At 39.9% G+C, this 144179-nt stretch overlaps 1 protein-coding gene and 1 long non-coding RNA gene across 2 annotated transcripts; one reads left to right on the top strand and one right to left on the bottom strand.

The window, feature by feature from the left end:
* Positions 1–1404: 1404 nt before the first annotated feature.
* LOC110205186 (uncharacterized) lies at positions 1405–7880 on the bottom strand. Its single transcript, XR_002323519.2, has 3 exons — positions 7576–7880; positions 7121–7173; positions 1405–5040 (listed from the first exon to the last, which is right to left on the bottom strand). It is a non-coding gene; the product is annotated as an uncharacterized LOC110205186 (long non-coding RNA).
* On the top strand, positions 6472–88600 carry SLCO4A1 (solute carrier organic anion transporter family member 4A1). The gene is made up of 12 exons (XM_020981543.2): positions 6472–6567; positions 45572–46524; positions 53092–53182; positions 60464–60585; positions 61579–61690; positions 73883–74037; positions 76771–76966; positions 78839–79004; positions 79111–79283; positions 79832–79896; positions 81210–81358; positions 85028–88600. Exons 2-12 carry the CDS (start codon positions 45705–45707, stop codon positions 85190–85192), a joined length of 2214 nt encoding a protein of 737 aa, XP_020837202.1. The 5' UTR covers positions 6472–6567; positions 45572–45704; the 3' UTR covers positions 85193–88600.
* The last annotated feature ends 55579 nt before the right edge of the window (positions 88601–144179 follow it).

The raw sequence follows: 144179 nt of genomic DNA on the forward strand, positions 1-144179 counted from the left end.
TTCTACCTTTGCACTGTCTCCAGTCCAAATTCCACTTTATTTCATGCTATCGTGTCATTTACTCTCTATGCAAAGAGAAATATGGCATTGTGGATAGAAAGCTGGCTTCAAAACCAGAAATAAATTATGGAAAAAGTATTTATTTTAAGCACTTACTATATGCAAAGCATTGTAATAGGCAGTGAAGGTACAGATAAAAGTCCCTCCTCTCAAGGAAACCATGTTTTAATAGGGTAAATAACTACCCATTTCAGTTGAAAGTCAGAAGGAAAGGTATGATGGTCCTTATGGGGAAATAAATAGCAAAGTAGGTGGTAATGCTTCTTGTTTAGCTTCACTTATATTAATAAAAATTTTTCAATTTTTCTGACATTGAACCATTTGACAGCATCAAGGACTTTGATAGTGAGAACTTTCTTTTCTGGGTTCAAGAAAGACCTAACTTCAAGTCCCACCTCTAACATATTGGCTGTGTGACCCTGGGCAGGTAAGTTAACTTCTTGGTGCTCTGAGTAACTTTCTAAGACTTCACGGTTCATAGAATGTATAGATTTGCATTAAGTAGAGGAAATTTCCTCATGTGGAAATTTCCTAAATCAAGGATCTCAATGTCTAGTCCCTATCCCCTTCAATTACATAACAGCTAGAATGAGATCATTTAATAATTGTCCCCCTTAGAGATGGGACTGACTACACACTGAAAACAAGAACAGGTATTGTGGTTTTTTTTTCCAGGTATGTTTACCAGCAAAATCATTTCCCAGTCTATGGATGCAAGTCAGTAATATCCATGAAGCATCACCTTAATACCTAATCTACATTATTTTAAAGAAAGCTTGTAAAGGGAATCAATAAGCTCTGAAACAAATTTTATTTGAAAGGTGATTCTGTGCTTTATTTTCATAAAAAGATAGAATTTTGGAGTTGAAAAGGACCTCATCAAACATGTAGTCTATATTTAGTATTTGAGTAGGATATTCCTCTTAAAATAGCCCTGAAAATTGTCATCCAACAGTCACCCAAAGACCTCTGAGTCTTTTTCTCCCCTCACCTATCTCCCTAACCTCCTTCCCTGACTCTCTTCCCTATCCTCTCTTCCTTTTGTCCCTCACCTACCTACTTCCTCCTCTGTGTTTTTCCTCCCCATTCTCTGTCCTTCCTCTTTCCTCTCCTTGTCCCTTTCCTGCCTCATCCTGTTTTTCTCCTGCCTCCTCACTTTCCTCTCTGTCTCTCTCACCTTCTACTCAACTGGTCACCTTCCTCATGTCTTTGCTTGTATTTGTCCTCTCTGACCCAGCTGATTGCCTTTCTCCACCCAATCACTGAAACCAGCAATTTGAGTCACTGCCAGTTCTAGGGTATACAATGGGCACCTCAACCATCAATGTCATACAGGGACAGGAGTCTGTGGTGGCTAAAGAGCCCTCTAGGTTTTATAACAACAATGGTGACCATGTCTGAAGTTTCTCAGACCCTGACCATAAGTAGGTGACAATTTACAACCAAAGATATTTTGAGAACATTCCCAAGAGTGAATTTGAACTGAGAAGGTTGTACCTATGGAGGGATCCAGCCGCAGAAACCTAGGGGCTCTGGGGCAATCATCCCCTCATTCAACACGTAGAGGCTATCACAACCCCATAGAAAATATTCAGCACTTACACCCCAACGTAGGTAGAGTCCTGGATCCTAGATTACTTCTTCAGAGACACTCTTCGTGGGTATAGCTTTTTCACCTGGTGTTTCCTGAGGTGGTTGTTCTCAGTCCAGGAAGGGATGGGAACTGGGCAAAATGGTCCCCAACTCCTCAACTGCCTAAGGTGGAGGGCAGGGAGAAGGAAGGTATCTCACCTGCTCCTTTTTTTTTTTTAAGAAGACAAAGATAATGTTAAAAAAAAAATAATTTCCAGTGACAAGGAGATCACTGTCTCCTAAAGTAACCCATTCACAGAGAACTTGTCCCTCTAAGTTTGGGAAGTTAGGTAAGGAGGATGATATTCAGAGGGAAATTCAGAGGGGTTCAGAGGGAAATGAGTGAGGCCCAGATAAGGAGGTAGAACACCTGGTCCTTGGGGCAAGTGAACATGCTAAAGATGAGAACCTAGAGGCAGGCAGGCCGGATGGATCTCAAGGGCACACATGCCCTCCTGCAAAACTTGCTTTTTAGTCTTATGTCCCCAGAACTACTGTCATTTCTTTTTGTAGCTAGGCTGCCAGATTGGAATTTCAAAGAATTGTATCCCCTTCTTGGCTTTGACCTTAACTTGTTCTATGACTGTGAGAAAGTTTCTTAGCCCGTGTTTCTTTTCCTAGCTGTAAACGAAGATAAAAATTCCGCAAATAGATAAAATCCACACAGTCTACTGAGAGAAGAGAACTACTAAACACAATCTTGCTTCTTTCCTTGAGGCTTCTCCAAATGTGACATCAGAGGAAAAAACAAAAGTTGTCAAACTACTGGTAGGTAGCAAGTCTCATGTCAATACCTGAACATGGAAGGATTTCCCTTTGTGGCTGTACCAGGGGGCAAATTGAACTTGGACTTCTTTCTCCTCCTTTATCATAAGTACCGTTTTAGAATACAGTACAAACAAACTGTCATTGTTCCATAATGCTACTGGGCTCTGGTCCATCACATTTGTAGTACTATGTTCCCTCTGACCTGCATTTCTTGTATTGCCTCAGACGATTTGCTTGACATGGTGGAAGAGTTAGTTTTTATTGCCATGGCATTACACAATGTACTGAAATGAAAGAGCTCACCCCCCACCTGGTGCTTCAGGGGAGATCTGAAGGCCCCCAAAAAGCATGCCATAAAGAATACTTTTTGAACAGAATTACAAAGAGTAAAGCTGAGGGCTAAGTTTGGGCAATTTTTAATTTAAATTAAATTAAATTAAAGGGCTAGAATGACTGAAACATTTATTTAGAAGCTCCTCCATTTAGTTCTTACATAATGTTTTTAAAGCAATCTGGTAACTCTCAGGACATATTTAAAGCAATATGGTAACTCAATCACTAAAGGTAACGAGTTAATTGAAGTGATTGTTCAGGATTTAGGGGTGGGGAACCTGCAGCCTCAAGACCACATGTGATCCTCTAGGTCCTTAAGTGTGGTCCTTTGACTGAATCCAAAATTGTTCTGTGAAGTTTGGATTCGGTCAAAGGGCTGCACTTGAGGGCTGAGAGGCCACATGTGGCCTCAAGGGTACAGGTTCCCCACCCCTGGCTCAGGTAATACACGTGAAGCTTGGGTTCTTAGTAAAACAGCTATAAAAAGGCATATTCCACAGACATTTTGGGATTACTATGGAATGGGCCTTAGATAGAGTTTTGCTTTCACCAAAGCCACTGTCACTATGAATTAACTTTGCTGCCAAGGGCATTGCAATATGTTTAATTCTTTGACTCTTGAAATATACATATCTGGCAAAGAAGTAGCATCAGTGAACAGTGGAAAAAAGTATGACCAGGCCTAGGTTCAACTGCTTTTGGTCTCAGTTTTCTCATCTGTAAAATGATGACTAGATTATCTTTGAGGTACCTTCCATATCTATAATCCTATGTTTTTCCTCTGTCTGAACCACTTCCTTGCTTGAGGAAACCAATTGCTTTTGGGAAACCTACTTAGGTGGATCCCAGTTGAGAGAAATGATTGCTTGTCTCTTATATTAACAACCAATTATTAAATTAGGATTAAGGCTTTTCCCTTCTATTTCCTCACTCAAAGCCCACCTTCTCAAGGACATTTCTGACCTTGCCCCCTAATTTGCCCCATCTTAATCTAGGTGTAATACTTACTCCACCATCTTTCATTGTTGGTTGACTGGTTGGAGGATAGATCCTTTTGTAGCTTGCCTGAGGTGGAATGGTCTAACTTGAGAGTTAAGAGTGACATAAATAAAGGTCACATTCCCTAGCCCCTCATTATAATAAGACCACCTCTCATTATAATATTCATTCTCTTATTAATTGTTAACCAATCAGAGTTGATTTCCACCTGTCAGGATATAAGGACATAAGGTGTGAACAGCCTCCATGATTTGTCTTTGGTTTATGAAAGTCAAATGACCATCTTTTTATTATTTGCTAGCCATAATTAATAAAATGATTGTCAATTACCCATAAATTATGTTTCTCAGACTTTTCATTCATCACACAGTGCTTAGAGTCTCCATTATCCATGATTTGTTTTCCTAGATCTCACTATCTTTTCCCTGGAGCCCTAACACCGGAATACACACTCTCTCCTCTTCCCTATCAACAAATATATTCTTTTCTTATCATTTTCTCATTTCTTTTCCTGAACTGTTTTATTGGATTTCAGTAATTAATGACTGCTTTTGATAGAAACATGTTACCCACTAGAAATTTAGCCTAAAAAGGGATTGGATTCTTCAAAATCATGTCACTATGCAGTAAAATGGTCAAAACCACATTTGAAGATGCCAAATGAAATCATATGAAGCAGCTCATACACAATTATACATGCATGCTATGACTGAAGCAGGCATTAGGATAAGTGTTAGATTGAAGAAGAAAACTGGGCTTCTACCAAAGGAAAGCTATTTTGACCTTCTAATACCTCTGCCCACTCCTACTGGCTTTGGCCAGCCTGCTGGCAAATCCCCAGAAATGACCTTCCACACTTCTTCTGTATCTTAGGTGAAATAGTTCCCCACATCTTGAATGCACTGCCTCTTCTCTTACATCTCTTAGATTTCCTTGCTTCCTTCACATCAGAGGTCATGAGCCTTTTTCTGCTTCTCTTCCAGGTATTAATATTCTTTCCATCTTGAAATTACTTTGTGTCTACTTCATATTTACTTGTGGACATAGTCCATCTCTTCTGCCAGGGTATGAATGTAAGCTACTGGAGGGCAGGAATAGTTCCATTTTTGTCTTTATATCTTCATTACCCAGTATGGTGTCTTGTGCATAGTGGGCGCTTTATAAATGTCTGTTGTAAATTGCATTGAAATTAGTTGCTCTGCCTCCTTGGTTAGGCCATTCGTACTTCATAATAGGCTTTGTCCTTTTCTGAGTAAAACATAGATAATGTTAAACAATTATGTACAGGGCATTGTGCTAAGTGCTAGATACACAGAGATGAAAACAACACAGTCCCTGGCCCTTAAGGAATCAACAATCTAATGGAAAAAATAGGATATAATTAAGTACAATATAATGTGACATGGTGAAGGTGAAACCTAGGCAAGCTGCTCCAGGAAAACTCTGAAGATGGGAAGATCACTTTCAAGAATGGGTGGAAGTTGCAAAGCAAAAGTGTTTTCTGAGCAGGAGCTTGAAGGAATACATGGATTTTGAAACGCTAGCAGGCTTCCAAGAATAGAGAACAGCCTATAGAAGGCGGCAGGGTGGGGGTGGGGTGGGAGGGAATAGGGAATGACCACATCAGGGAGCAGGTAACACTGAAATTTGCTTAGAATCTAGAATGTGGGAGAGAGAGTAGCATTAAAGTAAGGCTGGAAAGGTAGGCCGGAGGCACATCACAGAGGGCCATAAAATGCCAGACTGAGTTGAAATGTTCTTCTAAAATTTTTATGGAGTTTGTTGGTTTAAAAAAAAAATTATGAAAACAGTGAGTGATCTTGACATAGATGTGGTGGGGTTTTAATTTGCAAGGGTCCCTTCAATTAAAATAAAACAGTTCCATCCCACTGGGAGAACCTGTTAGCAGAGCTCTAGAGACCTTGGCACCAGGGCGTAGTCCTCAAATCCACCTTCCTTCCCTTCGATTGCCATTCCTTACAGTTTTCCCCAATTTCTCTATTATTCTGATAACACCTTTTGTACTCTCTCTTTTTTTGTGTCCCTCTCTGAAAGAGTTCACCCCTCAATATGGTTGATATCCCGTGTCAGTTATTTTCAGGTTAGGGCAGGAAATAGTTGTTTAATTTCACTTCCTCCACACCCAGTTTTTCCCCCCCCCACCACCATTTCCACCCCCAAAAAACAAATATTCATCTGGTAACTATCCTACTTCTGCCACTCCGCTTACTGGATGATGACTGGGCAAGCCCTCATTTCCTCATCAGCAAAATGAGAAGGTTGACCTAGAATGATCTTTTAGGTCCCTTCCAGCTCAATTTTACGAAGCTATTTCAACATCCAGAACGAATCTCCCCTTTCTCCTCGTAACCTTCCCCTCCCCCCCTTAATTAATGTTTTCCTTTTCTCCTCCCCACCTTTATTCCACGCCTTCTCGATGACCCACTCTCTCCCACAGACTTTCCTTCACCCATATCCGCCAACCTCCCTTCTACAAAGCCCTCCCAAACTGTCAATTTCAGGTGCTCAAACTGCGGCCAGCTGGGGGGGGGGAAGGGAAACAGAGGATCCTGAAGCAGCGCTGCAATTGGTCACTGTCAGTAAGGCCATAGACCTGTGCCCTCGTCCGATTGGAAGCCGCTCCAGCCACTCGAAAATAGGGGCGGAGTCTTGGTGAAAGGGGATGAATGAAGTCAAAGTGGGCAAAGGGGGAGGCGGTCAGAAAGTGTAGTAGCAGCCTGCAGCCGGTGGCTGAAAAGATACGCGACAGATGCGGTAAGTGGGGAGGACTCTGGGATCCTGATGGTGGAGGACCACGCCCCGGGGGCAGCGTCCTTCAGATTAATTGGGGCTAATCTAGTCCCCCCCCTCTTATAAAGAAATTGGGCGGGTAACCACCTGAAATAGGTTGGGGACTGAGAAAGAGGACACTTTGCCACCACCCGAGATTATCTCGAGGACAAAACAGCTCTAATTGTGAGAGGAGAGATATAGGGACTGCGTTTCTGCCAGGGATTGTATTGCCACGTGAAATGGAGAGAGCATTTGAGAGTGGGAGATGTGCAAATCATTCTGGTTCAGGGAAGGGTGTGTCAGCTCTATGGACTTTTAGGGGAAATACCCAACTCTCCATAACATTTTCTCACCTCAGTCCACGAATAAGTGTGAAATGCAGTGTATCTTATTTCCCTCATATGCCTCTACGCTGGAGGCTGTATATGTCTCTTTTGATTCTCTCCATTCTTCTGTCTTTTGGGAGGCGGGGGTGGGGGGAAGGTGGAGGTGGCGTGGAGTGCGGAGGGAGCTAGAAGGATTGCTGGAAACTGACCTGAGTTTACTGCCCATTCCCAAAGGTACGTTTGCTGCGGGTCGGGGGTGGACCTAGAAATGAGCAAAGTGGAAGAAGCAGCCTTAGAAGATGAGGCTAAGCTCAGGAAACATCAGCGTTGGCTAAGGTGATGAGAAGGGAGGAAGCTTCCAATGATGGGAGAAGCTGGAGAATATTGGTTTGCTGCTAAGGCTAGAGGCTTCCTGACAGTCTCTGGCGTGGGAGTTGGAGACAGGGGAAAAGGGCAGAGAAGAAGCTCGCCTTTCCTTAGAGCAGCTGAGGTTTCTGGTACAAGGGATTTCTGGTGTATCTGAACAGCGAATAGGAAGGGATGGGGGGGGGCATGGGCTAACGCACGGGGGCAGGGGTGTGCTGTGACCGAGCTGCAGTCATTAGATTATTAGCTCTCTTATTCCCCGTCCTTTCTGAAATGGGTTGTTATAAGACCCACGAACCTCACTGTAGCTCTGGTTCCGTGGATCTGCTCTCTCCCCGGATCTTGGCGAGGATGGAGGGGGCTGGGGTCACAAACCAGGGCCATTGCTTGCTCCCCAAAACTGGTTGCAGAGCTTCAGGCTGAGCTGAGCTGCTTGCTTTGCGTTGCGGCTGTCTTTTGTGCTAAGGAGGCGGGAGGGTGGTTGCCGCTGACTGGGGCTACGCAGAGGTTACTCTCGGTCATCCACCTGCCAGCAGAGGTTGAGTGGCTGGTGCTGCTGATTCAGTCAGGAAATCAACATTTACCAAAGGAAAGAAAGAGAAAAAAAGTTGCGTGATTGGTTTCCATCTCATTGTCCAATCATTTTACACTGGAAATCTCCTCTCCTTAAAGAAAGACCATATGAGTCACTCCCTCGCTTGTCGGAGAACAGAGGGAAGAGGGAGAGAAGCTACACTTCCCCACGCAAGCTAGGCACAAAGACTTTTCCTGCCCAGCTGGCTGCCCTGCCCAGTCCCTCCTCTCTGTTTCTCGGGCCCTCAGGGCTCTCAGTTTAATGGGATGGAGGTGGCTTTTGCATTTTCCAACCTACAGGAAAAATTCGGAGCAATACATAGCCAGCACGCTTAACTAGAATACACAATGCTATTTGGCTCCCTGTGGAGGGCTCTAATCAAGCCACTATGAGGGTGATTTTCTAAACTATCTCCCCTTGGCCCTGACTTATTCTGGTGAATGGCCTACCAGGTCATTACCAGGTAACCTGGAATCGAAAGTGCGAGAGTAGAATTCTTGCTCTGCTATACTAGCTGTGTAACCTTGGGCAAGTCTTCATTTCTCAGACCCCTGGTGCCCTCTTTTGTCAAACGAGGCTGTTAGACTAGATGATTAATGGAGGCAACTTGGTGGAAAGAGCGCTAGTTCCAGTCAGAGGCCCTGAATTCAAATTTTAACCCAGGTGCTAACTACTTTGTGACCTTGGATAAGTCACTTAACCTTTGGAGACTCAATTTCCTCATTTGGTAAAATGAGGGGGCTAGATGGACTCTGGGATCTTTTCTAGCACTATGATCTGATGTGAGTCTACTACACACCTTATACTTACCTACAAAAAGTATATGTCTGAGGTCACTTCCAACTTTCAATCCTATAAGCTACATAAGTACTCTGAGGATCTATGGGATGGATTCGCTAATGCCTAATTTGGTGTCCTTATTTCACCCTTAACCAGTAGTTAAATGGCCATTAGTTAAAATCCAGGTGACTTTGAGCTCTTTCCTGGCTTGATTGGAATTGGAACCTATTTTATCTATCTCTAGAAACGGCTATGGGATTGTGTTGTTTAAAGAAGACCCAACTCTCCCTCTGACATTTTTATGTATGTGTAGTGGGGAGAGGATAAAAATACTTGGAACTGCTATTTTAGAATTGTTCCCATATCAAAATGTGTCACTTAACTAATCACCAAGTTTAAAGCCAAGTTACAACCTGGTTATTTATTTACAGGTGGTATTGTGAAAAACAAAACCAAACCAAACCATTGCCTTTCTTCAAAAAAAGACAACTATAGATTGTGGAATCCCCATAGTCCCCAAAGCCCAGAGCCATGTTTTCCCTTAGCACTCACTGTGTCTGGCATATACTAAACACTTAATAAAGGCTTATTGATTGATTGATTACTATGAGATAAGAAGGGTTTCTTTCAAATTGCTTAGGGAGAAATCAGGCTCTCCTTGGATCCTGGGGTACTAGGTAAAATTGTTTGCTTTTCCATGACAAGCAATTAAGAGGTACAAGAACTTAAGCTGGGGTTACAGTAGATATTAATGAAGAGTTCAAAGAACAAATGCATTATGTATGTGTGGGGAAAGGTGGAGGAACTATAGCTACATACAGAAGAATATGATAATGATGGCAGAGAAGTATAACATTTTTTAATCCACTCATTCCCCTACACTGTGTGTATTAATAAATATTTAATGTATTTGAGGGCTTCAGAAAGGCTGGACTATTTATTCAAACATTTTGAGCAGGTGCCTCAGAATTCTAAATGATGATTATCTGGAGTAGCACTTCAATTTCCTCTTTCAAAATCTCAATCTAAGCATGCATTTGTTGATCCTCTCCTTAGAAGTGATATTTTTCACATGCTTTCATATAGCTAGGTAGATGATTAATAATTTTTTTTTGGATTTGAAACATCTGAGTTAATGAGCAGATGTGATTCTGTCTGAAGAAAGGCTAGGAATAGCAGTATTTTTCCACAGTTACTGTACCTGATTTTTTCAATGTCCACATTGCTCCAGGAAGTGTCTTTGGAAACAGCATTGCCTCTTTCAGGCCACTAGGGTACAGCTCAATAAATTACCCTTTGGACTATTAAATGTCTCTCTGCCCCACCACACTGAAGCTTGAATGGAATAATACCCTTTCCAGAGAGCTTAATGTCCTGGTATTCATAGGGAGTAGCTCGCCCACATGCAGGATCTGGCTTTTTTTAAAAAGAGGTTATTGCTCAGCTGTTACAAATGTCCACTGGTTAGAATATACAAATAAACTTGTTATAACTAAAATTGGAAGAGATAGTTTAAGATGAAAAGAAATAAAGATCCATTGTCTGAATATATTTTAACCGGTACAATTCATTAGTCTATTTTTATTAAATAAACCATTTCTTATATATCTGTATTCCAAAAATAAAAATGCCCAGTTAAATAAGAACAAGAAAGATTTCAGTGATTTTTTTTTTTTGCACAGTAGTAGGATATAGAAAGATTTTGTTTAGAATTTTTTTTACAGGGGGTGAGGAGAGAGAAAAGACTTGTGATTTCAGATTGCTATCGCTATACCAATGAGGTGAGATGAAGGAGTTCCCCTCTACCAGTGCAAGAGGGTGCAGGCACTATAATTTACAGAGATTTGCCCAGGATCAGTCTGTATGTGTTAGAGGCAGGACTTGAAACCAGGTCTTCCTGACTCACAAGGCATCTCCACTAGGCCACAGTGCATACCTAAATATAGGATATTTAGGCAAAATAATAATAGAAAGGTGGTTCAATGGATGGTGTACTCAGCTTAGTTAATAAGATCTGGGTTCACATCTCGCCCCTGATACTAGTTGTATGACCCGGGCTAATCACTAGAACTTTTTGTCCCATAAGGATCTCCTTAAGATGCGTATTAAGTCATAATGGGTTCTAATTGTCCCTTACACTGGGAGTTCTATACTACCAAAACCACAGATAAATCTTGTATTTTACTTTATGTTTGTTTTTGAAACGCAAGTGGAGAATTCTTATAAACAAAGATACCGTTGCATAATCACGTTGTTAAAAAAAAAAGCTCCAATGATTCATTTCTCTGTATCTAATTAATTAATTAACCTTGCAATATCCATTTCATTTTCTGTTCAGTGATGGATCAAATAGTCCCAACTTTCCAAACCTGTTGGAAGGCTAGGGTTAAAACAGAAGGAGAATCTAGAGAGGGTCCTTGTCAAGCCACCTACCTCTAGGAGATAGTGACCATCATCCAGAGGGCTTGTATGCTAATTGGTATCAATGATGTCTAAGAAAAAGGACCTTACCACCTTCTTGACAGTCAAAACTGATAGATGCTGTCCTGAAAGTATTTGCTCTTGCTGGTATTTTTCATATTATTTGTCTAGTATGATTTATGTTGAGTTTGGCAATTTTATGAGAGTAAAGCAGCCAGCTTGGAAAGAAGTCCAGTTTCCCAGTCCAGAATCCATTTGTTTGCCCACACCCTAACCTCACAGACAAAAGTCCAGATGAAGTAGGCAGACTGGAAAGTCCTAGTGATAAAAAGGATAGGGTATATGCAGACCAGGGGAGGGAAGTGCTGTTTCTGTGCTATTGTTTTCAGTGCAAAAATGGCTAGGTATGCCTCTGGGAAGGGCTTTTGGAGCGTATACCCTGGCTACATGGCCGTTGTAAAATGGCCAATTTCCAATTCCCAAATGATCCCAGATCTATTGACATTCATCAGCTTAGCTTGTTGACAAAATGCTTTAAAGCTAGGACTTTTTCAGAAAAAAATAACATTAAATTTTGGGTTTCCTTCTTAGTTACTGTGAAATCAGATTTGAAAGGTAGGTTTTGTTCTTTCTTTTACACTTTACTAAAAAGAAAATATCTGCACTTCTCATTAGGTGGTAATTATTTTTTGGTAAAGCTTTTTTTTAAAAATGTGTCAATCAGTTAGTTGCACTTATTAACCACCTACTATGTACCAGACACTATGCTAAACAATATAGATACAAAGAAAGGCAAAACGAAACAATGATCTAATGGGAAAGACAACATGTCAACAACTGCAAAATATAAGTAAAGGGTAATATCAGAGGGAAAGCACTAAAATTAAGAAATCCTTAGAAAGGCTTCTTACAGAAAATAAGACTTCAGCTGAGACTTAATGGAGGCCAGGGAAGCCAGAAAGCAGAGACAAGGAGGGGGACAGCTTGGTGGCACAGTGAATAAGAGGTCTGTGCCTAATATAAGGAAGACTCATCATTCTGAGTTCAAATCTGGCCTCAGACACGTACTAGCTCTGTGACCCTGGGCAAGTCACTTAACCCTGCTTGTCTCAGTTTCCTCATCTGTAAAATGAGCTGGAGAAGGAAATGACAAACCACTCCAGTATCTTTGTCACAAAAACCCCAAATTGCATCACTGAAAAGTTGGACACAGCTGAAAACAACTGATGAGGAGGGAGAAGATGCCAAGGGGGGGGGGGGACAGACAGATAAATTCTTGGAGTCAAGAGATGAAGTGTCATGAGTGAGGAATAGCAAGAAGGTGAGGGACACTGAATTGCAGGGTATATGAAGGAGAATAAGGTGTACAAAGGAGTCAGGTTATGGGGGTTAAAGAGGGCTTTGAAAGTAAAACAGATTTTATATTTGATCTTAGAGGCAATAGGGAGTTACTGGATTTTATTTAAAAGGGGAATGATATGATCAGACCTGGGTTTGAAGAAATCAATTTAATAGCTATGCAGAGGATGTATTAGAGTGAGGAGAGACTTGAGGTAGGGAGACCAATCAGAAGGCAGTTGCAATTGATCAGGTTTTAAGTGATAAGGGTCTATAACATGCTAGTTGCCATGTCAGAGAAAAAGGGGCCTACATGAGAAATGTTTTGAAGGTAAAATCAACAGGACTTGGCAATAGATTGGATATAGGGGAAGACGTATGAGAAAGAGTGAGGAATCCAGTATATGACACTTAGGTTGTGAACATGGGTAACTAGGAAGATAGTGGTATTCTTAGCCATAATAGGGAAGTTGGGAAAAGGGTAAGGTTTGGTGGGGAAAGATAACAAGTTCCATTTTGGGTATTTGGATATAGATTTGAGTTTAAGATGTCTGTGGGACATCCAATTCAAGATGTTAGGCAATTGGATCTTCAAGACAGAAGACTGGGAGAGAGGTTAGGCATGGGCAAAGAGATTTGGGTGTCATCTTCATAGAGATAATAATGGAATCCATGACAGTTAATAAGATCACCAAGGATCACATAGGCTAGAGGGAGAAGAAAAGAGGCCTTAGGAGAAAGCCCTGGGAACTCCCACTGTTATTGAGCATGATATGGATGAAGACCTAGCAAAGGAGACAGAGAAGTCAAAGGATATGTAGGAGGGAGAACCAGGAGAGGGTGATGTCGTGAAAACCTAGAGAGAAGAAACTATCAAGGAAAATAGTATTTGACGGTGTCAAAGACTACTGAGAAGTCAAGAAGGATGAGAATTAATAAAGGGACATTAGCTTTCATATGTAAGAGATTATTAGTAGCCTTGGAGAGCAAATTCAACTGAATGATGATGTCGGGAGCCAGACTGAAAAGAATTGAAAATAAGAGGAAAGCAGAGGTATCCGCGATGAATAGCCTTCTTGGTGAGTTATCATCAGACATGTTGAAAACTCTTCAAAAATTATTCTGAAAAGAACAGTTACCTTTTTCAATTTGAAGACAAAATGGTGTTTGGCACTAGAGGCTAGAACTAGGAGTAGGGGATCAAAGTTGTAGTAAATTGGTATTCTCGATCAATCAATTAATAAGCACATATTGAGCTCTTGCACATGTATAAGCATGTGTGTAATGGTCACTAGATAATTTTGGGAGGTACAAGCAGCTGGGGGAAATTTAGAAAGGCTTCATGTAGAAGTTGGTACTTGAGCTGAGACTTGAAGGGAATTAAGGATTCTAAGCATTGAGGTGAGGAATTCAAGGGCAATTAGGTGGTATAGCATAATATAGAGCCCTGGACTTGGAATCAGGAATCCTGAGTCAGATAATTGCTAGTTGTATGATTATGGGCAAGTCACTTAACTCTCCCAGGCTCAGTTTCCATATTTGTAAAATGGGGATAGTAATAGTGCCAACCTCACAGTGTTGTTGAGAGGATTGAAAGTGTGCATGTAGGGTGTCCCAAAAATCATAGTGCAACTTTAAACTATTAAAACTTTAAAAGTGCACTAAGACTATTGGGACACCCTGTACATTTCAAGTGCTTCACAAATTTTAAAGAAGCATATAGAAGTTAGCTATCACTAGCACTATTATTGCCATTCCCAGGTATGGGGGACACTCAACACAAAGGAGAAAAAGTAGGAGATGCAATACTGTATATGAGGGACAGCAAGAAAACCAGTTTGACTTTGTCATGTGTGAGTGAAGAATGATGTCTAATAAGACTGGAAAAGTCAGTCAGTAAACATTTGTTAAGTGCCTACTATGTGCCAGTACTGTGCTAAGTGCTGGGGAAAACAGATTGTGGCTAGTCTGAGAAGGCTTTTAAATACAAGAGCAATTATACTTTCTCCCAGGGTTAATAGGGAGCCAGTGGAGTGTATTCACTAGGGGAGTGATGTTGCCTGACCCGTACTTTAGGAAAATCACTGCCATGTGCAGAATGTATTGGAGAAGGAAGAGACAACAGGGAGATCAATGAGGAGGAAATAGTCCAAGTGCTGTTGTTGCTGTTCAGTTGTGTCTGATTCTTCACGACCCCATTTGCAGTTTTCTTGGCAAAGACACTGGAGTGGTTTGCCATTTCTTTCTCCAGCTCATTTTGCAGATGAGGAAACCAAGGCAAACAAGGTTAAGTGACTTGCCCTGAGTCACACAGCTAGTAAGTGTCTGAGGCTGAATTTGAACTCGGGTCTTTCTGACTCCAGGCCTGGTGTTCTATCTATTGAACCACCTAGCTGCTGTTCCTCACGGATAGAGGTGTGGACTTCTTCAGCAAGTGGTAGGTTCACTATCTTTTTGAGCAGAGACTGAATGAGCACTGGGACGTCATACAGAAGGATTCCTAATTCAACTGTGGGTTGGATTCTGGGGCTTTCAGTTCTCTCCCTGCTCTCTTTTCCCAAATTAAATTGCTAAATACTGACACAGCTTCTGTAGCAAGCCTCTACTTGCATATAAAGGTCGTTTTGAAGATAATCTTTTATTGTTGTTAAAGATCTATTGGTAGGAAAGTAAAAAAAGAAACTATTTTTGTGGGGCATTTCACATGTAGGGGGTAGACAAAAATGAGGGGGTATGAAAGCCATGCAGATCACATCCTTGTCTTCCTTCCTCGTTTGCCTTATCCTGCTGTGCCAAGTATCAGGACGGGGAGGTCCCCAAAATATTCCATCTGGATCCATGTGATCTGAAAATTCTCAAGCATGGAAAAGGACATATTGTTCTCTGAAGGAGGGGAAATGGAAAAAATATAAAAAATGAGAAGCATGCTATTGTTTTAGGACAAGTGAGATGCTTGACGGACTTGAGGATTGAGAAGTAAATCTATCTTTCAACAGCTGCTAGGCAGGCTTTGTCATTCTTGCTGAGTGTGGGAGATCAGAGCAGATAGAACTCCGGACCTGGGAGCATATCTGGGCAAAGTATTCAAATTCTAGCAGATGTTGGATTTCAGGGGCAGTAGGCACATGCTATAGCCCCCTTCAGTCCTCTGCCATTAGAGAAACCCCAGAGCTGATAGTTAGAATATGGGTGGCTGGCATGGTATAAGTTATAGACTTGGCCAATGCCTCCTCTCGCTGAGAGAGTATCTAAGAGAAAGGGCTCAGAATTGGTTGGTTTTATGGATTTCATAAAGCTTTGTTACTTGGGGAGCTATGACCAAACCTGTTTGTGTTGGTTTCTACTCTGGGCTACCCTGCTCCAAAATAATTTTTTAAAAAATGCTATCCTGTCAATATTTAGTTTGGAGAACAAGAAGTCAGGATTCCCTAAGCACTTTAGAAAAACCTTATTTCTCTGGAGGTCAAGACCATTTTACCTTCTAGCTCTCTGCATTCATATTAAACTGTAGAGAAGTGTCAGTCACTGCAAAGTTTCTTCTGCAGATGACACAATTTTTGGTGGGTTGATTGCTTCAGGATTGCTTTGGAAAAGATAATGACTCTTCCAACTAGATATTTTAAAAAAGCATTCTCTTTACAATGTTACTAGCATTGCCAAAGGTTATTAGATATAATGACTCAGGGAATAATAATAATTAATAATAATAAATAGCTGACACTTATCTAGCACTTAATATGTGCCAATCGCTTATCTCATCTCATTTGCTCCCCACAACAACCCTGGGGGATGGCGTTATTTTCATCTTCATTTTACTGATGAGAAAACTGAGACAAGCAGAAGTTAAGTGATTTGCCCAGAGTGACACAAGCCAGTAAATGTCAGAGGCAGAATTTGAACTCAGAGTAGACTGATTATCAGTTGGATCTGAAAGAAATCTTAGTCTTTCTAGCTTGACATATACAATCCTGGTTGGGGAGGGGATAAGAATGGGAATTGAGTTGCATTGAGGGAAATTAGGTTTAAGTTTCTAGAATGAGACTTGAAAGGGGTACACATAGGCATGCCTGTGTATTGCCTTTTCAGATTCCTACTACATTTGGCTCTGGTCTTAATTAAGAAATGCTTTCTCTCTCATCTACTTTATGAATATATATATATATATATATATTTGCAATCAGGGCTAAGTGACTTGCCCAGGGTGGCGTAGCCAGCAAGTGAAGTGTCTGAGGCTAGATTTGAACTTGGGTCCTCTTGACACTAGGCCCAGGACTCCATCTACTGTGCCACCTAGCTGTATGGCTCTTCTTAAAACTCATTTCTCCCTAGTGGGCCACAACCCAGCAGCATTTACCAGTCAGACTGCCCAGCAATTGACTATACAGTAGTGCAATGATGACCAAACCCTATTTTCCAATGAGGTGGAAACTTTGCTCAGATACTTGATGCTTTAAAGTATGAACCCCTCGGTGTCTTAGCTCATTTAGCAATAAATGTAGATCACTAAATTCTGACTCAGCCTACAAAACACTCAGGAGATGGTCACTTATCAATATCTGAAGAAGCATAGAACTTCAGAACAGAAAGTTCTGGACATTTTTGGTCTCAGGATCCCTTTTGACTCTTGACTATGGAGTCCCCTGCCCCAGGAGCTTTTGTTTATGTAGACTATATCTATTGATATTTACCAAATTAGAAATTAAAATCTCTTAGTATTATTATGAAAATAGTTTTGACTTCTCAGACCCCCTGAAAGGGCCTTCGGAATCCCTGGGCCACACTTTGTTCCATGAATAACAAGCCTTCTTCCTCAAGCTTCTACCTTATAGCATCACTGCATTTGTTTCCTGGCATTTTGATTTACTATTTGTCCTTGGGATACAGTTGAGGAAACAACTGATTATTCATGGTCTCTTAATGAAAAACCAGAAAGGGATTAGGTCAATGTCTAGTAAATGCAGACTATGTTCAGCTTCAGGCAACTAGGTGGTGCCATAATGCATAGAGCCCTAGGCCTAAAGTCAGGAAGACTCATCTTTGTGAGTTCTAATCCATCTTCAGACACTTACTAGCTGTGTGACCCTAAGAAAGTCACTTATCCTGTTTGCCTCACTTTCTCATTTGTAAAAATGAGCTGAAGAAGGAAATGGCAAACCACTCCCAGTATCTTTGCCAAGAAAACCCCAAATGGGGTCTTGAAGAATCAGACACGACTGAACCCACATTCCAAACTTTGTGCTGGGGAGACAAAGGGACAGATAAATCCCTCAAAGAGCTTTCATTCTTTTAGTGGAAATAGCGTTGTAATTATATAAGGGAAGAAGTGTTTATTAAGAACCTACTCTGTGCCAGATACTGTGCTAAGCACTTTATAATCTTGAGAGGTAGGTGATCTTATTCTCCTTGTTTTACTGTTGAGGAAACTGAGACAAAGAGAGATTAAGTGACTTACCCAGGGTCACACAGTAAGTATTTGGGGCTGGATTTGAACTCAGATCTTCCTGATTCTAGGCCTAATGCTCTAACTACTACTGTTCCGCCTAATTTTTTCCTATATGTATAAATACAAGGCAAGGGATTAAGGGAAGATTTTTTTTTTTAGGCAACTGGGGTTAAGTGACCTGCCCAGGGTCACACAGCTAGTAAGTGTCAAGTGTTTGTTCCGAGGCCGGACCTGAACTCAGGTCCTCCTGACTTCAGGGCCGGTGCTCTATCCACTGCGCCACCTAGCTGCCCTGAAGGGAAGATATTAATTAATGTAGTGGGGGAGGGGGGTCTGGAAGGGTTTGGTGTATAAGGAGGAGCTTGGGCTAAATTTTGGAAAACAAGGAATTGCAAGGATGACCCTGATTTAGTCTCTTGGGTTTGTTTTGCTTTACCTTTTGCATAGGTAATTCTCAACAGGATTTCCCTGGCAATGAGATTTTTTAAAAAACCATGTTCTCCAATGTAGTCATCTTCTGGGTCTCTGCTTCTTGGAGAATCAGGGCTGGTTTGTTGTCGGTATCAGTAGCAGCTCCATTGAAAGCCAGAGACCTTGGCACATAGGACAGAAGTCTTAAAGTTACAACAACAACGAGAAGCTTGCCAAATAGCTCATTTCAGTGTTCGCCTTGAGAGTCATCTCTAGTGTTGCACATTTGCCATTGTTTGGCTAGATTCCAAAAGCAAAGCCCTCAGAGAGCTGGGCAGCATCACTGCATGCTTAAAAAGAGACATCACCAGATTTGTACTCCAAGGAGGTTGGGGCCATGTTTTCAGTAAGTGTCCTCCCCATTTTTCCTAGGCTTTGGTCTGGGAACAGATGGATAATGATAGGAAAGCATATGGTGCTTGAAGTTCCCCCACATACAGCTTGCTGTTGTCTTCCTGGAACCTTGTCTTCTGTGTGCTCTCACTCATGTAGCTGCTTGAAGGAGCTTGAGCACTCACCCCACACTCTTGTTCTGGCCACCTTTCCATGAACTTCTCTTTCTGCAGTTATTTGCTACTGCAGTCACTGCAGGCACTCAGGAGTTCCCTTCTATGGTTAAACAAAAGAATAGGCCTGGCCCTGACTCACCACCACTTCTTCCTTGTCAGGCTTGAAGGCTTGCACTTCTTTGGGGTAAAGAAAAGCCCCTGTAGCCACGTGTTCTCACGGATACTGCACACAGCAGTCTACTCAGACCAAGAGACTGGAGCTGCCCCTAGATCTTCCCCATCTATGTCCTTTTTTTTCTTTCTCTGATAAATTGTATTCTTCCATATTGATTTTCTGTTGTCTGGCTGACCCTTTTTGTCTATTCTCTTTGAAGAAAAGACAGAAACAGTAATCTTTTTCTTCCCCTTTAATTGCTAAGAAGTAAAATGAAATTGACTTAGTTCTATCAATCCCATCCATTCCATTTGAAAAAAAATCTACCACCAAAAATGTTTCATAACCTCCTCTTTGCTAAGTCTCATCCTTATTGTTGTCTGAGAGGCAAAGATGGTGGAATGAGCACTGGATCTAAAATCAGAAGACCTGGCTTTCAGTCTTGGTCCTCCTATCTGATAGGTGTGTGACTTTGGACAAGTCACTTTGTGCCTCAGTTTCCTCATTTGTCAAATGGGGATAATATTTATTTATACTGCCTCAGGAGGTTGTTGTGAGAACCAAATGAGAATAATGTTTGTAAAATGTTTTGCCAATCTTAAAACATTTTATAAATGTCAGCTATTAATATCACTAATGATTATATCATTATCATTGTTTAGGGCTATTGTGAAGTATTTGAGGAAGAGTTCTTGACTCTAATACCTACTTTCCAATGTGATGGGAATTTTTTTTAGAATAGAATCATAGATCATTTAGATCTGGAAGAAACCTTAGAGACAGTTGAATCCAACTCTTATATTTTACATATAAGGAGACTGGGATAAAAAGAAGTTAAATGACTTGTCCAGACTCACAGAGCTAGTAAGTATGTATACATACAACTAAGTATACAGAATTTTATATCTGAGTCAAATATTATGAGTCAAAAAATAGAAAAGGCAACAAGGGTCATGCTGGCTTACGTTATCATCTTCAAATAGCTCACTGCCTAAATGCAAATATGAATCAGTATCACAGTATAGAAACTGGGAGTGATTCAAGCTTAGTACTCTTTCACCTGGGAGGTCAGAAAAGTGTCAGCATGGATTCCCCTTTTTAGACTACAGGATTCTGGGCAGCCACCTCTTCAAAGTGGATTATCGAGCAAAGTATGACTTCTTGTCCAAAAAACTATTATTTAGCTTTGCTCATCATCTCTTCATAAGTCCTCCCCGATACAATCCTTTAATGTTAGCCTTCAAGCAAAACTTGCATTATTCCCCCTCCACAGAAAACTAACAGCCTGAATGTAGAAATGCTCTTACACGTGGTAATTATATATGCAAATTGGGAGCCCCCATGATTTGCCTGCTGAGTGTTCATTCCCCAAGCTGGGCGGGGGGGGGGGGGGGGGGGGGCCACATGGTTTCTATTTTATTGCTTTTGTCCTTTATGGTGAAAGGGGTAATAAGTAAAAAGTGACATCATAGAAATACAAATGAGTCTAAATATATAAAGAGGGGGAAGAGAAATAGCCCAGATTAGGGCATTTGGTAGCAGCATGAGGAGAAAAAAACAGAAGTGTACCTGAGTGACTTCATTGTGAAAGAAGATTCTAAAGGGACAAAACCCAGGAGAGTGCCAAGAAACCAGAGGCGATGGGGAGAGAATGAACACGCTACATGTTGGTAGCAATTGGGCCAAAAGTTGGGAGAACAAAAGCAAGACCATTAGGTTTCATAGGCTAACCATCTTGATTGAAAAATAGAAATGAAACTGACAATTCTTAAACAGTTTCCATTTTCTGAGTGGACTCTAGTTAATTGGAATTCAGGGTCTCTCCTCTCAACCTTGCTAAAAATTGCCTTTGGAGTGCCAGTGATCAACTCTTAGCTCTGTTTCTCCCCTGAGGAACTGTCCATTACCTCTAAGAGAGAACAGTTTGCCTTAGTCATGGCTAGGCTGTTCCAGCTAGCAGCTGAATTGGAATGTGGACAAATGACCTGGGCATCTGAAGGATTAAAATGTTATTCTGAGATAACCCTGGGCATGTACTAAAGAGGCCACATTGCAAGGTTAACTCTGTAAAGACAGAAATCTTAAAGTACATGTGTATTATGCCCGAAACTGGTAGATTATCAGACAAGGTCTCTTAATCTGGAGTCTACAGACTCTTGAGAAGTCTGTGGATAGATTTCAGGGGGTCTGTAAACTTGAATGGGAAAAGATACAATTTTTTTTCAATATATTTGGTTTTCTTTGTATTCCATGTATTTTATTTTATGTGTCTTAAGACATTTCAGGAAGGATTCCCTAGGAACCAAAAGAGTCCATGACAGAAAAAAAGGTTAAGAACCCCTGATCTAGAGTCTATTTTATAATCGTTTCTGAGAAATGAAAAATGTTTTCAAGAGATTAAAAAATTTAATATTTTTATATTTTATCTATGTATCTAATCTTGTTATAGCCTTTATGTAAAATCTGTATTGCATCTCTGTAGGCTTTGGTTGGCACTACCAAGCTAGAAAGGCTTCAATGTACGCGATGGAGGTGGGGGTGAGGGTGGGGGCCAGAAACCATTCTAATAATGAGAGTTGTCCAAAAGAGGAATGGACTGCTTTGGGGAGGTATTGGGATCCCTCTTATTTTCATCAGGTCAAAGGATGAATAACCACTTGTCCAGTATTCTGAAGAAGGATTCTTATTCAAGTATGGGTAAGACCTCCAAGCCCTTTTTCAGCTCTTAAGATTCTGTCTGATTCGTATCACAATCTCTTTATGACTTAATAGGCAGCTTCATGGGCTACTGTATTTGTCTGTCTGTCTCTGTCTCTCTCACTGTTTGTCTCTTTCTGTGTCTCTTTCTTTGTCTCTGTGCGTATGACATATACACAACACACACACACACACACACACACACACACACACACACACACACAGAGTAATCACCTAGTAGCTAACCATCAGTTGAATTTACTGGTCCTTGACATTGGATGAATAGAATACTTTCCAGCTTGGGGAAAACCTCCCAGAGCTTATAAAATAGGATCCCATCCAAGAAGGATTTTATTGGAAGACCTTCTACCAAGGCCTTACTTCAGTGCTTCATCGTAGCGTAGGAGTGTCCTTGGGGTTTTGAAGACTGTGCTAATAGAGTGTACGGGTTCTGATCAGCCTTTCCAAGCTAAAAAGGCTTCAAACATGGGCCAAATGAAGGAGAGTGTGCTTTTTGTCCAAGAAGCAACCCAGCTAAAATAAGAGAGGCTCATTACCAGAAGGCAGCTGTAGGGCGATGAATATTTTTGGTCCCAGTAACTCATGAAACTGTGTACTAAGTTGTGGAAAGTCTTCTGTCTGCATCACGGGGACTTTTTTGAAATGCTGAAGACTACCAGAGTTAAGCACTAATATTTGCTGGCCCATGTTTAGCCTATGCAACAGGGAAGGCATAGCAGGGGACTAACTATCTCATAAGGAAAATAAAGACAAAGACAAAAATAAATTCTAATAGCAGGCACAGTGTGATAAGTCTGAAAAAAGTTTATTGTGGTTCTGTCCTAAAAACAGCTGGGCTTCAATTCCTGACCTGTGGCTTATTCTTTACTAGTCACAGGCTCTCAAAATAACATTTCTAATAGGACTTTAAGTTAGAGAATGAAAGAAAAAATAAAGAGATATATAAAGAGATATATATCTACTGTGTGCAGAGCGCTGTGCTGGGAGAAAGAGAAAGATAATTAAGATCTTGTCCTTCCTGCCCTTGTAGTTTAGGGGGGAGGACAAGACAGACTGATAGCCATAATGTAGAACAAAATAGAAGTGTTTGAAGGTACAGTCAAAGTGTTGCATGAGGTATGAGAAGGGAAAGTCATTTCTGAATGGCAAGATCAAGAAATGTCTCACAGAGGGTCATAGAATCATAGGTTAAGCTGGAACCTTTGATGTCATCTAGTCCATCTTCATTTTAGAGATGAGGAAACTGAAGACCGGGAAGGTTAATGGACTTGCCCAAAGGTCTGTTCTGACATTTGAACTGCGTCTTTAAGACCTAGCTGTTAACTGACATTTGCCTTTGAGTAACCTGAAGACTCCCCATTTGCCTTGCTACCATTCTCCTTCCTCCCCCCAGCCTTGCTCAGGGAAGTGATAATCAAACGAATAGTTAAAAAGGGCATAGCATTCTACTGTCCTATGGCTCAATTCAGAATCCTTGTGACTCAGTTGCAGACGCTGCTTTCCATGGGTGTCACTTCCTATTCTCTCATATCCATCAATGTCAGTCCCATCCCTGCTATGCCCCTAACCAACTCCCTTTTTATTGACCCCTATGGAGCCCCCATTCTACTGGTAACAAAATTTTCTTTATGTTGGACTTGTTCCTTTTATCTCCTTGCAGTCATAGAAACCTGGACTTCCTAGAAGACACTGCCTCTGTGCCCACACTTTCTAAGTACAGATGTAGATTCACTCATCCCTACCCCCCCACACACACACATTGTGGGCCACAAGGAGGAGTAGGCATACTTCTTGCTCCTCACTGCTTCTTTCATAGTCTGTCGTCCTACCTTTATTCAGCAACCTTGTCTTCTTTGAGGAAAATCCATCTTAACAATCCATCCAAATAATCCTAATAATGTAGCATCCTATCTAGATCCCGGTGGTTATTATCTACCAGTTGCCAAGGCATTCTTTCTCCCTTCTCAAGACACTCAGTACCTGATTCAGTTGTTCTCTCCTTTGCAACCTCAATATTATACTGAGAACTTCAATTATGTGTTGATGACTCCTCAAGTACCCCTGCCTACCAATTTATTAGTTTCCTCAACTTCAATGACCTGCACCTTCATTGTACCACTATAACTCACAGGGATGACAACATCTTCAATTTTATCATCACTTATAAGAATTCCACCTCCACTGACCATAACTCTTAAGTTATTGTATCTTTTCTAAAGCCTCCTATTCTTCCTTCTTAACCCTATATATTTCAACCCTCCTAAACCTATTTTTGGCCTCACCTGTAAGTCACTACATCCTCCCTTCTTTTCTTGGCTATAATCCCTGCTCTGACTTCACTTTCTTTCCTTCAAAATCCTGACCTTGTATTTAATCAGTCCAACTGTATATTGTCCTTTAACCTTGAGTCACTTAACCCATTGTCCCATTGCCACTCATCCTTTTCCAAATCCCAACTCAACTGGTTGATTATAACACACTATTAACTGGCTTTTCTGTTTCTAGTCCAGGGATTCTTAAACTTTTGTGTATGGACACTTCCGCAAGTCTGGACCCCTTCTCAGAATAATGTTTTTGAATTTACAAAATAAAATACACAGGACTACAAGACAAACCAATTATGTGGGGGAAAAAATGTGTATGTGTATGTATGTGTAACCAAATAGACATTCCTAAAGCAGAAAGAAGACCCTATCATTTCCCTGCTCATGAAATTTCAATAGGACAAAATATAAAGATTTCAAGCCTTTTGTTATCTGGCTCCAACCTACCTTTCTAGACTTATTACAAATCCTTTCCCTTCACACATTCTGTATTCCAGCCGCACTGGCTTACTTGTTGCTCCCCATGTGCAATATTACATCTTAGTGCCTTTGTATAGGCTGTTGCCCATGCCTAGAGAACACTCCTTCCTCACCTCTGCCCCTTAGAATCCCTAACTTTATTCAAAGAACAGCTGAAATGCCACCTGCTAAGGTAAACATCTAGATCCTTACCTTTGCCAGTGCCTCCTCTACTCATTACTTTGTATATATTTTGTATCTATTTTCTGTATATCTGTTGTTTCTCTTTGGTAGAATGCAAACTTCTTGAAGGCAGGGATTATTTCATTTTTGTCTTTGTATGTTTAGAGCCTGGTGTACAGTAGATATTTAACAAAGATTGAGTGAATCAGTGGGATTTTGATAGGTTGAGATGGGAGGCATAAATGAATTAGGTCAATGAAAGCCTTTTCTTTGTCTATTATCCCAAATAATTGGTGTGGCTTAAAAAAAATTTTCTGAAGAATGGGAATGGGAAAAAATGCAAGAAAATTCAAGTTGAACCTATGACCCCTGGGTAACTGACTCACTTCTTGTCATTTAAGAATTAAAAATGGTTTCTATCTTTATGTATTTTGTAATTATATGAGTAAACCTATCCACTTGTAGAGGAAGAGGGAAGATGAGAAAAATTCTGACAAAAGGAAAGCAGAACTCTTATAAATGAAAGCTAATAACCTGTTCTTTTTTTTTTTCCTTCTCAGAATGGCTTGTTTTTTTCCCTATTATTTGCATAAGACAGTGGTCAGGGGACTATGAAGGAATTTTTTTTGTTGCTGCTCATATTAGTATCAGGTGCCATTTTCTCATGGGTGCTTAGGCCTACTTCTAGGGGCTCCAGTTTTCTTCCTTATCAAAGAGCACCATAGCTTTAGATGGGAGAGCAAAAGTATATTCTGGTGATCTATTCAGACTAAATAACTTATTATTATGGATAAACCACAGGATTTCTCAATAGGATAGACAAGAGAGGTACATGTTCAGTCTCTACTGTAGCCTCCTTAATGGATCTATCAGGGTACACAAAGTACCCTCAACACTGGCTCCATCAGAGGGAGCAAAGTATGCCCTCTTGAACACAACAGGCTCTCTCTTTTTTAGATGCCAAAAGTTAATGAATGAAAGAAAAGCATTTATTAAGGATTTGCTATGTACCAATCCCTGTAGGAAGAAATGCAACCCTGATTAAAATCATGCCACTGAAGCCAATGGTTTGCATTTGACATATTTCAACATGTGTCTGCTACATGACTAGTTTCCCTTTCTCCATGGAATCCATATGGTCTAGCAAAGCTAAAGATTCCAGGGGAGGGGGCTACCACTGTTTGTGACTTTACCTCATGAGAAGTTGCTTCAAAGTCCCTAAAGAAGACACAGCTGAGTATGCCTGCCATAGTAGAGTCTAAGACCGTGATTAATGAATATCAGAGAGTCCTAACCTTGAGAGAGGGATCTCAGTAACCAGCTAGTCCAATTCATATATAAAAGGAAAACAGCTCTTATCCAACCTTAGCATGAGAAGACTAGTCAATTTATTGTAGTTGTTTAAAATAAAATATCTGACCTCACTTTCATTTTTAGGTATTTATAATGAATGAAAGTGTGGCAATATTGTCCTTACTTGGTGCAGTGGTAAATCCTTCCCCCTCTTTGGGCCTTAGTTTCCTTAGCTGCAAAATGAGGGTGTCAGACTTAACAGATTTCTAAGATCCTTTCTACATCTGACAGTCCCGAGATTCTATGAGTATTAATCAAGTATTTATTGTAAATGCTTTGAATAAAACTGCTTGACTGAGGAATAAAATGCCAGAAAGATTAGTGTTTAGCTGGGCTCAGTCACATAGCTTTCATTACTGACAGAGATGAGGTAGGACAATGAGAGAATTTGCCTACATAGCAGTGTAATAAAGGAATGCTTTTAAGTATATGCATTTTATAAATGTTTGTCAGTTGACTGATTGGAACATTGGAAAGACTATGAGACCATGACTCGTATTCTTGTTTAGTCATTTTTCAGTGGTGTCTGACTTTTCATGACCCCAGTTGGGGTTTTCTTGACAGAGATAGCGGAGTGGTTTGCCATTTCCTTCTCCAGCTCATTTTTCATATAAGAAACTGAGGCAAATAGGGATAAGTGACTTGCCCAGGGTCACACAGCCAGGAAGTGTCTGAGGCTGGGTTTGAACTCAGGAACATGAGTCTTTCTGACTTCAGGCACTCTATCCACTGTGCCACCTAGCTACCCCTGACTTGGAATAAATGAGATGATGGCTTTTCAGTCTTTAAAGCACCAACTCTTACAAGGTGCTTCCTGAAACAGAATATAGCCTATACAAGCATCCTCTCTTTTAATAGCAATTACAGCACATTTACTCATATCCTCAGGAGAGAATAGCCTTGTACTCAGGAATAATAAGTGGGTAAGGATAAGGACTTAATGCCAAAATGATCAGAAAATGGATTCTGTGCTTGGACAAGAGTTTGTAGGCATCAACTTGCTTAAAAACAGATCTGGACTAAAAAGAAACTGCCATGTGGCTAAATTAAATTTAATTTAAAAAGTGATTTTTCAGATGTGTAGATAAGGAAAGACTTCTGACTCCACCATGCTTTCTAACATCTCAGTTTCTCTCGTGAGAATGTCTAAGGATGTAGAACCTTTGATAAGGAAAGATTACTGTTAGAATGTAATTTAAAGGGATCAATGTAAAGTCCTACATTTGAATTTAAAAAGTCAACTGCCAAAATACAAGTTGGAGAAGCCATGGCTGTACAGTATTTCCTGTTGAAAAAAACGCAGGGACTAGGGGAGAGGGAAGAGGAAGTATGTGGTATATTAAGGCAAGTTCAACATGAGTCAATGATGTGACATGTCAACCACAGAAGCCAATGTGATATTAGGCTATAATGATTGAAACTTAGTTCTCAGAAAGAGGAAAATTATATTTTTACTGCATTCTATCCTGGTCACGTCATATCTGGAGTATTTTGCTTGTTTCTGGGCACTGCAATTTTTTTTTAAATTTTCAGGCAGCTGGGATTAAGTGATTTGCCCAGGGTCACACAGCTAATAAGTGTCAAGTGTTTGGTCTGAGGCTGGATTTGAATTCAAGTCCTTCTGACTCCAGAGCCAGTGCTTTATCCACTGTGCCACCTAGCTGCCCCAGGGCACTGCATTTTAGAAAGGATATTGGCAAGCTGAAGTGGATCCAGAGGAGGGCAACCAGGAAAGTAGGGGACTTGCCATACCAGGAATTGAGAAAGCAATTGAGTTGTTTAGCCTGGAGAAGAAAAGTCTTAGGGGATGTGACAGGAATCCTGAAGGATACCAATGGCCCCTGTGTGGAAGAGGGCTTGACTTGTTTTGTTGAGCTTCAACAGGAGCAGTAGGTTGAAATTGCAGAAAGGCAGATTTCTGTTAGTGCTCGAGGAAAAATGAAAAACCAGAAAAAAAAATTCCTAATGATTAGAATTCTCCTAGAATAGACCGCCTCCAGCTCAAATAGTGAATTTTTCCTCCCCAGGGTTCCTCCAGCAGTGATGCTAAAGGAGGGATTTGAAACACATTATAAGAGTTGATGCTATAAAGACTGAAAAGTGATCATCTGGTACAGTCCAAGTGACGAATACTAGTCATGGCTTCAGTCTTCCCAACATCCCAATCAATCAACAAGGGATTTTTGTGTTAGAATAGCCCAACATCACGATGGTGAGATTCTGTGATCAGCTCCCACTGAAGGGGGGCAAATCTTCCTATGTGCCATGTTCCAATCTATATCAGCTTGCCTGAATTTGACCCTGTGACCTAGAAGTGAAAGACACCATGCCCTACAGCTAACAGACTTATGGATAATCTCCCAGCTAATCCAAACATACCAATTATGACTAGGAAGGAAGGCAATGACTCATCTCATTGTATGGGAGAACTGATGACTGAACTGAGGTGAGCAGCCCTGAAGTTATATTTTGGTGCAATTTCCTATAGGCCCTCAGTTTTGGTAGAATTAAGAGCTAAAAGATCACGAAAAAAGATAGCTATTATTTCCGGGTCCTATATCACGTGTCTATATCCAAGTGTTGTGGATTTTGCTAGACTGTATTTATTCTGATGGTGTAGTGAGACGGACCTGGGTTTTGAGATACCTTTGACCAAATGCCTTAAGTCTGGCCAAATGGGCCTTCTTGGCTGTTCCTCACACAAGGCACTCTGGCCTTGTTTTCTCTGCCTCTGTACCATGCTTGCAGTATATGCCCTCGCCTCTGCCTCTTAGAATTCTTATTTTTCTTCAAAGCTCATGAAACTTTTCCCGATACTTCTTCCTCCCCCACAGCAGCTGCTAGTGTTTCCCCCAAAAAAATTACCTTGGAGAGGGGATCTCCCAAAAAAAAGTCAAGAAAAGAGAGCCAGGGAAAGTTTGTTTGCTTGTTTGTTTTTAAACAGAAAGGAACAAAAGGAAGTTCAGAAGGAAACACAAATAGGATAGCTTTGAAAGTACCCTGCCAAAGAAAAAAAATAAATAAAAAAGAAAAAATAAATAAAAAGAAAAAAAGGGAAAAAAAAGAAAGTAGCCTGCCAAATTCGTTATATGCTTTTTTTAAAAGCAACTATATTTGAGAATTGTCGTTTCCCATATAATTCTCTTTTCTATTGTGTTTCATATATAGAAATTTGGGGGTAGGGTGGGGCTGTATTTCTGAAGTTCAGAATAAAACAATATAATTTTTAAAATGTGGCTCGTTTATTTACACGCAATATCAGTATTATTTACATGCAATATCAGTATCATTTACATGCAATATCAGTATTATTTACAAGCCTATCCTATCCTGGGAAATACGTTTTGCATCACAGTCAATAGACTTCTTTTTCTGTATGAAATAAGAATTTATAAAAGGTACTTTGCAAGCCTTCAAGTGCTTTATAAATGTGAGATATTGTTATTATTATGTAACCAGACTTTTTGGCATTTTCTTATTACCTTCTGAAGTCACTAAATTTTATAGCTTTTTAGACAGGCAGCATAAGAATGCTAGCAAATGCATTGGGCAAAGATGCAGAAGTTCTGCGTTCCAGTGTTGATTCTCCCAGGTCCTTGCTTCAGGGAAGTAGCTGTACCTCTCTAGACCTTGGTTTCTTCAGCTGTAAAATGTTAAATCCTTTTTTCCACCCTCTTCTAGCTCTAACAGTTTATGCTGTGTTAGTTTATAGCTTAGAATATATTTTAAAAAATTTACTCCTTGAAAAACCTGGAAAGACTTGTATGGACTGATGCTGAGTGAAGTGAGCAGAACTAGGGGAACACTGTACAGGGTAACAGCAACATTTTTCAATGATCAGCCATAATAGACTTACCTCTTCTCAGCAATGCAAGGATCTCAGACAACTCCAAAAGACCCATGATAGAAAATGCTAGCCACATCCAGAGAAAGAACTATGGAGTCCGAATGCAGCTCAAAGCATACTATTTGCTCTTTTTTTCTTCTCTTTTGTTTCTTCTTTCTTGTGGTTTCTCCTACTGGTTCTATTTCTTCTTTACAATATGACTAATGTGAAAATATGTTTAATAGGAATGTATATGTAGAGCCTATATTAGATTGCACACTGTCTTGGGGGAGGGAGGAAGGAAAGAGGGGGAGAAAATTTAAAACTCAAAAGCTTATGGAAATGAATGTTAAAATTAAAAATTAATTAATTAAAAGAATAAAAATCAAGAGAGTTAGAGTAAAAAAAATTATTCTTTGATACGTTGCTGCAGTAAAATATAGACCAAAATATATCTAAATGTTTCATGGGAAAAATCTATTTTAACATCTGGATACAAAGTAGGAAATATGCTATTTTAAAAACTCAGAGAATTATCCTATTGTGTTTGAAACATTCCAGGGTCTTCTACATGAAACAATACAGCTGTCCTCTGGTGACCAAAGTGGTGGCTTCTCATTCTGTGATGATGGGGCTACAGACTCTAGCTAATTAATGCTTTTTGCATTGTTTGTACATTTGGCGTGTTTTTGGTCTGACATGTCAACCTCATAGGTCCTAAAAGTACCATCAAATGAGGATATTTATATAATAAGAGGTTAAGTTACATAGTACTCTATACTAATTTGCATACTTGTCTCAGTTCTCTGCCATGTGATAAGTTTCTTGAGAGCAAGGATTGTCATTTCTCACCTTTGTAGCACCAATACCTTGCAGGAAGTAGGCATTTGAGAGTTAGAATCAAATTGAAAACATACAGACAGAACCCTGCTTTTTCAACACAATATGACAATAGTCTGTACTATAAATCCCTTAACATTGTAAATTCACATAATCTCAGAGCCGAAAGGGATTTTTGGAGGTCATCTAGTCCAACCTGCAATGAATACAAACTCTCTCTACAAGTTTCCTGAGAAGTAATCATTTAGCCTGTGCTTGAAAGCTTCCAGGGATAGGGAACCCACTAATTCTGGTGGGCAGCCTGTTCTATTTCTGGACAGTTCTAATTATGAAGTTTTTCCTTAAGTTGAGCTGAGATAAGGCTCTAAAAGGTTCTTGTTTTGTGTGTTTAGTTGTTTTGTTTTTTAGGAATTATATTCTACATCATGTGTGGTCTCATTTCATGCCAAATAAAAACAATAAATTACTTTAGGAGACGTCACAGAAGCAAGTTTATCCTGTTGAGTGATGGTTAGTCATAATTGGAATTGCTTTAGAAGTAATCCTGTCCACTCAAAGCCATGTCAAATTGATAGCTATTTGATTTTTCAAAGCTAGCATTTATGTAATCAATGTCATGTTACAATGGTTTGGCAAATGTTCAGAAGGTATATGAATCAAGTAGCATTGAATGGGATCCCAAAGTACAAAACTGTACTGACTTCACTTAGATCTAGATGGTAGTTTTTTGATTATATGATCATCTACAAAAGCCTTCCCATGTTAAATATAGTCTTTCTAAATTTTAAATAAATGTGCTTATTAGAATTACATTATTTTCAAGTTAAAAAAAACTCTAGGGTCAACTAAGTGGCACAGTGGATACAGCATCAGCCCGGGAGTCAGGAGGACCTGAGTTCAAATCCGGCCTCAGACATATGATACTTACTAGCTGGGTGACTTGTAGGCAAGTCACTTAACCCCCCATTGCCTCACACACACACACACACACACACACACACACACACAAAACCCTCTAAAAAATAAAAAACTCTCTAGCTTAATTCTTAAAGGCCAGTGCTTACCTAATAACTTCATATCTTCAAGATAACTTAAATGTGTAATCATATATGTAGTGAATCTGTACATAATTGAAGCAGAAATTCCTAGCTCCTGGTCATTTAAGTAGAATGATCTTCAACTTTCAAGGGATTCTCTATTCCCCTAAGTTCTTTTTTTTTTAAAAGGCTCTTAAAAAGTCAACATATAAATATCTTTCCCACATGATGTTTAAATGGTATTGACCACTACAAAGCATAAATAGGGGCATAGACTCAGAGCTAGAAGAGCACCCAGACACCATCCAGTCCAACTCCATCAATGTACAGATGAAGAAACTTTGGCCCGGGGAGGTTAAGTAATTTGCCCAAGTTCATCCAGCTAGAACATATCAGAAGAAGGGTTTGAACTTAGTTGAACTCTCCAACCAGCGTATTAAGTAGTGTCACCAACCAGCCAAGCATTTACTCGGTGCCTGTTGAGTGCCAGGTGCTATGCTGGGCACTGGCCATCACAAATAAAGAATGAAGCAATCCCAGGTCTAAAGGAGCTTATATTCCAATGAGATGGTTATGCCTAATAATAGTATATTCTCTCTGAGCTCTTTATCCAAATTATTCACATGCAGGGACCCAACTTCACAGTGTGAAGCAGACTTCAGCTTTCTTTCAGTACAATTTTAGAACTTGCATGATGTCATTTAAAGATATTTTTACTATTTGATGCAAAAACTAATTGTATAAACTTAGTGCTCACTTTAGGATTCTCACCTCCCCCCTCCCATCATACTAACAGCACAAAATGTAAAAATCAGACCTTTTCTCAAAAACATTTTTTGATGTTTCATTGTAGATTTGATTTGACAAGAAAGTTTCATTATACAATTGATTTGGTATGTAAGGCACTAGACTAGACACTGGATTAAAATATAGGCTGCTTGCAGTATGGGGCTCTAAGTTATGATTAAGTGAAGGCACAGATGCATGTCTGTCAAATCTGCCAGTGATTTAAAAAAAAACTTAGCAGAATAATTAACCCCTTGGATAATATGATCTGTTCCTGATCTATGAAGTTGAAATTTGCTTGAATGAATGAAAAGCATTTCTATGTGCCAAGGGGTTTGCTACATGCTATGGATACAAATACAAGAGCAAGTTAGTTCCTACCCTTGAGAGTGCTTACACTCTAATATAAATGGTGGCCAGCAAGGTTTTGGTTTTGATCTGAAAAGTGGTCTGGATGGTAAATGAAGCTATAGACAATTGATTGAAGAACCTTTTCCAGAAGCAAGAAATAAAAAAGTGAGGAGAGAGGGGTAATTTTTTCAAGGATCACCCAGGTCACATCCCTTATATAATTTAGGAAGATGGTCTTTGGTGGTGCTTTAGTTTTAGTTTTTTGGTTTTATTTTTTGTTTTTGCAACAGCAACTCTTACCCTGTGGTTAATTTGGTAATGAGTCTTTCCAACGTAACCAAGTTGATCCTTAGATATGCAGGCATAGGTTACTAACGGCTTTTCTTAATTTGGTAGAATTTATTGGAGCTTGTTCTCCACTGGGTTCTCTCCATTCCATAATGAGGCATTAGGACACAAATTTTTGTGAAGGAAGATAAAATTTAAGAGGGTTAACCAAGTTTGGATCCAAAGAAAGGTTATGAGAAGGAACTTCCCATACCTACTTTGCAGGAGTGGCAGACTATGAGTGTGCAATACTACATACAAGGACATGCTCTTTCCAACATATTGGCTAATTTTGATGAATTGTTTGGGTTTTCTCTCTTTATTCTTTGTTATAAGGGATGGTTTTCTGAAAGGGAGAGTGTAGAGGGGTGTGTTGAGGAATGTAAGTGATTAAAAATAAAATCTATAAAATTTTTATTTTTAACAATTTAATTGGGCTAAATGTGAAGTCCTATGCTTTGGTTTTTTTTTTTTTCAAAATCAACAGTACAAGTATAAGATGAGAGAGGCATGGCTAGAAGATTTCATGTGTGGAAAATATTTGGGGGATTTAGTGGATCATTATTGCAATGTAAGTCAACAATGTGACAAGGCTGACAAAAGAAACTAATGCAATAGCAGGCCCATACTTGGGGCAGCTAGATGGCACAGTGGATAGAGCACCAGTCCTGAAGTCAGGAGGACCCGAGTTCAAATCTGGCCTCAGACCAAACCCTTGACACTAGCTGTGTGACCGTGGGCAAGTCACTTAACCCCAATTGCCTAAAAAAAAAGAAAGAAAAAAATGTGAAAAAGATAGCAGGCCATACTTATTAGAGATTTAGTATTTAGAATAAAGGAGATGATCGGTCCGTTGTACTCTAGCCTAGTCAGACCCAATCCAGAATATTGCCAGTAGTTCTAGGCACCATGTCACAAAAAGACTTTGACAAACTAGAACATACCCAGAGGAGAGCAATCAGGATGATGAAGGGATTGAAAATCATTCCTTAAGGAGGATTGTTAAGGGGAAAAAAAATGAGGCTCCTCAGCATAGTCGAGAGAGGGCTTCTAGGCTGGGGGTGGAAAGATAATTGCCTTCACATATCTGAAGGGCAACCGTGGGCATGAGAGATGCAGCTTTACTTGGTCCCAGAAAGTAGAACTGGAAATAATGAATGGAAGCTGAGAAGACTCCACCACGTAAGGAATAATAATTATAATCATAGGTCACATGTATTTGCTTTAAAATTCACAAAGCACTTGATGTACATTTTAAAGCCCTTCAAAACCTGGCCTCCCTTTTTAGCTTACTGTGGAGTGTGATCGTACTCCATTAGAATGTAATCTCCCGGAGGCCAGGGACCATCTTTTCTTTTTTGCTTGTGTTTGTATTCCCAGAGCTTAGCACAGGGCCTGGTACGTGTACCAGGGAAGCTGTGTTGATTGCCTGACCCTACACTATACAGTCTAGACCAATGGGCTTTCTCTGTGTTCCTCATTCCCAAAGGCATCTCTATGCCTTTGTACTGGCCTCTCTGATGCCTGGAATGCACTGCTTCCTCACCCATACTTCACAGAATCCCTCATCCTTCAAGATGCCGCTTAAGCACTCCTGATTTGAAGCCTGTCCTGATCTCTCCCAACTGCTAGTATCTATCTCATATTAAACTGCTGTACTTAAACTACTACTATCCTGTATTGAACTTATTCTATTTATATGTATTTCACATGTATTCATGTGCTTATATGATGTTCCCTCTATTGTACATGAAGTTCTTGAGGGTAGAAATGATTTCATTTTTTACGTTTCTGTCCTTACTGCCTAACACACAGTAGGGACTTAATAAATGCTTGGTGATTGATTATCCCATTTGTTAGGGGGAGGAAAAGGCTTCCTAACAAATGACTGTTCCATAAGTGGAGTGGGGAAGTGAAGTGGGCTTCCCCTCACCCCGTTAAATGGTATTAATTTAGAACCTGGTGATAAGATCATCTTTGCGATTCTCTGAAAACAAAGATAATTTGGGAGATTTGTCTTTCAAAAAAGAATACATAAACCTAATTGACTGGACTTTTATTCTTAGCTTTAAACTCTATGGCTCCAGGTGGGGGAGGTGGAAGGGGGCAGGGGCATGGAAAGACACAAATGTATTGGCTTATACATGATTCTGCATGTTTAGAATGCTAAGCTTACCTATCAACAGATACTGTGTAAAACCATGATGCTAAAAAATTCCCTTTAATCAGCATGATGCTAAAAAAAATTCCCTTTAATAAGCAATAAGATATCTCCCTCTCTGCTCCTCCCAACATTCTGTTCATTAGTCTGTAGCCAGCTGCTATAGCCTATGTGGTTTCTGTAGGCTTCAGGCCAGCTAGCATATGCAGGTAAAGGAGCAGATAGTAGATGAAGAAATAGATGACTCAAAGGCCCAACGAAAATTCCTTGCCAAGTAGCACCATTCAAATTGGACCCACCTGTCTCCGTCCTGCAGCTGTCTCTGGGAAATGGTCTCATCCAATCAACTTAATTAGTTAGAATGAAGGGGTTTTACTGACTACCTTCGAATAGCTCTGAGGCTCTGAAATTTAATCAGTCCAAAAGGGGAAACTTCTTGTGAGGACTTGAAGCTGTTGTTGAACCTCAGACATTATTAGAGGAGAAGATGCTCTGCCAAATTTCCCAAAAGGCTAACATTAGGGCTGCCCTATACATTCACACTGTGAAGAAATAATGACACTCCTTTCATTAAACCATATGGTTGTTGAAGGTCTTATCCATCTTGGTCACAATGCTTACTTTGGTTACAGGTATTTTACAAGCTAGAAAGTAAAACATCACAAGCTAAATTACCTCTAGGTATAAATGTACTTTTTCTCCAAGTGCTCCATTACTACTCACCAAGAAGCTTATCCAAAGTGCTGTATTTAGACCCTTCCTGCCTTAATTCTGTAAGGCCATGATCTATTTGCTGAGCCACCATTGGACATCTTCAAAAGACTGTCAATCAGTCACCAGTCAATAAGCATTTATTAAGTACCTACTATGTGCCAGTTACAATACTAGTTGTAGAAAAAAATGACTGTAATAAGTACTGTGTAACTACAATGAGCAAAAAGTTTGGCCCTAGGGGAGAGATTAGAAAATTTACCTCCCTCTCTTCTTTTCAGGGGGTGGGTAACTATGGATATAAAATATAAAATACATACGTGTTGTGTGTGTGTGTGTGTGTGTGTGTGTGTGTGTGTGTGTGTATCTTAGGCAATTTCAGTTAAGTAACTTGCCCAGGGTCACACAGCTAATAAGTGTCTGAGGTCAAATTTGAACTCAAGTCCTCCTGACTCCAGAGCTGGTGCTCCATCCACTACGCCACCTAGCTGCCCCTGGGTATAAAATATTGCATGAGTTTTAGACTCGGTTGATGTTTTAGTTGGTTTTACAATTTTTTTCCCTTTTTCTTTTTCTTTTCTTTTTCTTTTTTTACAAGGGAAAGCTGATTGACTAAGGGGGAGGGAGAGATATATTCAGAAATGATGGTGAAATGAAAACAAAAGATATCAATAAAATGTTTTTTTCTAAAAGAAACATTGCAGAGAGCACAAGAGGTACCATAATACTAAAGAAAGCCAAATGTTCCCCAATCTTCAAAAAAGGAAAGATAGTAGAATTGAAAAATTGTAGGCCAGTGAGCTGAACTTCAATTCTCAGAAAATTCTAGAATGTATTAGTAAAGGGATAGTGAATATCTAGAAAAGGAAGCAATGATGACAAAAAGCCAGTCCATCAAGAACAGGGACATGCTAGGTTAATGTTGTTTCCTTCTTTGATGGGGTTATGAAACTCAGAGATCAAGGGAATTACTGTAGTTATATTTTGCTGAATCTTTTTGGCAAATTATTTGACAAGTCTCATTCTATTCCTGTGTAAAAGATTGGGAGATGTAGAACAGATCATAGGAAGATTTGGATGCATATAAAGCTGGCTGAATGGCTAGACCCAAAGGATAGTCATTGATGGTATTGATGGATCACAAGCTTCATATGAAGCAAACACTGATCAGCTGGAGGACTGCAACACAACCTAGGGAAAGATTAATGGGCTCTTGGGCTTCATTTAGGGTGGGGAGAAAGGAGATACTAGTCCCACTGTTCTCCATCTTGGTCCAACCGTGTCTATACTGTTTATATTTGGAAAAGGAAGCATTGCATTACAGATAGATTGTTGAATTCAGTTAGGAAAGACATTGGTTCTGATTCTGACTCATACTTACTAGCTGTGTGACCCTGGGAAAGTTAAAAAAGTTTCAGTCACACTATCTATAAACTGGGGATAATAACGTCTACCTTGAATGGTTATTGTTGTGAGGATCAACTGAGCTAATTCATATTTATAATATAATATACTTTGAAAGCCTTGAAGTGCTATATAAATGGGAATTATTGTTGTTATAACAGCCAGCACATTTTAGGAACAACACTGGTAAACTGTCCAGAGGAGGTCAGGATGAGAATAGAACTGGTATTCATGTTAACAGGGAGACTGAGTTGAAGGAAATGAATGTTTAGCCAGAAGAGGAAACTTGGGGGCTGGGGGAGGGGCAGGATAGTCATCTTCAAATACCTGAAGGACTGATGTGTTGAAAAGGGATTATATTTGTTCTTTTTGGCACCAATGGGTTCAGCTAAGAGCAACAAGAGAAAGTTGTTAAAAGAGGTGAGGAAAAACTTCTTAACAATTTGCTGTCCTAAAGTGGAATGGACTGTTTTGGGCCATGATAGGTTCTTCCTCATTGGAAGAGCTTCCTCATTAAGGAAAGGCTGGGTGACCACATTTGGCCTTAATGTAGGGAAGATTCTCTTTCACTTACAGCTTAGACTAGATTACTTCTGAGGTCACTTGAAATTTGAAAGGTATGTGATTCTGTTTGTACTTAGTTATCATATTGACTAGAAATGATTTCTTTTGTTTTCCTGTGCTTGTCTCAATCCCCTATAGAATATAAGTTCCCTGAGAGCAAGGACTGTTTTTTTTTTAATCTTTGTATTCCCAGGACCTACTTAAGTACCTATAATAGTCATTAAGTGTGTGTTTGAATTGAACAGAGCATTTAGAATAGGAATTATAATAAAGATGTCCAAATCTTTCACTGATTAAAAAAATATATGTGTACATGCACACTTAGGCTCCTGAATCAATCAACAAGCATTTATTAAGCAAGTAATATAGGCCAGGCACTATGCTTGGTCCTGGGAATATAAAGACAAAGATGGATGCTATATAAGCCCCTAAGAGGACAGAAACTTCTAGGGGAAATAACATGTATGTATAAATATATTTAAAAAGTAGAAAGTGATTTTGTCAGGGAGGCACTAGCATCTGTGGGAGGGGTGCTTATATAAGAGGCACATTTAAGTCTGGTTTTGAAAGAACCTGGAGATTCCAAGACATGGAATCCAGGAGGGAGAGTATTGCAGGCCTGAGCAATAGCCTTAGCCTGAGCAAACTACAGAGCTGGGAGGTGTAATGGTAACACAGGAAGAATGGCAAGAAGGTTAGTGTGGGTGGACTCTAGAAAGCCTGGGAAAATAGGTTGGAAGAAGAGCTTGTATTTGATTGTAGAAGCTGAGGAGCCATTGGAGCTTATAGCAGAGGGATGGCATGATGAGAAAGAAGGCACCTGAGGATAAGGGAATGAGTAAGAGTAAATGCATTCTCAGAACCCAGAAGCCATATTTAAAGGACTCTGGAAGGACTCAGTCTTTTTTATTATTTTTTTTTATTTTTTTAATATAAATTTATTTATTTTTAGCTTTCAACATTCACTCCCACAAGTTTTTGAATTCCAAATTTTACCCCATCTCCCCCTCTCCCACCCCAAGATGGCATGCATTCTGAATATCCCTTCCCCTAGTCTGTCTCTCTTCTATCTTCTCCCCTTCTCTTATCCCCTTCCTCTTCTATTTTCCTGTAGGGCAGAATAGACTTCTGTACCCCATTTCCTGTATTTCTTATTTCCCAGTAGCATGTGAAAACATTTTTTTAAACATATGTTTTTAAAACTTTAGGTTTCAAATCTTCTCCCTTCCTCCCTCCCCACCCACCCTCATTGAAAAGGCAAGCAACTCAATATAGGTTGTACATGTGCAGTTATGCAAAACATGTCCATAGTAGACATGTTGTGAAAAACTAACTCTATTTCCCTTAATCCTATCCTGCCCTCCCATTTATTCTTTCTTTTGACCCTGTCCCTCCTCAGAAGTATTTACTTCTGATTACCCCTTTCCCAATCTGCCCTCCTCTCTATCTTCCCCGTGCTCTCTTGTCCCCTTCTCCCCTATTTTCCTGTAGGGTAAGACAGATTTCCATACCCAATTGAATGTGTATGTTATTCCCTCCTTAAGCCAAATCCTATGAGAATAAGATTCACTCATTCTCTCACCTTCCCCCATTTCCCCTCCACTGTAAGAGACTTTTCTGTTTTTTTTTGTGAGATAATTTACCCCATTCTACCTCTCCCTTTCTTCTTCTCGAGTATAATCCTCTCTCATCCCTTAATTTTATTCTCCAGATATGACCCCTTAATCTTCAACTCACCCTGTGCCCTCTATCTATCTATCTACATATACATACATATAATTTTTTCCTCCAACTACCCTAATACTGACAAAGGTCTCATGAGTTATAAATATCATCTTTCCATGCAGGAATGTAAACAGTTCAATCTTAATAAGTCTCTTATGATTTCTCTTTCCTGTTTACCTCTTCATGTTCCACTTGAGTCCTGTATTTGAAAGTCAAATTTTCTATTCAGCTCTGGTCTTTTCATCAAGAATGCTTGAAAGTCCTCTATTTCACTGAATGACCATTTTTTCCCCTGAAGGATTATACTCAGTTTTGCTGGGTAGGTGATTCTTGGTTGTAATCCTATCTCCTTTGCCCTCCGGAATATTATATTCCATGCCCTGCGGTCCTTTAATGTAGAAGCTGCTAAATCTTGTGTTATCCTGATTGTGTTTCCACAGTACTTGAACTGTTTCCTTCTGGCAGCTTGTAATATTTTCTCCTTGACCTGGGAACTCTGGAATTTGGCTACAATATTCCTAGGAGTTTTCCTTTGGGATCTCTTTCAGGAGCAGATCTGTGGATTCTTTCAATTTCTATTTTGCCCTCTGGTTCTATATCAGGGCAGTTTTCTTTGATAATTTCTTGAAAGATGATGTCTAGGCTCTTTTTTTGATCATGGCTTTCAGATAGTCCAATAATTTTTAAATTCTCTCTCCTGGATCTATTTTCCAGGTCAGTTGTTTTTCCAATGAGATATTTCACATTGTTTTCTAATTTTTCATTCTTTTGGATTTGTTCTACTGTGTCATGATTTCTCATAAAGTCACTATCTTCCAATTGCTCTATTCTAATTTTTAAGGAAGTATTTTCTTCAGTAATCTTTTGGACTTCCTTTTCCATTTGGCCAATTTTGCTTTTTAGGGCATTCTTCTCCTCATTGGCTTTTTGGACCTCTTTTGCCATTTGGGTTAGGCTATTTTTTAAGGTGTTATTTTCTTCAGTATTTTTTTGGGTCTCCTTTAGCAAGCTGTTGACTTGTTTTTCATGATTTTCTTGCATCACTCTCAGTTTTTCCTCTACTTCCCTTACTTGCTCTTTTTGAGCTCTTCCAAGGCCTGGGACTGATTCATATTTTTCTTGGAGGCTTTGGATGTAGGAGCTTTGACTTTGTTGTCTCTTCTGGTTGTATATTTTGATCTTCTTTTTCACCAAAGTAAGATTCTATGTCTGACTCTTTTTGCTGCTTGCTCATGATCCCAGCCAATTACTTGAGTTTTAAACTCTTTGTTAAAGTAAGAGTCTGCTTCCAGTGTGGAGAATGTATTCCCAAGCTTCAGGGGTTTGTATAGCTGTTTTCAGAGATACTTGTAGGGACCTGTAAATTTTCAGTTCTTCCAAGGTGGTATGATAAGGGGCAAGGTGTTTACTCCTTTCCTGGCCTGTGGCCATAAGTATTCCTTTCTGTCCTGTAACTGTGAGGAAGGGTTCCTCTCCACAGCCACTCCAAGCTCTACCACGCCAGCGTTCCTTGTCACCCCAGCACTGCCGCCAGAGCTGTGACTCAGATCCAAACAGGGGCAAAGCAAGAGATTCCTGCCTCAGCACTGGCAAAGAGATCCCTGCAGTCCCTCTCTGATCAGCCACTGGATTCCCCCTCAGTCTGTGGGTCGGAAGCTTGGGAAGCAGCTGCCTCCCCCCAGGGCCATGCTCTTGGGGAATAGAGCTGAAACCCCACCTTCCTGTCTCAGCACCACAGAAACAGATTTTCCCACTGACCTTCTAAGTTGTCTTTGGCATTGGTGGATTGAGGAGTCTGGAAACCTCCACAGCTGCTAGAGATTCAGTCCTCTGAGGCCTGCTCCAGGTTTGCTGCAGCCTGCATGCCCATGCCGCACTGCGCTGTGCTCCCAGCCCGGGCGATACACCTTTCTGATCAATCATCCAGGTTGTCTTGGGCTGGAAATTTGTTTCATTCTGTCTTTTTGTGGGTGCTGCTGCTTCAGAATTTGTTTAGAGCCATTTTTTAATGAGTATTTGGAGGGGTTTGGAGGAGAGCTCAAGCAAGTCACTGCTTTCACTTGCCATCTTGGCTCCGCCCCCTCTGGAAGGACTCAGTCTTGAAATGTTTAACCAATAAACATGATATGCAGTCTTCTTTTGCCCTGAAAGCAAATGTGATGATTTCCCTCAAGTTTTACTTTTTTTTTTTTACAATTTTCTAATTTACTTTAAATAGCATATTACATATTAGGATCACAGAACTTGGCCAGAAATTACCTTAGAGATTATTTAGTTCAAAACACTCATAGGTAAAGAAAATGAGGGAGAGAAGAGAGAGTTTCACTAGGGTCATAAAAAGAATAAACAGCAGAGCCAGGATTCAAAACCAAGCCTTTGGACCCCAAATCTAAATGTTTGGGTTTTATCAGTCCCACAAGACTAGAAACTCAGAAAGGGCAAGGACCTTCTCTTATCTAAACTTTGCATCTCCCTGAGCACCTAGCACAATGCTCTGCACACAGTATACATTTGTTCATTTATTTGCAGTATATATTAAGTGTTGAGAAGTTTTCAGAAGACAATTGCTACTTAGTATTTCATGCCTTTGTTAACAGCTTAAACACCTAGTGCTTTCAAAAAATACTTCCATTGTGAATCTCCAGACATTACTGGACAATGCATTTCTCTGTGATGAAGTAGAAAGAGGACTTGGTTCAGGGTCAGAGGATTTAGGTCAAAATCCTGATTCTGCTACTTGTTCCTTGTGTGGCTTTGGATAAGTTACTTCATCTCTCTGGGCCTCCATTTCTTTATCTATAAAAGAGTGAGCTGGACCAGATGACTGAGCTTTAAATGCTTTAATCCTATTATGAGAGAATTAGCTGAGCATTCTTTCTGTATAATTATCATTAATAATAACATGTAATAGCACTCTAAGGTCACAAAGCAATCGATATTTTTTTAAATCGTGGTTAAGGTTACAATGGACCTTCAACACAACACAAAAACAGTCTTTGCTCTCAGGGAACACAATAGGTAGTATTAAATACTTTCCCCTGTATTAAGGTTGAGTTAACTGAGCCGCTGAAAGGTTGTAACTTGCCCCAGGTCATAAGGCCATTAAGTAAAAGTGCTGAGATTTGAACCTGTTTTTTACCTCCTAGTCGATTGTTCTTTTCATGACATCATGCTTCCTGAAACATCACACACACACACACACACACACACACACACACACACACACACGTTTGGAGGGGTGGGGAGTCCAAAATGAATTCTTTAATGCAAGGACCTCTCAGTGTAGAACTTCTGTATGCCACAGATTAGCTACTCATATGTTTATACATACATGAGTATATGTGACTGTAGATGCATATATATGTATATATATATATATATGTATATATATACGTGTATATATGTATGTATATATATGTGTGTGTGTGTATATATATATATATATATATACACACACACACACACACACACACACACACACACACAAATATTCCCATAAAATACATGTGAATGAGAAAGGCACTGTAACAAGGTAAAGGCACTGTAACAAGGTAAGGACTGGCTTGGGATTCAGGAAAACCTGAGCTTAAACCCTACCTCCACAATGCTTCTCTGTGTTTGGGCAACTTTCTAATCACACATGTCAATTACAAAGTGTTTCTGATTTGCATTAGTGGAGGGAATTTTGACACCAGATATTGATTGTCTCCATAGTTGAACTAGTTTATCATGTGTCTGGACCAAAATAAAGAAGTAATGCATATAATATGTACTAAATATGTATATTAGATGCATACATATGCATACTATATATACAAATATACATGCATACATATATAATTTTGTATACATTATATGTATGTATGTATGTTTATACACACACACCCTCAACAGTTATTGAATTTTCCCAGCCTTAAATATATATAAGGCAGGAAGGAATCTGCCATTCTAGCCTTGCTTTTTAATTCCCTGAGTCATCCTAAGATAAAGCCTTCCCCATTTGGTGTCTTTGTTTTTTGAATGGAAAAAATAAGCAGAAGAGTATAGTAATTGTCTCACGAAAACTGAGGTCATCGGGTGGGGTGAAAAGGGGAATTGGTAAGTAGAGGTGGGGCTGTGGAAAAATTTTCAGGAAGGTGGAGTCTTTCAGACTCTCCCCACTCTTGAATTTATTCATGAAGTTGCTTTTAGCAGAAGTTGTTTGGATCCTTTTAACTGAGTGCAAATTCATCACATATTGAGGCCAATTCCGCATCTGCAGAAGTTATTTCCTTAGCACAGATAAATCACTTTTGTTAGTGAGTGAATTATTTGGGGCCTGTTAGTAAATGTCTGTTGCACCTGAGTGGAATGAGCTGAACTGGCAGTCTGGCTGATTGACATAATTTGGCAAAAGATGACCATACATAGGAAAATCGATTCCACACTTTCTGCCTCTGTGATCTTGGGTTCTGTGATCTCTTACATGCTTCGATAGTTTGGAGATCTGTGATTTTCATCCATAAGGGAAATCCTTTCATCTATTCAGATCTTTACACTTCCATACCTAGGAACATAGGTTTTAAAGTTGCTAAGCAGAATCAGCTTATTATAGCTTACCCCCTTCTTTATATTCTGCTGTCTAGCCAAACTGATATTGTTGGTATTCATCACATGAAACATTCCATCTCTCATCTCCTTTCCTTTTTCGTAACATCTCTACACACACCCTTCCCCCACTTTGTCCCATGCTGCCAACAGCACTCCTTTCTTGCCTCTGTCCTGAATCCTTAGCTCTCTCTAAAGGCTTTGCCGATACCTCTAGCTACTGTTGTCTCACCACCTCCTGCCTATCCCTGCCTCATCAACCTGCGACAAACTGATCTTTTATTTATTTTGTTTATATTTTAATAGATTTATACCTGTACATGCCGTCTCCCTGATAGGATATAGATCCTTTGATGCTAGAGACTTTCATTTTTTTAACTTTGCATCCCCAGACCTAGCACAGTGCTTGGCCCACAGTAGATGCTTAATAAATGCTTGTTGATTGACTGACTGTAGCCAGTTTCTCTTCAACTTGCTAGTTGGCCCTTGGATAATGTATATGCACAGTCTGTCTTTGGGCTTGTGCCTGAAGACCTTCTAACTTGGCAGGACTTGCTAGAACTTGTAGCCTTTAAGACCTCAGGATCATCATCATCTTTCATCATGATGAGTCATCAAAAGAAGACTTTACTGGAGGATGATATGGAAGAGGTCCTAAAAGGTTCCAGCCAAATACTATTGTTTATTCAAATGGAAACTTTTTAAAGACCCATGCTCATTTCCAGGAGGCAGAGGGTAGAGACCTTTTCACTGAACTAAATCAATCTTGCTGAAGTTCTGCCTTTTCATTAGGGGAATTGGTTCTGTGTCTTTAGTGACAACACATTTTGTGCCCCACAGAGTGTTTGGTGTTTTCAAACTGATTGATAGTGAAAAATCAACAAGGTACTTTGCCCATTTTCTGTGATTCAGGACATATGGATTGCCCTTCAGAAACAGCTGAAGTATCTTATGTTCTGTTCCAGCATCAGCCAAATTTGAAAGATTTCTTTCCATTGTTTCCTATCTCCGTCTCTCTTCTTGTTTCTACACAAAATGTACTCAGAAACAACAGGGATGATGCAATTTCAGGGCCGAGTGGGACTCGTCAGTTGGCCTAATGGTTTGGCCACCAACTGTAGCACTTTAGCAAGAAGGGCCATTAGTTGGAGATTTAGGCTTCCCTTAGTCTGGGGATGGGGAATGACTGAAATACAGATCCACACAAAGATAAGTTTGGAATCCACTAATTTAATATTCTCATTACAGGATGAAGCGCATTCAGAAGTACACGGATCAGATACTTAAAACTTAACCACTCCTATTATCACCTTTTTTTTTTTTCACTTGAAACTCTGGAAATCAGACTGTTGTGAACACTGAAGGCTGAATCCCCTTGTTGATGGAAATGCCACAAAATCCAAGGGGAGAAAACACCTTTATTTCAACCCAGTCGTTTGTTTTTTCCAGCATACCCACTCCAGCTGAGAATGGATTTGACATCGACTCTCCGGGCACCAAAGAGCTATGTCGCACACCCTTGAGCAATGGCACTGTACTTTCAAATGCTAACAGTCCTTTAGACTCCTGCATGCAGCCCCTCTGCAATGCCACATCTGGCAAATCCAGCCCCTGTAGTGAAGAAGTCAAATATGTGTCTTCAGAGGGAGAAAACATTGCCTGTGGCTGGGGGGCTTTCACCCCTGATTGTTTACAGTTTTTCAATACACCCAAAGGAATACTCTTCTTCCTCTGCATGGCCTCCTTTCTTCAGGGGATGACGGTGAACGGCTTCATCAACACAGTCATCACCTCCATAGAGCGTCGCTATGACCTCCACAGTTACCAGAGCGGTCTTATTGCCAGCTCCTATGACATAGCAGCTTGTGTCTGTCTGACCTTTGTCAGCTACTTTGGAGGCACTGGACACAAACCCAGGTGGCTTGGGTGGGGGGTGTTGGTAATGGGGGTTGGCTCCTTTGTCTTTGCTTTGCCTCAGTTTACCACCGGTAATTATGAAGTGAACTTCTCACAAGAGTTTGGAACATGTGGCTCAAATCAAAATATATCCTGTGCAGGAAGTACCTCAAGCCTCTCCAACTACAGGTTTGTCTTCATGCTCGGGCAATTCCTTCATGGGATTGGTGCAACACCACTGTACACTCTGGGAGTGACCTATCTCGATGAAAATGTCAAGTCAAACTACTCTCCAGTCTATATTGGTAAGTGTAATAGCCTATCAATGAAAATTTTTCTTTCGGTTATTAAATACACATGGTAGTTCCACTGGCTTTCTTAGAATGGAAAATGAACTACCACCAAATGGGATGCTATGAAAATGTGTATGTGTGTGTGTGTGTGTGTGTGTGTGTGTATGCAACTAGCAAAATGTTGTGCTTTGCAGAGACAAGGCCTGCTAATAAGTCATCATTCTGAAAGTAAGGGAACTTACCAATGAGAGAGGGAAAAAAAGGCAAGTGACATATCAGGTTTTAAAAAAAATAAGCTGTGTGTGCACACACATAGGGGGATGGGTAAGTGTGAAACTCTAAAAAAAGAATTCGTTATCTAAGTTTCCTATATAATAGAAAAAAATGTAGTCAGCTTGAAACAGAGTTGTGTCCTTTTTAAGGTTTGCATGTGAATAGGAAATCTACATTGCAAAGTGCAGAGGTTCTTAACCTTTTTGTATGAGGGACCCTTGGCACAGGCTAGTGAAAACTTCAGACCCCTTCTCAGAATAATGTTTTTAAATAATTAAAGGAAATGCCCGATATTGGTTAGAGGCTAGTGAAGATAAAGATGTAATTATTTTTGTATCCAAGTTCATGGCTCCACTGAAATCTATACATGGACTCCTTGAAGGTCCATGGACCTCAGGTTAAGAACCACTGGCTAGTATGTGGCAGAGAAAGGACTTGAACCCAGACTGAGAGACCATGGGTAATTATGCATTTGGTGCCTGAGGCAACTCTCTAAGATCATACATTGAAGATGATGTATTGAGCTAAATTGGCATAGAGAGTTTTTACATTGGGACTTCCCAGAACATTTATTTCCAGACCTGTGATTTAATTGGTGCAGGGAATTTCCAGTGTGATAATCTCTCTACCCAAGCAAATCAGAATTATATGTATCTGAACCTGACTTGTGGGTTCATGGGTGTAAGGAACTTTCCCATCAAGGAAACTCCCTCTACCAATGTAGGTTAGTTTTAGGAAGTTATCTGCAACACTGAGAAATTAAGTGATTTGCTAAGGTCACACAACCTATATGTGTATATCAAAGGAAGGACTTGAACCCAGGTTGTCCTGACTTTGAGTCTGGCTCTCTATCCATTATGCCACACTTGCCTCTTATCTATATATGATTCTATATGTGTGTGTAACATACATAAGAGACAGCATGACATGCATATGCATAGACACATGTATACATATACATGAGTAGGCTAGCATAAGCTTGTATTGGTTCTGGAGAGGCAATTATTAAATTTTCAATGTAAGTATTAATTTATGTCTCAGAAATTGGCAAAAACCTTTAAATCAGTGTTTGATTATTTTGTTGATTGTCTAGACTTAAGAAAGTAATGCACAAAATGGTAATAATGGAAATTAAAATTTTAAAATGTGGCATACATATTTTTTACAGAGTTCCAATTTAATATTTATCAGCATGTGTGTGTGTGTGTGTGTGTGTGTGTGTGTGTGTGTAAATGAGAGATTTTTCTTCATTTTCATTCATAGGTGAGATTGTAGAAGCTACTTTTATAAGTAAAACAGCAAAGGTTTTTCTGAATTGGCACATGAGGAAATGCACAAAGCATGCCCATGAAATGTCATCTATACAATTCTCTCTCTTGCCCTTCTAGATCCCCATAAACATGTAATTTGAAGAGAGCACATCATGGTCACTACAACTAAACATAGTACAAAGCCATCACTGTTAATGAAATAACACAGAGCACATGTTCCAAGTAACTTTGTAATTTCATCTTTATATAGAAAGCAGAGCATATAATATTGTTAATGTTGAAAGAATTTTGAAATTTCTACTTGTTTCTAATGAGTAAACTGGGATGTTATTATTGGGATTTTGAATTTTTCAAACACAGCTGAATCCAGCTTCAGATGAATTGAGTCATTGATATGCCAGACACAGAAGAATTCCAATCTAGCATTTCTGTTAAATTCCTAGTTACAATGCTCAACTGAGTAACTTAGATAAATTTATTTCAGGGGTGAGTCAGTAGAGAATTCATAATTCCATTCAGAAAAAGTTGCAAGGTTAATTCATGAGACCAGAGACAAGTGTTAACCCTGAGCTTTGGCCCTCCCATCATTGACCAAAAGGACCTCAATTGGTTTGTTGTGATTTAATGGCCCCACTTGTTTGGGGGGTATGTCTGTCTTTCCATCATCTGGGAGTTAATGCTTAAGGCTTTTTCACCATTATGCCTCCATGAAACTATTCCTGGACCTATATAGATGAGGAAAATATTGAGATACACATGACACAGGTTTGCATTCAGAGGATCATAGATCTAGAGATGGAAGAGACCTAAGGGGTCATCTAATCCAACTGCCCTTACTTTTGAGTTGAAGAAACTGAAGCCCAGAGAAATTAATTAATTAAATTACTCAGGGTCACACAAGGAATATAGGGTAGAACAAAGATTTGAACTTACATCGTCGAATTCCAAATCCCAAACCACACTATGCAACTCTTTCCCAGAAAATGCTTACTAAGACAACATCTTCATGGGGAGGATATCCCAGCTAAAGTTCAAGTGTGATCTCTTTGTATTATGGCTGCTACCAAGAAAATATCTTTGGAAAATATAACCACACATAAAGAGCTTTCCTAAAGCCTCAGAGATGATCTGGGCTAACCTGTATCCAAATCAGAATCCCATCTACTTCATACCCAACAAGTTGTCATCCAGCCTTTGTCAAAGACTTTCAGTGAATGGGAGTCTACTAACTCTTTTTTTTTAATATAAATTTATTTATTTTCAGTTTTCAATATTTACTTCCAGATTTTGAGTTCCAAATTTTCACCCCATCTCACCCCTCCCCCCACCTCAAGATGGCATGCATTCTGAATATCCCTTCCCCTAGTCTGTCCCCTCTTCTATCTCTTCCCCCCTTCTCTTATCCCCTTCTAGTTTCCTGTAGGTCAGGACAGACCTCTGTACCCCATTTCCTGTATTTCTTATTTCCCAGTAGCATGTGAAAACATTTTTTTTAAACGTATGTTTTTAAAACTTTAGGTTTCAAATCTTCTCCCTTCCTCCCTCCCCACCCACCCTCATTGAAAAGGCAAGCAACTCAATATAGGTTATACATGTGCAGTTATGCAAAACATTTCCATAGTAGACATGTTGTGAAAAACTAACTCTATTTCCTTTAATCCTATCCTGCCCTCCTATTTGTTCTATTCTTTCTTTTGACTGTGTCCCTCCCAGAAGTATTTGCTTCTGATTACTCCCTTTCCCAACCTGCCCTCCTTTCTATCATCCCCCTGCTCTCTTGTCCCCTTCTCCCTCTATTTTCCTGTAGGGTAAGACAGATTTCCTTACCCAATTGAATGTGTATGTTATTCCCTCCATAAGCCAAATCCTATGAGAATAAGGTTCACTTATTCCCTCTCACCTTCCCCCATTTCCCCTCCACTGTAAGAGCATTTTCTTTTCTGTTTTTTTTGAGATAATTTACCCCATTCTATCTCTCCCTTTCTTTTTCTCTGAGTATAATCCTCTCTCATCCCTTAATTTTATTCTCCAGATGACACCTTAATTTTCAATTCACCTTGTACCCTTTATCTATCTATCTATCTATCTATCTATCTATCTGTCTATCTACCTATACATACATATAATTTTTTTCCTCCAACTACCCTAATACTGACAAAGGTCTCATGAGTTATAAATATCATCTTTCCATGCAGGAATGTAAACAGTTCAACCTTAATAAGTCTCTTATAATTTCTCTTTCTTGTTTACCTCTTCATGTTCCACTTGAGTCTTGTATTTGAAAGTCAAATTTTCTATTCAGCTCTGGTCTTTTCATCAAGAATGCTTGAAAGTCCTCTATTTCACTGAATGACCATTTTTTCCCCTGAAGGATTATACTCAGTTTTGCTGGGTAGGTGATTCTTGGTTGTAATCCTATCTCCTTTGCCCTCCGGAATATTATATTCCATGCCCTGCAGTCCTTTAATGTAGAAGCTGCTAAATCTTGTGATATCCTGATTGTGTTTCCATAGTACTTGAACTGTTTCCTTCTGGAAGCTTGTAATATTTTCTCCTTGACCTGAAAAACTCTGGAATTTGGCTACAATATTCCTAGGAGTTTTCCTTTGGGGATATCTTTCAGTAGGTGATTGGTGGATTCTTTCAATTTCTATTTTGACCTCTGGTTCTACTATATCAGGGCAGTATTCCTTGATAATTTTTTTTTTAGGCAATTGGGGTTAAGTGACTTGCCCAGGGTCACACAGCTAGTAAGTGTCAAGTGTTTGGTTTGAGGCTAGATTTGAACTCAGGTACTCCTGACTTCAGGGCCAGTGCTCTATCCACTGCGCCACCTAGCTGCCACCTCCTTGATAATTTCTTGAAAGATGATGTGTAGGCTCTTTTTTTGATCATGGCTTGCAGATAGTCCAATAATTTTTAAATTCTCTCTCCTGGATCTATTTTCCAGGTCAGTTGTTTTTCCAATGAGATGTTTCACATTGCCTTCTATTTTTTCATTCTTTTAGATTTGTTTTACAGTGTCTTGATTTCTCATAAAGTCACTAGCTTCCAATTGCTCTATTCTAATTTTTAAAGAAGTATTTTCTTCAGTAATCTTTTGGACTTTCTTTTCCATTTGGCCAATTTTGCTTTTTAGGGCATTCTTCTCCTCATTGGCTTTTTGGACCTCTTTTGCCATTTGGGTTAGGCTATTTTTTAAGGTGTTATTTTCTTCAGTATTTTTTTTGGTCTCCTTTAGCAAGCTGTTGACTTGTTTTTCATGATTTTCTTCCATCCCTCTCATTTCTCTTTCCAGTTTTTCCTCTACTTCCCTTACTTGCTTCTCAAAATCCCTTTTGAGCTCTTCTAAGGCCTGGGACCGATGCATATTTTTCTTGGAAGCTTCTGATGTAGGAGCTCTGACTTTGTTGTCTTCTGGTTGTATATTTTGATCTTCTTTGCCACCAAAGTACAATAATATAGTCTGACTCTTTTTGTGCTGCTTGCTTATAATCCCGGCCAATTACTTAGTTTTAAACTCTTTGTTAAGGTAAGAGTCTGCTTCCAATGTGGAGAATGTACTGTCCCAAGCTTCGGGGGTTTGTACAGCTGTTTTCAGAGATACTTGTAGGGACCCGTAAATTTTCAGTTCTTGCAAGGTGGTATGATAAGGGGTGAGGTGTTTATTCCTTTCCTGGCCTATGTGTGGTCTATTAGTGACCACAAGCACTCCTTTCTGTCCTGGAACTGTGAGGAGGGTTTCCTGTCCACAGCCACTACAAACTCCACTATACCAGTGCTCCTCCTCACCCCAGGACCCGCATCCAGAACTGTGACCTAGATCTAAGCACAGGCAAAGCAAGAGATTCCTGCCTCAGCACCAGCAGAGAGATCCCTGCAATCCCTCTCTGATCAGCCACTGGATTCCCCCTCAGTCTGTGGGCCGGAAGCTCGGGAAGCAGCTGCCCACCCCAGGGCCGAGTTCTTGGGGAACTGGAACTGAGACCCCACCTTCCTCTCTCAGATCCGCAGAAACAGACTTTTCCCACTGACCTTCTAAGTTGTTTTTGGCATTTGTGGATTGAGGAGTCTGGAAACCTCCACAGCTGCCAGAGATTCAGTCCTCTGAGGCCTGCTCCAGGTTTGCTGCAGCCTGCATGCCCATGCCGCACTGCGCTGTGCTCCCAGCCCGGGGTGCTATGACTTTCTGATCAATCATCCAGGTTGTCCTGGGCTGGAAATTTGTTTCACTCTGTCTTTTTGTGGGTTCTGCTGCCTTAGAATTTGTTTAGAGCCATTTTTATAGGTATTTGGAGGGGTTTGGGGGAGAGCTCAAGCAAGTTGCTGCTTTCATTCCACCATCTTGCCTCTGCCCCGGGTCCCCCCCTCCCCCGGAGTCTATTGTCTCTTGAGATACCTTTTGCCATACATAAAGTGAAGGAAGGGAGAGAGAAAAGAAAAGAAGGAAATAAGGAAATAGTTGTGCTAGGTACTTTACAAATACTGTCTCCTTTGATCATCACAATAATCCAGGGAAGTGCTATTATTATACCCGTTTTGTAGATAAGGAAACTAAGGCAAGCAGAAGTTAGGTGACTTATCCATAGTCACATAGCTAATAAGTATCTAAGGCCAGATTTGAACTCAGGTCTTCCTGACTCCAGGCCCGGTGCACTATCCACTGAGCCAACTAGCTGCCTCAAGTGGATGATCTGAGATCCCTTCCACATCTAAAAATCTCTGATCCTGACCAGCAAAGCCAAGGCTTGAACCCTGGTCTCCTGACTCCCCATTCAATGCTCTTTCTACTACATCATGTGTGTCAGCTCCTCCACCATCCCTCCCCTCCCAAAGCCATCCTAGTCCCTAAGTAAGAAAGAGACTGTACCTCAGACATGTCAGAAATGTAGCATCTAGAGCCTTAGTGGCAAACAATTTCTAGAGTTATATTGTGGCAACAAAGCAGGGTTATCTAGTGCAATCTGGGTAACCCCCTTAAGGAAAATATGCAAGCCCCCAATTTAACTGATCTGGTTTGTTTGTTTGTTAACAGCAATTTTCTATACAGCTGCAATTCTTGGTCCTGCAGCAGGTTACCTGATCGGAGGCGCACTGCTGAACATTTACACTGAAATTGGCAGGCCGTAAGTAGACAGAAATTGGTTTGTTCTGTTTGGGCTCAAAGATGCATTTGATTCTTAATTATGTGAAAGAAACCTTTTGGGAGGATTATACCTGTTGTTTCTTTGGTGTAAAGAACTCAGAGTGGGGAAACTCCTCTGCCAATGTAAATTAGCATCCTCTTTGTAACTTATAATCTTAGCAATTAGTTGGGAACACTTCCAAGGTTAGGTGGCTTGCCCTGGGTTACACAGACAATATATGTCAGGGGGAGGATTTGAACCCAGGTGCTCCTGATTCTGAGGCCAAATTTTTATCCATGATGCCATGGCTGATTCTAATGGAAAAAAACCATGATGGTTTTTTCTATGTGGCACCAGATTTATTTGCATATCCTTTGCTGAAGGCGGTTTCCAACCCTAATTATAGTTTTATAGGAGAGTATCTGTAGTAACTCTGACCACACACCCCATAGGAACCTTGGAATCATAGGATCACACAGCTAGAAGAGGCCTCAGAAGTCATCTGGTCCTGTTCCTACTTGAGTCCCAAGGCTGCTCTAGATCCAGAGATGAAGGGATATATCTTGCACATGAAAAAGACCCCTCCAGTCCTCTTCATATAGCCCCCTTACACTAAGGGAGGAAGCAAAGTACAGTGGAAAGAATTAAGATTTGAGTTTTAATCCCTGCCCTGCCACTTAATATCCGTGTAACCTTGGGCAAAATTAATCATAGTAATTATTAGTATTCGTAATATTCATTCTCCTAACTGCTATTAACTACCCTTTCCTTTATATAAATGCTTAATATTATTATTAATATTTTATTATCATTACTTATCTTTTAAATTTAATAAACATATTGATAATGTAATTAATAATAACATAAAATAGCAAGCCTTTATATAGTACTTGCAAATTTGCAGATATATATAAGTATATGTATGTATATATGTGTGTGTGTGTTCATTCTCATATTGTCCTCACAACAACCTGTGTGGTAGGTCCTATTATGATCTCTATTTTGCAAATGAAGAAAATGAGTCTGAGAGAAGTAAATTGACTTGCTCAGGCTCACACAGTTTTGAGTGTCTGAAGCAGGATTTGAACTTGGGTCTTACTGACCCCAAGTCCAGCACTCTATCCCCTGTGCCCTGGAGCTGGCTTGATAAAATCAGGGGGTTGGTCCTTTTCAGTTTTAGATCTATGATTCTCTGTGTGAATAAGAATGGGCTCTCATCATACCATATACACACTTACTAGGGCAGTGCTGAGAGGGGGCAGTCTTAAGGTGGTTTGGATTCCGTAAGCACTTAATGCAGGAAGATCAGTGGATCATATCAGTCATGTCCTGCAGTGCTCCACAAAGCAGCCAGAAGGGTCTAGAGAAAGTATCTGCAGATCTCAGGGACCTCAGATCTCAGGGACCTCAGAGACTATGTAGTCTAGCCTGTGGTGTTCTGGTAAATGGTTAATAATTGACTCTCCAAAAAAGTAAACCTGTAACACATTTGAAAGTTTCATCTACATACATTATTACCATTTTCTCTATCACCTTCTTAAGTGGAGACAATTAACTGATTTCTGAGGTGTAAATGCTCACACTAAAAACTGAACAATGAGTTCCAAGAGCCAGCCTCAACTTAACTTCAGCATACTCCCAAGTCAAATCCATACCTGAACTAGAATCTTCCTTGTAACATAGCTGATATATGGCCATCTAGTCATTACATAACCTCCAGTGAGGAAGAGAACTCATTCTCCTTTTGATCAGCTCCAATGGTTAGGAAGATTCCTTATACTACTAGGTCTTTTTGCAACTTCTACTCATTGCTCCTGCTTCTGTCCTGTGGGGCCAACCTGGACAGATTTATACCTTCTGTCATGTGACACTCTTTTAATAATTGAGGACAACTCTCCAATCTACTCTTCTCCAAGGCTAAACATCTCCATTTCTTTCAGAAGATCCTCATCTGACACAATCTTAATTATCTTTCATGATCCTGGTTGCCCTATGTAGGATAATTTCTAATTTATCAATATTCTTCCTAAAAGCTGACAGCTAGAACTGAACACACTCTCCTGATGTGGTCTGACTAGGGTAGAATAGGGTAGGACTGTTGTTGTTCAGTTGTTTCTGTCATGTCTGACTCTCAGTGAGCCCATTTAGGGTTTTGTTGATTCTGGAGTGGTTCGCCATTTCCAATGACCTCCCTAGTCCTAGTATCTTTCCACTTGCAGTCCAAAACTGACCACATCTTTTCCCACAAACCTCCTTCCAAATATGCCTATTTCTGTCAATGGTACCACCCAGTCTCCCAGATTCATAACTTCAGCATTAAATCTTGATTCCTCACTCTCTTTCATCTTGCACATCCAATCAGTTGACAAAGTTATTGGTTCTAACTCCACATCTCACATATCTGATCCTTTCTTTCTACACACGCAGCCACCACCTTGTTTCAAGCTCTCATCTCCTCTTGCCTAGACTCGCAATGACTTCCTAATTGGTCTCCTTGCTTTCAAGTCTCTCCCCACTCCAATCCAGCCTTTACACAGCTGCCAAAATGGATCTTTTCTTTCTTTCTTTTTTTTTTTTAGGCAATTGGGGTTAAGTGACTTGCCCAGGGTCACACAGCTAGTAAGTGTCGAGTGTTTGGTCTGAGGCCAGATTTGAATTCAAGTCCTCCTGACTTCAGGGCCAGTGATCTATCCACTGCACCACCTAGCTGCCCCTGAAACTGATTTTTTTCTTAAGCTCAGATCTAACCATGTCAATCTTCTACTGAATAAACTCTCTTGGTTCCCTCCTGGCCTTAAGATAAAGTGTAAACTTCAGTCTGGCTTTTAAAACCCTCCCCAAATTTTCACCCACCAATCTTTCCTGTCTTCTTATACATCACACCCCTTCTCACACTATGATTCAGCCAAACTGAACCCATGTTTTTCCACACCCTCAGCATTCCATCTCCTTCCTGTGTCCCTTTGTATTGGCATGGAATGTACACCATCCTGATCTCCACTTCATAGAATCTCTCACTTCCTTAAAGGTGAAGCTCAAGTACCACCTTCTACAGGAAACCTGTCCTGATCCCCCCAACTGCTGATAACTTCTCTCCCCAGAACTACTTTGCAGTTTAAATACTTTCTATTTATTTTGTATTTTGTATTTATTCTGTCTACCCTTATTCTCAACATAATGTAAGCTTCCTGAGATCAGGGATGATTTCTCTCTCTCTCTCTTTTTTTTGGTCTTTTTGTCACTTCCTATCCCAAGATCTTGCACAGTGCCTGGTACACAGTAGACACTTAATAAATGATTACTGATTTTCACACAGCCAAAGATCTTATTAGCAGGCAGGTGGTACAATGGAAGTGCTGAACCTGGAATCAAGTAGATCCAGGTTCATATCTTGCCTTGCCTTTCTAGTTTTGTGACCTTGGCCAAATCAATTGACTTTTGTCTGTCTCATTTTTCTCATCAGCAAAATGGAAATTATTATAGCACCTATTTCCCAGAGTTGGTGTGAAGAATGAGGTAGTATTTGCAAATGCTAGCTATTATTTTGGCTAACAAAAATGAAACTGTAGACTCACATTAAGCTTACAGTACACTAATACTTCTACATTTTTTTTCAAACTACTGTCTAGTCATACCTTCCCTGAATTTTTTAAAGCTTTCTTTTTTTTTAATGGTATTTTATTTTTTCCAATTACAGGTAAAAATAATTTTCATCATTTTTTTTTAATTTTTGAGTTCCAAATTTTTCTTCCCCTCGCCAAATGGTAAGCAATTTGATACAGGTTATATATGTGCAATCATATAAAGCATATTTCCATATTAGTCATGTTGTGAACGAAGAAACAGAACAAAAGAAAAAAACACAAAAAATAAAGGGAAAATAGTATGCTTCAATCTGCATTCAGACTCCATCAGTTCTTTCTCTGCATGTGGATAGTATTTTCCATCATGAATCTTTTGGAACTGTGTTGGATCATGGCATTACTGAGAAGAGCTAAGTCACTCATAGTTGATCATCACACAATACTGCTCTTTTATTGTGCACAATGTTCTCCTGGTTCTGCTCACTTCATTTTGCATCAGTTCATATAAATCTTTCTAGGTTTTTCTGAAATCATCCTGTTCATCATTTCTTATAGCACAATAGTATTCCATTTCGTATACCACAACTTGTTCAGCCATTCCTCAATTGATGGTAAAAACTTTCTTTAATTGCAAACAAAGCACATGTTGCTTTCTAAGGAGTTCTAGTTTCATAACTCATGTTCTTCTTTGTAGTAACAAAACAGGTAATGGCTAAGATTCACACTTGCTTTCCAATGCTCACAGGGAAGAAAAACTTGTGGTGGGACATTATGAATAGGAGCCAGAGGGTTAAATGCTCTCCCGATAGTGGTACTGGATCACAATCTAAGAGTTCTTTGGAAAGAGAGATTCTGCTGATAAAACCATTTTTAGTAGGCAATTGACATTCCAATTTTTTACTTGAAATTCAAATTCCATTTTCTTTTACATTCTTCTCTTGTTGACTAGCTGGATTGTTTTTATCTATCTGGGGAGGTGAGTGGGAGGGAAGGGCAGGATTATGGAAATCCCAACCAGAAAAAAAAGGACACATGAGAGGCAACATGGCGGGGCAATTGAGCATCAGCTTTGGGATCAGAAAGACCTGGATTCAAATCCTACCTTTGACACCTACTAGCTATGTGACCATGGGCAAATCACTTAACTTCTCAGTTCCTCAAGACACTGCAATTAGGTATCAGCATCAGTCAGTCAACAAGAATCAGCTGAGTTTCCACAGCAGGAGTTCTTCATACCCAAAAAATGAGGTGTGGGGGGGGACTTTTTTGTAAAGATTGAAATTTTCCTTAGATTTTGTTGTTGCTTGTTATTTGCAATTACTAAATTCCATTCAGTGAGCTACCAACATTTTTGCTCATTATATTTACTGGTCTTCCTTTTCTAAGCTGTCTAGTTGGATTTATTTTATATTTATGAGCCTCATTTCTGGAATTTCCACACCTTGAAATCTTCCCACAGATGGACTTCCTTGTCCTTGGTCTTTCTAAAGCTTTACAGCTGTTACAAATTCCAATATCTTGCTACATATTGAAGAATAGGTGTATCAAATGTTGCTATTATTGTAGGCACCAAAAATGTATGGTGGATGCCTCACAAAACCCTTGCTGCAACTGGAACTTCATTTCTCCTTTACATTTTTCACCTTCTTCTGGAAACTAAAATAGAAGGCATTAAAGTGGTGTTCTTGGCCTAGAAAGGTTGTAGATGTCCTTAAAAGTTCTGCGAAAGCCAAGCCCTCATCCTGCCCACATCAGACTATTTCTTTTTTTCCCAAAAGTTTTCTAGTCTGCTCCATCGCCCCAAATCTCTTTTAGAGGATTCCAGCCGACTGAGTGTGTGTGAGTAGCCTGGGATATTTGAGGAGGTCATAGCAAATGATTCCTCAAGTCCTTTCAAGCTCTAAAGATCTGGCTCCCTGTGCCATAAGTCATTCTTCTCATTTTCCTCTTCTATAACAGATCTGGAGCTCTCCTGCTATCTTATCTGGTGACTTAGAATGGAAAGCCAACCTTGGGGTTCTTGCCAGGTCAGAACCTAGAAACAGAGGCAATGTAGTATAGTATATACAATATTGGATTCAGAGTCAGGAAGACCTGAGTTCAAATCTGGTCTCAGACACTTACTAGCTCTGTGATCCTGGGCAACACGTAACCCTGTTTGCCTCAGTTTCCACATCTGTAAAATGAGCTGGAGAAATAAATGACAAACCACACCAACAACTCTGGCAAGAAAACCTAAATAGGGTCATGAAGAATTGGACATGACTGAAATGACTAAACAACAACAACGATGACAATAAATCTGGGCCAAATCATTTGCTTTGGGCTTCAGTTTCTTCATCTGTAAAATAAAGGAGTTAGATGAGATGACCTCTAAAGTCTCTCCCAACTCTAATATTATGAGTAGTTTCCACAGTGGGACTGAATTGACAATTAGACTAAAATTTCCCCAAATTATTTTCCTCTTATTCATATTTTCAATTAGGAAAAAAATATATATTTTTGCATGTAAGTTATAACCAAACTCATAAAGATCCTTTTGCTGCAAGCTTCCAGCTGGTTCTAGTTGAACCTCTCTGCTCCCGCTTAGAAAATTTTATGAGGCCCCAGATATGCAATCTGTTCATCTCATTTGAACTGTTTTAGTTTTAATGGCTGGGGGATAGAATATGCTGCACTTGTTCCTCCATGGAACGCCTGCTGCTTCTAGACCTCAAAATAGGAAGCCTGGTATCTGCAGGCCCCATTATGATTACTTTGGAGAGAGATCAGCTTACTGTAGTTCCTCACACTAATCCTTAGAACTAGGCACATTAGCTGGAAAGCATGGTGCCCAAATCCATCATTAGAATTGCTTGAGAGACCACATGGTACGGTGGAAAAGAGTGAAGGCCTTGGAACCCTGAGTTTGAAACCCAGCTCTTAAATCCCTTAATAGCTATCTGACCTTGGGCAAAGCTTGGACTAGTCCATGCCTTGGCACTGCACATACCTCCCTCTTTTCCAGATCCCCTTTATGTGAAGTCTTCTTCCCATTAGAATATAAACTTCTTGAGGGCAGGGACTATCTTGCTTGTTGTATTGGTATTCCCTCCACTTAGCTTCAGGCCTAAAACATAGTAAACATTTAATTGGTGCTTTATCTCTCTATTTACCTACCTACCTACCTATCTATCTCTCTACTTACCTACATACCCACCTACCTACATCTATCCAGTCAATCTTCCCTCTGTCTCCATTTCCTCATGTGCAAAATGGGGATGATGTTACTTACACAACCTACCTCAGAGAGTTGTGAAAAGGGCTTCACAAACTGTACTGTAACAAAGAGGCAGTGGGGTTCCCCCAAAACAGTATTGACCTTGGGGTCAGCAGGCCGGGGTTCATATCCCACCTCCAGCACTTTTCTACTAATGTTACCTTAGAGAAGTCATTTAACCTCTCTGGGCTTCAGTTTCCTTATTGGTAAAATGACAGGATTGGACTAGATGGCTTCTATGGTACTTCCCAGTGTTAGTGTATGATCCACAGGCATCACGGGAATGGGAGCAGCTCTTATTTATTGCATCAGAATAAAGAGCATATTTATCAGTGCCATATACTGACCTAAAATAATCAGATCCCATTAGGAAAGTTCTGTCTGGATTTACGATAAACAATGATTTGAGACATCACTTTCTTTTTTCCCCTACCTCAGGACTGAACTAACTACAGAAAACCCTTTGTGGGTTGGGGCCTGGTGGATTGGGTTCCTGGGGGCTGGTGCATCTGCCTTCCTCATTTCCATCCCCATCCTTGGCTACCCTCGTCAGTTGCCAGGTAGGCACTTCCTTTTCCCAGTCTTTCTCCTGTAATAAGGCATCCTGGGGCAGGAAGGAGAATCCTGTGCAGGGACAGGCAGCCCATACCTTCCATCTCACCTTCCCCTTTGCCTTTGGAACAATTGGTCTCCAAAAGCCTTTTAAGCCTCATTTCCAACATGATTGTTCTGGATTAGTCAAGTGTGTGAAGGCAACTGAGCCGAGCCACCAGAGTTAAATACTTTGGACAGTTACTAATTGTGCATGGGGTGGGGGGTGGGGTTCAGGGGGAGCCTAAACTTTTGTTGCTTGTGGCTAGCCTCTGTTCCACGTTAGCAAACCTCAGGTCTCTGTTCTTTCCCTTTATGGCATACTGATTTATGAGTACATTTGAATAAGAAAGAGGATACAGTTGTGACCATGGAATTAGTGTCTGGTTAAATCATTTTGCTTTTCTCCATGCCCTCATCTCTAAGCTGCCCATCTGTCCTCCATCTCCTATTCTCATTCATCAGACAGGCCCCCTGGTGGCTGTTGGACGTATGTGGGAATAATTTCTTCCTCCCCCATATACCCTCCTCCAAAAAATTCCACATTTTCTGGCATTTTTGCCCCTCAAATAAATTGCTCAAAGCTCTGCTGTCTCTGCAGAGTCTGAGTGGGCCCTCAAAGATGATGAACTGGGGGAAAGCTAGAATTTGCAAAAATCCCATCCAAATTTGATTTCCACAGTTCTGTCTCCCTTGTCTCACAATGAGATGTGTGAAAATTCCAAATCAACAAATATTGGCAGGGTCTTGTGCCTTCAAGTTACCCAGTCCTAGCCATCCTATAACCACTGGCCCCATCTAGTGGGTAGAGGGGATAAGGGTGTCAGGTGGGATTTTAAATGGAGGTGTTAGAAATGCAGCTTGCCTGACTGAGCATTGTGGGTATTCTCAATAAGCTGAGTTACAGGATACTTTCCCATTCTTACCATTTGCCTTTAAATTTCTCTTTCATCTTCTTCCAGGATCTCAGCGGTATGTGGTAATGAGGGTGTCTGAAACACATCAGTTAAAGGATGGGAGCCATAAGACGGCATCTGATCCAGACTTTGGGAAAACAGTCAAAGACCTGCCTCTGTAAGGACCTGTCTCATCAGCCTTCTGAAAACCTTGCTGCTGGTGGCACTGTTATTTGTAATGAACCTCTCTTAAACTGTGCCTTTTTTTATCCTGACTACCCTCACTCCTCAGGGACTGAAGTTTTCATTATGTTTCCCATAATTCCGTTCCTGCAGAAGAGCTTATTTTTACCTCGTTAGAGATACATTAGAGACAGGTTAAATGATTTTTTTAAAAAAGTTATATAATGAACAAATGATTTATTTCTAAACCCTTTCTTAAAGCCCAGATATCACAGAAGTATCTTTTTCTCCTGATTTTCAGGTTAAGAGGTAGAAGAACAACATATACGTATCTTTAGGGCTAGACTCTTTTTAAAATCGCTGCCTTAACAAATGCACTTAGCCCTTAAAGAAAGGTCTGTGGTCCTCACTGGGCAGCTTACCTTTGTTACAATCAGTCTGGGCGCCAGCTGCTAGTTAAATGCATCTTGCCGTGCTCAGCAGCCTTAATGTTATCACTGTCAATAATTTTCCCACGTGCTTGGCATCTGGCAGCCCCCCACCCCACCAAACAGTGGTCCTTTATCTTCACAAATCAGATCTCACTCACGTAAATGGAATCATGGGAAATTAGTTACCAAATTAGCTTCCTCTAAATCAGAAGCAGAGAATGCCAGCAGGATTTGCCAGCACCAAAATGATGCAATTTGACCCTTAAAGAAAATTTCTGAGGATTATGAGTTTCAAGTGATTCCAGCAAGCTGAATTCTACGCTGGCCATGTCCCATGCACAGCAGGGTGGTGTCAGGCTCATACCATTATCTCATGGGGCATTTAGAGGATTAGAACAAGAAAACATCATCTACCTCCCATTTCTTTCTCATTTGCCTCCCCATATGTTGTACATGAAGTGCACTTCTTGGTTTTTTGCTTGTTTGTTTCCAAATATTCATTTCTCTTTGTTTCATGTCATAGTGATTTCATCTCCCCCTCCCCCCAACTTTTGGTTTGATTTGACTCTGTGCCAGTTTCCTTCAGAGTTACTTAATGTATTGTCTCTGGTCACTCCCACAATGACAATTTAGTTCAGAATGGGATTTCCAGTGGACTACAGATGGTGCCCTGACCTCCTTTTAGACACTTAGGAGGTAGAATTCGGTTTCGAAGAATCTGGCAGCTCTGAGAAGCATTTTTTTTTCCTGAATCCATTAGTAAATCAAATTGGACACATTAGGACTGGGTAAGACACTGTTCACTGTGGGAATTGATTACAGCCACTGCAGGAGGGCTTAAGGATGTTGTTAGGGCGACTGCCCTGTTTTCACTATTGGACAAGGAAGAGAAGAATAAGTGACAGGTACAGAGTGATGTATTTCTGCAAAGGCACTCATTGTCTTCCTATGCCCTTTCTTCTCAGTTCTGCTTGTGACTGAGACAAAAGGCAGAAGAAAAGTAGGAAAAAATCCAATGAGCCATATAAGAGCTTATATTTGATAGCATTTTTTTTAAAAAAAGTTTTTTTGCCAATCTCATGTTTTTGTTTTTACTTTTGCAGATAACTTCAGAATATTAACACTATTTGTCATTCTAAGGAGTAGTCATATTAGTAGCACTGTTCTGTTAAGCACCATAAAACAAAGCTTGACTTGGCCTCTGCCTCAAGATAAGATTTAACAGGACTCACGGAAGGTTCTACATTTGAATTTAAAAATTATAAACTATAAAAGCATAGGGCATAGGACACATAAGGCAGCTAGCTGATGTACTGGGATTGGAGTCAGGAAGACTCATCTTCATGAGTTTAAATCTGGCCTCAGACACTTACTAGCTGTGTAACCCTGGGAAAGTCACTTAACCCTGTTTGCTTCAGTTTCCTCATTTGTAAAATGAGCTGGAGAAGAAAATGGCAAATCACTCCAGTATCTTTGCCTAGAAAACCCCAAATGGGGTCATGAAGAGTTAGACATGACAGAAAAACGACTGAACAACAAAACACAAGTATAACATAGAGAAAGGCAAGCATGACTAAACATTCACAGGGGCGGGTGGGAGTGGGGGGCAGTGGGGCAGCAGCACAGGAATCTAGAGGTTTTGGTGATCTGCAAGCTAAATATGAACCAAAAGTGGGATGTAGTAGCCAAAAAGCTAAAGCTATCATAGATTGCATTAATAGATACAAGATTTCCACAATGAGGGAAGTAATCATCCCTTTTGTATACTTGGCCCTATAGGACAGCAATAGAAGAGCCTCATTCAGTTCCTTGGGGCCACACTGCAGGAAGGATATCGCCAAGCTGAAGAGTATCCAAAAGCAGGTGGGGGATGGTGGCGGAGAAAGACCCACATGCTAGGAAAATCCTACCATCTAAAGAGTCACAGAGGGAACTGGGGGTGTTTAGCTGTCCAAAAGTCAAATACAGAGACTGGTCGACTACTTGTAGGGTATTTGATAGGGAGAATTTCCGTTCTGTTATGGGGTGGATGAACTAGAAATCCATTAAAGTCCCTGTTAACTCCGGGATTCTGTGAAGTTTGACAAACTTTCATCCAAGATCAGTGGCCCTGATAAATCTTAATGTCAGCTTGTCCTTTCTCTGGGTCAGGGAAGAATAGAGTTTCTTGTTATTACCCGGTCCCCGAATGTTAAAGCCAGGTTTGAGTTATCTGAGGTTGTGTTATTCAGCCCTCTCATTTTAGAGAGAAAGAAACTGAGACTTGACTGGAGAAGATGTTCTGTCTAGATCACTGTCTTCTGGCTCCAAGTCCATCATTCTTTGCACTACGATTAAGGGCAAAATATGAAACTAACTCTCAGCATGTTTAAACACCCGGGAAATAATAGGGATAAATGTAAAGAGAAGGAGCTGGCCTTGGAGCCAGGAAGATCTGGGCTCAGGACATACCTTGGACACATACTGGCTGTGTGACCCTGGGCAAGTGACTTAAGTTCTCAGTGCCTCAGACAACTCTCCAAGACTCTTAAGTGACAGAGAAGACATTGATCTGCTTTCATGAAGGGTTTTTTGTTTTTGTTTTTGTCTCTGGGTAACTCTCTACATTAATGAAATTATTTATTGGTTTTCCTTCCACACGTATGCTCCAAAAAATGAAACCACAGAATTTAATCAGGTCTTCCTATTTAGTTGGTCTTGAGCTAAATTATTTGCTTCATCAACGGTTAAATGTATGAGTATTTCACTGAACCAGCTGCTGTCAATAAGATAAATTCCAGAAGAAAAATGCCACTTCTCAGGATCATAACTCATCCTCTAGGGAAATTAAATCTGACAATTATAGTTGAGAAAATGCAGATAATAATAAAAGCCAAGGAAACTTTCAATGCCACCTCAAACATTCTCCTTTTCTCTTGCTGTTTGTTTGTGAGTCCTCCCTAGGATGTCCTATTGTTCCTTCCTTGAGGGATTAGGTAACTCTATGTAGAAGGAAGAATAGTTTTCCAAACCCACTGCCTGAGCTCCTGTGGCCCAACTGTGCCCATTTTATTCAAAGAGCTTACTGTTATGAGATGACTATGACCTTGAGAGCGTATTAGCTGAGCCTTGTTATTAGGCTGGAATAGGAAGTAGAAGTTACTGTTTTGACCAGAGCACAAGCTGTTAACCTACTGAGGGATACAGAACCATAACTAATAATTTTGACTGCCTGGGGAGGGCTCAACAAAACATGCCTGGCACAAGCATTTCAAATAAACCCTTAAATCACCAGTTTAAAAACTTCTTCAATTAGGGAAAGTAAGAGAGGAGGGACCTTGGACCTTGAAACATGAAGGGGAAACCTGTAAACTACCTCATTGGGGAGGGAGGAGAGGAAAAAGATGGAGATCTTGGCACACCAAGAGGATGCTGGGAAAGGAAGCATGCATGCCATCTGATATCTTTCTATTCTAACTTTTACTGCTAACTAGCTGCTCAGTTGTTTTCCCATGCTGAAGAAGTACAAGTACTATCTGCACCCTTTATATTTTTATGCCCTTGGGCAAAGCTCTGATCACCTTTCCTTAGTAAAGGCTCCAAATGAAATTTTTATTAGCTACTGGTTCCTTTTTTCACTTAAAGTCTTGCTCTGATGCTTTCTTGTGGTGCTGAGGTAAGCTTTGAAGGTTGTGCTACCCGAACACAGATTCTACCAAGGTCTTACCAAGTTGGAGAGGCTTTGAAATCAGACCTAGTGAATGACTGGGATGATTTTTTTCTGCCACAGCGACTTACTTTCTTTTTAAGTGCCTCTTACTTTTCTTTCATTTAAATTTATTTATTTATTTTTAGTTTTCAACATTCATTTTTATAAGATTTTTAGTTCTAAATTTTCCCTCCTCCCCAAGGCAACATAGAGTCTGATATAGGCTATACATGTATAATCATATTAAACACACAACAACTTTCAAAGACCATCTCTCTACTAAGATTATAGAGGAATTGTAACCTGTAACAGAGGAAGGAATACCCATACTCACAAAATACAGATCATTTAAGTCATTTCCTCATATTGATGGAGGATATTTCCCCACCCCCTGCCCCCATTGAGGGAAAGATCAAGTGGTTAACTAGAATGGAAACATCCTAGATTTCAAAAATAAACTTCTGAAAAACTAGGTTAGCTCATTTTAATGTGTACAGGGAGCAGCAAAAAAGATCTTATGTTGTTTCCAGCAGCTAAAAGCATTGGCCTAGAATACAGGGCACCTTGATTCTGGTTTTAGTCCTGCTATAGAAGAGCTATGTGACCTTGGACAAGTCCTTTCCCCTTCTCTTGGTCTTAGTTTGTTCCTCTATAAAAAAAAAAAAGGAAAAGATAGAAATAGACAAGCTCAAAACATCTTCCTTGCTCTGGAAGTCTGTGATGCTTACTAGCTTGAAGAGCTAGTTTAGATCACAAAGTGAGAAGATGTTATTTCACTAATACCACCTCTAGAGGGCTAGGTTCTTAGGACTCTTATTTCAGTGGTAAATGATGAGTACTTTTACAAATAATGCTCTAGGAGGATAATTGAGTAGGATTGTTTTTTTGTGGTGATGGTAGTGGTTGGTTTTTTTTGGGGGGGGGCGACAGAGAGTGATACATTATTTCAGAGATAAGGTACTCATCTGGTAGCTAAAGAGATTTTTACGCACCAGTATCAAACCAAGAGAAGGCCAAGGTATTTCAAATGGCTCAGTTGAGACAAATTGAAAAGAAGCAATGTACAACAGACAAAACCCTGGATTTGGAAATAAGAGACTCAGGTTGAAACTCTAGCTCTAACACTAGATTTGTGACCCTTTTAAATTCAGCTTATCTTTCTAGTCTGTTAATTTTTTTTTTATCTTTGACATATGTCACTTCATCTATTTGGGCTTTAATTTTCTTATCAGTAAAATGGATTTTACATATATATACATACATATATTTATATCTATATATACACATATGTATATATGATCCTTTTTACTGTTATCCATTATATATTTATCTATGCCCATGTATATCTATATATTATAGATATATCCATTTTATATATGGATATATGTATAAACCAATACAAAGAATTATGTATGTAACTTATTATATATATATATACATATGTGTATATATATACATATATATGTGTATATATATATATATATATATATATATAGATAGATATATATATATATACGCACATATACACATTCGAGTCTCACAAGCACCCTAGGAAGTATCTTTTATTATCCCACCTTTACAGATGAGTAAACTGAGGCACAGAGCAGCATGGTGACTTTCCCAGGGTCACATGGCCTGTAAATGAGGCAGGATTTGAAGTAAGGTTTTCATGACCTGGAGCCCATCACTCTATGTACTCTGACCTAGCTGCCTCAGACTCCTTGCCTAAAGAGCTTATTGTGAGTGAAGTGCTTTATGAGTTATATCTTGGTACTTTTGGATCCAGAGTTTTGTCAGTGTGGGTATATAAACACAACCTTCCTATGCCTTCTCCTTCTAACTCATTTTTGTCCATGTTTATCCATAAACCTCCTCTGAAGGCTAAGGTTCTAATTCTGGTAAATAGATGGAGGTCTATTTATTCATACTTATCATACATACTTAAACTCTCATTTGTGTTGTGAAAGTCAATAGTATGTACCACCTATTCTGGTCTGGTTCATAAAATACTTTCTCCCCCAAAGTCAGAAAACAGAAGATTTATTTATTTCATTGTCATTTGAAAGACCATGATTGTATGGCTTTAGAAAACTAATTTCGCAAAGCACTCAGAAGTCTTCTTTCTCATGAAAAATTGTTTTTTTCATCTGAGGGCATGAGAATGAATATATTATTCTATGACCCAGAACTTGGGAATTTTTTTTTCCAGCACCAAATAAGTAATTACTTTTTTTCATATATTCCTAAGTGAAACTACAAATACAAGCAGAGAGTGCTGATATGCACACAATGATTCCACTCCTTTGGAATTTGAATTAGTTGGACCTAGAAATATTAGTGCACAGGAACTTCTGGATAAAAAGGCCAATGTGTGTGTGGATAGATAGATAGATAGATAGATAGATAGATAGATAGATAGATAGCTATAGATATACACATACATACACGCGCGCGCGCACACACACATACACACACACACACACACACACACAGAGGCAAGGAATTAAAGTCTCCAGATTGGGTGTGCTATAATGAAGAGTTATTTGGCTTGTAATTCAAAGGCCTGGGTTGTTCACCTGGATCTGCTACTTAATAACTGGTCTACCTTGGCCAAGTCATTTTTCATCACTAGGCTTTGGTGTCCTCATCTGTAAAATGGATTGGATAAGATAACTTCTAAGGGAAAGAAGATGACAATAGGGGAGACAAAAAAAGTATTAAGCATCTACTAATCCAGGCACTGTTGTTTTGATCCTCACCAAGCCTAGGAAGTAAATACTATTATTATCCCTATTTTACAGTTGAGGAAACTGAGGCAGACAAAGGTTAAGTGACTTGCTCAGGGTCTCACAGCTAGTAAGTGTCTGAGACTGGGTTTGAACTCAGGTCTTCTTGATGCCTGACAAAGGGCCCAGTACTCTATCCACAACCATTCCACTCTTGTCCAAGAACTCCTTTCTAGGAAATGTGGCCTTCTATTACTCTATCAAGGACATTCCACTGATGCTTGGCACCAGAACTCTTTGTGCTGTTCTGTCACTGATTCCAGTAATAGCCATCTTTGGGGCCATTTAACTTCCCTGGAGGAACCTCACATGTGCACAGCCTTCCTTCCAGGAAAGAGTCTGACACTCCATGTTTCTCTACTGGATCTCTCAGCTTTGATTCTCTCCCCCCTCATTTCCCTCCCCCTTTCTTCCCTCTCTCTCTCTCCTTCCTTTGCCTTTTCTTCTTCCTCTCTCCCTTTTTCCTCCCTCTCTCTTCCCTCTCCTTCTCTTTCCTCTCTCTCTTCTCTCTCTCTTCTTCCTCTCCTCCCTTTTCCTTTCTTCCCTATCCTTTTCCCCCTCTCTTCCCTTTCCTCCTTCCTCTCCCTTTTCTCTCTCTCCCTCCTCCTTCTCCCCTCCCTCACTTTTCAAGGTCAAGCCTAAGAATGTGACTCAGGTTTATTTCTAACCATAAATCAATCATTCTCAAATATGGTGTTCATCCCCCTAAATGCAACAAATTCCCCAAGCACCTAGTGTGTATAAAGCACTATAGGAGGCACTGGGATTACAGAGCTAAAAACACAAGACAAAATAAAACCAGACTTTATTCTCTTCCATTCTTAGAAAATAAGCACACTTGCTATTTCCAAGGCTCAAGGCACTTCTCCCAGCCTCCACAATCTTTGAAAAATGTTCACCTCTTGCCAGTCCTTTTGGTACCTGAGAGTGTCATTCCTTCATGTGGACCTAGTAACTTAAGTTTATTTTATCACATGGTTATTTTTAGCTTCTCATCTATCTAATCATGGAGCTGGGCTGCTTTGTCTTATAAAGCGTCTTCCAGTGCTAATATTCTATGATTTTAAGTAATTGAAGAATTGCTGGGTGATTTCCACCTACCTTTTTCAGTCGAGTTTGGGGGTGGGGATACAGAATAACACATCAATTTTCCTATGTAGCTTCCTAATAAGGGCACTTTTGCTTTTGCTTACTTTTTGAATCCAAGCTTTAGTTATTTGTTGGGGTTAGTCCTAATCAATTCTTTAATTGCTTTATCTGAGTGTACTTTCTGTGATGGCATTTTAGTTTGCCCTCCTCAGCTTCTCAGGCTACCCAGTTTCTTTCTTTTCTTCAACCAATATACTCAGTCTTTGAAACTGCCTATATCATTGAATGATGTCATTATAAACATGTCTTTGTGCATACAGAAAACAGCACCCTGTCACCTGATACAAAAGGGAAGTTATAAAGCCTTATCTAGAATGGGCTTCTTTAATTTTGCTGTAATTTTATCTGTGCAGGGAACCCCCTAGTGAGGAAGCTCACTACAGCAAGTGTTCTTTGTCTTAGAGTTGCTCTGGGATGCAAAAGGTTAAGCACTTTTTGCCCAGTGTTACACAGCCAACATTATGTCAGACGCAGTGCTTTCCACAGGTCATCCTGACTCTTGGCAGGTACTCTGGTCATTATAGTGAGCATTACACCATCCCTCAATTAGACTTTATGACTTGAAAATCTTTTCGTTTTTTACCTTTGTGTCAAGTTTTGTCAGATTGCTGTGGCTTCAGCATCTATCATTGATGAAGCAAGGTGCCGTTCCAAGTGTGAGATATATCCAATGATATGAAGTAGGCCTTCTTCTCAAGGAGGTTATATTATAATAAGCAGTATTTGAGGGAAGGCAGAAGGAAAATCAGATAAGTACTTATGATAAAAGGAGATTGTGATACATCCAAAGAACCAATCAAAATGCCATGGGAAATTCAAGGGAGGAGAAATCACCATCACTGTAGTGGGGTTGGTGGAGGTGGGGAGTCAAGGATGGCTTCTATTTCTGGAATTTATAGGAACCTTTCCCTTTCATAGCTACAACTAGCTGGACTAATTCAGTTGGGGGTGGGAGTGGAGGGGGAAGTAGTGCAATGGTGAATCTGGCAATCATAGGACTGTTTCTGGGAAAGCATCAGCAAGGGCCGGCCAGGGATGATCTCAGTGTCTATGGAGGTTGTGTTCATGGAGGAAGGGGACCAGGTAATAGCTTCCTTTTTTCATTATTCTTGCTTATTTGTTCCTAACCTCAGTTGTTTCTAAGCTATAGAAGGAGTACAAAAGCTGTCACCATCTAAATTGTAGCACCCCAGTACAAAGCTGTGGTCACTGTGCCTGGTTGTGGCCCTGAGAAACCCCTTCTCCCACAAAAAAGTAACAAATATAATAATAATAGCTAGCATTGATATAATATTTTAAGGTTTGCAAAGTACTTTACATAAGTTATCTTGTTTTTCAACAACCATTGGGGAGTAGGTGTTATTATTGTCCCCCTCTTACAGATGAGGAAACTGAGGCTGAGAGAGAGATTAAATAATTTGCCTAGGATGGCACAGTTAGTAAATGTCTATGATAGGATTTGAACTCCGGGCTTCCTGACTGAAAAGCTAACACTCTATCCCTTATACCACCTAGCTTCCTATAATTTAACATTAATATAAATTCTAGCTTCCTATAATTTAACATCAATATAAATTCTAGATTCCTATAATTTAACATTAATATAAATTCTTTGAGAGGCATCATGTCATAAAGGATAGCCAGTCTACAAGTTCAAAGCCTGGCACTGATCTGTATTGGTAGAGGGGGTTTTCCCCAGGACTTCCCTAGAGGGATGAAATCATAGTCCGGTTTAAAGATATATATTTATTTCCTCAGTAAGGTGAAGCCCCATTAAAACTTGGCTTGCCTACCACACACATTTGCATATGCCATGACTCCATTCAATTTCTCTCCACCCTAGCAACCAGTCCCTTGAAAATCTAACAAAACGTGCTGAGTCTGTAGCATAAGTGTTGAGCAGAGTTCCCTTTACTAGGGTTAGACAGGGCACTGCTTCAAATGAATGAAGGAGAATAGCTGTCCCTGTTGACTTGTGGTGTAGCTCTGAGATGAACTCTATGTGGAAGGCTATTTCCCGGGGCTGCCCTGATCCGCCTCATTATGAGGAAGCAGCATCCTCCTCAATGCATTTTTCAGCTTTACAACCGTACCCCCTGCCAGTGTCATCCAAGATGAGTCTTGGGGCGTTACTCAAAGGGGGCTCTGTTGGAAGCCGGGCCCTGTTGACCCACCAGCTAAATGCCTGCCTTTCCTTCCGAGTCAGCGAGCTTTCACAAGCTCCCTTTCTAGTCATCTCTGTGACAGAGTGCCTTGGGAATGTGACCTTTTTTCTCTTTCTATGACCCAGAAACTCTTCTTCAGGGTCTTCTGCCTTCAGACCTTGCAAATACTCCCAGGGTTCTAAACTCACTGCTCAGTATCCCCAGATAAGCCGCAGCACCAGCAGATTTCCTTGTCTTCGTGCCCTGTAAGGCTCTTCCTTTGTTCTCTCTTCTGTCAGCAGAAGAAAAATTAGTTCCTCAGTTTTCAAGCCTGTAAAACTAAAGGTTATTAATTCTGCTCCCTCTTAATGTCTGTATGTGTGGAATCTGCCGATAGAAACTACAATGACTGGCCTGGGAATTAACAGACTTGAGAGGAAACCCTAGTTCCATTGCCGAGTCTTCAGTGGGACAGTAATAAATTATTTTCCCTCTGATTCACTCTTTAAAATGGCAAAGAAACACCAGGACAATACAAATCACTCTTTGCAATAGGTCGGTACAGCATGACTGAGCCAGACACATCATCATCTCTGAATCAGGAATTAAAAGCAAACCTTGGGAGGAACTTGCCTTATCCATCTCAGAGTCATGTTCCTGCCAGTATCTTGACTTCCCTGGAGTAGATTTACCAGATCCTGTTACCTAATCATAAGCAAAGGAGAGTGTCTGTATCTCTTTTTTTTTTTTTTTTGGTTTTTAGGCAGCTGGGGTTAAGTGACTTGCCCAGGGTCACACAGCTAGTAAGTGTCAAGTGTTTGGTCTGAGGCCGGATTTGAACTCAGGTCCTCCTGATTTCAGGACCAGTGCTCTATCCACTGTGCCACCTAGCTGCCCCAGTCTCTATCTCTTTCTAAGTGAGAAGGGATTAGCAGGTGAGAAGCAGTAGATCACAAATCTCAAGGAGAAAATGTGGAAACAAGGCTGCTTTATGGACCTTTCTCTCTGTCCTTAAAGTAGAGCGTCTCAGGGGTCAAAAACCTAGTTGAGGCACTGGAAAGAGTGTTGATTTGGGGATCAAAAGATTTGGATTTGAGCCTGGAATCTACCACTTCTTTGCTGTGCAACTTTGGGCAAATAATTTCTTTCTGGACCTCAGTCTCTGTCTATTAAAAAAAAAAAGGTAGGAGGAAATTAATTCTCTGTCCATACCAAAAAAAAAAAATGCAGGGGGAGATGGATTAGAAAGATATCTAAGTTCCTTCTGGCTCTAATACTTTGTGATTTCTCCCCTCATCTTCTCCAGTCCATCCTCCATGCAGCTGTCAATTTAGTATTCGTAAAGCTCAGGTACAGTCATATCACTCCCTTTCAAGAAATCTCAATTGTTCCCTAATGCCCCTAGGATAAAATATGGATTCCGCTCTTAGCCATTTAGAGCCTTTCATTGTCAGACTCTGAGTTGGATTTCCAGATTGATTATAAATTATTCCCCCACGAGTACTACCTATTCTGGTCAAATTAACATGTGCGTTGCTGCCCTGTGTATGACATTCTGTCTCCCATTTCTGTCTTTGCCCCAGCTCTTCTTCATGCCTGGAATGCTATCCTCTCCTAACCTCTGCCTCTTAGAATCCCACCTTCCTTCAAAAGCCTCAGGTTACAAAATCATTCTGTATTTAATTTGTATTTATTTTGTATTTCATTATCCATAACATGCTATTTCAGTAAATTAAACTCCTTGAGGCTTGGGACTATGGATTTTGTCTTGTTATCAACAGTGCCTAGTATAGTGATATCTAGAACATGCTAGCACCTAATAAATGCTGCCTAGATTCAGACGATATAATCACTTTACTAAGTAGTTTTTAGTCACTTATGAGTTCATCCAAATAATACTTTTGGGGGGAAAAAACAACAACTCAGGACTTGCAATTTGATTCTGATTTGCATTTTTCATTTCCGGTCTTCTGACCTCCTGTTCTCCAGCTCACTCTGGCTGCTGCTTCGAAACCCTACATTCATCCTGCTCTGCTTAGCTGGGGCAACGGAGGCCACCCTCATTGCTGGCATGTCAACTTTTGGACCCAAGTTCCTCGAATCACAGTTCAGTTTAAGTGCTTCTGAAGCTGCTACCTTATTCGGTAAGAAACAGAATGTGTGAGTTTTTCTTGGGATCTCTCTGCAGAGAGAGCCTTTGAATAATTCAGTCAGATATCTAATGAACCTTCAGAAGTGTTGAAGAAGCTCTTTTCATAGTGCACTGTGACTCCTGTGATTGCCTCAGTGTCAATGAGAGTGTAATCACTAACCAATAGGAATTCATAGACTTTGGGGAGATTTGAGTTTCGAAGTCACAGTCAACCAATCTCCCTAGTACACAAATGCTGACCTTTGGCCAGTCCTTCGACTCCTTTCCTCTTGCCAGATGTGAGGTATCCTAGCCCCAATTTGGGAGGACAATACCTAAGTTTTCTTGTTACTGTGTTATTGTTTTGTTTAATCGTTTTTCAGTTGTGTCCAACTCTTCATGACCCCATTTGGGTTTTTTTTTTAACAGAGATACTGGAGTGGTTTGCCATTTACTTCTCCAGCTCATTTTACAGATAAGGAAATGGAGGCAAACAGGGTTAAGTGACTTGCCCATGGTCACACAGCTAAAAAGTATCTGAGGCCAGATTAGAACTCAGGAAGAGGAGTCTTCCTGACTCCAGATCCAGCACTCTATTAACTGCACCATCTAGCTGCCCGTGTTGCTGTGGTGACATAGAAATTTTTCCTTTCCTTTTTGGCATTAAGCATCCTTAAAATGGGAGAGGGGACCAATCTTTATAGCAAAGTGATTCTCCCAAGCAATCAGGTTCTCAAAGTTAAATACTACAACTTCGATTGTTTCAATTTTTAAATGCTTAAATGTGTGTCAATGTGGTCAGATTAGGCACAAGGTAGCAGGCAAGCTGTAATTTTCAAAATACTGCACCACTTAGTATATATTGGCTGGCAGCAGCCATCCTTCCTCCAAAGCATTGTGAAACTTCCTTCTCTACCAAACATAGAGTTTCTTTCTTTCATCTCCAGGGCCCATAGTGAATTGGCAGCTAGTGGACATGACTGGTAGAATACTGGACTTGGTGTTAGAAAGACCTATGTTCAAATCCTGCCTAGGATGTTTACTTGCTGATTGGCAGTTAGTTGGAAAAATTGGTATAATTCTAAACTTAGTGTTGGAAAGATTTGTGTTCAAATCCTTTCTCAGACCCTTCATTCTGTATTCTCGGGCAAGTCTCAGCTTCAGTTTTCCTTATCTGTCAAATTGGGACAATAATAGTACCTACCTCACAGAATTATTTTGAGGACCAAATGAGTTACATAAAGCACTTTACAAACCTTAAAGTGACATATAAATGCTAAGTATTATCATTATTGTTGTTGTTGTTATTATTATTATTATTATTATTATTTGCATCCATATTAAACTGTGAATGTGATTATTTTAGGTGGCTAGAAGTCCACCTCCTACATGGCATCATGCTTCCCTGTTCCCCCTCCAACACACACACACACACACACACACACACACACACACAGAAACAGGCAGGCTCACGGGCACATACACGCACACACCTGTGAAGCTTGAGTTGTTTTCAGCTCTGATGTGGGACCTTAGTATATAGGAGATCTTATCCCACAGTCTCAAATAATAGGTTAGATTTCAAGAGACAGAAATTTAGGGTCCTTTGCCCAGTACTCATATTTTTCTTGTGTTCTGCAACCACGTTTCTTGGACCAAATGCAGATTAGCCATTCAAATAAAGCCTTATTTCTTCTGGAATCCTGCATTTTGCTCGAGCAATCAAGAAGCACTTTTTAAGTGCTTGCTTTGTGCTAGGCACTATGCTATGTAGTGGTGTTAGGAACTTACATTTCTGTTTCTGAAGTCACTTCCGGTTCTAAATCTATGAGCCTTTGCTCCTTCATAAATAATACCCTCCGAATGAAATAGACTAAGTACCTCACTTCGTCTGAGTAATATTTTCTAACTGTCCTCTGGTGCAGAAAGGTGTCCTCAGCTCCAGCAGTGTCCTAGTCCTTGAATTATAATAATAATTATTCATATTTTGCCACCTGAATTAGAACAAAAGCTTCTTGAGAGCAGGAATCCCTTTTTTATAGTATTTTATTTTTTTCTCCAATTACATGTAAAGAATTTTTAACAATTTTTTAAAATGTTGAGTTCCAAGTTTTCTCCTTCCCTCCCTAAGATATTAAGCAATTTGATATAGGTTATGTCTGTGCTATAATGTCAAACGTTTCCATATTAATCGTGTTGTAAAAGAAGATATGGGCCAAAAGAAAATCACCAAGAAAAAAATAAAGTGAAGTAGCATGTTTGATCTTCATTCAGACTCCATTAGACTTTCTCTGGATGTGGATAGCATTTTCCATCATGAATCTTTTGGAATTGTCTTGGATCATTGTATTGAGGAGAAGAGCTAAGTCATTCATAGTTCTTCATTGCACAATGTTGCTGATACTGTGTACAATGTTCTCCTGGTTCTGCTCACTTCACTTTGCATCAGCTCATGTAAGCCTTTCCAGGTTTTTCTGAAATCCGGAGGGCAGAAATTCTCTTTAACTTTTGTCTTTATGTCCCCACTGCATAGCACAGTATCTGACTCAGAGTAGGCACTTAATTAGTGCTTGAAGAATTGATTTACAAATCACTTTCTTCAAGTTTTTCAGAGCCCTTTACATGCATTATCTCATTTGTCCCTGAAGCTTACCTAATCTAGTGATGAAGAGTGGACTCAAAGCCACCTTCAGCAGTCTCCTTCTTGTCCTTTATAGGTGTATCAATGTAATTCTCTTTCTTGTAGGTTACCTGGTGGTACCAGCAGGGGGAGGAGGTACATTCCTTGGTGGATTCTTCGTGAACAAATTTAAGCTCCGCTGCTCAGGAATTATTAAGTTCTGCCTTTTTTGCACATTGATAAGCCTGTTAGCAATCTGCATATTTTTCATGCACTGTCCAAACATGCCTATGGCTGGTGTGACACTTAAGTATAATGGGAGGTAAGAGCCCAGAGCTTATGTTTTGGTTGGAATGGCACACAGTGATTAGAAGAAACATAACATGAGAAACAAAAGTGTTTACTGGGGTGGAGCATTTCAGGAGAGATCTGAATGTGGAACAGAGATGGGACTTCAGGTAGAGTTAGGATGTCTAGCCTTTAATAGATCTTGAATGTTCCCATAAAATGGAAGATGGATTACCAGGTGGTAAAGGTACTTTTAACAAACTGTTGGTTGAGAAAACAGACAATTATAGTGGATAGATGACTGAATTTAGAGACAGAGGCCCAAGACTGATGCCTACTTCTGCCACTTACTATTTTTGTGAACCTCAGTAAGTTGCTTCCCTTCTTGGGTAGAGAGGCAAGTGGTCTAATGGCTGGAGTTCTAGACCTGGGAGAAGGAAGATCCAAATTAAATGCCCACCTCTGACACCGTGACAATGGGCAAGCCATTTAAATTCTGGGAACCTCGATTTCCTCATCTCTAAAATGGGGATAGTAATTCAGGCAATACCTACTTCACCGGAGATATTGTGAGGCTCAAATGAGGTAATTTATATTAAATGCTTTGCAGACTTTAGTGTTTTATAAATGTGTATTTTGTCTATTATTCTTGGGGAACCTCAGTTTGTGAGGAACTGGCTCAGAGTAGATGAACTCTAAGATCTCTCCAACCTCCAAATCTTATGATTCTATAATTATTTCTCAGACCTAAAAAATTAGAGAGAATGTCTCCATTCCTCTAAAATTATAGGTGATAGGATGCTACAGGAGAAACAACAGATTAATTGATCACATTTTTTTCACATGGGAGAATTTAAAGCATATTTGTCTTTTGAAAGAAAATTTTAGTTTTTTTTTTCCTGTTTCCCACCAATCTTCTCAGTGGCTTTTAAAATTCCTTAGTCATGTATTTAACCCCCCCCCCACCGCACGTCCCCATGATTTGGTTCCAATCTACTTTACCAGGCTTATTTTACAGTGTCTGTCTCCATTATACTCTCTATGTCCCAACCGAACTAACTACTAGCTATTCTTTGAACTTGCTATGCTATCTCCTGGCTCTTGCCTTGTCCAGGCCATCCCACATTCTTGGCTTGCATCCGTCCCTCAACCTCCTTGGAAGAACTGCTTCCTTTTTTCAAGGCTCAGCTCAGGTGCCACCTTCCTCTGAAGCCTTCCCTTATTTCTCCCAACTACGTGAAAGTATTCTTTCCTACCTTGTATTTTCTAAATGCATTTTGGCTGAATCTCTCTTTTGCCCCCATCACACTCTACCTAACGTTATAATGTGGTATTTCTCTGTGCAAATGAGGTCAAAGCTGTAATTAGCACATGACAACCAGTGCTTCATCCCAGGATGCTAACAGTCAGGCAGCATACAGTCGGCTTCCATGCTTTGCATTTCTTCTGTAGCTTTGCATTACCCAGTGTGATCATCTCCTGCTTCTTTTCTTAGACCCTCAATGATACCTTTGCTCTTATATACCTCTCCCAGGGCTTGTCTGTCTGCCTTGCCTTCCCCCCAGTACCTGCATGTTAGCACAGCTGTATCCACCCCAGGTAGACTGCTTGCATTGTGATGCCAGGCCTGGAGACCTGTGCCATGTGAGATTCTTGGGGTCTGTGGGAATGGCAGTGATGCTACTCTCTCCAGCAGCTGCTTTGAAGTCTAGGCCTCTCCTGGCCCCCAACCAAATCTGGTCCAGGTGCCAGATGTCTTAGTTATGACTCTGCATGTCATATACTCCTCCCTACTCCCAGCTGGCTATAAATTCCTTGAGAATAGGGAATATATCACTTTTATGTGCCTGTCACATAATAGTTACTTAATAAATGTTTGCTGAATTGGATCTCCTGTTTCCTCTAGTGTGTTGCCAGAAGGCAGTCTACAGCTGTTGGCTTCCTGCAATGAGAAATGTGGGTGTCTGAGGGAGATCTACAGTCCGGTGTGTGGTACAGACAATGTGATGTACTACTCTCCCTGCCATGCTGGGTGCTCCACAGTGTCCGTACTTCCAGAAGGGGACAAGAAGGTAGGTGACACTGTCTCCAGTGGCTTACTTCTATGAGAAACTTTGACGTGATCCATTCCTTCCATTGGGTAATTGATAATTGGTCTGATGTTGTTGGGCTTCCCAGGTTTACCGTGACTGTAGCTGTATTCCTCAGCATTTCCCTTCTCGTTTGGGTCATGCTACAGCAGGGAAATGCACTTCATCTTGTCAGAGAAAGTCCCTTCTTCTGGTTTTCGTATTCGTTGTAATTTTATTTACATTCCTAAGCAGCATTCCTGCTTTAACTGCAACTTTACGGTAAGAAACAGGGTGGGGTTTTTGATCTGTACTAAAGCCTTGCTTTCAGCAAGGTAAGCTCTGGAACGTCATGAGCCCAGCAAACCAGTGGCTGAGATTATGCCCGTGATTTCTTGAATAATTTTCTCTAATGGGACCAAATTTGTATTATGTTGGGTGATTATAGCATCATAGATTTAAGGATGGAAGGGACTTCAGAGATTACCCAATCCAAGCCCCTCATTTTACAGATGAGAAATTCGAATCCCCAAGAAAGGAAATGACCTAGACACAGTTAAATAGCAGAACCATGATTCAAACCCAGGCCTACTGATTCAAAGTCCAGTGTCCTCATCATTGGGCCATACTACCACTGAATGAGTTAAATGGCCCTAAGAATGCTCTTCCTACCATACTCATGAAATAAAACTCTGAACCCCCAAAAGACATGTTATTGTACCTGCCACTCCTGAGGTGTGTTCTGAAATAGGCATGGTGTAATTGGCACTGTAGTATTTAAAGAATACCATTTTTGTATACCCTTTTAACTCTGACACTTTCTATTATAGGTGTGTCTCTGACCGGCAGAGATCCTTTGCACTAGGAATTCAATGGATTGTAGTACGCACTCTAGGTACAGTATAGTATATAAAAGGAGATGCTATCTTGGAGCCCCCATGTGTTTTCTTCTGCTCATAACATCAGGGGTAGTCAAAAGGCCTTTATGTGCAATTCAAGAAGGTTATTTGACTAACTCTTAAGGGATGAATTTAACTTTCTCCAAAAACCCATCACATGGATTTTAATGAGCGATGTCATGAAGACATTGGTTCATACACCAAAACATCTTTCCCTCAAAATCTTCCCCTCTTCCAGATTTCCCTATTACTGTCAAGGGCACTACCATCCTTCCAATCACCCAAAGCTAGCAACCTTGGTTTTGTCCTTACTCCTCTCTCTCATCCCACATAGCCAATCCATTGCCAAATCTTGTCATTTCTACCTTTGTAGCATCCCTCATATATGTCTCCTTCTCTGCATTCACACAGCCATGACCCTGGTGCAGGCTTTCATCACCTCTTGCCTGAACTATTGTAACAACTACCTTCCAACCTCAAGACTCTGCCCACTCCAATAATCCTCCACTCAGTTTCCAAACTGGTTTTCCTATAATGCACAGATCTGACCATGTCAGCCTTCTACTTAATGAACTCTTTATTACCTCCAAAATCAATTTTTTGAAAAATCTCTCTTTGGTATTTAAAACCTTTTCTACCCCAGCCCCTTCCTCCTTTTTCTGCCTCATTAGACTTTTCACACTCTATAATGAAACTACGCTGGCCTACTTGAAATGTCTGGCACAGAGCAATCCGCCCCCCCCTCCGCCCGTGCTTCTGCTCTGTCTGTCCCTTACATCTAGATTTCTCTCACTCTTTACCTCCCCCTCTTAGCTTCCCTGGTGTCCTTCAAGATCCAGCTCATATCTCACCTTCAGCAAGAAGCCTTTCTCTGTCCTCTAGCTGTTAGTGCATTGCCCTGATTATCTCTTACCTACTCCGTGTATCTTGTATATACCTAGTGAATTACTTGTTGTCTCTCCATTAGAATGGGAGCTCCTGAGGGAAGGGCCTTTTTCCTTAGCCTTCCTTTGTGTTTCTACTACTTAGAACAGTGCCTGGATCATAGAAAGTGCTTACTAAATACTTGTTGACTGACCATAGGACTAACATGAAGACACAACTTATAGGAGCTCTGTTCACACAAAATTCTATTTATTTATTTATTTTTGGCTAAGCAGTGGAGTTAGGTGACTTACCCAGGGTCACACAGCTAGTAAGTGTCAAGTGCCTGAGGCTGGATTTGAACTCGGGTCCTCCTGAATCCAGGACCAGTGCTCTATCCACTGTGCCACCTAGCTGCCCTAACGTTCTATTTCTTTACCTACAGGTGGAATTCCAGGCCCAATCGCCTTTGGCTGGGTGATTGATAAAGCTTGCTTACTCTGGCAGGACCAATGCGGAGATCAGGGATCCTGCTACATTTATCAGAACTCTGCCATGAGCCACTACACCCTCATTGCCGGAATTGTTTACAAGGTGAGTTAGGACCATATCTTATTTCTTGAGTTTGTGTCATGTCAGTAGTAATTAGGAGCTCTGCAGGCAACATTTCAAGAGTCTGTTTGAGTATGAAAAATATTTTTTGTACTTTACTCATAGTAGGGCTTGCCAAAAATCAGCAAAAAATCATCTATATTCTTAAACTTGAACTAGGGTCTTCAACCAGTAGATTCTGTGCTCTGGTTGGTGCTGCCATGCCCTCTTCTCTATCTTACTACCATCTTCCCAGGGAAAAAGAACTTAGACAATAGTAATACTCCCTTTCAGTCTGCCTAGGGGCTTTAGCTGTCAAGATTCACAGTCATTTTCCTTCAGTGAACTTGAGGCATCAAGAAAATGAGAAGTAGTTCTTCCTCACCAAAGGACTAAGTTGCGTATTTCATTCTACATATTAACATTTTGATTGATGTGCTGGTGTTGGTGTCATTCTTTTCCTTGATGGTATCTATTTCCTCCAGGTATCCTTAATTCTTAAATTCTGAAGGCAGTCTTCTTCATCGTGTCCCTCTTTAATTACAGCATTAGAAAAATGTAGATTCTAATTCCTTAGAAAATTCTATGTTTGGGGCAGCTAGGTGGTGCAGTGGATAGAGCACTGGCCCTGAATTCAGAAGGACCTGAGTTCAAATCCGGCCTCAGACACATAACACTTACTAGCTGTGTGACTCTGGGCAAGTCACTTAACTCCATTGCCTAGCCAAAAAAAAAAAATTCTATGTTGACTTACTCAATAATTGGTACAACTCAAAAAAGAATGGAAAAAAATACTGACTTTGAAGTCAAAAACCTACCCCTGACACTTATGTTACCTTAGGCATATATATATATATATATATACACACATATATATATGTGTATATATATATATATGTATGCATGTATGTATATATGTGTATATATATATATGTATGCATGTATGTATATATGTATATGTATGTATGTACAACTCAAAGAGGAATGGAAAAAAATACTGACTTTGAAGTCAAAAACCTACCCCTGACACTTATGTTACCTTAGGCATATATATATGTATGTGTGTATATATGTATATGTATGTGTGTGTGTGTGTGTGTGTGTGTGTGTGTGTGTGTGTATCGTTTAACATCCCAGGCTCTTAGTTTTCTCGTCTGTAGAATTAGAGAGTTGAGTGCCATGGCCTCTGAGGTCCCTTCTAGCTCTGTGACCCCATATGGCAGGATTAGAAGGGAACTACAAGGCCTGCTTACTCAGAATGTCATTGAGATAGCTAGGGTGCATAGTGAATAGAATACTGAGCTTGGAGTCAAGAGGACCTGATTTCATATCCTCCCCCAGATGCTTAATAGTTGTGTGACAATGGGAAAACCATTGATCTCTCTCACATCCAGCTTCCTCATTTGAGAAAGGTTGACTTGATTAATGTCCAGCTCTAAGTCTATGGTTCCATGATAATTACAACTCATATTTTTCACATTGGGAAAGAAGGAAGCAGCTCAACTAGAATTTAAAATATCAAATCCTTGGATTTCGTTCTTGTCTTTGGAAAGGTTTGTCATGAAGTCTATCGACACAGAATCTACCTAGGATAGGGGTCCTTACTTTAGGTAATAATATCCTCATCTACAAATAAGAAAATGTTTAATTTTCAGGTGTGGCCAATGATGTCATTTGGTTTCCTTTTATTACTGAGCCTATTTAACATAAAATTAAATGTACATTACAATATTTTAGGATCATATTGAAAACTGGAAGGAACCTCAGAGAATATCTTAGCCTTTTGTGCATGTCATAGACCCTTTTTGCAGTCCACGGCAAAGCCCATGGACCTCTTCTCAGGATAACATTTTTGAATGTGTAAAATAAAATACATAGGGTTACAAATAGAGCTGTGCTGGCAAATGTTTAACAACTAGCGATCTAGAAGAAAAAAATTACCCACCACATACTTTTAAATTTAATCGGCATATTAACATTTTTTCCATTCCTTCATTAAGTCTAGACACTTAAGAAAACAATAAATCAAGCCCTGATTTGTAGCATTTGCTCATTTCTGAAGTGTAAATGCTCATGCTGAAAATTTCACAATTGGCTCCTGGGGCTGGTGTGAGCTGGCTCCATTACACCCCTTGGACTTACAAAGAAAATCAATTATGCTGAAATAGAGCAATCAAAATATCTTTAAAAATAAGTTCACAGACTCAAGGTTAAGAACACCTAATCTAGCCTAACCTGGGAGTGTTAAATAGAGGTGAGTCTTTAAATATAAAATTGCGGTCTTGTACAATGTGGCAAGAACTAGCCGCCAACACTCTTTTCAGTTATCAGTGGAAAGGGTAGCTATGCATCATGCCATATTGTCTGTGAAGAACAATGACTTCTACATTAAATGAAGCCTTCCAACACTATTACAAATGGTCAAAAGAAGTCAAGATGAAGGACATAAGAACATAACATGTTGGCTTAATGTTTAAAAAGAGACTATTTAGCCCTCTATAGGACAGGCACTGGACATGCAATTTCATTGCCATAGGGAACTATGTTTACCCATACAGCCCATATGGGTGGATCTTCCTGGCTTTGAGGCCAGCACTATCTACTATGCCACACTGCCTCTTATTGCCCTCTCTAGCTAAAGTAAATGCAATAATTCCAAATTATTCAAAGTCTAAGCAAATATTCAAGTATGTACTGGAGGTTTTTTTTTTAAGAAACCTTCAATTCACATAGTTGTTAATGGTCATTAGTAAGTTGAAATATACCCACTGACAGTGCTTCTAAATAATTATAGCTAACATTTACATTAAGCCTACTATGTACCAGACACAATGCTAAGGACTTTACAAATATTATTTTATTTGATCCTCGCAATAACTCTGGGAGGTTGGTGTTCTTACTATCCCCATTTTACAGATACAGAAACCAAAGCAAAGAGATATTAAGAGACTTGATAGTCACACAGCTAGTATGTGTCTGAGACCAGATTTGAACCTTGGTCTTCCTAAGTCTAAGCTCGGAACTCTACTTTGCTTTTGAACTAACAGTTGTACTTTTCACAACTGATAATAGTCCTTCACATGTAACTTAAACATTTGTTGAATGAATTTATTCATATTTAAATTTGAACTCACTGATCACTCAACAAATATTGAATTCATTCAGATGTGGAAGAGAGATAGACATGTGCTTTAATTGGTGTAGGGAACTCACAGATGAGAAAACTAGCTCTACTAATGCGGGTTGGCACCCACTATACAGCTTATAGTCTTACAGAGTCCCTTGAATATTGAGAAGTAAATGATTGGCAGATTGTCATCATCACCACCAATCATGTATTCAACACCAGAGATATAAATTTCCCAGCATGGGGCTACCCCCATGCTGTTTTCTCTCAGCTCCCAGAATGACCTACAGTAGAACACCATACTAAGAGGTTGCTTGGGCATTCTGACAGGGGTCAGGGAGCTTATGCCTGCTGAAATTTAAATCTAGGATATTTGAAAAAGGGATTATTACCTTTAAGAGAAAATGAAAGTTGTAGTTGTAAATTCTGACCTTGCCCTTCTAGTATCCTATCTCTTTTGGGAAACTCTATTAGGCTTTTAATTTTTTGATATATCAGCAAAAAAACCCAAAACAAACTAAAACCAACTCTTTTTTTTTCCATAGGTGTTTGGGATTGTTTTCTTTGGCTCAGCCTATTTGCTGTATAAGCCACCAAGAGGCTCCTCAGACTCCCCAGTAGCATCTCCTCCCAGCAGTTCAAGTGCTTCTGAAAATACCACTGACCTCCAGGAGCGTGGCTCTGTCCTACAAACCCAGAACAGTGTTTAAACATTGCGCTGTGTCTCTCCGTATCAGCCCCACGTCCCAATGTATTGCTGAAATCCCCATTTAATTTCATCACTTACATCTGTACCCAATAGTGTGAGTTTTTCCCAGAAGGGCTAACTAAGCACTTATTTATTCTTCTTAACAGAACTGATAGACCATTCTGAAGTGCTCCAATCCATTTTTACCCTCTAAAAAGCACATGTTGGACTCTCATGTTTGAGAGTAACTGAAAAACTTCTTATTATTGAGACAAACTGATGGGTTAAGTTTTGATTTCCTCAGTGAAGGAAAGTAAACTTGTTCTAGTCACAGGTAAGCACGATGGGAGAAAGAAGGGAAGAATGAGGCCAGCCCTGGACATAGGAGAAGAGCATGAAGTTCCTCTGTTCTAACTCTGCCTCCTCATAAGAAAAGGTGGTAGCAGGAAGAAGAAACTAAACAGCAGAAACAGGAAGGAAACAATGGCCTGGACTTCATGGGAAGTCAGGAGGGCCTGTCTGAATCCACCACTACCACCACCATCACCATACATGACTTCATAGTTGCCATTCAGGGTGTCTTAGAAGGACTCCTATTTGATCTTGGGAGCTGAAGACTCAGCCAGGTCAGCACAAGGAATGTCAGACCCTACCTTGGTCTTCCTTATGTTCTGTCACTGCCAAAGCCTCTGATCGTGTACCCTTTCCTAAGCTCCTTTGGTTCCTCAACTGTGGTTTCTATTTCAGTATACTTTTTTTGAAACAGGTGGTCTTGGAAGACATCTAAGGATCCACTTGAATGCATTGAAAGCTTTTTTTTTTTAAATAGAGACACGAAACAAGGATCTATGCAATTTTAGATTAGCTTTTAAAAAACTATCAAATGGCTGAGTTTGTTTGAGAGTATGTGTGAATTTTGGAATTTGTTGTTGGAGTATTTTTTTGGAGGGAGGGGGGAAATTAGTTTGATGGTTTCTTCATAGGCTCCCTGATATGTAGACTTTTAAAAAATGTGCTGTATTTTTCATTGAATCTTATTGGTGAATGTACAAAATTATTGTTCTTTCTTGGAGAAAACTACTGATAAGCTGTCTAGTAGGAAGATAGAGCCAAACCTCTCTCTCTCTCTCTCTCTCTCTCTCTCTCTCTCTCTCTCTCTCTCTCTCTCTGTATGTCTCTCTCTCTCAGCCTCATATTTGTACACATAAGCACAACTGGTATTTATTTATGAAGATATTGCCCAGTATGACTTCAATCCTGAGTGTGACAAAGGAAACTTTTCTACCTACAAATAGATCCTCTGGAGGCCCTTTTAAAAATCAGTCCACTGAATCAAGTTACAGTCCATCACGGCCTCGGTTGTCTTCATAAATTGCCTACACTTTGATTTTTTTAAGTATGTGTTCTGACAGGGAAAGGCATGAAAGCAGTTAAGCTATAGTACCATGAGAAATGGTTTTCCTTTGTGTATATCTTTTTTCTTTTTGCTGACCATTACAATGTAGGAGAACTGCTCTGTAACCACATTGCCCCCCTCAAGCACTCACTGGAGTTTTCCTTGACCATTTAGTCTGCAGTGAATACTTGACTTGGACCATTACGGGAGGAGCCTTTGAGAAGGGGGCCATTCACACAGATAAAGTGAGACATAATTTAAGTAAATATTTATGAAGCTGCAGCTTTTAGGCCAGATAGCTAGTGTATAGAAAGTGTGACTAAACTGGATGCTCAGATGTGAAGCTCATGATATGTGCTGGTATAAAATCAGGAGCTTAAACTTCATAAAAAGTTTGTGTGCATTTACCATGTCCTCGATGAAATTGTATGTATGTACATGTGCTGTATTTTTAATATTTAAAGATTTCCACCCCCTCCACAACAAAGTCCTATATTTCTATGAATTCTGAATTGACTAGTTTTTTAACAAGGTCTTTGTATAAACTTTATTAGCTCTAAACTTGGTTAAAGGGCAAAGAGCACTTCTGACCTCATGGGCCACCCAGCCGAAATGCCAAGTGCCATCCTAGGTTCTTTTTGTTTTCCTGTGTCCTCTGAATGATATTTTGCTTGCCTGAAGTCCATTGAGTCCCAGGGATGTGAAGCCTTTGGGATCAAGGGCAAATGTGCTCCTACTTAGAGCACAAGTACTTCCTGCTGGATTAGGACCAGTCAGCACAATTGAATGAAGTTCCTATGTTTGGGAAAGCCTGGATAAAAGTCAGCCACTCCCCTCCTGGTAGCCCTGGTGTTGGAGGGGTGTGTGTGTGTGTGTGTGTGTGTGTGTGTGTGTGTGTGTGTGTGTGTGTGTGTTTGGGGAGAAATGGACAAGCTATCTCCTCACTTCCAGCTTTAAAGGTAGTGTAGCCTAAACCTAATATGAGGGTGGGTAGCAAGGGGGTTAGATTTATTGATCCATTCCTCGGGATCATCAGCCTGCCGTTCCTCAAGAGCTCTGTACATTGGATCATGGACTATATGGAATTCCTGTTAATGTAGGGATGGTTTTATGGAGAAGAAATCCTCTAGCTTGGGGCTGAGATTTTCTCAGGTGGTCATTAAGATACTGAGTTTTGACACCTGTGAGAGTGCGGTGGTGGGAGGAACAAAACCTGAAACTCCCACAAGAGAAGGCTTTGTCTAAAAGGGACATTTCTGTTGAGTGGCCCTAGCTGCTGACTACCTTTCTACTCTTTGATATCCTGACCTGAATTCTTGGAGGAGAAATGATCCTTTGGAATTAGACTAATGGGCCTGGGAGAGGGGGGATAAAAAAGGAACGTTGATGCCAAGTTCATGATAAACTTTTGAACCTGAAATAAAACCATCAGAATGATATAAGTCCAAAACTAGGCGCTTTGCAGAGATCAGGACATTGTATTACCACTTGACCATTTGTACAACATTGAGAGACAGAAAAATAAAATGGATGCTTTAATGTACAAATAATAAGTTGAGGAAATGTGAATTTGTAATATTTATCCTAGAGGGCCAACCCAACTGTCTTGGTTAACCCAATTTCCTGGCTGTCAGAAGTATGAAAGTTTGGTTTTTTTCTAAATAAGCACAACTTTAAAAGATTGCTCTCTAGAGAAAGTGGAAGCTTGTGGTAAATCACGGAGCACAAAACAACATTATGTGAAGTATTGCATCCCTGGCTTCTTTATATAAAGGACTGGTATTCGCTGACCCACAATGATGAACTTGTCATCCTGGGGCTGGGTTCATCGGGCTCTATAATAGCTCTCAGTTCTTTCTCCGTGGCAGCCAGATATCATGCTGACTGATTTTCATGCACTCTCAGTTCTTGGAGGAGAAATGTCAACCAGGGTCAAGGCTGCATTCTTGAAAAGTATTAAAGGCAACGGAGGCCTTTGTGTGGTAATGTGTTGTCCATTGTGGTACAGTGAATAAAGTATAAAAATTAAATGTCCTTGGAAAATTTTGTGCTATTTGTTTGGTCTGGAGAAGAGGGCGTTGAGAAAAAAAGGGTTATGGAAATGGAGACAAGAGGGGAAGGGGTGGAGATGAAGATGGGTTTGAGGATACTGCTTGTTTTTTTTTCTCCTTCCTGAATGTTAAACTTCTTATGCTGTCATTCTCTTGGACGGCAGCAGCGATACAGCTCAATGCCTGACTCCTAAATAAATTATATTCACTTCTCCTTGGTATGCATGAGATAAAAATGAACAAAGATGGGATGGCAGGCAGCATGGAGCAGTGGAAAGAAGGCTGGATTTGGAGTCAGGCCCCCAGTTTAGACTCCAGCCCTGCCACATACTAACTCTGTGACTTGGTGCAAGTCACTAACCCTTTCTGGGCTCTTATCCAATCCAATCAATATTTATTAAGCACCTACTATGTGCCAGGCACTGTGCTAAGCTCATTCCTCTCCTATAAAATGAGGAGGTTGGATCAGAAGACCTCTGCATTCCTTTCTAGCTCTAAGTTTATGATGACCTTCATTTAAAAAGTGCTATGTTCGGGGCAGCTAGGTGGCATAGTGGATAGAGCACCGGCCCTGAAAGTCAGGAGGACCTGAGTTCAAATCCGGTCTCAGACCAAACACTTGACTTACTAGCTGTGTGACCCTGGGCAAGTCACTTAATCCCAATTGCCTAAAAAACAAAACCAAAAAAAAGTGCTGTGTTCTAGGCACTAAACTAGGTGTAGGGGACAAAAAGATAACAATATGGATCATTTATTACTTGAAGAAATCCTAATGTCATGGATATGGTTACTTCTCACAATGAGGCGGAATCCATCTTGTATATCCAATTGAGAGTCTGGACTTCAAGTAATAGAAACACAGTAATAGTAATAGAAAAGTTAAAAAAGAAAAAATAATAGAACCAACATATAGAATGATTTTACATATATACATATTTGTTTCTAATGGTAGCCATCTCTAGGTTGGGGGGTGGGGAGAGGGGAAAAAAAGGGAAAAAAATGTACATGATAACTTTGCTATATATTTGCAGTTTCATGTGCAATCATCTTTTTTTTTTATTATACCATGTTATGGGAATGCTTGTTTTAGTCCATAAATTAAAAAAGAAAGAAATACAGTCACATTCACCTCTCAGCTGTCTCTATAGTGTTCATGAGTAATACAGCATACAAACCACTGGAAGAACACAGGAGCGAAAGAAGATATCTCCCCCCTCACCACCACCATTAGGTCCCAATCTTGATCTGATTTTAGAAAATGAATTCTGACAGTCTATCAATAGGTATTTATTTAAGATGAAATACCAGTCACTGTGTAAAGTATTGGGAATAAAAAAAAAGGCCATTGCCCCAAAGGAACTCACATTCTAATAGGGAAGATAATATGTAAATAAATATGTACATGCAAGCCATGCACAGTGTAAATGGAAGTTAACCTCAGAGGGAAGGCAGTAGCAGTGGAGAACAGGAAATGCATCCTACAGAAGGTAAGAATTGAGCTGACTCTTGAAGGAAGCCAGGGAAGCCAAGAGTCAGAGACAAGGAATGAGGGAGTTCCAAGCATAGGGGACAGCCAAGGAAAAGGGGGTAGATGGATTATTCTGTGCCAGGAGCAGCAAGAAGGCTAGTGTAGCTGGATCATATAGTTCAGGGAGGGCATCACAGTGTAATAATACTGGAAAGGGGAAGGGGCCAGGTTATAAAGAGCTTTATACGCCAAATAGAGGACTTCATAGATGATCCCGGAGGTAATAGAGAGCCGCTGGAGTTTACTGAGTAGGAGGTTGACATGGTTATGCTTATAGCTTAGGAAAATCACTTTGGCAACTTAGTTAAAAAGGGGAGAGACTTGAGACAGTGATATCAAGTAGAAGGCTATTGTAATAGTACAGGTGTAAGGTGCTGAAGGCCTGAACCAAGATGGTGGCTATATTAGTGGAGAAAAGGAGATATACATGAGATATGTTAAAAAGATCAAAAGGGGGGTATCTGGGTGGCATAGTGGATAGAGTACCAGCCCTGGAGTTAGGAGGACTTGAGTTCAAATATGACCTCACACACTTACTAGCTGTGTGACCCTGGTCAAGTCACTTAACCCAAAACACTTGCCTCAAAAAAAAATACAACATCTGATGGATGACATTAATGATGGAAGCATTTCTTCTTTCCTCTCATTATAATTTAATTACTGTGAGGAAGGACTTAAGTTGGCTCACTTAAGTTGGATCTGCAAAAAAGTGAAAACACATGCCTGAAAGATATATGATACAGTGGAATAAACACTCACTACATTTGGAGTTACAGAAACTGGGTTCAAATCCTGCTTCTGTGATCTAGGACAAGTCAATTAATTGAGGGGGCGGTGGTGTTAGACAAAATGTCCCTTCTACTTCAAAATCAATTATCTTATGATCTGCAAAATTTGAAAATATTCCTGAATGACAACATGGGATAGTTGGAAGAACACTATATCTATCTATCTATCTATCTATCTATCTATCTATCTATCTATCTATCTATCTATCTATCTATATCTACCTGTATATATATGTGTATATATATGTATATATGTATATACATACATACGTATGTATGTATGTATGTATGTATATACATACATACGTATGTTGTATGTATGTATGTATGTATGTATGTATGTATACACAGTCAAAGGACCTGGGTTCATTTACCTCTTGTCATTTACTGAAAACATAAGTCAACTAGCCTTTAGGGACCACAATTCTCATCGGTAAATTGTGAGAGTTAGACTAAATGACCCCTACAATCCCTTCCACCTCTAAATCTATGATCACGAATTCCCTCAGTTTCACAGTATTTTAGAACATAAAAAGACCTTGAAGCTGATAGAGTCCAGCCTGATCATTTGTCAGATGATGAAAATGATCATCAGAGAAGAGAAGCAAGTTGTCCAAGTTCACACTGATTTAGTGGCAGAACTGAGATCAGAACCAGGTCTTCTATTTCCCACGCCAGCATTGGCAGAATGCGAGAACTTTTGCTCACATAAAAAAGGGAAGTGAGGGGCAGCTAGGTGGCACAGTGGATAGAGGTCTGGCTTTGGAGTCAGGAGGACCTGAGTTCAAATCCGGCCTCAGACACATGACACTTACTAGCTGTGTGACTGGGCAAGTAACTTAACTCCAATTGCCTCACCAAAAAGCAAAAAAAAAAAAAGTGAGTGTACGTAATGAGGATATGGTTGGAGGTTAAATTTATCTAAATCTGGCAGATCTTAACTAGCAAATGCTGGAATATGAAGAAGTTGATTTTTGTAGCAACAGATGTACATATATACATGACAAAGAGAGGGGCAGGTAGGTGATATGATAAATAAGTACTGAACTTAGAGAAAGGGAGACCTGTCATAGACATTTACTAGTTGTAAGACACTGGACAGATCATTTAACCTTAACCTGAAGATAATCGCACTTACCTTATAGAGTTATTGTTAGGATCAAAAGGTATAACACATAAAGTGCTTTGAAAACCTTAAAACACTATATAAATGATAACTATAGGTATTAGGATTTGAATGTTCAGAATGGGATTATTTCTCAGCTCAACACTAGCAAATCTAGTTTTCAAATGGAGTAATGGACAACGTAAATGGTGAATGCCTTGGATGGCTTAAATGGGGTCGAAAATGATGCCATCAGGTTGGAACAAAGGACTAAACTTACTAAATGTGAAGTTTAATATGGAAAAATATAAAATTTGGCATTTGAATTCATAACTACATGGGCATGAGATAAAGATGTGACTAGACAACAGTTTGTTTGGAAAAGACCCATGGTTTTAGTTCACCACCAGCTCAGTGGGCAGCCTCACCCCAGTCCATTAAAGGTGATATAATCTTGGACTACATTGACAGAAGAATCATGTATAAAAATAAAGACAATAAATAGTCCTGTTTCCCTTTGTTCTTGTCAAACCACTTTTGGAAGCTGCACTTTAGGAGGGACGGTAACAATATAAAGAGCATCCCAAAGAGAAGTCAAGGAAAGGAAGGGAGCTGGCATATGAGGCACAGGTAAAGGATATTCAGGCTGGAAAAGAGAAGACGATGGTAGGAAGAAACATGCTTGCTGGCTTTAATTTTTTGAAAGGCTATTACATGGAAGAGGAATTCGATTTGTTTTATTTGGCCCTAGAAGCAGATTTGGGCCTCATACAAGGATAAACTTTCTAATAATTGGAGCTGTCCAAACAAAGAATGAACTGCCTTCGGGAACAGGGCATTCTCCTGGCATTGGAGGTCTTCTGAAAGAGTCTAGAGGCTAGATAACCAGTTGTCAGGAACATTGTAGAGGGGACCTCTACCCAGGTCCTTAGATAACACCTGAGGTTTTTTCAGGTCTCAGATTCTGTGATGTTACATTCGTAGCAATATCTGCCAGAAATGCTTTGTGGAAATGGGCCAGTCTACTGCACTAAATTAATAGATCAGGCACACTTCACCGCCACAGGCTGTGTCAGAGAGCCAAATGTGTCATGGAACACAGAGGAAGAGGAGCAGATACTAGATATTCTCTGATCATGCAGATTATCATTCAGAATATGGTCAAGGACCCTTGACTCCCAGAAAATGAGAGGAGGTTTTCCTAAAAGTAAGGTTTTTAGTTAATGTTGTGTCCAGTTGTGACCAGCTCTTTGTAACCCCATTTAGAGTTTTCTTGACAAAGATATTGGAGTGGTTTACTATTTCCTTCTCCAGCTCATTTTATAGATGAGAAAACTGAGGCAAACAGAATTAGGTGATTTGCCCAGGGTCACACAGCTAGGAAGTGCCTGAGGCTGGTTTTCAACTCAGGTCTTCTGACTCCAGGCTCTATCTACTACACTACCTAGCTGCCCTAGTTAATGGCTGTTTTCTAAACGATATCAGAATCACACAGAATCAGAATCATAGACTTTGAGAGTAGGAAGAGATCTCAGTGGCCATCTAGTCCAACCTATATCCAAAGGAATCCTCACTATTACATAGCTGACTGGCAGTCAGATAGTCTGTACTATTGGATGGCTCCCCATCCCACCCCCCCAGTAGTGAGGGGGACCCACTCCCTCCAAAGCATCTCATTCTACCTTTGAACAGCCCAACTGTTAGGAAAGCTTTCCTCACATCAAGCCCAAATTTTCTTCTTTTCAACTTATGCCAGTTGCTCCTGGCTCTGCACTTCAAGGCCATGTAATAAGTACAATGAATCCCTTTTCTACATTGCAATGCTTCAAATAATTGAACACAATAATTGTGACCCTCTTAAGTCTTCTCTTCTCCCAGCTAAATATACCCTTTTCCTTTCACCAGTGTCCATATAACATGGCCTCAAGGCCCTCCAGCATCCCAGCTGCACTTTTCTAAATGCTTATCAGCTTATCAATGTCCTTCATAAATTGTGTCAGCTAGAACATATCACAGTACTGTGGAAGTGGTCTCTTCTAGACAAAATACAAAGAAACTTCCTTTTCCCTGGAAGGTATGCCTCTCAAAGTAGCCCATGATCACATTAGCTTTTTTGGCTGTCGTATCTTATAGATGACTCATATTAAGTTTCTAGTCTATTAATATTTTTTTCTTCTTTTTTTGGATGATGTCATATTCATTGGGAATAAACTGATATGAAAACCAGAAAGCATTTTGGCATGAAAAAGATTTGGAAGAATAATTTACACCGTATACCACAAGCTTCAAATGAATAAGACATTGAAATATGAAAACTCACATCCTAAAAAATAAGAATAGATTTAATTAAATGAAATAAGCATTAAAACTTTTTTCTTTTTTCCTCACATTTAGTTTACATTTAATTTATGAATAAAATAAGCATTGCCATAACATAGTATAATGAAAAAATATGACTGAACATGAAACTGCAAATCTATTATGTACAATTTGCTATTCCTTTTAAATATATGATAAAGTTATCATGTAAATTTCTTATTTTCTTCCCTTCCCCCTCAGAGATGGCTATCATTAGAGACACACACACACACACACACATATATATATTTGTATATATATATGTACATATATGTGTAAAATTATTCTATATAAACTTCTATTTTTCAGTTCTTTCTCTGGATGCAGAAAGAGTCTTTCTTCACGTGTCCTTAATAGTTAATTTAGGTATTTATAATAGTCAAAATGACTTGTTCACTCAATTAAAACCTCCTTTCAAACAACTCTGTCTAACCATTTCTCCCTCATCCTGTATTTATGAAGTTATTTTTTTAAATCAGATATGTGATTACACTTATCCTTATTGAACTTCATCTTATTAGATTCCTCCCAATGTTCTAGCCTAGATCTCTGAGGATTTTTTTTTGCATGTGGTTTTTAAATCGTTCTTGACAGACAGGAAGCATTGGGAGGGAGAGATAATAAAAACTTAAATGTACAAATAAATAAATAGATGAATGAATAAATAGTTGGTATTTTGAAAATTCTAATATGAAAAGACATCTCAAAAATAATATCCAGAAATCTCTAGAAGGGGAATGAGTCCTGCCATTTGGAGAAGATTGATGGAGACATGTAGATCTTGGATTTGGCCTTTAAAAAGAGAGCCAACATATGTCTGAAATGATAGACAAAAATAAGAGCTGAAAGGTATAGATAATTGAAAGGACGTACCTACTATGTGGCAGGCATTGTACCAAGTGCTTTACAAATATTATTTCATTCGATCCCCACAACTCTGGAAGATAAGCGTTGCTATTATCCCCATTTTACAGTTGATGAAACTGAAGCAAAGTTAAGTGACTTGCCCAGGGCAACACAACTGTTAAGTGTCTGAAGCTGAAATTGAACTTAGGTCTTCTTAACATCAGGCCTAGGGCTTTATTCACCATGCCACTTTGCTGTCTCCTATGCATGGGAATGGGTCCAAAGGGGAATGTCTGCTGATTCAGACCACCGCCTTGATTAATTACAACCACCTAGGGAACTTATCTTACCATTCTGGCCCAGGTCCTGGTGAAAAAGAAACATTCAATGGAGGATGTACTAGGCTAAGCTTCCTCGAGGAAGGAGGAGGAATTCTTAGAATATAATGAGTACCTGGATCTAGCCTCCCAGAGAGAAGAGGAAGAATTCCTGGAAAACACTAACTTTCTGAACCCAGTTCCTTGGAGAGAAAAGTAGGCACTGCATAGTCCATGAACAGAGGAGCAACACTGGACAGAGGTGTGTGTAGTGAAGCTCTCCATTAACATTGTGGGTTAGATAGGTGCTCTGGTGACACTCCCAGGGCCTTCTGCCCATTTGTTGGGGAGCTTCCACCAAAAGCCAGTATTCTAAGTCTGAAGAATTGTATTCCTCCCTAAAAATGGTGTGCTCACTAGAGAGAGGACAGCTACAGGTTGAAAATTTGGTACTTTTCATTTTTTGAGGGGTGAAATAGTCTTTCCTAATCTTAATATATTCCCAAGTTCTTGCATGGGAACTGAGGGTCTTTTTACCTTTTTGTAGAGTTCTGGACATAAGCAATATGCAGACATTGCCAGTGGAGACCCTACTTCAGGACAACAGGAACCAGGGAATGATTTGTAAGAACTCTCTTCTCTCTCCCTTCCCCAAGACTGGACCCAGTTTCTGTAAATGCAGAGCTGGATTTCTGGTTCACAGGTCACATAAAGAGGAGTGAGCAGTCTAATCAACTGGTAAAACCACACAGATCTGTTCAAAAGGGAGCTGTGCCCACTACCAGGCCTGGGCCTCTAAGGCTGTAGGGAAGCCAAATTTCCACATGCAGTTCCAGAATGCCACCACTAGATGGAAGCACAGGTAGCCTCTTCTCACTTGTTGCTGTGTCTGAAAAAAAAGAATTTTTCTCTCTTGGTCTTGGAATCAATAAACCAGCAAATCAGTGATCATCTAAAAAACACCAAGCATTGTGCCAAGTGTCGTGTTAGGTGCTGGTGGTACAAACACTAAAATTAAGCCAAGCAGCCTGAGCTCATTCTTCTCTTCATTGCAGTGTAAGCCTTGAAAAGGAGCTAACCTGGCTTCATTTTATTATGAAATCAAAACAACTTACAATCTAGCCTGACTTCCTCTTCTTCTTGAAAACTATTTTTTCTCCCCCCAATTAGCATAGCCTCCAACCCCACTGAGACCAATACAAGATCCTTACTCTACCATCAGTCACTCTGGTGACATTTCTATAAACAAAAGATGACTATTTTAATGGCAAAACATGAATGGTGGGGAGATTAATGGATTGATGAATGAATGGATTTTTTAAAATTAAGCTTTTTATAAGCCAGACAATGTGCGTAAGTATTGTGGATACAAAGATAGACAAGCAAGCCACTCCCTGCCCTTACAGAACTTGCATGCTATTCAGTATGGAAGACAACTCATACAGGCGAGCAGTAATTTGAAAGGAATAAGAATCAGGTTTTGGTAGGTGGGTGCCAAGGAGGAAGGGACAGTGTAGGTGGTGCTGCTCTAGAGTTGGTCAGGAAATGGGTCAACAAATAAATGAATAAAACATTTACTAAGGGCTTATTATGTGCAAAGCACGGTGGCTACAATTAGAAAAGTAAAACAGTCACTACTCTGAGCTCCTGTTTTATTGGGAGAGACAACACATTAGGAAGGTTTCCCCTGCAAGTCAGACATAAAGGTCCCATGGTCCTTAGGCTGCAGGATTAAAACAAATGTAATTTTCAAGGAGATATGATTTTGTCAGGGTGGGAGCTCTCTCCACTAGGGATGATTGCAACCTGTTTATAATTTAATAGATTTATTACATATTTAATGAGAAAACCAAGTTGAGCACAATAGAGATTCACAGTTTTATGTACAGTCCTCTTTTTCTGTTCTATCATGTATGGAAATGCTTGTTTCATGTGTGTTTGTTGAGTTCAGAATTTTTTAAAAAAGTAAATGATCATCTTATATCTTTCCTCCCTTTCTCATCTCTAGTTACTGCCTTTACTTTTTCATTGCTTCTTAGCAAAGTGAACTCTGGTTCCTAATCCCAACTCTACTAAAAACTTCTCTCTCACAGATCACCAATGACCTCTTGCCTGTTAAATATATTGTCTTTTTTCAGTCTTCATCCTCCTTTTTTACATGATCTCTCTTGTCCTTCTAAATATTCTCTCCTTCAGAGTAAAAACTTGCCTCTATTAATGATAGCTCATGTAGTGGGATCATAGATTTAGAACCAGAAGGAGCCTTAGGTGTTACCTAGCCCAACCCTCTCATTTTACAAATGAGGAAACTGAGGCACAAAGAGATTAAGTAATTTGCCCAAAGTCATGAAGATAGTGAGACAGGATTTAAACCCGGGTCCTCTGGCATCTAGGTGGCACCATGAAGCAAGGGGCCTGGAGTCAAGAAGACTCCTCTTCCCAAGTTCAAATCTGGCCTCAGACACTTCCTACCTGTGTGATTCTGGGAAAATCACTTAATACTGTTTGCCTCAGTTTCCTCATCTGTAAAATTAACTAGAGAAGGAAATGACAAATTACTCCAGTATCTTTGCCAAGAAAACCACAGATGGGGTCATGAAGAATTGGATGTGACTGAAAATGCTGAACAGCAACCTGCAGCTCCATGTCCATTTATCTTTCTGCAACACTACCACACGGCTTCCCGGACACTGCTCTGAATTCTTCTAAGTGTCTGAACATTCCTTCTCAAACTCTTTGCCTGGATCGTCATCCTTCTCCTGTCCCCTAAGCATGGTTCTATCATGAGTTGACCTGGGAAATTCACTGAATATAGTGTTATACCTAGAGCTAGAGTCAGCAAGACCTGAGTTAAAATCCAGACCCTGACATTTACTAGCTGCATGACCTGTGGCTCAGTTTACATTTGGTTGCCCTGTGGCTCAGTTTACTCATAGGTAAAATGGGGATAATTCCTACCTTTCAGGGTTTTTATGAAGATCAACTGAAATAATATTTATAAAGCATTTTGCAAGCCTTAAAGGGGTACATAAATGTTTGTTGTTATTATTGCTTGTTATTGTTATTCTGTTGTTATTATTATTGTTATCATGTACTTTTTCCTTTGGAGATTTCATCTGCTTCCATAAGTTTGATATGATCACTACATATATTATTCCCAAACCTACAAATTCAGCCCTAATCTTTCATTTTAACTCCAGGCCCATGACACCAACTGTTTGCTAGATGTCTTCCACTTGAACATAAAATAAAATGTGAATTTCTTAAAGGCAAGGATTATTCCATTATTGTCTTCCTATTCCTAAAATCTAACACAATGAATTGTGCATAGTAGACCCTTAAAGCAATTTTTTTAAATTTGATTGAATTTCCAACTCAACATGTCCAAAATGGAATCATCATCTGCCCTGAAGTAACTCCTTTTCCAAACTTCCTTATGAAGCATCCCTAGAAACTTCAAACCTCTTAAAATCTGGTTTTGTTTCTACTTATATTTCTTGTTCCTCTCTCTCTCTCTCTCTCTCTCTCTCTCTCTCTCTCTCTCTCTCTCTCTCTCTCTCACACACACACACACACACACACACACACATACACCTTTCTGCCCCCACTCTCCCACTCTGAATTGCTTCCTGAGAAAAACAACCAGTTTTGCTATTAATTATATGACATCATATTGTGATGGAGAAAAAGAACACTTTACTAAAAACTCAGGATAAAATTAGAAAAACACATTAACAGTAATCAGACTTCAGACTTGAAATTAATTCTAGTGCATCAACTCCCAACATCTAACCAAAGCAATATGGAGATGGGGAGGGGAGAGGAGAAGGGTGGAAATCTCATGACCTTCCAAACTTTCCTTCCATTTCTTGCTGAGTTGTTACCAAAATATCTAGACATAACCCAGTAATCTTTTAGGGCTACTCTCTTCTTTTCATTACTCTGACTATTTGAAATACTGGGGAGGACTAGGAAAGTTCACTGTTGTTGCAGATGACCAAGACTTGAGGAACCTGTAATGGAGCCAGTCAGTTATGGTAACCAATCAGAAGAGTGTCACTCATCTACTGACCCTCATGCTCAGCCTGCTGTGGGAAGCAGCCTGCCAGTGGCTCAATCCACAATATGGTAGACTTTCTTAAGGTGTAAACTTAGACATACAGGGTTTACATACCTTTTACTTTTCGTTAAGACTTTCTGGACCTTAGATTCCAAGTTCTTGCTGAGATACTGTTTTCTACTCCTTTTTGGTCCTTACTGACCATTTCCCCTCATACTTAATATAGACTATTTATCCTCAGCAAATATTTGCTAAACAAATGAATGAACAAAAGAATAAGGAATAGACCCTTTTGTTCACTTGGTTTTGTTTAGGGTTTTTTTTTTTGTTATTTATTTGAAATGACAAATGTCTTCATTCCTCTCTAGACTGCCATCTTGATTTCCCTAGACTTCCTCTATAATTTTTCCATACAGATACCTCCATCTCTCTGCACCTCCTTTGCTTCCCTTTTATGTAATGTCTTCCCCCATTAGAAAGTAAGCTCCTTGAGGGCAGAGACTATCTTTCTAATTATGTATCTTTCTGCTTATATTTGTATCCCAGCACTTAGCACAGTGTCTGTCACATAATAAATGTACTTAATAAATGCTTTTTGGTAACTTCAAATCTGATTTCAATTATTCCTTCCTGAGTACATTTGCTCAAAGTATAAAGGCCCAAATACCCACTCCACTGCCAGATGTTTAAAGATATAAATTAACAAGGTGTATGTCAAGATTATTTAACCAAATTTATCAAAATAAAATCTCCCTCCTTTCTCTTTTGTCTTAATGTCATGGTCAAACATTAGATGAGAAGTCTTTAAGGTCAATCTGATTCAGAGGTTTTATGACTCACATAAATAACAGTAACTGGGCACTAGAAGAATCCAGGATTGTTGTGTAAGCTCCTTTATCACCCTGAGACCATCAATTTTCATCACTTTAGAATGGAAATAATACTTACCATATCAAACATACAGGGTTGTTTTGACTCTAAAATAAGTTAATGTATGTGAAGGTACTTTCTAAAGTATAAAGTCTATACAAGCTTAAGGCATTGTTATTATTGGTTAGTCATGGAGAAGATTGAAATTAGACAAAAGTTCCAATCAATTGTAGCTTGATTATTAACCAGTCCATCCTATTAACTGAGTGTTCCAGCCTTTTTCCCTGGGAGGAATCTGACTCAGTTTGAGCAAACTGTAACTTCAGAATGGGATGAGACAACAGAGTAAAGTTGTAGTGGTCCAGTGATTTTCTTTTTTTTTTTTAAGTATTTCATTGATGCTTTTAAAAATATCTGTCACTACACAATGACACCTTTCCCCCAAAGGAACTTCTCTTATGACAAAGTATATTCATCATACAATAAACCAACACACTAGCTATGTTTGATAATGTATGTCTCTCTAAGTACCTATAGCTTATTATCTCTCTTCTGAGAGATGGGAGGACCACTTCACCGATTCTCTGAAACCAAGATTGGTCACTGATCAGAGTTCTGATGTCTTTTAGAGATGATTTCCTTTTCATTATTGTAATTATTTTAATAATTAATATTAAAATTATTAATTGTAATTTATAAAATAGTTATTTATTAATTTATTTAAAATATAATAAGGAATCCATGATATGATCCGGAATCAGAGCATCGGGGTTCAAGAGCCAACTCCATGTTATCTAATCTCAACCACACCCTCACCAAATAAGACATTTTTACTTCTCCCTAATTGAGTTTCTATAGTACTACTTACCTAGGTTATTCTTCTCTTCTGTTCCTGAGTCTCCCATACCTCTCCTTCCTTCCTTAGCTGAGGACGTAGCTTTGTACTTTGCTGGCAAAATAGAGAATAAATAGAATTTATCAATTTTACATTTTCTATTCATTTGATCTGTGGCACCACTTCATACAAGGGTACAGGCGTTGTACTAAAAACTAAGAAAACAAATACAAGCAAACAAATTGATTCCTACCTTCAAAGAGTTTACATTCTAATAAAGGAAGAAAACAGAGGGTTCTTATGGAGTAGTGTTTTTGTAGTGGTGATTTTGATGTCTGTTCTCACAGCCAGAGAAGGAAAGCAAATAGGAATGGAGATGGAAGATTACTCTTGTGGTAGCATGGAACGAAGTGGCCCAAGGTCCTAGGACAAGAGCTTGGAGTGTCAGATCCAAGGTAGAAGCTGGAACACAAGCTAGGATAGTGGGTGGGACTGGGATCAGTCTAAATATGGTGAATATTCACCAGTCAGAAGCTGAGGGTACCAGTATAGGACCTTGGATAGGTCAGAGTTGGAGGCTGCAACATACAGCTTCTGATTCTAAATTAAATGTTTTTACAAGTACACTACCTTCCCCACCACCCTCAACATTTTTGTGAACCTACTGTGTTTAAGACCCCATGCTAGAGACCATGAAGGCTAATTTCAACAACATTTATTAAAAGATCTTTACTCTGTAAAAGATGCTCTCTGGGACCATAGGAGCTATATTATGGAAGTTCCCTATTTAATTTGATCAAACTACAATGTGTTGAACTTATATTTGGGGCTTCAGATTTTATCTTCTGAGTGAAGGATGAAAACATGACCCTTGACAGCTCATAGAAGTTGGGACTTGGTCCTGGGGAATGAATTTGTTGGTTCAGACTATTGGAGGACAGACCATTATGAGAGGAGTCATCCCTTCTGTGCTGATCTTCAGCCAAAGACTTGAGACCTTTACCTTTTTCCAGTCCTTTTTGAAGGATAAACCAGAGCCCAGGAGAACTGAGGGGTGGGAGGAATTTATGGCCAGGAACCACTAATAGTTGCCTATAGGCAGAGACTCACATCTATTCAACCATGTGCCCCTAATAGAGGGGAACTACAGTCAAATAGTTAGATTTCCTGAATCCTAGCCTCTTAGAGGGTGGAGGGGAAATTCCATGCAACACCAGCCTTGGCCTGACCTCACCAAGAATTCCCAGTTGGGTAGTTCTGAGTACCAATCTTCTAGAGAGAGAAGGGGAGTTACTGGGCAGTGCCAGCTTCTGGGAGAGAGATCATACGTATGGCCTCTGAAGCTGAAAGAACAATAGAAGAGTCCAGAACATGATAAAGCCCAACTTTGCTCAAGCTTTTTGACTGCCTTCTCTGACACAATTAATATTCAGTCCACATGTCACTATAACCCCCAGATCTTTTTCAACAGGAACTATTTCCTCTGTACAATATCTCAACATAATCCTTGGCACATAGTAGCTGCCTAACAAATTCTGGTTGAATTACTAACACTGTGCTTTCCCAGGTGATTTTTTAACCCTAGAGCAGAACTCTAAATCCAAAGTCTCCTATAGCATTCCTAGGAATAAAGGGAAAAGTTTCAGTTATCTTCAGATTGGGTCCCATCTCACTTTCTCTACTCACTTCTAGTCTGACCATGGGTCAGATCCAGAGAAAATGAAAAGAAGCAGGTGATTTTAAAAAATTTTAAAAAAGAAATTTGGAGGAAAGAAGAGAGAGCAGAAAAACAAAACAATTGACAGCACCCCCAGGATCCCAGTGACTCAGTAGGTGACTCAGTGTGTTGTGCTGGGCACTGGCCTTTTGCCTCAACTGCTATAATTGCATCAGTTGTTGCAAAAATAGTCCATCAGCTAATTAGGGGAAATGTACCATAGATGGGTCCTGATGAGATCTGCATCTAGGGGTGTTAGGTGGGTAGGCAGAAGCAGCAGGTATTGAGCCACTCCCACCTGCAAAGTTCAAGGAGCAGGCAGCTCTATGTGAAGAGACAAATGCAAACACTTCCCATGCAGCACACAAAAAAGTGAAAGTTAGCAGTGCTGAAAGATACCCCTTTAGGATGCCCAGAACTCTCCTCACTGTTTCACTAAGAACTATGAGTTATCTAGGTGGCGCCAGCCTAGAGTCAAATTGTTCTGCATTCAAATCCAGCCTCAGACGCTCTTGACTCTGGAAAAGTCACTTCTGCTCTATATACCTCCATTTCCTCAAATGCAAGTGGAGATAAATAGTAGCAACTACCTCACAGAGTTGTTTCTAGGATCAAATGAGATAATATTTATAAAATATTTAGTGATTTTTCCCTTTCCTTATGAGTTCAAAGGTCAGGGAAAACAATAAAGAGGAAAGAACCCTGGATCTGGGGTCAAAGGGTCTGGGTTCAAAATCCAGCTCCACTCTTTGCTCTCTCTATAATCCTGACCAAATCTCTTAATCTCTTCAGGCCTCAAGTTCCTCCTCTTAAAAAGAAGGTGTTGGGCTAAATGTCCATTAAATTCTTACAGAATTGTGGAGCTTAAGAGTTGGAAGGGACTTCAGTAGCCAATAATATACAAAAGAGATCCCTGCTATAACATATCCAATAAATGATTATCCACCATGTGTTTGAAGACCTCCAAGGAGGGAAATGGGTAGCTGGGTGGCACAGTGAGTAGAGTGCCAGCCTGGAGTCAGGAACACTTCTTTTCATGAGTTTAAATCTGGCCTCAGACATTTACTAGCTGTGTGACTGCAGGCAAGTTACTTTACCCTGTTTACATCAGTTTCTTCATCTACAAAATGAGCTGGAGGAAGAAACTGCAAACTACTCCAGTATCTTTGCCAAGAAAACCTCAAAAGAGGTCACAAAGGGTTAGACACAACTGAAAATGACTGAACAACAAAGGAGGGAAAATGCACCAATTCTTGATCCTTCATTCCACCTTCGGACAGCTCTACTTTTTCAGACCTTTTCCTCCCGTCAAGCCTCAGTCTACCTCTGCAACTTCCACCCATCGCTCCTGGCTCTTCCTTCTGAGATTAAACACAACATGTTACAGCTATTCAAATACTTGAATATGGTGGTGTCCCCCCACTTCCCCTAGGCTTCTCTTTTCCAAATTAAATATTACTCGTTCCTTCAACTGATCTCCATATGTTACAGATTCAAGTCCTTTCACTATCCTGGTTGCCTTTTCCTGGAAACTCTCCACATTATTAATGTTCTTGCTAAGCCATGATGTCCAGGACAGAGAATACCCTAGGTGAGGTTGGCTGAAGGCAGAGTACATTGGGCTATTACTTTTATATTCCTGGAAGCAATGCCCTGCCTACACAGCCTGAAATTTCATTAGCTTGTTTGTATGCCACACACCCCCCGCAACTGATATGCCTAAAGTGTAAGTTTGATCTTATTACCTCTCCCCCCATTCAATCAATGCCGGTGATTCTGTATTGCCACTGGGGTCAAATATAAGATTCCCTGTTTGGAATTTAAAGCCTTGCCTTTCCAGTTTTTTCACACCTTACTCACCCCCAGTGACATTGGTCTCCTTGCTATTCTTCATGAGACTCTCCATCATGAGACATTTTCACTGTCAATCTTTCATGCCTCAAATTCTCTCCTTCCTCATCTCCATCTCCTGGATTCCCTAACTTCCTTCAAGTTCCACCTAAAATCCCACCTTCTCTAAAAAACCTTTCATAATTCCCCTTAATGCTAATGCCTTCCTTTTAAGATTATCTCCAATTTATTCTTTCTATATAATTTATACATACTTATTTTCAGCTTCTTTCCCTAATTAGACTGTGAGCTATTTGACTGCAAGCATTGTTTTTTTTCCCTCCTTTTTGTATCGATTATCAATGCCTGACACACATAGTAGGTGCTTAACAAATGCATGTCAACTCGACAACTCAGAGCTTGCATTCCACTAAAACTCTCAGATAATTTTTGGAATAATGGAATAACTTTCTCATCATTTCTGCCCCATCATATACTTATGGAGTCTATTTTTTGTACCTAAGTTCAAGATTTTACATCTATCCCTACTGAATTCAACTTCTTAGGTTCAACTCAGTGGTCACACTGTAATAGTTTAGTAATCCTTTCAAAAAGAGAAACAAGGTTATTCTGGTATGATCTATTCCTGATTAAGCCAAGCTGGCTCTTTATGATCATCATTTTCCTTTCTAGATGTTTACCAAACATCTCTTCAATGCTTAGTTTTATAATTTTCCCAGGAATTGAAGTCAAGCTTATTAACCAGCAATTTTCATATTTTATCATCTTTCCTTTCTTTGAAAATCAAGGCATTTGCCCTTCTCTAATATTGTGGCACTTCTCTTGTTTTCAATTATCTTTGAAATCTCACCATGAGTGACAGTGAGTGGCTTGGCAATCTTATCTCCCAGTTTGGGGGGGACCTGAGGATGTAATTCAGCTAGACTAGTGACTTGAATTCATCAAGGTTAGCTGCTTATGCTCTACTCTCTCCTTACTTCTTGCAATATCAATTTCATGTTAGTTATTTTGTTCTGTCATTTTCAGCTATAAAAGTCATTATAATTTGTAAAGAAAACAGAAAGTTCAAGACCAAAATTGTTTGGCCTACCATCCCCTTCAAAAATGTTACTCTGGCCTCACCTAGAAATCTACTTTCTTTAACTCTTTAATTTTTTAAAAAATTTTTTGTCATTTGAAAAAATATAATATTTGAGTGACATCTTAAATTTAATTTTTTATTATTATTTGAGGTTTTTCCTGCATTAAAATTTTGATGATGCAATATTTCATCATATAACTGTATAGTATCATATTACAAACAAGTCATTATACGCATATATTCCTGCTGATGCATGCTGGACTTCCCAACAGTGTGCCATGCACTTGCCTGCCAACACTTGCTTGTTAAGACCTGTCAGGGGACTTGATCATTGACCTGTTAAAACTTGCATTTTGTGTGTTTATTTGGAAAATAATGTAATCCCTACAACTTTAACTCTGTCACACAACAGATAAAGCATATACAAATGGTCTTTCAAAATTTTCTTCTCTTCACTTCTCTTCTCTTCTCTTCTTTCCATATGCTTCCACTGCCCCTTATTTTTACTCAATTACACCCAAGGCTAACACCACCCCTTCCAATCATCCCAGCATCCCCCAAGGGGATTGCCCACTTAGGCAACCTGTACCTAGATCTTCCTAAATTCATGACTTTGGCTAAGCTATTTCAACTCGCTCAATCTACTATCTCTTCCTCAATAAAAAGAGAAAACTGAGATAGATGATCGCTAAAGTCTATCTCAGCTCTATTTCTATGACCTTGTGGGCCTATGAGATCAGTGTGGATTTGATTAGTCAAAGATGACTGCATGAAGAAAGTGGAGCTTGGGCTGCATCTTGAAGAGTAGGTCAGATTTGAATTTTTACTTCTTTCCCACTTTCCTCCATGGTATTTTCTCCTACTCACTCCCTTATTAGGTGCCATTTCTCCATTGTTCCCTACTCCTCAACTCATCCAAACCTCCTCTCAATAAAGATATGACATCAATCACATGGGCCTGAGTTTGAATAAAACCAGTGTTCATTGACTATTGAACAATGACTATTCATCTTCTAGAAAGATTTTAATTTTAGCCTCATCTTTCATTTCAGAATAAAAAGTTTTGTCTTCTATTAGAAGGATTTCTGACTATGTTTAGAAGAGTTTCAGAGTAGCAGGATGAATTTTAGGGTGTCCTAAAATCACACCATATAGGTAACTCTTTATTCTTCCTATGGGAAAAAAAAATAGTGGGGACAAGTTCTGTCTCCTCAAGCAAAATGAAGGCTATCTATGTAAACATGATCTAGTGGGTAGTCCATTGGGCTAGGAGTTGGGAGGCTGGGGTTGTAGACCAAGACATGCAACTAAGTCATTGTTGGCCATCGGTGACTCATTTGCTTTCTCTGGGCCTCAATATCCCCATCTATAAAATGAGAATAATACCAACCTCTGGAGTATTCTGAGGGAAAAGATGAGATAACAAATAGGAAAAAATGGTAAGTGCTTTACAAATTCAAAATATTTCCATTATTATTAGATAGTTCATGGATAATGGATTACTACCTGAATGATTCAAGTATCCACACTTGTCTTTGGTTTCTGATCAATCACTGAGTATTTACTGGAAGCAAGGAAGGGCAAGTTACTAGTATTGGTTACTGAAGAAGAATGAGACATGACTCTAAGGTAGAAACTGATTTTTCTTACAAACAGACTCAAACTTATACCAGCAAATGAATGCAGTTCCTTTTCAAGTTGCCCTTGGAGGTTGTACATGTATTTTAATGAGGCTGCTCTGCTCAAAAACTGTTTGTTCTCCTCTTGTGCCACCTTCAAAGCCAGGGATTAGTGGTGGGCAATGTGGGTAGCCATCTATGATGTGAACTGTTGGGGAACAGGGAATAGGAAGAGAGAGTGCAACCAGGTGTGCTTTTAAATATGACTTTGCATAAGTGCAATAATTTTATTGCAAGAAGATTTAGTTTTCCATAGCATGGAGGTATTTATTTTGTCATAAGAGAAGTCATACATAGCAAAAATGAAAGCACTAAAATTTGGATGGACAATAACACAGAGAGGGGGTTCAGTGCTCAAAATACAGGAGGACAACTTTTTTAACTTGCCTATGACACACAGATCCCTTGCTTGAGGGGCACATTCTTTAGAATCTCTTCAATGGCCTCAAATCTTCTCATTAATTTATTTGGTTCAGTCATTTTGGAATAATCATATAAAATTGTCAAAGGCATGAAAGTGAAAATGAGCAAGTTCTGTGTGCCAAACAAGGAGCAGATTGCTTTGAAGGGGTCACGGTGAAGGTCCCATGGAGAGTGTGGCATCACAGTCAAGGAAACAAGCAAGTGAAGCTTTAAGACTAAGGAGGCAGCAATCCTGATGGTCCAAAAAAGATCTTCAGCATCCCTTCTGGTCTGATGCTGCCTATGGGCATTCATGCATGGATTCTCCAGACTCCATCTCCTTTCTCACAGCTACCGCATTGCTATCTAGGGGAACCTCTCCCTGAGGCCCAATACTACTGATTAGTGACTCTTTCAAAGGGACTGCCATTTTAGGAAAATCCCCAGTCATGTACCACCTCACACGTGCCTGGACTCTCTTTCACTAGACTCTTCCTTCTTCACCTGCCACTTTGCCCACACACAGGTACCCTTCCTCTCCCCATCGTCATCTGTAGCTCCCTTTATATATATTATCTTTTCCTATTAAAATATAAGCTCCCTGAAGATTGGTATGGTCTTACTTGATTTTGTGTTCTTAGTGCTTAGCACTGTGCCTTGCACATAAAAACCCTTAATAAAAGCTCTACCCATTTATCCATCAATCTATATGTCTATCTATCTATCCATCTATCTGTCCTTCTATCTATCTATCCACCCATCCACAATCTACCTATCTAATCATCTAGTTACTCATCTATTTATCTTTCTTTCTTTCTTTCTATCTGTCCATCCATCCACCTATCTATCTATATCTATGTATTAAAGAATTGAGTATATTGACAAGAGGGTAAAGAAGAGAGAGAGAGACAGGATCATTTTATGACAAAGCATTGTAGTTTTGAAGAGTTCTGGTGCCTGAGTAGGTTCCCTAAATGTCTCTGTTTGTGCCCCCTTATGTTGTATAAGCTTCTGAGAAAATATTGTGCATTGGGCTATGCAGTAAGCTGCCTGAGATTTTAGGCACAAAGAACATTGAAAGACTGGGCAATGATCATTCTATCATAAAGTCAGCAAAAGCTAGCTATATTCTCACCAATACTTTCTAAGGCCTTCCCTATTTTCTAAAGAGGGATTCTTAACTTTTTTTCATGGGCTCATTTGACAGTCTGATGAAGGCTTTCCCAGAACAATTTTTCCCTAAATGCAGAAAATACCTAGGAAACCAATTATTTTGAAATATAGTTATCAAAAATTTGCTTCAGGGGAAGCTAGGTGGTGCAGTGGATAGAGCACCAGCCCTGGCATTAGGAGGACATGAGTTCAAATGTGGCCTCAGACACATAACAATACTTTCTAGCTGTGTGACTCTGGACCCCAATTGCCTCACTAAAAAAAAAAAAATTTGCTTCAAAAACAAATTCACAGACTCCACATTATGAACCCATGTTTCAGGGCATGTTTGAAAAGTGATGACTCCCGTATTCATTCATCTAGAGCAAGACTGACTTTGTTTCTAAAGGTACCCCTGAGGGGTTGGGGTGTCTCTCCTCTAATACCAACAGTTTGTGTTCCATTCTGGAGCATGTTAACAATACTACCATTAACATTCAGTGATTACTAGTTCCTCACATTCATTTAACTAATTTACTTAATCAAGTTACTTATTAGTTACTAACACTAATTAACTAACATCAGTTAGTGTTCACAAAAAGGTATTTACTTTAAGAAGATATAGCAAGAACAGAAGTTACATTTTGCCTCAACATCTGGGGATTCACTCCCCTTTTGCCCTTCATGCCCTAGAGAGAACGTGATCAAACTTAAAGCAGTTCCCACATAAAATTCTCCCCTCAAGGCTCAAATTCAATATGTCTGATGGATGGATAAGTCTGTCTGCATCTCTGCAACTGCTCAACTGGGCTGGGCAGGCTGCTGAGGACTTTGCTTCAAACACACTGCCTTCTGATGAATCAGGACATGGACTCTAGCTCCTCTGCTTCTGATGGCTTGCTCCCTTAATCTTTTGAAGCTCACCATGTAACAATCATCTCCAATCACCTTTACCTTAAAAGCAGGGGAAAATAGAGTCAACAGACAGAAGCAACAAGAGGGCTCTGTGCTCACTGGTGTGGTACCAGTGAGGAGATAAAGGCTTGAGATCTCCCTCCTTCCTGAGGACCTAGTATTTGCTTCATCATTTGAACACAGCCACGCAAGACAAAAAAAGGAACACATCTCTTTGGATGGCTAATGCTTTCTCAGTGCACCTCAGTTCTGGCTACATGGTCATTCAATAATCTGCCTCTTCATCACATAGAACTAGTTGCAGAAGGTCTATATTGAGAATTGGGAAGCAGAGCATCTTTATTACATAGCATTGTGCCCTTCCAGAAGTGAGATATCTAGCCTCTTTTACATGAGGATTTCATGCTGTGCCTACTCATCAGCCTCTCTTTCCTCATCCCCCAATTTTTATATCTATTAGAATGTGAGCTCCTCCATTAGAATGTAGAAGTCTTTGAAAGCAGAGACTGTCTGACTTTTCTATCTGTATCCCTAGCACTTAGTACAGAGCTTTGTACACAATAAGTGCTTGATAAATGTTTTATTTATTTATTCATTTCTCTATGCTACTGGCAAGTGGTTCCAAAGTTCTTACATTTTGGTATGTTATTAAAATAATCATCTCTTGTCTCCATGGTACTAGGCTTCCTGGAACATTGCACTCAGAGGTCCCAGAGACAGTAGCTGAGACAGGGCAGTTCAGGCATAGTATGAGTTCACTACATAAAGGTTATTCCAAATAGCTCCAGGAAAAAGGCAACAGCCCAGACTTTATTATTATTTCCTCTAGAAACAGCCAGTATGAACCTCAGGGGAAAGGCTGACATTTGCTTGACAGTAACTCTCCACTTCCAGGCAACTCTTCCTGTCTTTGCTAACCCCAAAGGATTGCTCAGTGGCACTGAGGGCACTTCTATTTCCCTATTGTTTCTCTTTCCCTCTGCATGGAAAGTCATCCCTATAGCAACGTGTCAGGTATGTAATGTATGAAAAAAGGTAAGCTCATGGCATCAGCAGTCCTTCCTTCAAAAGGCAGGGGAGTATAGTGGAAATCACATGGTCCAAAGGAGTCTGAAGACATAGGTCCTAACTCCAGCTCCATTGCTTATTGGTAGTATGAGTACCCTCTCTGAGCCTCAGTTTCCCCATCTCTAAAATGGCAGAGGTAAATGGTGATCTCTAAAGTCTTTCTCAGCTCTGACATTATGTGGCTATAGATTACTATCTTTCATTTATTTAGCATTAGGTGTATATGAAAATGCCTTGTATATACTTCTTAGCTAATTTTAGGAATTGCAGACTTTCAGTGTTGAAAGGAACGTTGGAAGGCATCCAACCCAACCTACATCTGAAGAGAAATCCTCTAACAACATTCCTGACAAGTGATGAGCCAACTTGTGCTTGAAGATCTCTAGAGATGGGGAGCCAGCTACTTCCTGAGGCAATTCACTTCACTTCTGAATGCTTTCCTTACAGGGATCCCAAACGTGCCTGACTGAAACTTCCAGCCGTTCTTCCTGATTCGGCCCGGGGCTAATCCCTCTTTCACATGTTGGTGTTGTTCAGTGGTTTTGTCATGTCCCCATTGGGGGTTTCCCTGGCAAAGATACTGGAGTAGTAGGGCAGCTAGGTGGCGCAGTGGATAGAGCACTGGCCCTGGACTCAAGAGGACCTGAGTTCAAATCCAGCTTCAGGCACTTGACACTTACTAGTTGTGTGACCCTGGGCAAGTCACTTAACCCCATTGCCTGGCCAAAAAAAAAAGATACTGCCTTGCCATTTCCTTTTCCAGCTCATTTTACAGATGAGGAACTGAGGCATGATTTGCCCAGGGTCACACATCTAGTAAGTGTCTGGGGTCAGATTTGAACTCAGATCGTCCTGGTTCCCAGCCTAGTGCTCTATCCACTGTGCCACCTAGCTGCCTTCCAAATATTTAAAGACAATTATCATGTTATTTCCCCTACCCCAGACTTCACTTTTCTAACCTAGACATTTGCCCATCTCTAGTTCCTTCACCAGGTACTTGTGTAGCATGGTTTCAAGTCCCCCACCATTTCACCTTCATGCTCCAGCTTATCAACCTCCTTCCTAAAATGTGCTCCCCAGAAGTAAATATAATACTCCAGATGTAAGCTATGCAATACATCACCTTCTTCTTTCAGAAACCTGATGCCACCTAAAATGCATTAGCTTTCTTGGTTGCCATTTCATGAGTCTGGCTGAATTTTCAGCTTATTGAATTTCCCAAACTTTTTAAAATGAATTGTTTTTTACCCATGTCTCCTCCATCCTCTATTTCAGCACTCATTTTTTTTGAACCCAAGTATGAGGTTTTACATTTACATTAAAAGTTGCCTTTTTAGATTAACCAAAATTTCATGCTTGTGTATTTTGTAATCTCATCTAAACCATGACTTCTTTAAAGAAGAAGCCCATGCACTTGATTCTCTTAAGACATTGGGCACAGAGCCGAACAAATAATAGTCACTCAATAAATACTTGAATATTTACCAATTGATTTTTCTTTGAGCTTCTTTGTAAGGTCCTTCTGTTCCTGAAACACATAGACATCAGCATGGAAATAAGAGATTCTTTCTAAGACAAAACATTCCTGCCACACTGATATTTTAAAAGATCCAATAGCTCATCTATTTTTTTGAATAGAAAGATGAAAAATAACAAAAGAAAAGAAGAAAGATAATTCTTTAGTATTCAAAACATATTAAGCTTTTGAAGCTCAGCTCTTTATCTCTGAGGAGCTCTTCAGGTCTCTCATCCACTTTCCAACACATCTGTTAGGTCAGCAGGAAATATAGGCATGAAAGAGGACTCAGTGAAAAATGATTGAGGTCATGAAGAGAATGCAGAATACTAGGAAATGGAGTTGTTTATCCCAGAGAAGGGAACACCAGAGTGTTCTTGCCTCAAGTCCATGCAGAGTTTTTGAAAGAGGAATGTATATGCATTTTTGCACATGGTTACAGAATACCAAGCCAAAGGAAGTGGGTTGGTCACTTCAACCTCTGGACCTCATTTCCATATCTATAAAATGAGTAAATGAAAAGATGGTTTCTAAGGTTCTTATAAGCTCTAATATTTGATGGATCTGTGACTGACTCATGCTCAAGCCAATGAGATGGCAGTGAAAGCTAAATCTTTTTTTTCTTTTTTAAGCTGAGTTCAGTGCTGTGCTCCTACAGTAGGGGATGCAAAGATAGGAGATACAATCTCTGCCCTGGGTGAATTTCTTTAGGGAAATGACACACACATGAAGCAGTGAAAATTATAATTTCTCCCTCCAGAAAAATAGTGGGGAGGCCACCACTCCAGTGGTTTGGTGCTCAGGTACTGGGGTGCTCCCATTTGATTTCAGAATCTCATTGTTGGATTGGAAACTCAGAGGTCATTTATACTTGACCAAGAGTCCCCTTTACCATAACCTCAACAGATGTTCATACAACATCCACTTAAAGACCTCTAATAATGGGAAACTCATTAACTCCTGAAGCATCCCATTACACTTTTGGGAAGACTGTGCTCCCACTCTAGGGATGCAAAGATAGAAGACCCAGTCATTGCACTAGACGACTAGTGACAGAGAACTAATTTTATCCTAGGACAGTGATTCCACTTTGGAAAGACCTATTTGTTAGCAATTTTTTCCTTGCACATAGCTGAAATGTGCCCCTCTACAACTTCTACTTCTCCTACTTTTACCACCTGTGATCAGCAGCAGAACAAGGCCAATATCATTTCCACAATGTCATCTTTGAAATATTTGAGGGCAGCTCTCATGACCACCACTAAATTTTTTCTTCTTCAGTCTAAACATCTCCAATTCCTTTAATCAAACAACTGCGCATCATGATTTGGTGGCTGGCCTTTAACCTTTCTGATTATTCTCTGTATCTTTTCCAATTTTTCAATCACACAAATATGATGAAAAATGTAATCACTAAATATCCTATGAAATAATATTTCTTGTTGCCTTTGGACATATAATAAAAAATATCCATCAATTCTATTCTTCACTTCTCCAAGCAGTACCTATGAGTCATCCTTCCATTTAGCTACAATATCCTTTTTTTCTTTTCATTTTATTTATACCAATGATTCTTAATCTTTTTTTGTCTGTTGTGGATCCTTTTTAACAGTCTGATGAAGCCTATATATGCCTTCACAAAACAATATTTTAAAATGCATATAATATAAAAGAGATGGGATTGCAAAGGAAATTAATTATGCTGAAATACAGTTGTCATGTAAATTTGGGGGTTTTTTTCCTTTTTTTCTTCCCTCCTCCCTGCTCTAAAGGTTAGTACCATTAGACACAAATATGTTTGTGTGTGTGTGTGTGTGTGTGTGCATGTGTATGTCTCTGTGTGTTGTGTGGGTATATATATATATGTATATATACATACAAACATACATACATACACATATATACGTAAAATCATTCTATACATACTTCTATTCATCTTTTTTCTCTGGATGCAGATAGTATCTTCCTTCATATGTCCTTTGTAACTAATTTATTTATAATGGTCAAAATAACTTATGTGTTCAAAGTGGTTCTTAAAATAATATTGCTTTTACTGTATACAGTGTTCTCTTGGTTCCACTCATTTCACTCTTCATTATTTTGAGCAAGTCCATCTGTATTTTTTTCTAAGGTCATCAAGCTCATTATTTCTTTTGGCACAATAGTAGTCTATCGCTATCATATACCACAACTCGTTCAGCCATTCCCCAGTTGATGGGTATAACTGCAATCTCCAGTTCTTTGTCACCACAGAGCTGCTATACATATTTTAGAACACATAGGTTCTTTTCCTCTTTCCCTAATCATCTTTGGAAATAGACCTAGTAGTGGTATTGCTGGTCAAAGGGTAAAGGCACTTTAATAACTCATTGGACATAATTCCAGATTGCTCTCCAAAATGGTTGGATCAGTTCACAGTTCTACCAATGATGAATTGGTGTCCCAATTTTTCCACATCCCCTCCAATATTTATCCTTTTTCCTCTCAATCATTTCATCCAATCTGATAGGTGTAAAAAAAATAACTTTTAAAAAAAAGACAAGTAATATAGTTACAAAATTTTTAAAGCTCATAGAACTTTAAAGGTTAAGAACCTTAGACAGCAAGAATTTCATGATAAATATGATTCAACTATTCTGGAAACATGCTCTCCTCATTGATCTTTGGATAAGGATTTCCCATTTAAAGTGCCAACAGTCACATTAAAGTTTATTGACAATCTAAAAATTTTGGCTCTCAGCCCCTCTTCCCCTTTTCCTACTACACTGCCACTATTACTGCAAAAGTGGAAGGGGCCCAGGACAATAAAAAATGACATGTTAGAAGTCCTTTTTCAACAAGATGTCTCCCAAGATCCTTAAGGATACATTGGAACCTAGAACAACAGAAATACCTCTGTTCAATGACCTTTTAACAATGAACATCAGGAGAAGCATAAAGCAGAGAGATTACATCATGAAAGGCATTCATCACTAGGATGGAGGAGACTCAGAGCACAGTCTAGATTAAGGAGAGATTTTTTGTGTGTGTGAATCATGAAGTTCTCTGGATGTTCCTGTTTGTGGATGATCTATTGGGCTGACTGCATTGGGCACTAAGACGTTTCAGAGCCTCCTAGAAAAGATCTATAACAACCCAAAGAATTTGACCCACTCATCTCCATATGGGAAAGATAAAATGGATAAAGACTGCCAATTGTTCAGATTTCAATACTTATCTGAATGGACACCTTAGAGAACTTGTTTAAAAGTGTTTATGCCTGGGATAGACAGCACATGTGAACAATAAGCTTGGACCCATAGTTGCAAAGGAGGGCATAGAACAAACTGCATTGCTTTCAGGAAATTTTAAAGCACTTTTACTTACCCTAAGCTTCTCATAATAGCAAAGACTGAGGCAGAATCAAAATGGTGAAGAAAAGGCAAGGACTCTCCTGAGCTCTCCCCTAAATCCCTCCAAACTCCTTTAAATAATGCTGCAAAACAAATTCTAGAGCAGCAGAATCCACAAAAGGATGGAGGAAAACAATTTTCCAGCCTAAGACAACTTAAAAGGTTGGCAGAAAAGGTCTGTCTCACCAGGGTAAGAATGGAATGCAGTCCAGTACAGGCCATTGCAGCACAGATTGAGCCCCAGCAAACCAGAGGCAGGCTTTGAGGGTGACTGAATCAGTGATGGCAGTGATGGTTTCCAGACCTCTCAGCCCACAGATGATAAGAGGGTTGGACCACTGGTCAGGAGGACATTATGGAGTCCCTTTGCTGGCACCAGTGGCAAGACTGTCTTACATTGCCCATACTTGGATCTAGGTCTCAGTCCAAGGGAGGAGGATCACTAGTACACCAGAGCTTGAGGCCACAGGGGAGCAGGGATCCTGGTTACAGTTCCAGGATGGAAAAGTGTGTTTGTGCTCACTCACAGATCAGAGCACAGTACAGGAGAGTAGTAGACACATCTCTCCCTAGAACATACCACCTTGGAAGAACCAAAAACTTATAGGTCCACAGAATTATCTCTGAAAACAGCTGCACAAAAAACCTGAAGCTTGGGATGGTACTCCCTCCACTCTGGAAGCAAAGCTCCACTTTAGCATACAGTTAAAAGTTAAGAAATAGGCCGGAAATGAACAAACAGCAGAAAAAGATCCCAACTGTAGAAATATACTATGGTGACAGGGAAGATCAAAACACAAACTCAGAAGACAACAAGGTCAAAACTGTTACATTCAAAACCTCAAAGAAAAATATGAATTGTTCCAAGGTCTTGAAAAAGGTCAAAAAGGATTTTAAAAATCAAGTAAAAGAGGTAGAGGAAAAACTGGGAAGAGAAAGAAGAGTGATACAAGAAAATCATGCAAAAAGAGTCAACCGCTTGTTAAAGGAGGCATAAAAAAATACTGAAGAAAAAAAACACCTTAAAAACCAGAATAGGTCAAATGGTAAAAGAGGCACAAAAATCTAATGAAGAGAAGAACTCCTTGAAAAGCAGAATTAACCAAACAGAAAAAGATATACATAAATTCACTGAAGAGAACGCCTTAAAAAGCATAATAGCAAAGGTCCATGTTTTTGCTATAAACATTACAATGGTATTGTTCTTTGGCAGCGAGACCAGAAACACAACTATTTAAGTACTAAAGGCAGCTGGGTAACACAGTGACTAGAGCACTGGGCCTTGAGTCACAAAGATCTGATTTCAAATTTTGCTGCAGAAGCTTACTGTGTGACCCTGGAAATCTCTTAACCCCTGCTTGCCTCAGTTTCCTCAACTGTAAAATGGGGATAATAATAGTACCTACCTCCCAGGGCTGTTGTGAGTATCAAATGAGATGATGTTTGTATAGCATTTAGCACAGCGCCTGGCAAATAGTAGGTGCTTAACAAATGTTAATTCTATTACTAAAGGTGAACATTATCCAGAGATGTCAATGGAAAGGAATATGGTGGGTATGTAAGCAGACTGTAACACATGCAACAATGGATAATTTTGGGGGGAAAGGAGGAATCAAGGATGTCGTCTAGGAATTATATGACAGAAAGAGGAGATGAGCTGGTCACATAGAGCAAGGAATGACAAGTGAATGGTCAGAGTACTCTACTGTATCCTTCTGTTGTCAGGAGAAAGGGAGAAATGCTTCCATCATGTGGGGCATCTGCTCTGTACTTAATTTTCAGGAGATCATGAATAAGAGTCTTATGGGATAGACAGATGAACAGGCGTAGATGAGTTGTGATCTGTATCCCTGAAGGGAACTCCTAAATCTGTGAAATCACAGAGCCATTTCAGTATCATAGAGTACATTCTTGAACTTTGTTGGGAATCAGTCAAGTTTACCAGCTGATGATTTGCTGATTCCACTCTCTTCCCCCTTTGAAAGTCAAAACAACAGATGCCTTTCTCCAGTCCTACAGTACCTTTTCTTTTCTCCCCGATCTTTAAATGAACATTTATAGTGGCTTCAATCCCTGGCTCCCACTGATATGGGAAATCATTCCCCCAAGCTACTAACAACACACTTGCCTGGAATTTCTTTCTCTCCAAGAACCAAGAGCCAGACAAATGCTGCTGGGAATGTCAAAGACCTCAGGAATCACTTTCAGAACTAAAAGGTAGTATCATCATGTCGTGTGGCACATCCAAGACACAAATTGTGGGATTCTATCCATGTTAAATAGGGCAGCTAGACTGTTCAGTGGATAGAGCACTAGGCCTGGAGTCAGGAAAACCTGAGTTCAAATCTAAGCTCAGACACTTAGTAGCTGTGTGATCCTGTGCAAGTCACTTAATCTCTGTTTGCCTTAATCCACTGGAGAAGGAAATGGCAAATCACTCCAGTATCTTTGTCAAGAAAATCCCATGGACAGTATGGTCCATGGGGTCATGAAGAGTTGTACACAACTGAATGACTGAATAATAAATCCATGCTAAAGATAATTCTTAAGGAAATTGACCAGAGGAGAGAATTGAAAAGGCTCTGAATATAACTCCTTAATTAACGCAATCACAGTCATGGCTCCAAATTACTTAGAATGAAAGATAAAGTGACAAATACAAAACAAGGGAACTGTAATTACTCCAGAATCCAGCTGAGAACAAAATAGATCATATATAAAATGCTCGTTAAATGGTTATCACATTTGCTTTCATAATATACTGTTTATTAAAATAAATCTCAGTGCAAATTATCATTATAAAGAAGACTTTCTCAAGACTCCACTCTTTTGCATACTGAAAGTAGACGATATTCTGGGTGAGGGAAGCTATATAAATAGAGAGAAGCAATGTAGTATACTAGAAAGAACTCTGGCCACGGAGACAAGAGATCTGGATTCAAATTCCATGGTCAATTCTTACTGTAACAGAGATTACTGTGGCACTCACAGCCTGGAAGGCCAGGTGAGTAAGATTTTACTACTCCCTCAGGGGTTTCTGGCATCCTAAAGGGGATTGGGAGTTATCTAGGCTCTCTGCAAATGGCTCCAATCCCCACAGATCTTCCCTCAATTGTAGAGGATGGCCTCCTGCACCCTAGTTCCATTAAACCACCAATAGTCAGATTAGCTCTTATACAGGAACATCTACCTCAGAAGGTTTAATCACAGTCATATAAACTTAGTTCCCCAACTTAATCCCCCTTCCTTCTTTACTCCTTGGGGAAGGAAAGAGGATTAGGTTTACAGTTGAGTACCATTCCTATACAGCACAGTTCCAGTTCCAAGTCCAAAGCCATCCTCAGGCTTGAGTCCCATGCCCCCTGGTTTCTCAGGGCTTCCATGCTGGGCTGGCTGGTGGCACCATCCCTCCTGCAAATCTGGCTCCAAGGTTGACGTTGCTCAAACTGTCAGATCCCATGAGAACCACCTCTGGCACCTGAAACTGAGGATAAACCACACAACACCCCACAGCCCATTTCTTGGAGCTGGGGTAAAAGAGAAGGAACAGAGATAGTCCTTCCCCCTTTCACCAGTTCAGTTCATGATACCATCCTGTGAGTGAACTGTGATCTTCATCCTCTGGATACAGCACGTAAGTAAGGGTAGCTGAAAAGAGCAGAGAAGACAGAGAGCTAGATGGGGTGGAGGGAAGCAGAGGTAGGTGGAGGGAGTGAATGGCTCAATCTCACCAGTTTTAAAGCAGTGGCCAATAGCCCCATGCTAGTTACAGCTCTCCACAAGATTATAGATTAGGAGCTGGAAAAGAATTTTGAGGTGATATAGTCTAAACCCCTCATTTGATAGTTGAAAAAACTGAAAGGAAAAAAGGAAATGATTTGCTCAGTCACACAGATGGCTGACAGTATTGGGATTCAAACACAAATTCTCTGACTCCAAATCTGGCCTTCTTTCCCCACCATCATGGTACCACTTCCCTGAAGTAGTACCCAGGACTACACAGACAAGACATTTCAACTTTCTGAGCCTTGGTTTCTTCATTAGTAAACAGGGAAAATTAAACTTATTCTACTAACCTCACAAGATGCAGGGAGGAAATGCTTTATGTCTCAGAGCAAGATGAAAATGTGAGCTATTTTTCAGAATGACCAATGCACAACAATCAGATCACTAGTTTGACAGTGAGTTTTCCTTCTATCAGATCTGTCCTCTGTGGGGCTCGAGGTCATGGTCACTATGATGGACCTTTTTTCTGTCTGTAGTCCTCCACTTTAACCTCTCCCTTCTTTGGCCACCTCCCTGATGCACTACCTACCAATTCTCCTCTGCATAGATCTCTGAACTCACTGCCAAATAAATGCCCCAGGAAACATTTTCAGTCCCTCTCATTGATATTATATTTTGGCAAAAGTTATTTGTAAAGACATCCATAGCAGACACAGCCCAAGCAAGCAATTACAATGATAAGCAGCTAATTATTGGCCTAATTAGCCCCCTGTCCTCAATTTGTCATCCCAATGGGCCGATGGTGAGTATAGTTTGCAACGAAAGAGAAATGTCCCCACGTCAGTATTCATGATGGCACCAGTATGAATCTTAGTACATCAAAATCTTTTTTTGCTTCCTGAGTACCTGTTGCAAGCTATATGTTAATCACCATGTCTGTTTCCAAAAGGGCTAGAGTGGCTAAGCACTGTGACACTCATTTAAGAGGCAGACACAAATAGTCACAGAGAAGTTTATGATATGCCCAATGCCTTCTGTCACATCTTTTAAAGCATCATATAATTAGAAACAATTTTATTGTTATCTTTAGCGATTTGTACAATAAGGAAAGAACCTTAAATTTGGAGTCAAAGGACCCAGGTTCAAATGGAACTTCGCCACTACCTCTGTGAGTTTAGGCAAGTCTCTACCTTCCCTGTTACTATAAAGGGCAACGCCATACTCCCAGTCCCTCAGGCTCACAATGCAGAAGTCATCTTCCACTCCTCACTATCTGACACACACCCCCTATATCATTTTTTTGACTAGGCAATAGGGTTAAGTGACTTACCCAGGGTCACACAGCTAGTAAGCGTTATGTGTCTGAGGCCAGATTTGAACTCAGGTCCTCCTGAATCCAGGGCCAGTGCTCTATCCACTGTGCCACATAGCTGCCCCCACACCCCCCATATCCAATCTGTTGCCAAGACCTGTTGATTTTACCTTTGCAACATCCCTCAAATGTGGCCCCTTCTCTCCTCTGATACTGCCGCCGTTGAAGTATAGGCCTTCTTACCTCACGCTTGGACTGCTCATAGTCTGCTCGTGGGTCTGTCTGCCTCAAGTCTCTCCTCACTCCACTCCATCTGCCATTCAGCCACCAAAGTGATTTTTCTAAAGTGAAGATTCAACCATGTCACCACCACCCGAACTCAAGAACTCTAGTGCCTCCCTATCACCTCCAGAATCAAACACAAAATCCTCCTTTTTGGCATTCAAAGTTCTTCATAATCTAGCCTACCTTCCTAGTCTTCTTATACTTTTTTTCCCTGTCATGTACTCTTTGATCCAGTGACACTGGCCTCCTGGTTGTTCCATGATCGAGACACTCCATCTCATCTCCAGGTATTTTCTCAGGCTGTTGCTTATGCCTGGAATGTTCTCCCACCTATCAAGTCTACCTATAGACTTCTTTGACTTCCCTTAAGTCTCGCCTAAAATGCTATCTTTTACAGAAAACCTGTTTCAACCCCTCTTACTTCTAGTGTCTTCTGTCTGTTAATTATTTCTTAGTTAGAATATACCTTGTTTGTATTCATTTGTTTGCACATTGTCTGTGCCTGGCATATAGTAGGCGCTTAATAGATATTAATTGATTGATTGTTCCAGGCCTCAATTTCCTAATCTATAAAACGAAAAGGTTAGACTAAATGATCTCTAAGATCCCTTCCAGCTCTAATCAATGATTCTAAGATTTGATCATTGGCATAGATAATGACAAGGACTGCAATGATGGTAGTGATAGAGGCTCCCAAGCTGAAGGGACTTCAAAAGAAAATGGAGGGTGAGGCCAGCCATATACTGCCAGGCATAAAAATATTCACCTATCTATAGACAAACAATGGGGGAAATTGAAATAACTCTTTGCCTAACCCCACAAACAAAAGGCAATGTGGCATAGTATGTCCACAAGGAGCATACAGCATAATAAGGGAGACAATATGTAAATAATGAGGCACATAGGAGCTGCATACAGAGTAGATGGAAGATGACCTTATAGAGGAAGGTAAAAACATCTGAGGGGACCAGGAAAAGCTTCCAAAAGGAGGTGAGATTTTAACTAAGCCTTGAAGAAAGCTAGTAAAACTAAGAGGCAGAGGTGAGGGGGGCAAGGGTAATATATTCCAGGTATATGGGGCAGCCAGCACAAAGGGAAGACTATAGGAGAGAGAATATTATTTTCAAGGAAATAAAAATAAGCTATTGTAGCTGAGTGATACAGTATGTGGAGGTGAATAAAGTATAAGAAGATTGTAAAGGCTGGGCATGTGGTGCACATCTATTTTGCTTCCTACTGGAAAGACTGAGGCTGATGGATTTCTTGGGCTTTGGAGTTCAGAACTGCAATGGACTAAGCCAATAGAATGTCTGACACACTGAGTTCAAGCCCCTTGAAGCAGCAAAGGGCCATCAGGCTGCCTGAGTAGGAGTGAACTAGCCCAGGTCAGAAAAAAAGCAGATTAAAATTTCTGAGCTGATCTGTTTTGGGATACAGCCAGTTAATGGCTACAGTATTTCTAGCTTGGTGAGTTAGGGAGACTGAGTCACTGGAAAAAAAAGGGCAGGAAGGAAATAGATTCTAAAGATCTTTAAAGGCCCCCAAAAAGGGACTTTATATTGATCCTTAAAGTGATGGTAGCCACTAGAGCTCACTGAGCAATGGGGTGATATGGGCAGATAGGGAGCAATGACTGACTCTAGTAACAGAAAAATGCTCCGAATTCCTCTCTTCCCCTTGTATTATTTTGAGCGAGGGTGTTTGCAATTGGTGTCCATCTGATTCACCACAGAAAAACCAACTCCTACTACACATCCTCACGGCCAAATACCACTAACATTATCTCTGAATGCTACTGCCCGACACTTTCCAGACTCTACTCGCCTCACCTCTACTTCTGACCAAATACTCTCTCCACCCCCAAAACATAAGCTCTGTTGACCCCAAATCACATCCTATCTCTGTGTCCAACAAACAACTAGTAACCTTCTTAATTCCTGTAATTACTATAAGGGTGTTCCTCCCACCACTAGCACCATGGAAACATCAGTTTAATCATCCACTCAGCTTTCCTGGCAATGGGAGTTTGCAAAAGGAAATTTTTCTCCGTGCTCTAAAAGACCAGCCTCTCCAACAGCACAAAACGTTAATCTCCTAACAATCTAACCTTTGGAGCTAGTTTGGGCCCCTTGGAACTAGGTGTCTAAGGAACTTGAGCATACCCTCTTCTTTTCATACCATATCCTTGATCTCTTAGCTAGAAAGTACAATGTTAAAAGAAAAAAAAAATCCACCAAGTGGGAAAAAAAGTTGAAGCAGTGAGCAAGGAATTTCAAGACATTCTTTGATGGCCCCAGAGGAGATAATGAACTCTGAAGCCCAGTATCTGATGGGGAGTTGAACTAACTTAGTTTAGAGAAACAATTTTCTTCCCCTGTCAGTCAGTCTGTTGGTGGCACTCAAGAATGGTTTCTGTGCTAATTTGCAGAACAAGCAGGAAGGAAGAGTGAAAAATATGTGAACAATGGTTTGGGCTTTACCAGCAAGTATGATTTAATGACATTCCTTTACTACAATGACAGAAACCAATATCTTAGTCCAGAAACTTGCCTAAGAAAACCAATAAGAGAAAAATCAAAAAGATGAAACAGTTCACTGTTCTTTATTTTTTTTTAAATTCAGGCAATACACTGGTTTATAAATTGTGATTATTTTATCACATATGATTGTGGTTGTGGTTTGTCCTTCATTCTTGAAGGGGACTATGACATTAGGGAGATGATGACATGACTTTGCAATTGACTTTGGTTTGAGTGAGGGAGGGCCGTGCAAGGTCACCAGCTTCACTTTCTCCTCCAGAGCCATCTGGATCCAGTGGCCAGGATCAGGAAGACTGGAAATGGCCCAGGATGCAGTGGGAGACCTTGATCCTTTTAAGCTAAGGTCTTTTTAGGTTCTCACTATGAGTGAGGCAACGCCCATTCAGTGAATAGGACCCTTTAAGAAGTGAGTCAAGGGATGGTCCCTTTAATTAAAAAAAAAAATCAAACTGAGAGGGGAAGACAGGGTTGCTGGCCAAAAGAGAAACAGTTACTATTTACATTCACTCTGATCCAAGAGAGCCCAAAAATAACCATTAAGTGATACTTGGGCAGGGACTTATTGTCCAATCCATGAGATCCAGAGTGAGTTGGGTTTAAGGTCTGGTCTTTGAGAAAGAAAGAGGCCTGTTCATCATGGTCCTCTTCAGTAGTCTGAGCTGCCTGAATGGGGACCCAGCTGGCCAGTCACAGTTGAGCAGCTCACCTCATCCTCTCCTCCCCTCTCTTCTTCTCTTTTCTTTTCTCCTCTGCTTGCTTACCAAAACCTTAGAGGCAGTTACGGGTAGTGCAATGGGTAAATTAGAGTGTTGGACTTAGAGTAAAGAAGACCTGAGTTCAAATCAAGCCTCAGACACTATCTGTATGACCCTTGGCAAGTCACTTGACCTCTTACCCTCAGTTTTACCATCTCTAATACGGAATAATAATAGCACCTACCTCAGAGTTGTCCTGAGATAACACAGACACACACACAGACACACACACACATATATCATTTTGCATACCTTAAAGCACTATATAAATGCTAATTGTTATTATTAATAATAATAAGGGTTGAGAGGAAGCATATAGTGAATAGAGAGCTGGGCATGCAGTCAGGAAGACCTATACTCAAGGCCCACTTCTGCCACATACTGGCCAAGTGACCCAGAGCAAAAGATTTAACCTCCTAGTGTTCAGAGGGGACAAACACTCATCCCACTATCTGAAACTACAAATCTGCCTAGTGCTACCCAAATCAGATTAAAATAGAACTGGGAAATGTTTCACAAAATTAATAAAAATATAACATAATCATTCGATATGCTGAAGCAGGGATCCATTTCCATTTGAGTTTAAAACACCTGCTGTAGTAACTCAATTTAACATTATAGGCTGCAGAGAAGATACTGGCCTGATTTGGGAGGTCAGACTCCTCATCTTGAGATTCCTTATTCCACCTTAATTCCTGGACCTCTACAGTACAAATTATATTGTGTCTTAGAATATTACAATGATTTTACTCTGAAATTCATAGAACTTTCAAAGACATCAGTCTGACCATTTATGCTTAAAAACCAAAGTGAATAAATTATACAATTCCTACAGATAAATTTTATGTGTCTATATGTGATATACATATATACACACATGTGTATGTGTATACACACACATTTTTCCTAAGCTAAGGTGTATAACCTTTAACATTATTTTCTGTGAATGTATGTGTTTTCTTTTAAGAGATGCTGCAGATGGACAATGTATCAGACCCAAAATTCAGTAGAAGCCTGCATTTGAACTGTATCACATTGGGAAACTGTGTAGTGATTTCATTGATACCAAGATGTTCACTACTTACTGCAAAAGCCTGTCTCTTTAACACCAATCTTCTTCTAATGATGTTATAAGGCATGTTATTATGGCAAACTTTGGTTGCCCAGAGAAGTTCATCAGTATTGTGATCAGTTTCATGACAGCATGCTTGCATGGGTTCTGTGTAATGAATGATGTTTTCATGCTTTCCCAGTTACCAATAGAGTGAAGTAAGGCTTTTTGCTTGCTCCTAATGCTTTTTAGCATCATGTTTTCAGCAATGTTGTCAGAAGTCTTCAACGAGAGAGTAATGGCATCAATTCTGTCCCCTATGAGCGAAGCAGAATTGCAGTAGCTCAAAAAAAAAATGTGAGCTGCACAAATTTAGAGTCATCTCCACTCCAAATGTTCCTGTGGACTATTTGTGCCCAATCTGTGGTAGAGCCTGTTGAGCTCATTTTGGTCTGATCAGCCACACACTGTACCTTAACTCCAACGCAGTGATGTCATTTTGTTCCTCTTAAAGAACAAAGAACAGCAACCAACAACCAGCCAAGGCATGTTAGAAGTTATATTATAGATATATTATAAGTCATGGAATATAATGACCTCAAAAGAATCATAGTTACAATTGTAGTGGTGAATAGGCCTTTTTCTTTCTCAAAGACCAAGCCTTAAACCCAATTCACTCTGGATCTTGTAGATTGAGCAACAATAGTCCCTGCCTAAGCACCACTTAATACAGAGTTTTTCTTGTTGGCTTTACGATCATGACAGCTAGTCACATCAACTAGTTAGAGTCTGCAAAGTCAAGCTGAGAAACCAATTACAGCCCTGTCGCTATCTGGTTACTTCTCACTGTGTCCCCAAATTCCAATTAAATATCCTAGTATTTAGTGATCAATTTATCATTTTACTTGATATAGATCTTCTCCTTCTGTTATTGCTTCTTTGATGTATAATTCCTTACCTCTTTTGTCCTCTGTAATTCTAATTGTATCCATCCTGCCTTGTACTATATATATATTTTGGAAATGTTACTCATTGCCCATTGATTTTCACGTACCATGGGACTGTGCTCCGAGCATATAATAAACCAGTTATTAAAATGTCTCTCTGTGTTGATCAGTATGATTGAAAGTGGTATCAATCAACAAATCCCTGAATGTTTTATATCACAAGTAACTCAGAGGACAATGATAAACTTAAGGTTATGTAAAAGTAAGTAACAGAGTATTACCAACAATGACTTGTGTTAAAAAAAAATTCAGAGTAAACAACATCCTCCAGGGTATGTATGACTAGCATAGGAGAAAAGGCATTGTCATGAAGAAAGAGCAACCCACAAGTGAGAAGTCAGGGTGCTACACTGGTCCACTGAAAATAGTAAGAGAACAGAGGAAGACCAATGTAATATGTGAATCTCATGGACAAAGACGAGAATGACAAGAGTGAAAAAAGTCAGATGAGTGTTAGAGCCAACTCTAGCTCGCTTACCAGAGATTTTTAAACTTTTAGTGTGGGCATTTATATACCCTTCAGAAATCAGCAATCACTGCAAATCAAGGTCTGATTTGTTGTTTTGTTGATTACCTACATTTAAGAAAGTGTTAATAATGCAGATTAAATTTATGTGTGCAAATACTTTTTTTTTCCAAGAGGGCCCATTTGTTAAACATTTACCACCACATCCCTATATCACTCTATAAACACTGCTTGAGCTCAGCAGGAAGCCAGTAGAATACTCTGGGAATGAAGTTATCATGGGACAGAATGCCTGCTGACTATAGGCTAATGATAATAATAGCTGACATTTACATAGTGCTTTAAGATTTTCAAAGTGCTTTACATCTATTATCTTATTTGGGTCTTATAACACCCTTAGGTAGACTCAAAATAGCAGAAGAACCAGAGGAAGACTGCTGGTGTGATAATAGGTGAATCCTATGTGAAAGTTTCATATAGAAGGATATAAGTGACACAGAGTAAGGAAGGGCAGCGGAGATGTGATCTCCATTAGTAGCAAATGGAGCAACCAGGGTAAGAAAATCAGATTCAAAGTATCTGCGTATGAAGCAGGATGCCATATAATTGCATTTTAAAAGTTGTTTACCCCTCCCTTCCACTTCCTGTTTGAGTGGGGCCAATCTTGAAAACAGAATCTGGGCTGTAGGGTAAATGGTATGGGATTATAGCTTTTCTCTTTGTCTCAATAGGTGTTCTCTGGTTAAAGCATTGACAAAATCCCTGTCTTGTAAGTTTGAATTTCTAGTTTTATTTCTAGCCCATGATTGAGAGCTATTACATTAAGACACTAGATGGTTTTTTATTGTCTCTTACAAGGTAGTTCCTTTGCTCTGGGAAGCCCTGATGATATTTATTCCTGGTTATCTCTGTTTAGCACACTTGGGTAAAACCATAAATGGGGGAAAGAATAAATACAAATACTGAACTATTTCTCTTGGGAGAAAAAATGAGGCTGAGTTTCTTTGTATAAATTGAGTCCTTGCTTAGAAGGCTTACTGGGAGTAAGATGACAGGTGATGTTTAAATAGCTATTCACAAGAAAATTATCTACAGGAACCATGTTTCAATGGAATTTTCCCCCCTAGCAGCTGAAAAATATGACAGATGCTCCACTCTGTTTACCAAGGACAGCTCAGCTCCAAAGTAACACAGAGTTTATTGCTACTGTAATGTTCCAGTTGTGACTGCACGTCATGTTCTAACAGCTCCGGAATGGAATGAAAAAAAAAAACCAACTAAGTGTAAATTCTACTGGAGTGGGCAGAAAGAGGAAGGAGTAATGGGTCTGAGCCATCCCTTGAGGGAACCTGATTTAACAGTAGGTGGAGTTGACAAGTGATGTGGGAAAAGGAAGAAAGCCATATGTCTCACAAAATACCTCCCAGTAATTAACCATTCCACCATTAGAGAATCATTCCTTTGATTTATAGAGCTGTCCCTTATTAAAATGCAAATAGGAGCTAGAACACTTTAACTCTTAGTGTATTGTGGGGGGGGAGGTTAGGGGCATAGATTATTTACCTCACGGTGAAAGAGTTGATCAGATCTTCCCTTGAGAGTAGGTTTGGATGGTGGAAAAAGTCAGAGAACATAAGGATTCTAAGTTTGCAGGAGAGGAGACAATGGTAATGGGAGAAAAATGTAAAGAAAGAAACAGAGGCATCCAAAGAAAAAAATTCATTGACTTCTCCAATCCTCATAGGCATGGAAGGAAGGTGTCTCTATTTCAAAGCATGGGAGTAGCAATGGCAGCATGGTGGAAACAGGCTGCCAGCTTGCTTGGGAATTAAAGACAGGTGTTGAGGCAATGTGCGGTAATAAACTGAATGGAGGGTAATGATTTACATTTCTATTATCCTTTAAGGTTTACAAAATACTTTCCATTGTGAATCAGGCAAATAGGAGTATTACTCTCCCAATTTTATGAGCAAGGACATTGGAACCAAGAGAGGAGAAATTATTTTCCATGAACAAAAAGTTAATAAATGTTAGAGCCTGGGTTCAAACCTACATCCACTGATTATAAATCAGTGTTCTTTCTCCTACACCACTCTAAGGTGAACAATAGTTTTGTCACTAGCAAAAATGCAGATTAAAAAAATTGCTAGTTCCACCCTGCCCTCCCTCCACCTCCAGTGTTGCTAAGTGAAGCTCCCAAGGTTATTTGTATGGACCCAGGAAGCCACTAAGGGCATGATAGCAATTGAAAGGAATTTTTGCACTCTCTCTCAAAGAGGAGACTGAATTCAAAATGGCAGTTGAGAAAGAAGAAAAACAATTCTAAAAGAAAGACCTAGTACCAAACATTTCTTTCGCTGATTGGCTGTGGGTCTGAATCACGAAAGAGCTAAAATCAGGTCAGGAACTAGAGTTGAGAATACTCTCTTCTATAAAGAAAAGATTGAAGAATAGTTGCAATCCATCAGAGAATCATCATATGGCAGCAGCACAGACCTAGCAGAGATAATCATCATCATCAGAGATACCAAGAAAGGATAATATAGTGGAGAGAACAGCCTAGAGAAGATTCCCGTGGAGTGCAGCAAGTGATAGCCCAATGATATTATGAGAGCAGCATATAATATCATCAAAGAGATGATCCACAGAAACAACACTGCAAGAGAATTACTTTTCCTGGCTGCATGTGTTCCCTAGCTGTATGTGTTCAGCCTCCATATATGTACTATCCCTGTATATATTTCCTTAGGTGCAGTATCTATGGAAAACTGTACCCTTGTATATATGGCAGGTGAGGGGTGGGTGGGAATTTTCCTTATTCATAGGGACAAATAGATGGGATAGTGGATAGAATTGGACTTAGAACCAAGATGACCTGAGTCTGAATCCTGTCTCCCAACACTTACTACTTGTGCGTCCCTGGGCAAGTTGCTTAACCTTTCTTAGCCTGTTTCCTCATCTACAAAGTGGGGGCTGTAAGAGCAACTACTTCACAGTATTGTTGTAAGGATCAAATGAAATAATATGCATAAAGCATTTTATAAACTTGAAACTGCTGTATAAATGCTAACTATTATTGTCACTACTTATATTGCTATAGTACTTCATAGAATCACAGAACCTAGAATTGGACAAGACCTCAGCAACCATCTAGTCCCTTCTTTGCCCAAAAGGAATTCTCATTGATGAGGATTAGATAAGAAGTAATCGGTCACCCAACCTCTGTGCTTAAAGACTTCCAATTTAATTAAATAGTCTTTGCTTTGAACTAGTGTAATTTTTGGTTAGTCTGGTGAAAGAAACATTGATGGTGGCTTATAAGTTAAGATTTTAAGTGTGTGCTGACCCAAAACATGCTTTAAACCTGGGGTAGCTTCCAAGGACCCACAAATCAAAGTGGTGAATGGTGGTAAGGCTATACCATGAAGAGAGTAGGCTACAGACTCCATCAGAATTAGGGAGAAATTTAGGAACTAAGGGCAAAGAAGTAGAGTCTGAATGTTGGGCATAAGGAGATAATCAAAGGATCTTTGAACTTAAAGGTCGACTAGCTCAACTAGTCTCCAATTCCCTGCTGTTTGGAATTTTAGATGAGCCTACTGATTCAAGATTAGGAAAAACAAAGCCAAAGCATATTCCAGAAGCGATCAGCAGCATTTGTTGCATCAGAGCCGAGGGTAGGAAGAGGGGAATGTGTCTTTTGGAAAGGTTTGGTGCACCAAGCAGTTTCTAGGAGATCACAGAACGTAAGAGCAGCCAAAGGCGGCCTTGGGGATCATTTGGTCCAGTCCTCTCGTTTTGCAGAAAAAGCATCTGAGGCTTAGAGAGGTTAAATAATTTGACCAAGGGCACACATTTAGTTAGTTTCTGAGCAAGGACCAGAGCCCAATTCTTCCGATTCACAATCTAATGTTCTTTCAACCCCACACTGCTGCCAGACATCAGATTGAATCCTCACAGCAGAGAGCCAGCTCCACAAACACACAGCCTCTGGTATGGCAAGCTATGAAAAGTACAAAGCTTGGCTGCTGGGGGGAGAAGGGAGGGCTTTGGACAGACTCCTTCCATTACACTAAGCCAATCTCAGTGCATGATTAATGACAATAAACAGGATGTTCCTAATCAGGGGAAGTCTTTGACAACTAATTAATTGTAACCTAGCAAAGACAAAAACATAGCACAACTCCACCAGCAGATGCCAGAATGGCAGCTCCATTCATGAGACAGATCCCTATTCTTCAGTTCAAGTTTTAATTGTGGTTGGGGGTGAATTGTATGGTCTAGATTCAGCAACTGCCAGGTTTGGAGGGTGTGTGTGTGTGTGTGTGTGTGTGTGTGTGTGTGTGTATTTTACTCTACAGCCTCACTAACAGCAAGTACTCTGTTGGCTCAGATGGCCATTTAGATTTGACATTCCTTTCTAAATATTCATTTCTTCTGTTTCTAGTCTCTTGAATACAGAGCCCTTAGGTGGGCAAAGGATGAGAAAGTCACACAGGCAGCTCTCTGATTTTTTGAAGTGCCACGTGAAAATGAAACTTGCAAAAAGGTACTAATGTTAATAATGCCAATAACTCATTTTTATGGTGATTTTATAGTCCACAAGGCACTTTCCTGTTCTTTTTCACATTTAATATGCGTAACAATGCTGGGTGGGTATTGTTAACCTCTTTTTATAGATGAAGTTGAGGATAGGAGAGGTAAACTTTATTACTAATACTGATGATTATTTAACACTCTACCCTGCATTTCTCTAATGCGTTCTCATATGATATTGTGCATTATAATCATCTGCTTGTGTCTTATCCAAATATTAGACTGTGCATTCCATGAGGGCAAGGACACAATGCTAGTTAGCACTAACTAGTACTAGCAGAGTGGTCTGCATATAAGTGTTTAATAAATGGTTGTTGTTGAATGAATGAATGAATGAATGATTCAGGTTCCTATAGCATTTCACAGTTTACAAAATATTTTCTGCACAGCGACTCTGGGAGGCAAATAGTATATTAGCATCCCCATTTCACAGATGAGAAAACTAAGATAAAGAGTTCAACTAACTTACAAGGTCAGAGCTAGAAAGTAGTGGGTATGGAACACAGATTCAGTCCATACTTTTTCCTTTACAGCATAAATTCATCAGTAAGAGGCAAGGTGTCACAATAGTAAATGTGTAGGAATTGGAGTCACAAGATCTAGGTTTAAATCTTGGCTCTATCACTTTCTATCTGTGTGACTTTGGGCAAGTCAATTGCCTTCTGAGCAGCAAAGGACTGAATGCTAAGGTTCCTTCCAGCTCTAAATCAATGATCCTGTGCCTGTGAGCTGACCAGTTAGGTGCCACAGCAAATACATCTTCATGAATTCAAATCTAGCCTCAGACACTTACTACCTGTGTGACCCTGGGCAAGTCGCTTAACCCATTTTGCTTCAGTTTCCTCATCTATGAAATGAGCTGGAGAAGAAACTAGCAAACTACTCTAGTATCTTTGACAAGAAAACCTCAAGTGGGGTCACAAAGAGACAGTAATGACTAAACAACATCTGTGAATTAGGATGTACACATTGCATGCAGTGTCTTCTGGTAAGTCACACAATCAGCCCCAAACTCAGAAATCATACACAAACTCTACTACTGACTTCAGTTCTGGCTTAAGTTGGGGGTAGGCATGTTTGTTTTTCTGTTTTCCTAGTCTGGGAGTAACTCGATGGCTCTCTGGGGGAAGACAATTGCTTTGCAGTGTCTGGATCTTGGAAATATTGCAAATACAGACTCCAATCATCAAACAAACAAATCTGGAAACTTAGTTCCATGAATGTGAAGAATCCCCTTGCTTCCTCCCTGAAAACAGGGCTGGCAGGCAAAACATCAGCCCCTTAGTGGATAATACTGCCAAACTAAAAAGTAAATACTTTTCTCCATTGGAAGGAAAAGAAGATGGGGAATAATTATCCAAGAAACCTAATAGCATTTAAAAAAAATCCTCTAGAGTGAAAATTTATCAGAGAGTAGGAAGCTAGGTATGAAGGGATTTCATTAAAAGTCGGAACATGCTGGCTTTTTAATCCCAAGTACCTTAAACTGCTGGAAATATAAAATTGCTTTTCCATGTCTTTAGGAGGGCCACTGAACCCTCAACTTGTTACACCAATACATGCAGTGATTTGACTCTGGACCTGGCTAAGAATCCTTTGAGAACTTAGGAGGTACCATGGGCCTTGAACAGACTGCCTCTCCAACGTCCTGAAACTCAATAAAGGTTGAAGCTACTTAATTCAAAACTTCAACAGACTCATGATTTTATTGAAATAGGGACTCATTTTGATAATGCAGAACACAATCCTGTCAATGTTTTCTGATCCTGTGCAAAGATGTTAGTAATCAATCAATGAACATTTATTGAAGCCCTACTATGTATCAGGCACTGCGATAGATGTTAAGGATAAATGATACAAAAGTGAAGTAGCCCACATCCTCGGGAAGCTTTCATTCTATTGGGAGAGACAACATGTACATATATGTGAAATGTTTAGACACAAGGTATTTTAGTCAGGAGGGCACTAGCAGTTGGTGATATCAGGTAAGGCTTTATGTAAGCAGCTACATGGCAGAGCAGATAAAATATTGGACTAGCAGTCAAGAAGACTTGACTGAATCCTGCCTCAAATACTCACTGGGTAATTCACTTAATATTTCTCAGCCTCAGGTCTCTTATCCATAAAAAGGGAATTATAATGGCATCCATCTCATAGGGCTGCTCTGAGGATTAAATGAGAAGTTTTGCAAACCTTAATGTTCAATATAAATGCTAGCTATTATTTTTATTGGAAGGAGGTGCTTGAGTGTATCTTGAAAGAAAGCCAGGATTCTAAGAGGTGGGGATGAGGACAGTGTGGATTCTAGGCACGAAAGACAGCTAGTCCAAAAGCAAATGAAGATGGAGTATTATCTATGAGGAACAGCAAGAAATCCAGTTTAACTGGGCCATGGAGAGTGTGAAAAAGAGTAATGTGTAAAAAGGCTGAAAAGGTAGGATGAGACCAGGTGGCAAAGGGTTTTAAATACCAAACAGAAGAGTTTATATTTGCTCCTAAAAGTAATATGAAGTCACTGGAATTTACTGAGCAGTAAAGTGGGATGGATGGTCACACCTGTGTAGTAAGGGTTGAAGCAAAACAATGAAAGGTTTGCAAAATTAACACTCAGAAGAGCCAGTTAGAAAGCATATAAGCACAGCATTAGCAGACCTGCTTAAAGGTTACTGAATTTTGCCCTTTGGTTCCTAGTGGCAGGGTTTTGATTGAAGCCCCCTACATTGCCCTTCTTTTTCTGATGAGAAACTCAGAAGTGTTTTGATGGTTCCCAGTGACTCAAGCTTGTAATCTCCCCACCTCCCCGCACACACCCTTTAAACAAAAGACTTCTGACTGCATAGCCACTTTAACTACTATTCTCATTATTTTCTGAGGCCAAGTAGCTGACTACAGGGAGAAAGGATGAGCTATATCCTTATGCACCAAGCTAAACATGCTGTTCAGGTTGTAGGTTCACAACTTGTCATATTTTCAAGCCTCAATCTTCAACAATTTCACCCCCTTGCAGTGGAAACAGGGCTGTCATTTGCCAGTGGTTCTTGAATTGGACAAGAGTGTGGGAAGGTCCAGTACCTTTCTACACTGAACCAATGATTCGGGTTTACAAAAGGAGAGGCCTCACATGGATGACTTACCACCACCGACTCACTCCCATTAATAGACACAAATCTCTCACTGGTAAAGAAAAATTGAAAATTATCCATCAGAGAAGATCCTGACACATACTGGAGGGATCTTACATAATGGGTTGAGTAGGAGCCACAAGCCTGAGACATACAAAACACCTTCAGGACCTTGGAGAAAGGTTCCCATTCCAAGACAAGAAGACTGACTGAAGAGTGATGAATCGAGAAATAAACAAGAGACATTGTCATTGTATTTGACAATATCAACATTTCCTCTGCCCATAGTAAGCAGGGACTGTTGTGGGAGGAAGAGGGATGGAGAGGATACTGAAATGCAACTACTGAAAGTCCTATAAGAAGATTATCTAATTTTCAACTGGTTTAATGGACTGAGCAATGGATTTGGAGTCAGGACATGTGAGTTTGCATCCAGGCTCTACTGTTTGTTTTGTAAAGCTGTTTTATTTTTTTAGTATAAGTGTTCACATCTTTCTCCTTGGAGGATATAACATATCAAGAAGAAGGTTTCCCATTTGGCTTCTTTAAGCACCCCATCCTCCATAACTTTTAGCTTGTTGTTTTTATTTAGTCATTTTTCAGTCATGTCCAACTTGTCATGATCCCATTTAGAGTTTTCTTGGCAAAGATACTGGAGTGGTTGACCATTTCCTTCTCCAAGAGTTGTTGAGTTGTTTCATTCATGCCCAACTCTTTGTGACCCTAGTTAGTTTTCTTGGCAAGATACTACAGTAGCTTGTCATTTTCTTCTATAGCTCATTATACAGATGAGGAAATTGAGGCAAAGAGGATTAAGTGACTTGCCCAGGGTCACACAGCTAGTAAGTATCTGAGGCCAGATTTGAACTCAGGAGATGAGTCTTCCTGACTTCAGGCCTCCCACTCTTTCTATTGTGCCACCTAGCTGCCCCTAAACTTTTAGCTTGTATGCATCAAAAACAACTCTCTTGGTCATTAGATGTTGAGAAGCAAAACCTTGAAGAACAAGGCATGTCTAATCCCACAGGATGTGGACATACAACAGCAGGTAATTACTGAGGGACTCTGACAATCCAGTAGAACAAATTCCAATGAAAGAGCTATCATATAGGGAGTCTGACTTGATGTACTTGTTGCAACCCAGGAACCAGGGTCAGCCAATGCTGTTATTGTAATAAGTCAGCCCTTCCAAAACTCACAAAGAAATATCTCAACCCAATAATAACATTATTAATAGTAATAACTTACATATTCACTGTGATAAAAGGTTTGCAAAGCTCTTTAGAAGCTTGATCTCATTTTAATCCTCACAACAACCCTATAAGTTAGGTGCTATTATTATCTCCATTTTGCAGATGAGAAAATGGAATCAGAAAGGTTAAGTTGCCCAGGGCAACAGAGTTAGTTAGTGTTGGAGAAGAACTATGAATCTAGCTCTTTTTGACTTCAAGCCTGAGACACTGTCTATGAAGACATGCTGCTTCTCAAGGCAAGGCATACCTGTGTTTCTTTCTTAGGCTGTGAGTAGATGGAGCTTTTTGCACTTGGGGTTAGTGTCAGATTGGAAGCACACACACACAAAAAACAGAGCTGTAACTAGAAACATTTTCGCTTGAGGCAAAAATGATTGGGCAGAGGTAGGGAAGAGGGAGGAGAAGGTACAGAGGACAGTGTGACCTTGGGTATAGTTGCACCAGGACAGGAAGTGTTCTGACTCCTGTCTTCTATAGGGCTTAAGGTGAGGACAAGAACATCCACAATGAGACCATGGAGAAAAGACCTGGGGGGAGGGCAATTGGAGTACTTGGTAGATGAACAGAAAACCACAAGGTCAACTGTTAGGTATACAAAAGGAAAGTGCACAAAACCCCTGCCCAGGGAGGAGGTATGCTTCTCTATATCACCACTCTGAGGTAAAGCCCTATGGCCCTTAGCTGGCTATAGCTTTGTCAAAAAGCCATCTTTGGGGCAGCTAGGTGGTGCAGTGGATAGAGCACCGGCTCTGGAGTCAGGAGGACCTGAGTTCAAATCTGGCCTCAGACCAGACACTTGACACTTACTAGCTGTGTGACCTTGGGCAAGTCACTTAACTCCAATTGCAAAAAAAAAAAAAACGATCTTCAGCTTTCAGGAGAGGGAGAAGAGCAGGTTAATATTTCTTTCTGGCCAGAGACCATTTCCACAGTTTGTGTGAAGATGGGACACCAGTGCAGAGAAAAATGTACCAATAAAAAGGAAAAGGTTTGCCAAGTGAAAGAAGGAAAGCAGCATTTATTAAGCATCTAGTATGTACTAAGCTCATTACAAGTATTACCTCATTTGATCCTCACAACAATACTGGAAGATAAATGCTATTATTATCCTCATTTTATTATTCACTCTCAGGTAGGAGAGGTTAAGTGACTTGCCCAGAGTCTCATAGCTAGCAAGTGTCTAAGGCTGCATTTGAACTCAGGTCTTCCTGACTCCATGCCCAGCTCTCCAGCTGCCTCCCAGCTAGGTATGAAGGAAGCCTTCTTGCTCTGTTGCAAAGCTTCATGCCATCATGAAATGGAGGTGGCAAATCTCCCTGGAGATAGAAGTATCTTTTCACCTTTTCCCCAACATGGAAACCCAGTTCCAGTATTCCTGTTGGCTATCTTTTAGGGCATTCAGGTGGTGTGGAGCGGATAGAGTGCCAGGTCTTGAGTCAGAAAGACCTGAGTTCAAATCCAGCCTCAGACACTTTCTAACTATGTGACCCTGGGTGAGTCACTTAACCCTATTTACCCAGTTTCCTCATCTGTAAAATGATCTGGAGAAGGGAATGGCAAGCCACTCTAGTATCTTTGCCAAGAAAACCCCAAATAGAGTCACAAAGAGTTAGACGTGATGAACAACAATATCTTTCTCTTAAGTCATTCATCCTTTGGAGTCTTCATGGAGTTTGAACTAGATGATGTCTAAGGTTACTTCCAGCTCTAAATCTATGACCTAAGCTATGTTGTTACCTTATTATTTTTATAATATTATTATTGCTCTTGGGCCTTATTTTTCCCAACAAGGGAGTTCAACTAAATAAGCTCTTAGTTTTTTTTTTCCATGTCTTAATTCAATGGTGCTATGGACTTTAGGAATCTCACTGTGGATAATTCAAAAGAGATTGCAATTGTATAGGCCTGTGCTGCATGGCCAAAGGTGTATAAGAAGGAAACTTTTGCTGTCATATCGTCCCATGTTCCAAAGGTTCAATGTCTCAGTTCATGACTATGGGAACCCCTGACTTTCAACTTAGCTCAAATTTCTGTTTACTTACTTGGATCTGGTTTGGACCACTTCCTCCTCACCCTAAGTATGGCATCTCTTTCTAGGTTATTGGCTCTATGCCAATACAGGATGAGAAGTTGTTTTTTTTTTAAAAATATGTCCACTTCCAGATAAGTGGTTATGAGTGAAATAATTTTGTACATATCCCTCAAATGCTAACTCAGATTCCTTCTCATCCAGTCAGCCTTCCTTGAACATCTGTCTCTCTCTCCTTTGAAGTACTTTGTATCATTAAATATATGTTTACATTTTTTACATTATACTTTGTTTCACAATAATTTGCATTGATCATTTCACCTATGAAACTGTCATCTCCATGAGAGCCAGGACTATGTCTCAGTCTCCTTTGTATCTACCCGCAACATAGCCTAACACTGTCCAGGATTCATGGCAGTGTAGATTTGGCTGGATTAGGAGGAAGTCAGGTAGCACACAACAGCAATAATTGGATGCTGTTATTGCTCAGCACCTTGTTTTGTGTTTGATTGACCCCACTCCACGATGATTTTTCCCTTATCCCCAACTCTGACTTTTGCTTTCACATCTATTCACAACTTCCACCTAATCCCCAGAATAAATTTACCCCAGGGAACTCTTTGGATTGACCCCAAATCAGTTTTCACCTTACCCTTTCAAGTCACTATTGCCCCCTCCCTCCACGCCTACAATTATCTCCTTCTGATTCTGTTAATTATGCCTGATCACCATTACATTGGGCCCTCTTCATGTAGGGGGCAGGCACCCAACTCTACCAGCTCAGTAAATATTTGTTGTTGTTGACAAGCAGAGAAAGAGACAAAGGCTCTGAGGAAACATTATTCTGCTAAGTCAATTAAAGAATTGGCACTAATAAAAATCACCAAACATCAATAATGCCTATATTTGGGTGAGAGAAGGGGAGCCAGATTCCAAAGGGACAGAGTCTCTGCCTTGATTTTTGAAGACTCCACCAAGTTAAGGTTTGGATTCAGGTATTCTCATCGCAGTTCACTCTGCCTTTCACTCCTGCATATCTCATGATGAGCCCTGAGAGCTGTCTTCATTTGCTTCTGGAATAATTACAGAGGGAGGCAGACTGCTGGGCTGGATTTGTCTGATGCTGATTTGGGGATTGGGGGATGGAGTTTCACATGCATTTTTTCCCACCACACTGCAACTGCACTGTTATCTATGGGATATAACCAGAGGCAACAAACAGTGACCATTCAGGAGCAGGCTGGCATATTTGAAAGCCGGTTTATTGTTTATTTATTGCATCTGGGTGTGCCAGGACAGTGCCTGGCACATAGCTGGCCCTTAAATGTGTTTTTGGTTGATTGATAAATCTGCTATTGTTACTAGACCAAATTCTTGGCTTCCAAAACTTCTTCTGGCTCCACACCAATTTTCATCCCAAATCATTTTACTCCTGCAAATATCAATCATGCAAATTCTTTCAACTCTCAAAAGGTGGTGTTCAATTTTAAAAGTTCAGATAGGCTCTCAATTTAGCTGCTGAGAGATTCGGACTAGGTTTCCTTTGAAAATCTGAATTGATTCTGATTAAGTTCAACCAATGTTAATGAACTGAAGAAATGTATTGGTCTGATCCATTTCTTTTTTTTTTCTTTTCAAACTGCTAGAGAAAACCAGAACTCAATCTCCGAAAAGGCTTACTGTAATGGAAAGGACAGTAGATTTAGAGTCCCAAATCTCAGTTAAATTATGGCTTACTAGCTGTGTGACCTAGAACAACTCACTACACATCTCTGAGCTTGTTTCCCCAACCATAAAATAGGGATGATAATAATTGTACCAACTACTTCAGAGGATTACTGTGGGGAAAGTACTTCGTAAACTCTAAAGTACTGCATAAACAGAGCTCTCCTATTTCTAAGTTTCCCTTACTTTAAAAAGAAATCAGGAAGGAAACAAGAATTTAGGTACCTACTATGTGCCAGACACTATATTAAGTACTTCACAAATATTACCTCATTTGATCCTCACAAAAACCCCAGGAAGTTAGTGCTATTCCTATCCCCTCTTACAGCTGAAGAAACTAAGACTAAGAGAGGCTAAGTGACCAGCCCAGTGTCACATAGCTGGCAAGTATCTGAGGCCAGATTTAAATTGAGGTATTCTTGACTCCAGGCCCAGTCCTCTATCCACTACCACCTACCTGCCTCTTTGGGAAGTTCCAGCCCTTTCCTGCTGAGCTAAGGCAGAAAGACACCTGAACTAGCTATGCTGGCCTCCTTTCTCTGAGGCAAGACTGTAGCCCATGCAGGAAATAGTAGCATCAGGAGCTGTCCACATCTGAAGTTCAGTCAGTAACACAGTGGGATGAGGTTAGCATCACACACCAGAGATCCACGGATGGGGTAAGCTCCCTGCCCTGAGCAAGGCAAATTGTATATGGACTCTTCGTAAAAGGTTTCTTGAACTTTTGGATAACATTAGGCCACATTTTCCCATTGGTTCCCTGGAACCCACCAGTGCTGAATTTCTAACTTGTTCCTCTAAGATTCAGAACAGGTCTTCTGCATTTGGTCTCTATTTACTTGGTATGTCAAATGATATCTCTTCTCCTAACTGACCCAGCTTCTCCTAGCAATCCATCTCTTGCTTTAGGCCCTCATGAAATCAGTGCTGCCACAGACCATCCTGCCTAGACCAGATGAGGAATTTTTTTCTACTTCTGTCTTTGTATGGGGTACCTAATTAAGACCCCAAAGGTAACTGGCTGTGAGTCATGGAATGTTTGAATAGCTCATCTGTAAATATAGGATAGCATCCCATTCAAGAAATCCCGTTTACAATTGCTATGAATCCACGTATGTTTAAACACTCCACCCTACCCTGCAATTTAAGAAAGCTTTGCTTTGTTAGTTCCAACCACAAAAATAAAACACCAGTCAGAAAAGCCACACTTCCTATTTCTGTAAAAGAAGTGTGTACATATCATTAGGTGAAATATGTCAGTAAGCTTTGCTTGCTTGGCAATATTGCTGACATATTTCTGAATGAGTACCACTCTGTCTAAGATGTAAAGTTTCTCCAAGGTCATATGTCAAGGGAGCATACCATAAATAAGGCTATGACCAACAGAAAGGGGGAAAAGCCTCTTAAACTAAAGATCAAAGAAGCAGGAAATGAGATATCACCAAACCTCTTTAGCCATTAAAATTACAAGAAACTCAAAGCTGAGATGTAAAAACAGAAGCAGAGATAATACTCAGCAGGAAAATACAGAACAAAGAGGGACAATTAACTTGCACTGTCTCCATCAATGGGTCCTCAATGCTTTTTGTCACTCTGTAAAATACACAGGTCCTAAAGATGTGCCCCTGAGCAAGCCTGAGTAAAAACAATTCTGGAAGGCAAAGAGAGTCACATCTTACCTTTTATCAGAGCAGAGTGGTTTGGGAGTGTGTGTGTGTGTCTTTGACAGTATCATTGAGTAAAGTGGGATTGAGGGCATGGAAGTATGTACTGTGCTTTTTCCATGTGAAGGGCAGTTCTCACTAAAGGACAGATCTCAAAGGCGGGAGGCAGTCATTCCCCCACTTACCCATGATGTCATCACCCAGGCACTGTGAACAGATGGTCAAAACCCTATTACAACTGACTAAGTCAGGAGGACTTGAGTTCAACTCTAGTCTCAGACACTTGACATTGTGTGTGATCCTGGGCACGTCACTTAACCCCAATTGCCTCAAAAAACAAACACTCTATTACAGTCCCAGACTGATAACTGTCACCTTTAGCAGAGTGCCTGGCACATGGAGTTTAAAAAAATACTTTTTAATGACTATTTTTGTCCTTGCCTCCAGGTGGAGCTAGAAGGGAAAATAAATTATCCTCTCATTCTAGACAGTAATAATTCCATTTTGGATGGGACTATCTCTCCTTTCATCTGAGGGATATTGATATAATGTACTCTTTGAGAGACGAATGGTGCTGATGAGAAAATGTAATATGAGTGAGCAGAAACAGTCCTATCTAAAAGAAGGAAAAGGGATTGGACCTGTGATTTCATTGCCATGGTTTCACAGTACCCTTCATCAATGCATGCTGGTGTCTTCTAATCTTAGGAACCTGCCTAGAGCACTGAAAGGTTTAGCAATTTGGCCAGGGTCACACAGACAATATGTGTCAAAGGCAGGACTTGAATCCAGCTTTTCCTGTCCTCAAGGCCAGCTCTCTTTCCATTACAGCAAATTGTCTCTTCATCTAAAACAGGGGTTCTTTATGTAGTGTCTGTGAATTTCTTTTTCTTTATATTTTAATGATTACATTTTAATATAATTGTTTTCCTTTGTAATGCTAAGTATTTCATTTTATGCATTTAAAAAATATTAATCGGGGACAGCTAGGTGGCACAGTGGATAGAGCACCAACCCTGGAGTCAGGAGGACCTGAGTTCAAATCAGGCCTCAGACACATAACACTCATTAGCTGTGTGACTCTGGGCAAGTCACTTAACCCCAATTGCCCTCACCAAAAAACAACAAAATAAAAAAAAAACAAATAAAAAATATTAATCTAAGAAAGGGTCCAGAGGTTCCATCCCTATGACCCAAAGAGGTCCATGACACAAAAAAGGTAAAGAACCTCAGATCTTGAAGAAACCTGTTTTTATATGCCATTATGCTAGAGGGTCACATCACTTATTAAATTCATAGCCTCTAAGAATTGTAACATTCTGTGGGTCGCATTCTCAGTAGGCCCGACTAAAAATAAGATAATACAACTGAAGACCATGTAATTACAATGCCCAACTTGGTTCTTGAAAAGATGAAAAATCCTTCCCTTCTTTACAGAACAGGGGTACTATAGGTGCGGCACCCTGCAGATACTGTGTCTTGGTGTACTGAATAGTTTTACTAAACTACTTTCTTTTCCTTTTTTAAAAAAAATTCTTGCAACTTACTGGGGAGAGGGGAAATATATTTTGAAATAAAGATACCAGAGAAAACTATCAACAACATTTGAATATTTTTTAAAGATTAAGGCAACATATTACCAAGGAAGGTAAGGTGGTTTTTGATCAAAAGAGGGGAAAACTTCTTTAAAATTATGCTGAAGTAGAAGGGTAATCTCAGGTGGTGGCAAATTCCACACCATTGGAAATGTTCAGACAGAGGCTGCTGGCTGGGTAAGCCATAAAAGAGATTTGTGCATTAGGTAAGGGCTAGGCTAAGTTACCCCCCAACAACTAGATTCAATGATTACGATTCTAACAGCTTCTTCCTTCCCATCAAAAAAAGCCAAAAACATCCATTGAACTTGTCTACTAATCAAGGCTTCAGCATTGCTCAAGCTGGTCCCTGCTTTTGATTCTTATGTTGAATTATTTTGTGTTTACCAAAAGACAGAGAGCTGGGCCCACTGTCTCCTTGGCAAGTTTGACATCAGCCAATCAGAGGAAGCTTTCTCTTTCTAAGATACCCATCATTATCAGCATAGCAAAAGCTGTTGTTGTTATTGTTGTTTGTCTTGGTTCTCCAAGTTATTACCAAAGCAGCTCTTCAGACAAACTACTGCTGTCTTTTGTCCTGCAGCAGTGGGCAGCTGCCACATTCTTGGCTATCAGGCATAAAATATAGAAGATGCTGACTCCTTTGCCTTTCTCCTTCTCAGCCCCTTAGACTTGGGAAGGGATGAGTCAGGATGGTGCCTGAGGGAGGCTGCAAAGGCCTCTGTGAAGGCCAGAAATTTCACTTCCTCCACTCCTTTAAAGGATGAGGGAAGTCACAGGCTACTGGCCACTTTCACATCATTTTGCCTCCATCCCCCTTTCCTCAAGACACTTGAATCATGGGCTCTACCCCTGGGACAGTGACCTCTAATAGCCCAATCCAAGCAACCACATTTTATTCCTTGATAGCTCCACACCATACCAACTCCCTTTCTTTATTCCTCCCACTTTCCAAC

Source organism: Phascolarctos cinereus, unplaced genomic scaffold (genome assembly GCF_003287225.1).
Source record: "Phascolarctos cinereus isolate Bilbo 61053 unplaced genomic scaffold, phaCin_HiC Scaffold_2;HRSCAF=192, whole genome shotgun sequence".
NCBI classification, from domain to species: Eukaryota; Metazoa; Chordata; class Mammalia; order Diprotodontia; family Phascolarctidae; genus Phascolarctos; species Phascolarctos cinereus.

What these genes read in the sequence shown, in the direction of transcription:
- SLCO4A1 (XM_020981543.2), top strand. Translation starts at nt 45,705, where the DNA reads ATGGAAATGCCACAAAATCCAAGGGGAGAAAACACCTTTATTTCAACC. An exon ending in TTCCAGAAGGGGACAAGAAG is followed by an intron (nt 79,005 to 79,110) that starts GTAGGTGACACT and finishes TGGGCTTCCCAG; the next exon opens with GTTTACCGTGACTGTAGCTG. An exon ending in GCTTTAACTGCAACTTTACG is followed by an intron (nt 79,284 to 79,831) that starts GTAAGAAACAGG and finishes TTTCTATTATAG; the next exon opens with GTGTGTCTCTGACCGGCAGA.